Source organism: Euleptes europaea, chromosome 8 (genome assembly GCF_029931775.1).
Source record: "Euleptes europaea isolate rEulEur1 chromosome 8, rEulEur1.hap1, whole genome shotgun sequence".
Lineage (NCBI taxonomy): Eukaryota > Metazoa > Chordata > Lepidosauria > Squamata > Sphaerodactylidae > Euleptes > Euleptes europaea.
In genome coordinates this window covers 19,608,781-19,752,959 of record NC_079319.1, presented here as the reverse complement: position 1 = coordinate 19,752,959, position 144,179 = coordinate 19,608,781, and positions in this window count along the sequence as shown.

The following is a 144,179-nucleotide window of genomic DNA, read 5'->3' as shown; positions in this document are numbered from 1 at the left end:
TCTCCAGTTCCCTTGAGTAACAGGGGAAGAGTCCCTCCGCCCTAGAGACCTTGAATTTCCCTTCTAGGATGGCAGAAGGTAAGGCTGCGCATCTAGCCAGTGTATAAGCCCTCCTATGAGTATTCAGTTCCAGGGAGTACAAGTAGGCATCTGGTGTAAAAATATACCTGGAATAATAGGGAGCTATAAATGTAGGGTAACTTGCCAGGTCTGTTGGGCGCTCAACATCTTTCACCCTTTGGCTTAAAATTAATCTAGCTTAGGCAAGCTTCCAAAGTTTAATGTACTTTTTTTTTTTACATAAGAACATAAGAAAGGCCCTGCTGGATCAGACCAAGGCCCATCAAGTCCAGCAGTCTGTTCACACAGTGGCCAACCAGGTGCCTCTAGGAAGCCCACAAACAAGACGACTGCAGCAGCACCATCCTGCCTGTGTTCCACCGCACCCAAAATAATAGGCATGCTCCTCTGATACTAGAGAGAATAGGTATGCAGCATGACTAGTATCCGTTCCAACTAATAGCCATGAATACCCCTCTCCTCCATGAACATGTCCACTCCCCTCTTAAAGCCCTCCAAGCTGGCAGCCATCACCCATCCTGGGGCAGGGAGTTCCACAATTTAACTATGCGTTGTGTGAAAACATACTTCCTTTTATCTGTTTTGAATCTCTCACCCTCCAGCTTTAGCAGATGACCCTGTGTATAGGAGAGGGAGAAAAACATTTATACACATGTTCCATCGAGTGTTGCCCAACTGTCCTTTAACGTGCAGCTGCAGTTCCACATGTTCATCTTCCCAGCAGTGTTCTACATGTCTGTGCTGTCCACTTGATTGCCTGAACATCTGACAACATGTCAACGTGTTCCGCTGGTTTACAATTGCACATTTGTTTGAGTTTGTTTCTTCAACCCCTTGATGGTGCGATTGCAAAACCCATGGCCAGAGAACATGAGAACATGCAACTGCAGTAGGGAGTGCACAGCAGAAGGGGTAAGAAACACGTAGAATCCCAAGCACTTTAATAAACTTGCATTCAGTGTCACTTACAGTTTGGCTCCTATTTTTGTTTTCGAGAATCTGTATGCTATCTCTCCAGGCGTGCTCAGGGGGGCTCACAACTGAAACAATACAAGAAAACAAATGAAACCATTTAAATAATAATAAGACCAAATCACAGCAATAGGAATAAATCGATAAAACAAACCCAGCCAATAAAATAAATAAAAAGTGCCAATAAAAAAGTAGAGTCAATAAAGTTCCTTTTGTCAATATTTCTCTTTTCTTCATGGTTTTCTTATCCATCCTGTTTCCCATAACTTAATTCAGTTTAGCCCATTTTGGACATCTATACATCTAATCCCCACCTGTGCCCCCTGCCTGCAGATAGGGGGCAAACTTCAATCTGCAGATAGGGGGCAAAATCACCCCAAACAGATGTTTCTTTACACTTGGGGTACTCCCTAAATTTGCAGAAAAAATTGAGTGGCAGACTCTAATCTGGTAAACTGGGTTTGATTCCCCACTCCTACACATGAAGCCAGCTGGGTGACCTTGAGCTAGTCACAATTCTCTTCGAACTCTCTCAGCCTCACCTACCCCACAAGGTTTCTGTTGTGGGGAGAGCAAGGGAAGGAGATTGTAAGCCAGTTTGATTGTCCTTAAAACGTAGAGAAAACTGGCATATAAAAAACCAACTCTTCTTCTTAGTAAGGGAGTATTCTCCAGTTTCAATTTCTGCGTTGAAAATAGCGAAAGCAGCTCATGAAAATATTTTCTTTGAAACTCTTCATGCAGTTGCTTTTCAATCCTGTTTGGTGCATCTCAAACCCCTTCTGCTCTTTTTTATTAAAAAAAATACATTATCACTACTTCCATCTCCTTCCTGGATGAATCAAATGAATGACCCTAGCAACACAGTGATTATATAGTCATGATGATTCAGCGAGGGTAAGTGAGGTCAGCTGAGAGTGAGGACAAGAGATAACAAAGTACATGAAGAGTTGATCAAATAATCCCAAATGCAAGTAAGTTTTATATTGCTGAAAATATACACAAAATGTACACAAAATGTATGCTATTTAAACAAAAAGTTAATGTGTCTGACCAACCCAGTGACTCAGACTCAGTCTACAGGGGAAGAACTCAAGGAGCTGAGGCTGGCGGCCAAGGAGGACCAGCGGAACCAGGAAGGGCCCAGAATTGAAGAGGCCCCTAGTGGAAATGTTCTAGAGACCACCTTGTCAGAGCCTGTGAAGGCCACTGGCCAAGGGTTGCCAGCCTCCAGGTACTAGCTGGAAATCTCCTGCTATTACAACTTATCTCCAGTCAACAAAGATCAGTTCACCTGAAGAAAATGGCCACTTTGGCAATTGGATTCTATGGAATTGAAGTCCCTCCCCTCCCCAAACCCCACCCTACTCAGGCTCTGCCCCAAAAACCTTCTGCCGGTGGCAATGGACTGATAGTAATACTTCCTCACAGGATCCTGGCCAGAGCACAGCCTGGGGTAGGGTTGCCAGGTTCCTCGTCACCACTGGCAGGAGGTTTTTGTGGTGGAGTCTGAGGAGGGCAGGGTTTGGGGAGGGGAGGGACTTCAATGCCATAGAGTCCAGTTGCCAAAGCGGCCATTTTTTCCCGGTGAACTGATCTCTGGAGATCAGTTGTAATAGCAGGAGATCTCCAGCTATTACCTGGAGGTTGACATCCCTAGCCTTGGGGGCTGCCAGCAAAGCAGCTGGGCCAAATTACTTCCCAACCTACTTATGTTGAGGCCTAAGAGGATTGCCTTGCTGGATCAACTGGTCCACTAGGCACAAGCCTTGTGCCCCAGCTCTAGCTCTCTAATCCTGGCCAGCCCCAGGGCTAAGGGTCTAGGATGACTTCAGGAAACTTTACTGCAGAGTACAGTACATACTGTTGGTTCAGTTCTATGCAGCAAATCACACACATGGTTTGGGACCAATATACCTAATCCCTTATGAACCCACCTGACCATTACAGTAATCTTTGGAGGCCCAGCTTTGGGTGCCCCTGCCTTCTGAGATCAGGTGGGTGGCAACCCAGGAGAAGGCCTTCTCAGTAGGATTGCCAACCTTCAGGTACTAGCTGGAGATCTCCTGCTATTACAACTGATCTCCAGCCAATTGAGATCAGTTCACTTGGAGAAAATGGCCGCTTTGGCAATTGGACTCTATGGCATTGAAGTTAGGGTTGCCAGGTCCCTCTTTGCAACCGGCGGGAGATTTCAGGGGCGGAGCCTGAAGAGGGCAGGGCTTGGGGAGGGGAAGGACTTCAATGCCATAGAGTTCAATTGCCAAAGCGGCCATTTTTCTCCAGGTGATCTGATCACTATCAGCTGGAGATCCGTTGAATTAGCAGGAGATCTCCTGCTACTACCTGGCAGTTGGCAACCCTAATTGAAGTCCCTTCCCTCCCCAAACCCTGCCCTCCCCAGGCTGAACCCCAAAAACCTCTCGCCAGTGGTGAAGAGGGACCTGGCAACCCTACTTTCTCAGTCATGGCACCAAAGTTGTGGAACTCTCTCCCCAAGGAGATTCAAATGTCCCCTTCTGTTTTCTTCTGCCCGTGGGTGAAGGCTTTTGTTTGTTTTGTTTTGTTTGGCATTCCCTCGATGATCCCTCCTTCCTAACCAATATTTATATATATATATATTTTGTGCTGATTTTAACTGTTTTTTTAACTCTTTTAAAATTGTTTTAATGACGTATGGTTGGGAGGAGTGTTAAATTTAATGGTTTTATAATGTAAAGTTTTCTTGTATGTTTTAAATAGTTAGCTGCCTTGGTGGTCCTTGTAAGGACAGAAAGGCAGGACATAAATTTTGTAAATAAATATAAACAACTAAAAATATTATCTGAGAATATTCCTTAGCTCAGGGTTTCCCTATGTGGCTCCCAAAGATACTTCCCCAGGAATCTGCCATGTACTTCAGGAAAGTAGGCGGGACCATTGGTTCTCTCTCTCTCTCTCTCTCTCTCTCTCTCTCTCTCTCTCTCTCTCTCTCTCTGTGTGTGTGTGTGTGTGTGTGTATTATTCCCCATTGGTCAATGTTTTCCCTCTCTGTTTTATCTCTCCTTGGTTTTTCTATATGTCTCTGTACGTGTTCCATCCCACTTTCTCTTGGGTGTGTATGTGTGCTTGGCTCTGCCTCCTGTGGCAGATGTTTTGTGCTTAGCTCCAACTCTTGTGGCATCCATTTTGTAATGGCACCCAGCACCCGGCCTCAACTTTCCAAAAGTACTTGCTGGCTCAAAAAGGTTGGGGACCCCTTGAAGAACAATATTTTTAAGTTATGTTTTTATTAGGATAGGATGAGAAATAAGCCCATTACAGATGTTACGGCCTCATGTTCCAAGAGGCCAGCAACCGCAGGTATTGGGAGCATGCTGATCCCCTATAGGCGTTGGGCCATGCTGTTTCAACAGGGGCACCACTCATATTTTACATGCATGTACAGCTTTAGTACATGCAAACCAGAATCTTTGGAAAGCTGGTGGGCAGTTTGTGTGTACCGAAGTTGTGTGTGCGTAAAAATGCACGTGGTGCCCCTGTTCAGATAACATTGCTACTACACATATTGGGAGCAGAATGTTCCTGACAGCCACAGTTGCCAGCCTCTTGGTACGTATGAATAATTAAAAAAGGGGGGGCTATAGTGACTGTCCTAAGGTGACATAGTAGGGATACCAGCTTCCAGGTGAGATTTGGGCATCCCCTGGAATTACAGCTTGTCTCCAAACTACAGGGACCAGTCCCTCTAGAGATAATGGATACTTTGGAAAGTGGACTGTATGACACTGTACCCCACTGAGATCCTTGTTCTCCCCAAGGTCCATCCCCAAATCTCCAAGAGTTTCTCAACCTGGATCTGGAAACCCTACACTCTCCCACCCCCTTGCCTGTAGCCAGGGGGGACCTGGCAACCCTATGACGTAGTCATCACTGACAGTAGCTTTGAGCTAGGGACTTCTTGATTCATAGCAGTCACTGTGACCATTATCCTATACCTATTCTAATTCAGCTGATGAACACTGGCTGGAGGGTGAGGACTTTGATGGTTTTACCATCCCAAACCATCTCCGGGCAAAAACACATGGTCGCTTTAGCCTCCTTTATTCGCTGTTTCAGCCAGGATTCAGCCAGGATTGAACACATGCGTTTTGCCTAACGTGCATTCGATCCTGGCTGAATCCTCTCTGAAATAAGGAATAAAGGAGGCTAAAGCGACCGTGAGTTTTCACCCTTCCTGCACCTCTGGCTCTTTTCTCAAGCTCCAATTTTGAGTCTTTTGTCCCCTGGCTATTTTTTTCCCCTCTAGTACCTACCGAAAATCTCACACAACGACGGTAATTGTTTTATCCTTGAAAACTGACATGGAGCTTAATCTGGTTGCTCAGCCCTGTTGATAGCCTTGGGTTCATACCCAGCTGGGTTACAGGCTGCAGCATATTCCGCTGACAGCTTTCCTTAATGGATCTCAATAAAATCAGCGCAACTGCGCAAGAAATAACTCTGATTGGAATAAAGCCTTACGGTTGCCTTTTCCCCGAACTCGCCTCTTTCTGATTGTTTTTTAAAAGTTATCCCAGCTCCTGTAGTTTTTGTGTGTGGATGCATCTGTCTTCCTTTGCTCTTCTTTAGTGCCTTTTATAGACCCACGCTGCATTCCTGCAATATTAAGTGGGAATGATTTATGAGGACACTGCTAATGGATATTCTTAACCCTACTTGAAACCAAATATAGATTCAGGTTGGAAGGTGGGAGCGGGACCCAGCTGGCATACTTATCATGCTGCAGCGAGCATCACAATATCAAGCGGCTTCTTCCTGCGCATAATGCGAAACAGCAATTTCCAGATGCCCGTGTTTGAGGAATAATTACAGCCGTCGCTATAAAATATACCCAGACAAGGTCAGCTCCTACAATTGTATAGTCAAATTTGGTTCAGGTTTTTCAATTTTGTCAAGAGGTCAACATGCGGAGAGGTTTATATATCCTTTGTGCTGTCCTTCAGTATTAGCACGAAAGAGGAGCTGTTTCCTATTTACTGGAGGGGGGGAAACAATGGAAAGATGTGTATCTTGACTTGGAGTCTGCAAGGTGAGGATCCATCTGACTTTTTATGCAAAAGAAAATATTAATGCATTCCATGTGTAAACTACATTGCTTTATCTGCAATATTAAATGAATAAATATAATTATCATTACTGCTACTACTGCTTTTACTACAGAGCCCCGTGGCGCAGAATGGTAAGCTGCAGTACTGCAGTCAAAAGCTCTGCTCACGACCTGAGTTCGATCCTGACAGAGATTGGTTTCAGGTACCTGGCTCAAGGTTGACTCAGCCTTCCAGCCTTCCGAGGTCAGTAAAATGATTACCCAGCTGTCTGGGGGTAAAGTATAGATGACTGGGGAAGACAATGGAAACCACCCCGTAAACATAGTCTGCCTAGGAAACATCGGGATGAGACGTCACCCCATGGGTCAGTAATGACCCAGTGCTTGCACAAGGGACTACCCTTGTGGTTAAGAGCAGTGGGTTTGGAGCAGTGGACTCTGATCTGAAGAACCGGGTTTGACTCCCCACTCCTCCACATGAGTGACGGATGCTAATCTGGTGACCTGGGTTGGTTTTCCCACTCGTACACATGAAGCCAGCTGGGTGACCTTTGGCTAGTCACACTCTCTCAGCCCCACCTACCTCACAGGGTGTTTGTTGTGGGGAGGGGAAGGTAAGGTGATTGTAAGCCGGTTTGATTCTTCTTGATTCTTCCTTGTGTAACTTCAGTATTGAAGTTTTTGATTCTTCCTTGTGTAACTTCTGTATTGATAGATTTCATACTGCTAGATTCAAATCTTCCACAGCAACAATCACACTCGCAAAGAGGAGATCAAGCCTCCCCCTACCAGGGCAGTTCACCCCCCCTTTGGCTTAAGGATTCTTCCTTAAGTGGTAGAGAAAGTTGGCATATAAAAATCAACTCTTCTTCTTCTACTACTACTACCATTACTGCTTCTGCTTATGATACTACTGTTACTACTGGGCAGTATACTAGCTTAGGCTTTTTCTTGCATGCACAGCTTACCACAGATTTTCCCAGTGGTCAAATCATGTGGCTTGGAAATACTTTCTGGGAAATCATTCCCCATCACCACCACCACAAAGAAATATGTTCAAAAGGTAGAAAAATATTGCAGATCAACAACATTTACAATTTTAAATGTTGTTATTAATGCAATTATTTTCCGCCTCGTGTAAATATGAATTCAGGCTCTGGGTATTTGGGTGCTATAAAACACATTGACCTCTGCCACCATTAGGGTTGCCAACCTCCAGGTGGTGGCTGGAGATCCCCTTCTATTACAACTCATCTCCAGCTGATAGAAATATTTGGACTCTATGGCATTGAAGTCCTGCCCAAAACCCGCCCTCCTCAGGCTCCACCACAAAAACTTCCTGCTGGTAGGGAAGAGTCACCTGGCCACCCTAGCCACTATAAACATTTTTTTAATCATACATGTTACTGCCCCAAAATGAGTTAACATTTGCTTTGGGAGAGAAATACACAAGTTATTTTAAAATGATGCCAAAGTGCTACAAGTGTTCAAAGTACATAAATTCAGTAATCCTGCCAACAACGTAAGGCTAATTATTCCATTCTCTTAATGGTTATTCTTAAATTCAGGCCTAGCTAGGAGAATTTCTGAAATTAATTCTCGGTTTAGAACATGGGAAGTTTCCCTCAGTTTCCCAGACTTTCAGATTCTTTTCACCTATGATGGCATAAAGAAGTTTTTCTATGCCATTTTAGCAGATTCCTTCCTTCCTGAAAAGCCCCATAAAACAAGAATCTTAACACAATTCTACATACAAACATTTCAAGCTTTTTTTCCTACAATGCATTAGCTATGTGGACACTCACATCAGTCATGTAAAGGACAGGAGAAACATAAAGATATGAACTGGTGGAGCTGAACAATGCAATCCTATGCAGAAGGGCCATGGCTCAGTAGCAGAGCTTCTATTTTGAATGCAGAAGGTCATAGGTTCAATCTTCGGACTCTCCAGTTGAAGGATCTTGTATTAGGTGATAGGAAAGACCTTTTCCTGAGACCCTAGAGAGCTACTGCCAGTGAGTAGACAATGACTGTGCTGGATAAATGGTCTGATTTAGGGCAGCTTCATATCTTCATATTTCTCTCCCCCACCTTCTGTTTTGGATTACTGTTGTTGTGTGTAGGGCTGTTGGAAAAACATTCAGTAAAATTCGGATTTGGCAAAATTTGGCTCTTTTTTATTTGGGAAATGCCTGTCCAAACTCCCCCTATTCAGATTTGTGGAATTTGGCTTGAAATTCAGTGTTCCCAAATAAATTTGGCCGAATAAAGCCATTTAAAGCACATTCGCGGCTTTCTATGGCTCGGGGGGGGGGCATTTTTGGAGATAGAGGTCCCAAACTTTCAGTGTAGCTTGAGGGGACCTTCCTTGCAAGAACCCCCAAGTTTGGTGCAGATTGGGTCAGGGGGTCCCGAGTTATGGGGTCTGGAAGGGGTCCCCCCATCTGCCCATTGGAATGAAGAGAAGCCAGCAATCCTTAATGTACATCTAGAGAGTGGCCAATCCAAGGCAAAACCTTCCATTGTTTCTCATTGACTATTTATGAATGGGAGGTTTTGCCTTGGATTTGCCACTCTCTAGATGCACATTTCCCCCATCTGAATACTGAAAACTCTGCAGGGGGATTTATTGTTGAGATTTGGAAATTTGGATGGGGAAAATGTGCATCTAGAGAGCGGCAAATCCAAGGCAAAGCCTCCCACTGTTTCTGGGGCAGCCAGAGAGAGACTCATCGACCCACACTGACCTCCAGGCGAAGGTGGAAACCAGTGAAAACAGCAACAATCACACTCACAAAGAGGAGATCAAGCCCCCCCCCACCAGGACAGGTTACCTCCCATTTGGCTTCCCCACCCACCCATCCACCCACACACAGTAGAAGCCAGTCTGTGGTTTCTAAAAGCCAATGTAACTACCCCGAAAGTGCATCCAACAACGCTCAAGGCATAAGTAAACAGCGTAACTAGCATGGGTAACGTATCTTTTCATTTCAACACAGCCAAAGTGCATCTTATAAAGCTACTAACGTAAGTGCGACCTGCACAAATTGCGTAACTTCAGTATTGATAGATTTCATGCTGCTAGATTAAAATCTTCCACAGCAACAATCACACTTGCAAAGAGGAGATCAAGCCCCCCCACCAGGACAGGTCACCCCTCCTTTGGCTTCCCATCCACACACACACACACACACAGTAGAAGCCAGTTCGTGGCTTCTAAGAGCCGATGTAACCTGAAGACACACACCTGAAGCCCTCCCCTCAAACCAGGCAGAGAGAGACTCATGCACCTCTGCACTCAACTCCAGGCGAGGGTGGCAATGGGCAAAAAAAGGCAGAATGCACACTCCCACAGAGGCGAGCGGGGGCCCCTTGCAGGACAAGCAACCCCCCCTCAAATCAGTACGGCTTGGCTCAACCCCAAACAAACAAACCAGGGAGGAGGAGAGGGTGCCGAGCGGAGGGAGACTCACCTCCGCACTCAACTCCAGGCGAGGGTGGCAACGGGCAGAAAAAGCAGAATGCACACTTCCACAGAGGTAAGTGGGCACCCCCCCTGGCAGAACAGGCAACAGCCCTCCTTTGGCTTCCCCCACAACCACAGAATCTGCTCCCCCCCACACACACACACACAATTCAGCTGTTTTTCAGTTCGGATGGAACCGAATTGACAGCCCTAGTTGTGTGTGTGTGTGGGTGGGTGCTCCGGCTGAACACTGGCCTGTTGAGGCCCTATCCTTAGGATTGCCAACCTCCAAGTAACAGCTGGATAGGGCTGTTGATTCGGTTCGGCCCGAACTGAAAATCAGCCGAATTTCCCCTGATTCGGTGGTTTTTAGTTCGGGAGGAACCGAACTCAAAACTGGCGGGCAACCGGGGGGCCGAATTCAGCGAGTTCGGGAGTTCGTGAATAAATTCGGCAAATTCGGGGCCGTCAGTAAGCAGCATAACCGTCAGTAAGCAGCATTCTCCTCCCCCGGCCAATCGGTGGCCAAGCTGGGTCTTCTTCTGGCCAATCAGTCAGGATTGAGTACTGGAGGAATCAGCTGATGTGCGGCCCGACCAGGGAGAGAGAGAGAGAGAGCGAAATCCTCGTGTGTGTGTGGGGGGGTGCTTGTGCACATTCCCTCCTTTCTGTGGCTGCAGGGGGTGTATTTTTTGGGGTACAGACACAAAACTTTCACTGGAGCTTCAGATGAAGCTTCTTAAGATACCCCCCAAGTTTTGTAAACATTGGGTCAGGGGGTCCCGAGATATCGGCTCCCCCCCTTTTTCTTTCCATGGCTGCAGGGGGTGCATTTTTGGGGGTACAGACCCCAAACTTTGAGCGGAGTTTCAGACCAGTGTTCTTAAGATACCCCCCAAGTTTTGTAAACATTGGGTCAGGGGGTCTCGAGATATGGGCTCTCCCCCTTTTCCCTCCCCCCTTTTTCCATTTATGTGGCTGCAGGGGGCCCTTTTTTGGGGATATAGCCCCCAAACCTTTAGCATAGCTTCAGTCAATTATTCTTAAGATACTACCCAAGTTTTGTAAAGATGGGTTCAGTGGGGGCAGAAATATCGCCTCCCCCTTTTCTCTTTCCATGGCTGCAGGGGGCGCATTTTTGGGGGTGCAGATCCCAAACTTTGAGCGGAGTTTCAGACCAGTGTTCTTAAGATACCCCCCAGGTTTTGTGAACATTGGGTCAGGGGGTCCCGAGATATGGGCTTTCCCCTTTCCCCTTTCCCCTATTGGGATGGATGGATCAGCGAATCCTGTGCATCTCCAGAGCAAAACGTCCCGTGCCTAATTGGAATCATCTTGGATTACAAGTCCTCTTCAGCCCCTCTTGATGGAACAGAAGACAGCCACAGTAAGACCCCTTTGGGGGCTTTAATCTATAATTTTTCTCCTGTGTATGTGTGTGTGGGGGGGGGGGAAAGCAGAGTCTGTGTGTGTGTGGGGAGGGAGCAGTTTCTGTGGGTGGGGGGAAGCCAAAGGGGGCTTTCGTCAGTTCTGCCTGGGGTGTGTGTTCCCCCTCGAGTCTCTCACTCCCTGGTTTGAGGGGGGAGGTTTCAGTTGTGTGTTGCAAAGGTGTTGTTTAACAAGGTTGTGTTGTTTTGCAGTTGTTTTGCAGTTGCTTTCTCAGCTGTTGTCGGGGCTGGGAGCTTTGTGCGTGGGCGGCAAGTTCTGCTGAGAGATGCACATTAAGGGTGGGGGGACCCCTTTCAGGGCCCATATCTCAGCCCCCCCTGACCCAATCTTTACAAAACTTGGGGAGTCTTTCAATAAACGTCCTTTGAAGCTCTGCCGAAAGTTTGGGACCTCTAACCCCAAAAATGCCCCCCCAAAGCCGCGGAAAGGCGCGATTGTGTTTTTAATGGCTTTATTCGGCCGAATTTTTCCCCGAACTTTGAATTCCCGCCGAATTGAACGGATCCGAAGTGGGGGAGTTCGGACTTCGGCATATACCGAATCTAAACGGGCTGCATTTGGCCGAATCTGAACTATACCGAATTTTTTTTAATTCAACAGCCCTACAGCTGGAGATCTCTTGATATTTCAACTGATCTCCAGTCGATAGAGATCAGTTCAGCTGGAGAAAATGGACAGGAAGCCAAGCCTCCTGAAAACCTCCAGACTAACAAAGACTACAGTCAACAATAGCCATGCAGATTAGCTTTGGATTTCACACATTAACAGATCACTTCAGGATACAATGGTTCCATATTAACATACCACACCCTCATTAGCACATTATCTTGATACTTTCAGGACAATGTTTAGCACATTATCTTTGATACTTTTTGCAGGACAATGATTCAGCTCAACCCAACCCCTTTCTGACTATATATTACTCTTCCTACACACTTGACACTGAGAGACACTGTCCTTCAGTGTTACTCCTCTGAAGATGCCGGCCACAGCTGCTGGCGAAACGTCAGGAAAGAAAATACCAAGACCATGGTTACACAGCTCGGATAACCTACAAGAATCCTTAATAAAAGTCAGCTGAGCAGACCCATTACACAGTAGTTTTGCTTCCTCTACTAATAGGGGCAAGAACTGCCTTGAGCAGGATTCTGGAGGGGCAGAGTAAACAATTCCTAAATATATAAATAAACTACTACACACCCTAATTCAGCCAGCAGAGAGCATAAATAGAAAAAACGGAGATGAGGAAGCTGTGGAGCTTTTGCTACTTGAAGATGGGTTCAACCAAAACATTTGGAGTACTAAGATGTCTTTGCCTTGTCCACAGGGAACTGGTGACTCTTTCAGATCAGACTGATCCAGTTATGTTAAAGGAAGATGGAGCAACATCAATTGCAGCTTTGTTGCAGGCTCAGGAAACAAAGATAGCGAAAAGATGAAGAAGGGTGAGGCTTTCTTCTCTCGCTCTTTGCATGCTTTTGAATCTAAATCCTACAAAACGTCGAACATCTTCACTTTCCCCGGTGCAAAGCTTAACCGGCTCTCATCCTAGATCATGTTATTTAACCCTCAGATAATTTCTCAGTGGATTTCCCTTATTAGCATTTTTAAAAGATTTTGATTAGGGCATGATGACTTCATTAACATTGTAGTCATTTCTCCTGCTCCGAGGAATTGACCATTCAGGAAGCATATATGACAATGTAATGATTGTACAATACTCTAATGGATTCTGACTGTTCTGTTATATTTCAATAATTGATTGGGATATTGCTAAGAAAGCTGAGCTTTAAATTTTATTCCCAATGTAACTTCAAGTTACAATGTACACATTACAGAAAATTTGAGAATGCTGGGAGTTGCCATTAATATAAGAAGGCCAAAATCACTTTTATTAAAAAAAGATGAACTGAGATTTGTCTAGGGTTGTCAGGTTCCCCCTGGCCATTAGTGGGGGAGGGGGGAGGGGATCTCACCAAGCTTAAAATGAGGCCTAACCCTCAACATCTCCTGCTTGATGATAGCACTTCCAGAAGTGATATCATTACTCCAGTGACAATGAAGGAGATTCTCTGATATGTGGGCAAAAACTATATGGTAGAAGTGTTTTTATCACAGAGTTTTGCCCAAATACCAGAGTGTCTGCCTTGTCCTCACCTTTGTGATGACATCACTTTTGGAAGCTATGTCATTATGCAGGTGACATAGGGTTGCCAGGTCCCTCTTTGCCACCAGCAGGAACTTTTTGGGGCAGAGCTTGCGGAGGGTGGGGTTTGGGGAGGGGAGGGACTTCAATGCCATAGAGTCCAATGGCCAAGGCAGCCATTTTCTCCAGGTGATCTGATCTCTATCAGCTAGAGATCAGTTGTAATAGCAGGAGATATCCAGCTAGTACCTGGAGTTTGGCAACCCTAAGGTGACCTCAAAACCTAGGCCTCATTTTAAGCCTGGTGAGACCTCTGCTGGTAGCTGGATGGCACCGGGGAAGGGATTCCCACTCCTGGTGGGGACCTGGCAACCCTACATCTATCTCTTTAAAACTAAGATTATTTCACAGTTTATTATTTGTTAAAAGCATTTCTACTCCTGCCTTTCCTTCTAAAAAGAGGGTACAAGATGACTCATAAAAGTATCGTAGAATAAAACTATCAGTACTAAATTGATTTGCAATTAAAAAGTCCTCTAAAGTGGAATTCACCATCATATAGAATGTCATATATACAAACGAAAAACTGCCATCCATTAACCAAAGGCACTCTTAAGTATAATATTCACCTTTCCAAGGGCTGGCATGGGAGATAAGTTCCTAATTTCCGATGAGAGTCTGTTATATAAGATTGGGTCTATTAGCAAAAAGGCTCACAAGCCCATAGTGGGCAAATAAAGGAAAAAGAGAAATGGCCAGAAAATGCACTCCATGTGGACTCTCTAAGAATTTCTCAATGTCTCTATGGTCCTAGGGGAATTCCCAGAGCCTCACCCAGAAGTGACATCACATCCTTCCAAATTCCACCCTTCCCAGGCACCACCTGGAGGTTGGCAACCTTATATGTCAAGATGATAGGTCTTGTTATAAATATCCACATAAGAACTTTTGAAGATGTTGTGTTCCTACAATAAAATAGTTATACAAGGAAGGGCCTTCAAAGATTGTCCTGAAATTGTAACTGATGGAGTATCAAGGACAACACATTTTAAACATTTATTCCTGAAAACTCCAACAGATAGGTAACTTGTTGTTCTTAAGTAACATGGCTCTCTTTGACCATTGTTCCTATGAATATTTTCCAGATTTGAGTTTGAACTATGTGGCACATTGTGAGTTTTCATGTTTTCATACTTCTTCAAAATAAAGTATGAACAGATGGATAATCCAAGACCCTTAAAGTAGTGATGAGAGCTACACAGTATAGGCGATGATGAAGGTATAGATATAGGGGGAGAGTTCATCTTTATATTTTTTATCCCTTGTAGATCACAACAAAGCTTCAGAGATTTGAAAGTGTTGCTGTAGAACATTTTCATTCATACTGGATATGCTTTCGGACATACATACCTTGGTTCAGCTAGCTTGTAATAATGTTAAAGCTTCCGTCTTAAAAAAAAAATTAAAACCTGTTTTACAGTGAATATAAACCAAAATTTGATGTTAGCAAACAGTAACCAACAGGCCTGGAGAAAAATGCCTTATCCCTTTAATTGAAGGACATTGTTTACTGCGAGCATGAAGGTAGGGTTGCCCACTGCCAGGGGGTGGTTGGAGATCTGCAAACCTGAAAAATTGCTTCCTTAAAACAATAACAGACAACATGCTAATCACTAACTAAAAAAAAATAATCAGCACAATAACTGTAGAAATGGCAATGACAGAAGCCAAAGGCTTGAGGATCACCCATGTCAAATTACAGCCATCAGAGGAAGAGGACAAACTACTCTCCCACCTTGCCTGGGCTGTACCATTTCAGAGCTGTCCAGCTAGAGATTAAATGTTTGAATGCTCCCTCCACAGTGAAAATATTTCCTACACAGAGAAAGCAAGCAGGTCAGACTCAGAACAACCCTGAACAGTGTTACGCTAATCTGAGCCCTGGCAAATGGCTAGCCTGGAACCTTCACGCTGACATATTTGTAATGTACATTTTATGCGAGCCATATTAAACATTAGATTGCCCCCAACTGCAGTATCAGAACGAGACAGCGTATCAACAGATACATCAAAAGAGATTTTTTCTTGTCTATTCCTGCTCTTGGTCCTTTCCTCATCGTCCTCCGCCCTCCCCCCAAATCATTTGCTTACGCGCAGCTGATGGTTAAGTGCAAAGGAGTTGATAAATCAAAGCTCTGAACTTCATTCAGAAATAATTGGAAAGGTAGGGCAAGTTTTATAAGCACAGTTGTGTCAGGCTCCCTGGAAGCAATAATATTAAATTAACTATCTGCCACATTGCGCTTGCACTGATTATATTGAGAATGCAATACGAACATGACAAAAGAGAGGAACAAATGTGACGAGGGCACGGCTGGAGAGGGAAAGTTGCCGCTTCCTTTGCCAAGGGAAGATGGAAACAAATGGTCTCCGCTCATACAGCTCCCGGAGACCCTAGAAGGAGCCAAGAGTTTTCTTGTTGTTAATCTAATTGCAATAGGCGGCGGGGAAGGGGGGGGAGCAAGCAAGATCTGCGAGTTATTAAACGGCTATACTTTATGATCTTTCAAGTCAAGGTACTGATTAATTCACTGGCACACACAGCATCTGTGTCGGCTAACCGTGCAATCCTAAAGAGAGTTACTCCATTCATTTCAATGGGTTTAGACTGGAGTAATTTTCCTTAGGATTGCACTGCAAGTCATTCTTCAGGCTTGGAGTAGCAGCCATGCAGTGAACAGAAATCCAGAACAGAAGCTATCCACTTTGGTGGAATTCGAAAGAGACAGGTCTGGGCCGTGCATACAAAATAATAGTCCTTTTCAAACATTAGAGCGAGCGTGGTGTAGTGGTTAAGAGCAGTGGTATGGAGCGATGGTATGGAGCAAAGAGGATGGAACGAATAGGAAAACGTGGAGAGGAAATTCCAGGAAGGGAAGCAGAACATCATCATCATCATCATCGGTCTGCTTGTCTTCACAAGGAAGATCTAATGATTTTCACTATCCAGTGATTTCAGCAATGCAAGATGACTTGGGAGCAAAATCAGCTGCTAGATGGAGGGGGATCCATCGGTTTCAACAGTGGAAGAAGCCTTGGGAGTAGAAATAAGAATAAAAAAGGAGGGCTTGACACGCTGTTCTTATGAACTTGGGTTAACCTGGGTGCCAATAGGGGAAACACTGCTATTGGCTGGAATTTGGTGCAGAACTTTAGGTCAAAAGTGCAGGATCGTGCTGCCTATTTGTGAAATTTGGGTTACACTGGCGCAACTTTAGGATCTGAGATACCATTGGTGCAAGGGTCTGCATCTGAGCTGCCATAGGACAGTTAAAACGTCCTGTTGTCAAGAGGTACCAGAGAACAGTACCTAGGTGATGTAATGGAAACTGGGAGATCTGTCCAATTGCTGATGATGAGTCAAAAGGGTGCGAAGTGTAACCCAGATTTGCTGACAGTGGTCCAGGGTTCTGTTAATGGTTCTTCCTGGATTCTTGATTAGGTGTCCAGAGAAGTCTACATTGTGAGGGAGATTTGTGAGAGGTGCAGTTATATACAGATTTACTTTAAAATAAACCCTGTTGAAATCAATAAGTGTAAGCTAATATAGCATAGATGTTAGGGAGCATGTTTGAGAGTCACAAGTTCAAATCCTGCTGTGAGGCTCATTGGACCAGTCATTCAATCTTTCCTCAAAAGGTTGTTACGAGGAATAATGTGGAAGGGAGAACAGAGTTCTCCCAAAATTACTACTCATCTTCAGACTACAAAAATCAAAAAAAATTGAGAAAATGGCAGCTTCAAAGGGTAGATTGCACAGCAGGAGAGAAATTCGTCACGGAGCACTAATTTTACCTAGCACCTATATACTAAACCAAATGACAATAGTATTTTTCTTTTCCAATCTCTTCACGGAGCACTAGGAGATGTTTCGCGGAGCACCAAGTGCTCCGTGGAGCACAGTTTGGGAACCGCTGCTCTACAGCATCACTTCCCTGCTGAGTTCCCTCCCCTCTCCACCCTCTGCCTTCCCCAGGCTCCATTCACACATCTACAAGAATTTCCCAACCCAGAGCTGGCAACGACCATATACTTTGTCCTGAATGCTTACAGGAAAGGAAGAGGAAAATGCAGCAGAAAGATAGATAATAAATCTGGCTAAAGTTTTGCTTGAATAACTCCTAAACCCTCTTACCAACTCCCTGTCAAATAAGACCTTGCAAAGAGGTCCTGTTTTGTGTACTCTCACATTTGGATTTGAGGTCGTGGTTACTATGAAAGGCCTTTCCAGTGGCACCTTGACTCTGAAACTCCCTTCCCACAGTAGTTCACCTGGAACCTAACATTTAGTTTTATCTGAAGAAGTGAGCTGTGGCTCACGAAAGCTCATACCCTACCAGAAAATATTTTTGTTAGTCTTTAAGGTGCTACTGGACTCTTGCCCTTTTTGACTACCACAAACAGACTAACATGGCTACCCACTGTGATTTAGTTTTATGTGACTGTCTCGTGAAACCTTTCTGCTTACTGAAGCCTTCAGTTGTTTTTCGGAGTAGACATATGATGTTTTGAGAAGCACATGAGATTCTTGCATTATAGTCCTTTGGTTAATTCTATATTGCTTGTTTTAATCTGGGTATTGGCTCATATGGGCTATTATATTGATTGCTCTCACTGGCAGCTGTGGAAGCATTGATTATTTTACTGACTTTAAAATGATGACTATTGGCTAGGGAGCATTAGACAGAAGATGAAGAATTGTATTAAAAGTAATGTAGGCACAGCCCAATAATGGATGAAATGCTTTACCTATTATATTCAGGAAGTACATGTAAAAAATACACTTTTGTGTCATGCCAAATTTCAGCCACATATCTTCCTTCATAGTCTTTATATGAGTAAAACAAATTTTAAAGAAAAAATAATAACAACTGATAAAATAAGAACATGATTACAAAAGCAAAGAAGAAGAGTTGGTTTTTATATGCCGATTTTCTCTACTTTTTAAGGGAAATCAACCAGCTTACAATCTCCTTCCCTTCCTCTCCCCACAGCAGACACCTTGTGAGGTAGGTGAGGCTGAGAGAGTTCGAAGAGAACTGTGACTAGTCCAAGGTCACCCAGCAGGCTTCATGTGGATGAGTAGGGAAACCAACCCAGTTTACCAGATTAGAATCTGCCGCTCTTAACCACAACATTATGCTGGCTAGCAATTTATAAGACCCCAAAGTAAAATAAAATTGATTCGTTAAAAGTAGATGTTCTAACATTTCATCATTCAAATGATAAAATAGAAAATAGAAAATCTAAAGTTTTCCCCCTCCCCCACTACTTTATTTTAAAACACAAATGTCCTACTCTTGTGGAGAATATTTGACATGCACAAACAGAATTTGTGTGTGGATCACTACCCTGATATACTCAAAAAATCTGTTAATGGGATACACAACAATCTGCTAACTTGATAATAAATGGGTCATTATCACCCAAAATTGAAATTCAAAGGGGAACGAGACAGGGATGTCCTCTTTCCCCTTTATTGTTTATTTTAGTATTAGAATTATTATTGCATAATTTTAGAAATAGTGATGTAGTTGGTGTACGAATAGGTAGAAATCATTATAAGTTTAAAGCATATGCGGACGATGTAGTATGTTTTTTGACTGATCCGATTGAACAAATTGACAGATGGAATAAAATTTTGGAGGTTTATGGAAAGCTTTCAGGGTTTAAAGTTAATAAAACTAAAACTAAGATTTTAACTAAGAATATGACTCTCTCACAACAACAAATATTAATAAAAAAGACGGGGTTTAATATTGAAAATAAAGTTAAATATTTAGGTATATGGTTATCAAATAATAATCTTAACTTATTTCAAGATAATTATGTGAACCAATGGCAACAGATAAAAAAGGATCTGATAAGTTGGGGAAAATTGCCATTATCGCTATGGGGAAGAATTTCAGTAGTTAAAATGATGTTATTACCTAAAATGCTTTTCCTGTTTCAAAATCTCCCAATAGTTAAGGGTGTACAGATATTTGATGTTTGGAAAAAAGATATTATGAGATTTCTCTGGGGTAAAGAAAGACACAGGATTGCATATAATAATTTAATTGAGCAAAAAGATACGGGAGGATTTGGATTACCAGATTTGAAAATGTATTATCAAGCAGCATGCTTCACCTGGATTAAAAATTGGATTCTCTTAGAGAATCCGAAACTATTAGAATTAGAAGGTTTTAAATTGAGATTCGGGTGGCATGCTTACTTGTGGTATGATAAAGTGAAAGTAAATAAAGAATTTAATTCTCATATTATCAGGAAAATTTTATTGCAAATTTGGAATAAATATAAAGAAGTTTTTGAAAGTAAAACACCCGGTTGGATTAACCCTATAGAAGCATTTATGAGAAGAGGTGTACATTTAAATTTGGATTGTGATAACTACAGAGAAATAACAGAATATAAAGATGGTATATGGGTACTGAAATCAAGAGAAGAAATTCTGATTAAAGATTGGTTTATGTATTATAAACTAAGAGATGTTTTTAACAAAGATAATAAGTTGGGTTTTAATCAAACCAAATCAAAATTTGAGATTATACTATCTAAGGGAAATAAGGGATTGATAGGTAGGGTTTATAAATTACTTATAGAAATAAATTTAGAACAAGAAAGGATTAAGTTAGTGATGTTGAAATGGATGAGAGACTTAGGTTATAATATAGATTTGGAAATTTGGGAAAAGTTATAGAAAAAAGAATTTAAGTTTACAATTTCAAATGAAATAAGAGAGAATTTGTATAAAATGTTTTATAGATGGCATATAACCCCACTATTATTAAGTAAAATGAAGAAAGATGAGGAAGCTATATGTTGGAAATGCTGTACAGAAATAGGCACATTTATGCATGTTTGGTGGTTTTGCAAAAAAATAAGGAGGTTTTGGAGATTAGTTTTGAATGAAACTAATGATTTGATTAAATCAAAAATTAAGAAAGACCCCGCCTTTTGTTTATTGGGTATACCAAAAAAAGATCTGGATAAAGGTGATAGAGTCATATGCCAATGTAGTTTTGCTGCAGCAAGAATTATAATTGCTAAAAAATGGAAGCAAACAAATAAACCTTCAATCAAAGAGTGGCGAGAAAAATTATGGATGTATATGCGGATGGCCAAAATTACAGCATTTTTACATGATAAAGATATGGAGGAATTTAAATGTACGTGGGTAAAGGCCACCGCATATTGGGATAAAGTGGCAAAAACGGATTTTAAAAGTATAGTTAACGAATTATAGTATAATATGATTTTTAATATGATATAATAATAGATTTTTTTTCCTGATATGTCATAACACTCCATTGGAAGTCCAATGGTGGAGGGCACTGGTGGGGGGATGGGTTCTGGATTCAGGGCACATGGCTTAAAGAGTGATTTGAATATTGTATTAGCGGATAAATAGTGTCCTGAACATGTAATTTCTGTTTTTCTTTTTATGTATATGTACTTTTTATTTTCTTTTTTTCTTTTTTTCTTTTTTGTGTGTGTTTATTATGAAAATAAAAAAAATTATTTAAAAAAAATCTGTTAGTGGGAAGGGGGTACAAACGCTACTTCATCTCACGGTTGTCCACAAGAATCCCCAGTGCAGGTCTAAGTGAATAAAAGACTGAGTGAAGAATTCAAAAAATAATTGAAATTGTATTATTCATATGTGTCATAAAATATGTAAAAATAGAATTGAAAATGGTTAGATATAAATTTATACTGGAAAAGTAAATAAGAGAAATAACAATTACAAATAAGTTAGCATTAATGTGAAAATTAGATGAGAAGTTAGTAAGGCGAGTTTGACTATGTAAGCGCAAAGTATTAACATTATGAGAATGAATGACAAACAAAAGGTAACATATTTAATGTCAAAAAGCTAGAATAACACAATTTAGGGAAGATATTAAAATGAAAACTCTATACGCTCACCCAGAAATTGCTTGTCTTTTGTATTTTAGATTCTGTTTGTATTGTCATGTGTTTGTATTGTCATTCTGTTTGTTTGTATTTTTATGAATATTTTTTTTAAAATTAAATAGAGAAAGAATCCCCAGTGCAAGGACTGATGTAATACAGCCACAAAGCTGAATTCATGGAGAGACCTGCTCTCCCTCTGGGGAGGCATCTCCAAGGACCTTCATTCTTTCTTCTGTTTAATCTTGTTCAGTGGGGAGAAGGCAGGAATTGAGCACAGCGTACCGGCAGGTCTATGGATTGAGGCAACCCTAAACCCTATGCTTATCTCAAGGAATTCATTGACTCTGGCAACATAGAAGCCTATATTTGCCTTCCACTACTTAACTTATTGACACTAAATCTTCGTGTCTTATTTGGGGAAATGAGCCCCTGCAAGGTGCCAGATGGCTAGACTGAACACAGAAACCCCTAGCCATATGTGAAAAGGTAAAGGATGGAAACTAATAATTAACATGCAGTAAATCAGCAGCTGCTACATTTAACAGTGTCAAGATCTACCTTTCACAAGGGGGGATTGGCCCTGATTCTGCTATCAGACTATATCAGTGTATAAAAGGAGGCTGCCAGTTAAAATTATTAGCGGTTTCACCTGTGGTAAAATAATACGAGTGAGAATGAAAGTTGCCCATTAGTATGGATTTGTGGCATGAGCTAGATATCCAAAGGTCAATTCCAGGAGAAAAGGTTGAGTGATCAGCAATGAGGCTCATCCTGTATTACTGGGGAAAGTGGCAGCCGTGGAATCCAGATCGTGAGTGACTGGAAAATGTAATATGAGAAAGAAGTGATCCCCATATAAAGAATGTTATTAATTAGGGAGTTTTAAACCGTAAAGGAACTCCTGTCACTGCTTGCAAGCAACCTCCATTTCAATTGCATCAAGCCCCAAAATCTTTTGGCCTCTCAGCCTCTGCCAGTTCAGACCCCACCTGTACACATTTAAAATTAGTCTTTGTTGTTCCAGGGTGCATCTTCTTACACTTACCTACACAACTTCGTATCTCATGATGTTGCCTACTCACCCAGGTCTGGAGCTTATTGTAATCCATTTTGGTTTTTACCATCCTGAATAATTTTGTCTCATCTGCAAGCCTGGGAATTAGACTGCTTATGTCCAATTTCAGATCATTTATGAACAAATTAAATAGCACTAGTCCCAATTCCTATCCTACTTTTTCCCCTGTGTGGTGTAGTGGTTAAGAGTGGTGGACTCTAATCTGGAGAACCGGGTTTGATCCCCCACTCCTCCATATGTGCAGTGGACTTTAATCTGGAGAACCAGTTTGTTCCCACTCTTCCACATGAAGCCTGCTGGGTGACCTTGGGCTAGTCACAGTTCTCTCAGAACTCTCTAAGCCTCACCTACCTCACTGCTTAAAGGTAGAGAAAATCCAACTCTTCTTCTTCTTCTCCTCCTCCTTCTCCTCCTTCTCTTCGCTAACCATTTTGCTTCTTGTTCTTTAACCAATTTTAGCTCAAAAGAGGATCCATCCTCCTATGTCATGAGTTTACATTGAGGGTGTTCTGTTGGGGAAAGTCTCCTTTGACTAAAAGAATGTTTCAAACTTTGCAGTGCAGAATGGTAGGAGGATACAAGCAACCTTTTTGTTCACCTTCATAATTGTGTTAATCCCCTTTCTGCTATTTCTTTCTTTTGAAAGTGCCTTTAAACCTTCCAGACTTGTAGTAATGCTTCATAACCCAGTCAAGGTTCATTATATTATTGCTGGCAGGTGGGTCATTGCTATAAATGGGTGTTTAAGGTTATTGAGTCCCCTGGACATTTCACTTTAACCAGTGCTAAAATCTATGCCTGCACCTCTAAGAGTAAGAAGCTGTTTTTCCATACTGAGTTTCTGAGCCCAACTGTGGAAGTGTGGGTTTTGTTTGAGGAGTGAAATCAGGGTTGGTACTGTAATGGGATATTCCTGTCAAAAAATCAGGTACTCCAAACCTTTCCTGGCCCACAAACTGATTGTGTGTGTGTGTGTGTTAAGTGCCGTCAAGTCACTTCCGACTCATGGCGACCCTATGAATGAAAGTCCTCCAAAATGTCCTATCTTTGACAGCCTTGCTCAGATCTTGCAAATTGAAGGCTGTGGCTTCCTTTATTGAGTCAATCCATCTCTTGTTGGGTCTTCCTCTTCTCCTGCTGCCTTCAACTTTTCCTAGCATGACTGTCTTTTCCAGTGACTCTTGTTGTCCCATGATGTGACCAAAATACGATAGCCTCAGTTTAGTCATTTTAGCTTCTAGGGTCAGTTCAGGTTTGGTTTGATCTATAACCCACTGATTTGTTTTTTTGGCAGTCCACAGAATCCGTAACACTCTCCTCCAACACCACATTTCAAAGGAATCTATTTTCTTCCTATCAGCTTTCTTCACTGTCCAGCTTTCACACTCATACATAGTAATAGGGAATACGATGGCATGAATTAATCTAGTCTTGGTGGCCAGTGACACATCCTTACACTTCAAAATATTTTCTAGCTCCTTCATGGCTGCCCTTCCCAATCTCAATCTCCTTCTGATTTCTTGGCTGCACTCTCCCTTTTGGTTGATGGTGGAGCCAAGGAGCCAAACTGATTACCTATTATAATTAAGGTTTCCAGGTCTCCCTTGTCAACGAGCGAGGGGCAGGGGGCTTACCAACAGTGGAAAAGGTGCATACTGGAAGTGACATCAGCTCACCACAGGCACCGCCAAGGATGCTCTGGTGTTTGGGCAAAATCCTATGGTATACTCCTTTTGCCCAAATACCAGAGCTTCCCTGGCAGTGTTGATGACATTCTGACATCACTTCCAGTGCACATCCCTGTTTTTCCACCGATTTGTCCCCCACACACACTATGGTCAGCTGATTGGTGGCAGGGGGTAGCCGCTGGGTATAGGGGATCCCCTACCCCCAGCGAGGAGCTAGCAGCCCTAATTGCAGCTACTCCGAAATTTAAGTTTGGACTGTTAAAAGTAATGATGTCAGAAGTGCTTTTCCGCAGATTTCATCCCAACACAAAATGCCCTTCATGGCTACTCTCTTATTTAAATAAAACTATGCACCCTTTAAGAAATTCAATTCAACTACAGCCCTAAACAGAGGGAATAAGTTCCACTTGGCCCAGCGGGACTTCCTTTTGTGTAGAGATATACAGAACTGCATTGAAAAGCAGATTGATCCTGCAATATTTGAAGAATGTCATGTAAAATAAAAAAATATAAACCCAATGGAGGGAGTCAGAAATGAAATAAGCAAACTAAGGAACATTCCGATCAGAATGCTGAGGGAGACAAACAGGACGTTGAGATGACGAGCATGTTGCCTTTTCAAATCAACACAACTTATGAAAATGTGTTGTCCCTAGTGCCCTGCAATTCTACTTTGCGACGACTATTTTTCATGATGCTGACGATTTTTGCTTGAATTCATCAATATGATAGAAACACGCATCTATGTTTCCATATTAATGGTGAAATTTATCAGATTAAGTGTGTCCCTTTGGGGGGGATGATGGGTAATGAAGATCAGTGACATTATGTCTTCAGTAATGATTTTCTCTAATTAATTTTCTCGGCATAACTCTGGCTGATATCAAAGCGCCTAGCAACAGTGTGTCTATGTCAATGGACTGATACCAGTGTGCATCCCCGAGGGTTTGCTTTGCGCTACTTTGACGCAGCGCCTTCCTCTTTGTTTTGGATATCTGCTTCTGGCAGTAGTTTTCCACTTTCTTTAGCTGGTAAAATAAATTGATTAGGGCAAAGATTTACTCACAGTTGTCCAAAAAAAGGTGAGTTTCCTGATGTTATTAATACGTGTTAGTCAATTTGTAATTACTTTCATTTTTCAATGTACTGTGTACTCATCTAATTATACACCAGACAGACTCGTGTGTGTGCGTTAAGTGCCGTCAAGTCGTTTCTGACTCATGGCGACCCTATTAATAAATGACCTCCAAAATATCCTATCGTTAACAGCCTTGCTCAGGTCATGCAAACTGGAGGTTGTGGCTTCCCTTATTGGGTCAATCCATATTGGGTCTTCCTCTTTTCCTGCTTTTTCAACTTTCCCTGGCATTATTGTATTTTCCGTTGACTCTTGTCTTCTCATAAAGTGACCAAATGACAGCCTCAGGTCAGTCATTTTAGCTTCTAGGAGAGTTCAGACAGACTTATTGAAATTAAATGTAAGCTATATAAGGTGAGTTCTTGCCACTATCTTTGACAGCATTTGGAAAAGCTCACACTGAAGTCCAGTGTTGACATTTTGATAAAAACACAGAAGCCACCAAAACCACCGTTACAATTTCCCCTTCCACCCCATAATTTGTAGTATAGTTATGGGAAGATACATCTAGCTGAAAAGGAAACTATTTCTACTGGGATTTGTTTGATTTGCTGATTGACTGTTTATTCCCCAAATGTTTTGTGATTAAGGATTTATGCAGTCAACTTCATGTCTGAAAAAGACTAGTGCACTGTGTGGTAGGATTTCGGTGTGGGTAAGATCCTGTTGTCACTGGGTGTGTATGATACTCTCTTCAGTGTTTATTTCCTTCTACTTTCTCCCTGCTGCCATTGCCCAGGCTTAAGATTAGCCTCCAGTCACAATTGTTGCTTCAGCTGTCTGACATTTCTGCCTCCTGCCCACCTCCACTAGAAGGTCTCGCTCCACACAGTAAATTTCCTCTAAAAGGCATGTGTTGTTTCCCTCCTGCTGCTCACTTGGCATGTCATGGGTTGCCAATCAGTCGATTTTCTTCGCCCAGTTATCAGATTGTGTCTCTACGGTGCTGAAATGATATGACCTATTTTAGGAAATCAGGCATCGCTAGTGACTTGCTGGTTTGTATACTAAACAAGAGGCAGCATGACTGGTGCAGCATTGTCTCTTGCATACAAGATTCCCTAAGCTAAAACAAGGAGCAGGAACCCACAATAGCAGGAGAAGAAAGTGTAGCATGAGTTAGGAATCTGGTGCAGTCCCTGGCAACTTATACTGCCTATGGAAAAATGCCTTTTTACTTTGGGGAGTGGACTTCACAAAATCCCCAAGAGTTTAGCTTTAGAAGTGTTTCTGTCTCCTTGCAGATGGCAGGCAGGAAGAAGGACCTCAGTTGTTCCTGAGCATCCCTTGAGTACCAACCATCAAAGCTTTGGAAATGCTAATGTCCATCCTGGCCATAGACAAAGAAATGGCCAGCTCACAACTTAGGTAGAAACTGACACCTAGGAGTTGACACAGACACTTGAGGATATAGAAAGCTAAATTCAATCTTCCTAGACATTTCAAGGCCCTGACCTGGATAGCCGATGGCAAAGAGGACCTGGGAACCCTAGCTGCCACCATTTTAAATCCTAAAGTGGGTGATCTAAAAATTCTTCAAGGGCCCGCAGTGCAGCAGGACTAGATGCTCTCATTTTCTCCCCCTCATGCCTTTTCAAGTGCCAAGCCCCCCCCCCCATGGCTGTCTGACCACTAGAAAAGTCATTGAGGGAGGGGCAACAGCGCCTGCTTCTGCCATGCTGAAGGCATGATTGGACCCTCGTGGTCTTTTAAATTTACCCACATGCGGCTTTAAAATGGTGGCAGCATACCCAGATCAGAACCAGAGATGCTGCCACATCTAGTTCAGCCCTCAGAGTGAAATCCTAGGAGCATTTTCTTGGGAGTAAGCCCTGTTGAATACACCTGAGTAGGATTCTCACTAGACTCGCTTAGTTTTCCAGAGTTGGACTTGCATGTTTCGTTGGAGACCTCACATGTAGTCGCTAGAGTTAACATGTCTCAATAGAATCACTTGCCCAATGTGTATTCTACTCTTACTTATCTACTCTCAATCCTCATGCAGACAAGGACAAATGCACATTGGACCAGTCTTGACTACACTGTCTCTACATAATTCACAGATGACAAGATATTACATTGTTATTGTGCTGTCATAATCATTCACTTGTTTATCTTGTCCATGCCAGAAAATCCAAGAGGTGAATAATTATGATAACATCAACATCAAACAATGTATGGATCCTGCTCAAGATGTCCTGTCAGGATGGATACATCTTGTTCCACACTACGTTTTGTTTAAGAGAGTTCTAAACTTCTGATTTGGCACTAAAATATCAAACAAAAGGAGTGGCAGCAGATCAAGTCCTCCATAAGAAAAAGAGATAGTAAATGGAACAAACAGAAGATATATCTAGATTTGAAAATGGCATACCCACAAATCTGTGTAAATAATGAATTGTAATAAAAACACAATCTTCCCCTAGTTCCTATAAAGCTTAAAAACAATCCTCCTATGACATTTCATTTTATATTTCAACAACACTTCTGGGGGGGGACCCTTAGTCTTATCACAGCTCTAGTAAAGTTTCAAACAATTCTTCTACTTTAATTCATTTGAATTCCACTATAACCGCTCCATTGTTCATAGAAAATCATTCAAGGGCATCCTTGAAAATTTTCTCGTCTCGGCTGACTTTTCTCTGTGCTTTTCTGTTAAAAGGGGGAAAGTGTGTTCTTATTTGTCTCATCGAAGAGCTTTCCAGCCCAACCCATCCAGGCACAGAGAAAGCAGGTGATAACATCTGTGGGCCCAGTATGAAATCTGATACTACCCCACCACAAGGATGCTGAACTTCAATGCGTTTGGAAAGCTGGGTTTGATAAAAGGGGGAGAGTTCAAGTTTGCTATCAAGGAAAGGCACGGGGAAAGGACAGCATTTGATAAGCTTCACTTGTTAGCCTTGGTCTGTGCGAGCCGAGACTGTGTCAGAGTTGCTAGCATGGTTAAGCCAGATGAAAGGATGACTGACGCACACACAGAAAAACAAGAGTTGTACTGGGGGAGGAGGAGGAGGAGAAATGCATGAATGCTTGTCAAAAGGGGAAGAGATAGGATCTTGCACTGAAAAGGCTTGACGTGCCCAGCTAATACTCACTAGAAATCTGCTGTAGGGGCACAGCCTGAACAAATCCATTTTTGGGCAAGTGATGCTTCCCATTATTTCTAATAGGCAGGAAGCTTGTTACCGTGTCAAAGATGGATATTGATAGAAGGTATCTTCCCAAAAGGGTGTGGGCATGCCAAACTCATATTTGGGGTCTCTTGACAGATATCTTACTAGCTCAGGACCAGAGTAGAGGAAAATATGTCTCTGGATTAAGGTTGCCAGGTCCCTCTTCACCACCTGTGGGGGATTTTGGGGGCAAAGCCTGAGGGGGGCGGGGTTTGGGGAGGGGAGGGACTTCAGTGCCATAGAGTCCAGTTGCCAAGGTGGCCATTTTCTCCAGTGGACTGATCTCTATCAGCTGGAGATCAGTTTTAATAGCAGGAGATCTCATGAACACATGAAGCTGCCTTCAACAGAATCAGACCCTTGGTCCATCAAAGTCATTATTGTCTGCTCAGACTGTTAGCGGCTCTCCAGGATCTCAAGGTGAGGTCTTTCACATCACCTACTAGCCTAGTCCCTTTAACTGGAGATGCCGGAGATTGAACCTGGGACCTTCTGCATGCCAAGCAGATGCTGTACCACTGTACCACAGCCCTTCCCCTCTCCCGCTAATGCCTGGAGGTTGGCAACCCTAATCTAGATTCTGCTGGATAATCACACTACCACAGTGGGTAAAGAGTCTCTGGGGCTCCCAAGGAAACTTTCCTGAGACACGAGGAAATCCTACAAGAAACAGCATAATCTATTGATGTTACTCTTTCGCAATCATGAATACACCTGCCATACTAGGGTGATTCAAGAGCTGTAAAATGGTAGGTGCTCCTTTGCTGGTGGTTTGAATGAGCCTTATGCTTCTCATTCATAATTGTGCTTACAGAAGCAAGAACTAGCAGTTACTGTGGATTAATTAGCCCCGAGTGCATACTAATTGTGACATTTTATATGCAGGAGGGGTATAGGCATGCTTACAAAGTTGTCCCCATCCCAATTTCTTCCTAGATTTTGGGATTCTGGATTACGTTATATTGTTCACATGGCAACATCAAGGAGCATGCAATCTGCAATTCTTCTTTCCTCTCCCCTTCCCTCCCCTCCCTTCTTGATTTGTGCCTCCCCCAGTTACTAATGTGCTTGAGTACACAGATTAAATCCTAGCACAAAGAGGAATGTTATGTGATGGTGCCATGGTATCCAATTGCCTTTTGTGTGTGCAGAGTTTTAATCAATACCTATATACCCTTGTTCACATCAGTAACGTGTAAGGGGGGAAGATGCACACCGGGACAAACTTTACAACCTTAACTCTGCAAATACCTTTAGAAAACGTGTAATTGAAACTGAAAGGCACAAAGAACACAGGGCAGAGGAGGAGGAGGAGGAGGAGGAGGAGGAGGAGGAGAAGAAGAAGAAGAAGAGTTGGTTTTTACTTGCCGACTTTCTCTACCACTTAAGGGAGACTCAAACCGGCTTACAATCACCTTCCCTTCCCCTCCCCACAACAGACACCCTGTGAGGTGGGTGGGGCTGAGAGAGTGTGACTTGCCCAAAGTCACCCAGCTGGATTCGTGTGTAGGAGTGGGGAAACCAACCGGGTTCTCCAGATCAGACTCCACCACTCCAAACCACTGCTCTTAACCACTACACCACTACACCAGAGCCAACCCATATAACAATAACAACACAGCATGAGGGAAGTTGATATAAGCAAAACCAATTCGATAATTTACAGTGCAATCCTGAACTGAGAACACCTTTGACTTCAATGAACTTAGAAGGTGGAACTCTGAATAGGATTGCACAGTTGGTGATGACGGGTGCCATGGACTTTGCCGCAAACACATTTGACAGTCAAATTGACCTTGTTCAGTGGAAGCAAGCAAGGTGTGCGGATGCCCCGCTTTATTTTGCTCAGCAGCAGATGACTCCAGCAACATGAAAACGACTTTGCGGTTGCACAATAGTGATGCTCACTAGCTTTTTGTTGCTTGAGCGTGTGAATGCAGACCCTGGCAACAGTCAGGAGAATTTCAACAAAAGTATTAGGAAAGAAGAGGAAAAAGACCACATATTGACAGTTAACATGCTGTACTGACCAGAAGCTTATTCAAGTCATTGTGGCCACAGAACATGGTGTGTCTTAAGTGCACCATTGCTAAGTGCACCTTTGCATTGCACCCGCCACAACTTGGGGAAAAATTCTGACTTTGAACAGCCCACTCCTATGTTAATGACAGTGGGAGATTACTTCAGTATCCTTGGCAAATAGCTTTTTTCATTCTCTAATGAAGTATAATTATTTAGCTAATTGCTGACTGGAGCTCACTGTCTCTTACGTGTAATGTGTTCCCTGGGTTTACTTAATGAAGACACAAGACCACCTCGGACTTTATAAAATCTAGATGTGTTAATTATTGCAAAAAGTCAGCCTTTATGCTGTCTGGCTTGGTGGATATCTGTAACCACGCACCATTCCTTAATTATCTTCAGCCTCCGTTTCATTCCCTCATCTTGGAGACATTGTTACAGATTGATTGATGATGGGAAGAGACAAATGAACATGATCACAAACAATAAAACCCCTTGATCAGAATTCTGATTAAAATTGGTGTTTTGAGACACATTTGTGATGTGAATCCAATAACAAAAATGCCAGAGATGTGAGGGGGGGAAATGAGTCTATTAAACATGTTCAGATGCCATTTTTTCTCTTTAAATAAGAGTTGATTACTGTCTCTGTAAACATTCACTCATAACTGTGCCAAATATTTCAATTCACAAATAAAATGTAATCTAGACAGAGTATGGTGAGATTGCACTTGTAAGTTTTATTTGTCCTGGTCTGCAGAAATCTCCCCCAAAATGTAAATGATATCTGAATGACTTGTGGTGGTCTTTTATATTTTGAGCAATTTTTAAAGTGATATCGCCTTTACCTCATCTTGTCTTCTGATACGATTTTATTAAATTTATTAAATTAAACATTTCCCTTGTAGAAACATCTAATTGTAGTTTCAGTGTAAGCAGAGACAAGTAGGAAGGCCTCAGAAATGTTACAAATTCAACGACAAAAGAGAGTAAGAGTGATTACAGAATATTCAAAGTGGCATTGTCTTTGTGATAGCTTTCCATACTCTCAGCTTTTAATACACAGTCAGTATAGGGTTGCCAGCTCTGGGTTGGAAAATATCTAGAGATTTTTGGGGTGGAGCCTGAGGAGGGGGAGGTTTGGGGAGGGTATAATGCCATAGAGTCCACCTTCCAAAGTGGCCATTTTCTCTAGGTGAACTGATCTCTGTCGCCTGGAAATCAGTTGTAACTGTGAGAGATCTCCAGCCACCACCTGGAGGTTGGAACCTAAGTCAGCACCATCTTACACCGCCCTGAGTCCGGCTTCAGCCAGGGATAGAGGGTGGGATAGAAATCAATCAATCAACATAAATGAATAAGCAGAGTTACACCCATCTAAACCCAATGACTTTAGTGAATGTAGACACTGGGCTGGTGATATCATGGCATGTTAGTGGACACTCATGTCTTCCATTTGAAAAACATACATGGAATAATGCATTTGGTGGGTGGGTGCTCATCTAGGCAGCCTGTAACCACAGGATGATATTCTTGCTCACTTTCTTGGGGAAGACAAGTATGTTTTGGAAGGCAGAGGCCAAACTTCATTTCCCCACCATTTGAAAAACATGGCTGGCTGATTGGAGGCAGCTAACAGTAATATTTTAAAGTATATCTCACTTTTTTCCATCTTTAGTAATATCCCAACTTTCTTGCATCTGGGAACCAAGGGTGACATTTATAAGGTTCCCAAGATGTCCCCATACTGGCCTTGACTAGGCCCAGACCTAGGCCCAGTTTCATCATACACCTTTCATTTACCTGCCCAGAGTAGGGAATTACCAGTTCCCATTTCCTGCTCCCAAAAATTTGAGGAGTGGGAGATAAATTGAATCCATATAGTGACATTCTAGAAATTTCCCCCTGTCTCTATGGTAAAGACAGGAAGTTATATCACATTGTCCCAAACTCCACCAACCATAGGCACCACCACAAAGTCTCCCAGCATTTTCCAAGGTAAGCTTGCCAGGTCCCTCTTCGGAACTGGCGGGACAGTTTGGGGGCAGAGCCTAAAGAGGGCGGGGTTTGGGGAGGGGAGGGACTTAATGACATAGAGTTCAATTGCCAAAGCGGCCATTTTCCTCCAGCTGATCTGATCTCTATCGGCTGGAGATCAGTTGAATTAGCAGGAGATCTCCTGCTACTACCTGGCAGTTGGCAACCCTATTCCAAGGCTATGTTGGGAACCCTGTTTCATCATATACCTCCCTCACCGAAAATTCGCAAACATTACTTCTCCAAGGCTTCATCTGGACGATATAGCCATCACAGGCACATTTCTGTTTTCACATGACATATTCTTATATCTAGAAAGGTTAGCATGTGTATTCAGACTAATGAGCTGTTAGCTTGCTTTCTCCTCAGATCCATGAATCTGTAGCCACTCTAGGACTGCCATGTCTTCTACACTCCATGTTTCCTCCAAGCAACTTATCTTTGCACTCTGGAGATGAGTTATAATTCTGGGAGAACTCCAGGCCCCATTTGGAGGCTGGCAATACTATATCTAGGAATGTACAAAACACTCCCTGAAAAATATTGCTAGCTGCTTGGCGTCCGGTGACATTCTTTGATGTTTGACCTGAAGTAAAATTTCCAAATGTGTTTCAAATTTCAGTGTAGGTGAAACACTGTGACAAATGGCTGTACACCCCCCCCACACACACACACACACAAATATTGTTTACTAGTCTTACTGGAAATCTTGTATCTTCCCTGCAAGTTTTTTGGGTGTTCCTCCTGAGCAAGATCCTTAAATTGGCTTCTGTTTTCAATACAGGCTACATTTCAGTAGTACCGCCATTATTCTCCCCCTTCCCCCACCCCCAAAAAAGAAAAAAAAAACATTTCCAAAGGCAGGCATTGGCTGGCCTCTTGAGGGATGGAGTTCCATAAAACAAGGACCATAATGGAGTAGGCACTGCTTCATCTTCTGGTTGATTTAACATGACAAAAAAGGGAGAGCTTGAAATAATTCCTCTCTGAGGTGTACCTGAGGAAAACCTAGGCACCCAGATCTCAGAGCACTGCCGTATAGTTCCTAGAAGCCTATTAATTTCAGCGGCGATGAATAGGTGTTTCCCTCTCAAAACGCTCCCTGAACATTATCTCGGTGTTATTTAAAACAAATCTGTAAACTAGGTCACTGTTATTACCATCTCCATTTTACAAATGGAGAAAGTTTGTGGCTGAGGGGAGATGTCATGCCAGCTGCAAGCTCATTCCCTTAATTACCAGTTTTCACTTTTTGTGACAGGAAAAAAAAAGCCTTGGATTCAGGAATGTGATCTTTCCACCCAAGGAGATATTGAATAAAGTATGTTAAGGCTATGCATGAACATGCTTACATTTCTGCTGCCTTAAAATAACATGTTCACTCTCAAGCTGTATGGACTGCCTGTTCTCCAGATTGGGCAGAAAAGCAGCTGCCAAAAAAAAATGAGTAGCAAGTACATCAAGCCCTTTTACTCTTAACACAGGCTCCTGGCATTATGGCCCCTCACACACAAGGGGGATTGGTGCATGGGGAGTTGGGCTGCCAACCTCCAGGTAGTGGAAGAAAAAAAGGCACCACTGTACTAATATCATGGAGATTTCATTTCTTACCCCTAGTGGGAAGCTGCGTATTTGTCTACCCTACGTGGGAGATTTAATGTATCCGACATTTTGAATTTTACCCTATATGGGAATATTTAAACATGACAAGGTAGAAGAGGTCTTTGAAGGACTGAGGAAGAGTCTCCTTTGGAGCTCGAAACGATCGTCTCCTCGTTGCCAACTCTTCTTCACCTGTTGTATTCATCGTAACTGGAGACTTCCTGCAATACACTTATATGGGACTTAATCGATTTTTTGCTAATTTTGTAAACAACATCCTCTTTGTGTAGTCACTTTGTATGTATATTGTTATATCATCTTTAATATATAAATATTGTTTTCACTTTTGCATGCATTGAACCTCCAGGTAGTAGCTGGAGATCTTCTGCTATTACAATTGATCACCCGATAAGAGATCAGTTCACCTGGAGAAAATGGCCGCTTTGGCAATTGGACTCTATGGCATTGAAGTCCCTCCCCTCCCCAAACCAAGCTTTCATCAGGCTCTGCCCCAAAAACGTCCCACCGGTGGTGAAGAGGTACCTGGCAACTCTCTATGGACTCTTTTTCCTGCTGACCACTGCCTAACCAAACCCTTTCAGTAGAGAACTAGTGGCACCACAGTAAGACTGGTGGCTGGCTGGCACATTACAGCCAGCCCTCGGGATTGCTCCATATATACTCGAGGCATTCCCTCTTGTCTTTCAGAAAGTGCTTCCTGTCCTAGTAGGGTTGCCAACCTCCAGGTAATAGCAGAAGATCTCCTGCTATTACAGCTGATCTCCAGCCGTTAAAGAGCAGTTCCCCTGGAGAAAATGGCCACTTTGGCAATTGAACTCTATGGCATTTAAGTCCCTCCCCTCCCAAACCCTGCCCTCCTCAGGCTCCGCCCCAAAAATCTCCCGCCGATAGCGAAGAGGGACCTGGGAACCCTATGTCCTAGCTTCTCTTTGACCCCTGAACCAGGCACTATTTTCACACCAGTCACTCTTGAGCCTTCTTCCCAGCCACAGCTTTTAACAGCAGTCAAAGAGTTCCAGAACAGCTGCAGTTGCTAACGGGTTGGGGAAGTCACTCATTCAAGTCTCTCCTGAGTTACAAATTCACTAGCTAGCCATTTGCAAGCCATGATCTATCATCCTTAGTCCCTGTTTCTTAAATTTTAGGTTAATAACAATGGTCTTCCTTGAAGAGATGCTCTTTGGATAACCGGTATCATGTGAGTGAGATACCTTGAACATTTGAATAATATTATTATACACAGAAAGTGTAAAGTTAAGCATCATTCGTGAAAATGATTTGCTTTTATTGAAGTGATTTGTGATGTATGCCAATAATTAAAAGGTGTTGAACAAAGAATATAAATGGAACAGCCAGGGAAGATCAGTAAAGTATAGTCACACTGGTATATGTCCTTTTTTTTGGTCTTTCTTTTTTGGTCTTTCTGGTCTTAATTTAAAAGAGCTTGAATAAAGCTCTCATATAGTATGGGACAAAGGCAGAATGTTAAACAGTAGCATCCTGTTCCCTAACTTTCATGCAATTCCATTTTCTATTTCATTAACTTCAGGCTTTACATTTTGGTTCACAGGTAGATTTCAAGCTAACTGATATTCACGCCATTACATTGGAGAGTGGAATTTGAATTTGCATAAAAATACTTAGTGTGGAATATCAACAGCTTTACCTCCTCCTAGAAATGTCCTCCTGCCAAGAATGAAGGGAATACGCTGCTGAAGAAGTGACCGTAGTCACGGATGACCGTTCAGAGTTCTTTTACAACTGCCATTTTAGACTGAATGTCCTCCATTAAGGTTCTCCAATTAAGGTTCTTCCAGAGGGAAATCAGAAAGGAGAGTAGTTGAGATATAGGTTATTCAGCTAGATATAGGTTATTCAGCTCCTTTCTTTCTTTCATCCACTCTTTTCTTCCTTCTCTATATTATCTATCTTTGTCTATTCAAATTATTTATATGTCACCTTTTTACATGACAACATGGCCTCGCAGTGGTTCACAATGAGAGAACGTTAAGGTCAAACAAATGTGCCTGACCCCTGACAGTGCCGCAGGCTACTTGAAAAGGGGAAAAGAGGTCAGTGTAAAACTGACCTCTGCACAGATTCCAGAAAGCATCTGCCACACTATTTTAGTAATATATGCACACTATATTCTGTAGCACAAGAAAGGGAGAGATGGGACCAAACCAAACAAGACACAAGAGAGCCCTGATGATGATGTAAGATATCGTTAAATTGTTAATATTTTGTTAAAAGCAGCTGCAGGATGACCAAAATTTGGATTAGGATTAGAGTGCTGGGGCATGTGAATTAAGACATTTCCTTGATCCTTGGAGAAAAAGTGGCCCACTGGTTGCTGTTAGCCTCAGTAGTGGGGGGGCAAGGTATTTCCACCCATATATTTTTGTCCAGGAGTTCATTTGCCTTATGTTTTCAAACTTATTTGATTATGTGCCTTCTTTGATAAACAATGCAACACCTCCTACAACATATCTCTCCCTGTCCTGCCTGTATATACCTTTGGATGACCCTATCCCATTGATTTTCCCCATTGCACCATGTTTCTGAAACTCCCAGTATATCTGAATTGTCATTGAGCACCAGCTCCCCATCTTGACTTGGAGGCTTCTAACATTGGCATGGAGACGCCTATAGCATGTTTCCCTCTCCAACAACCCTCACCTTCCTGGGCCATTTGTCATCCTGTTCTCACTCCTCAGTTCTCTTGTGCTCAGGCCAATGTTACCCTGTGTTTACACTATTGTTCCTTTGTATTGAGTTGTCCCAAACCGAGGCTCCCCAGCTGCTGTCGGCTTTCCTGCTTGTACATCTGTTTAGAAGAAAGAGCCAATGCACATTTCTTTATGTTACCAATTAAACTGGAGACCAGTACCTGGATAAATGTACAGTTTCAGTCACATGTTCAGTTGTATGTGTGTTGAATGGAACATGAGAATTTCTCAATGCATGAATAAGGAAATATCAAGTGTGTACTGTACATTGATTGTACGAGTGTTTACTGTAACTTGTGAAAAGGCTTCTGAGTGGGCAAGGTTGTTAGGTAGCACCTGTATGCACTGCAGCTTGCCTTCATCCAATACCTGAATGTCCACTGTGAAGATGTTTCTGCTCAGTATGGTGCCCACCTGAAGACATTGTGTGTGTGTGTTTGTGTGTTTGTGTGTGTGTGTGTGTGTAGCCATGCTACCTGCTTTCTTGGAATTCTAAACATCTCTCTGTTAACACTTTGCAAAAGAGAGTGCCTATAAAAAAGGATGCTTTTTCGCACCTGCTTGAAATTTGGCAGACAACATCCCATGGGTCAAATCTTGGAGCATTTGATGATGAGGATGATCAGGGGCCTGGAGACCAAGCCGTATGAGGAAAGGCTAAGGGAGTTGGGAATGTTCAGTCTGGAGAATAGGAAGTTGAGGAAGGACATGACTGCTCTCTAAGTATTTGAAGGGCTGTCACTTAGAAGAGGGAGCTGTTCCTGTTGGCAGCAGAGGATAGGATTCGCAATAAGGGGTTTAAATTGTGGGCAGAAAGGTACCGGCTGGACATTAGGAATTTTATTTTTTTACAATAAGAGTTGTACAACAGTGAAATCAGCTACCTAGGGAGGTGGTGAGCTCTTCCTCACTGGCAGTCTTTAAGGAAAGGCTGGACAAGCACTTGTCAGGGATGCTCTAGGCTGATTCTGCATTAAGCAGGGGGTTGGACGAGATGGCCTGTATGGCCCCTTCCAGCTCTATGATTCTAAGATTCTATTATTCTATCCTAAAATGGGGATAGGACTGACATCCAGTGATGTATTTCCTATTTAGAACCAGTAGAATGAATATCAGATTGGCCAACTAGATGTTACATTTTACACAATTTGCCATGCAACTCTATTAAAAATATGGCAGGGACCCAATTCAGACTGACACCATGGCATGGGGAGGAGGCGATCCTGTCTCCTACCCATGCTGTTTTCCTGACCTGGAATGTAGCCAGGAGCTGTCTTTTTCCCCTTTGGGGGGCAGTTCAGTACACTGAATTAATCCTAATTGAGCTCCAATAGTGCATTCAGATGAGGTTGCCATTGGGAAGTAGCAGCTGAAGTGTGGTGCTCCCCTGTTTGGCCCTAAAACAAATGGCTTTAATATTGCACATAATGAAATAGAGTCAATTTTTTAATTTACAAAATGAACATAAATTAGCAAATTAAAAATCGCATACATCTCTTATGTTCCCTTCCATTGGGACTGAGAAACCAGATTTCTCCTAAAGTAAAATATGATGCAAATTTGGAAGTGCCTCTTCAAAGGCAAAAGGCTCAAGAATTTCAGGAGAACCCCAAAACAATTCACTGGTGTTATTGCAGCACATATATTATTGGGGGGGATAATGTGTATCCTAAAACTTGCAAGTGTCAAACTCAACAGTTTTCTGAGCATATGCAATTCTATGCAGTAAAGAAGATGAAATGGAGTTTGCTATGGAATGGAAGCTGTTTTTTCCACTGATGATTTTCTGAGGAAGAGTATTCTTGTCTTCATCTCTTAGTTCTCTCATAAATTGTCATATAGGGAAAAAAATAAAAACATAAATATCTGAAGCAGTAGCAGAGAGCTCTTCAGCAAGGTATTTCTGATTGCTGGTTTCCACTTTAGAATAATTGGATTTCAACTGAAGATGTTGAAGTTCAGCCCTATGCAAAAAAAGAAAAGAAACATTTTCTTCATTGTGAAAGAGCAAATCTTATGTCTGAAGCAATATATAAGCTTCTGTGTGCAGATTTTTCCAAATGACTACTCTATTAAGAGCCAAAACTGGAACTCTCATTAACTTCAAGCGTACATAATAGAAAGGAGCACAGTAAGTCATGGCTCATCTCAAAAATGCCACTCATTTCAGCTCCAAAATTAACTCTACATTCATTTCTCAAGAGAAGATGCTTAAGCTCCCTTTTCAAACATGACTGAAGCGGCATAAACCCAGGAAGCATAAACTGCACTTAGAACAAAAGATGGTTGTTGTAATGGGTTTGTTGTTATGGGATCTGTGGTTTGTTGCCATATTTGTTGCAAATAAAGGTAGGTATTAAAATTTTCCATAGGCATCAGGTCACCAAGGAAAACTTCTACAGAAAAGAAAGTCCTCCAAGTTTACTTGAGATGAAATTGTGAGCAATTTTGCTGAGCCATCCTGAGCAAGGATATTCAGCTAATTAAGACCGGGACACGTAGCTCTATGGAAAGGGGCGGAGGACACCCCCAGAAGGGTAGAAGCCATTTTGCTCTTTTGCAAGAGCTATCTGGCACTCCTAAGAGAGTACCCTTATAGGTCAATATGGTTGAAGACAGTCTTTGAGAAACTCCTGGCTGTCGGTTAGGGCTGTCAAAAAAAAAAATTCGGTACAGTTCGGATTCGGCCGAATTTGACCCTTGTGGGTTCGGTACGTGCCGAAGTCCGAACTCCCCCGCTTCGGATCCCCGGTAATTCGGGGGGATCCGGAGTTCGGGGGAAAATTTGGCCCCCCTTGCGCCTTCAGAGGGATTCCCTGAAGGCGCGCGGGGGCCCTTTAAGGGGGGCGGGCTCCGCTGAAGGGGGGCGGGCTGCCCTTTAAACTCATCTGTGCCTCCCGGCCGGGAGGCGCAGATGAGTTTAAAGGACAGCCCGCCCCCCTTCAGCGGGCTCCGCTGGAGAGGCTCGGGCTGCCCTTTAAACTGATCTGAGCCTCCCAGCTGGGAGGCTCAGATCAGTTTAAAGGGCAGCCCGCCCCCCTTCAGCGGGCTCTGCTGAAGGGGGGCCGAATTGGCCGAATTTATTCGCGAACTCCCGAACTCGCTGAATTCGGCCCCCCCGGTTGCCCGCCAGGTTTGAGTTCGGATCCGTCCGAACAGAAAATCACTGAATCAGGGGAAATTCGGTTGATTTTCAGTTCGGACTGAACCGAATTGACAGCCCTACTGTCGGTGATAACCTGGATATCTGGGCTGCATCAATAGGAGTATTGTGTCTAGATCAAGGGAAGTAATACTACCACTGTATTCTGCATTGGTCAGACCTCACTAAGAATACTGTGTCCAGTTTTGGGCTCCACAATTTAAGAAGGATGTTGACAGGTTGGAGCGTGTCCAGAGGAGAGCGACCAGAATGATCAAAAGTCTGGAATCTATGCCCTATGAGGAGAGACTTAAGGAGCTGGGTTTGTTTAGTCTGGAGAAGAGAAGGTTAAGGGGTGACATGATAGCCATGTTTAAATATTTGAAGGGATGCCATGTTAATGAGGGAACTAGCTTGTTCTCAGCTGCTTCAGAGACTAGGACACAGAGTAATGGATTTAAACGAAGAGAAAAGCGATTCCACCTAAACATTAGGAAGAACTTTCTGACGGTGAGGGTAGTTCGACGGTGGAATGTGCTGCCTCAGAGTGTGGTGGAGGTCTTCAAGCAGAGGCTAGATGGCCATCTGTCTGGAACACTTTGATTGTGGGATCCTGCATGGCAGGAGGTTGGACTGGATGGCCCTTGTGGTCTCTTCCAACCTTGGGGGATTTTGTGATATATTCTTATGACCTAGTCACATATCTACTCACAACAAGGATCCAAAAAGAACTCTAGCAGTTGGGTGGGGGAAGTGGCATGGAAGCCGGCACAGGGAGACTTATGCTGGCACCGGGGAGCAACACAGCAAAGTGGGACTCAGTCGCCAGCGCTACCATGTCAGAAGTGAAACCCCACAAGTGGGTGCCCATGCTGGTGTGCAGGGGCATTCCTGGGGAATTCCTGGGGGCAGAGCTGCCTTTAAACGTTGATTTTTTTGGCTGGGAAGCCTCTGTGGAGGGGTGTAGCTGCACCACTCCCAATAGTCACCTATCTACCCCTCATTCAAGAATGGGCTGCCCGCTGGTGTGGAGCTGGCCAAACAAGATAAGGAGCTGGGCATGTTCCAGGTTCTTTCCTTGGTAGAAAGAACACCACATTAAGATAGGAGAAATGTGTTTAAATTTGCTAAGTGTTCTGCAGATCAGACACACAAACAGTTGTGTTTCTAGGAGCTTGGGGGCAACTACACTGATTCTGAGAAGACTATAATCTGCAGGGGATCTTTACAAACCTTCTTCCCTTGCTGGGTTTCTTCCAAGGAACTGTTTGGGATACAAAATGTAATCAGTCATTGCATTATGCAATAGATTTAGAAACAAATCAATAAAAATTATCTAAAATATGTAAAACAAATATATGCATAACTTTATCAGGAAAATCAGCTAGGAAACCCATCTGATAATGGTCATCTTGTGAGGAATGAGGGATCACTGGTCATGAAGACAATGTTGTTCTTGATGGAGATTTTATAGCACACTTAGTTTTAGAAAGAATAGAATGGAAATACATAGCTTTGGTGGCACTGGCACTGTAGAACTCCATCGGCTGAAAACTACAGTCTAGCTGATAGGGAAATAGTCAACACTTCAAACATAAACCTTCCAAAATGTAATTTACAGGATAATTAACCAGTAAATATTTTCTGCATTCACAGAAGCATCCGAATCTTTGCTGTACAGGTGTGATGAGCAGTTAAATGGTATGCCACTGTCTAGTTACGACATTTTTTTTCAAGAGCCCACTGATGATCTTAAATCTTCATCCCTTTTTCTGGACCACTAGGGATAAAAAAATTTTCTGAGATTATTTCAGTGAACTGGATTTATGCACAAAGAATTCAAACCACAGTTTGGTGAGGGGATCTGTAAGTTGTTCGCTCTGCTAGATCCCAAACTACTCTCATCATACCAAAATTTCTGGACAGAGGGGGTGACTATTGAACTTTTCATCCAAAAGGGCTGAGGTCTGACCTCCAAATATCTAGAAAGGAATTCAGGTCAGAAGAATTTCATATGTGTTCCTGCCAGAAGCTAAGCCTTCCAGAGCCATCGTTTCACCACAATTTAATAAGTCCATCAAAACAGAATGAGTGCACAAGATGCATTTCATCATCAGAGTTAAGCAAGTCTTACCTTCATCTGTGTTGGTTTGGATGATTCCCTTGGGAACCTACTGTAAGTCACTTTCTAAAGGAAGGGGATGATATGAATAATAATTTATAAACATAAAGCTTATTTGCTGGGGCAGTCAAATAAGGCAACCCTAAAAAAAGTACTGTATTACTTAGCATCAAAGTTAATAAAGAAAATTAAAAAAAATAAGAAACTCACAGCGCATTCCTGACTTCTGAGGTTGAAGGTCCTCAGGAGGGCAGGAAGGGGCTGCGCTGGCGTTGGGGCCCTCCACGCTGGCATCCGGGCTACTTGCGCCACCATAAGTGACCCCAATGCCGACAGGGAGGTCCGGACGCCAGTTTCCCAGCACTCCTATGGCAGCGCCACCCTGGGAAACCGATGTGGCTTTCCACCGGCATCCCATCGGTGTAAAGTCCCACACTGGTGTTCTGGGAGGCATTCTGGCATCCCCAAGGGTGTTCTCGGGGTGTGCTGGGGGAGGAGCTGCTTTAGGCAGCTCCCTGTCCCATTTCAGCCCAGCACGTTGGTGATGAGAACGGCAGTGCTGCTGTTCTCTATGGGGCAAAAAGCCCTATTTAAAATGTAAAAGCCTTTAAAAGGCTTTTTCGAGTTTTTGGCGCTGGGGAAACAGGTTAAGAGGCGCTGTAGTGGCACCTCTTCCCCACAGTCCCCGCATGCCAAAAGCTCAGGAATGAACTGTTAGGCAAGAAAGTTCATTAGCAGCACATTCCACACCATAACCACAATGAAAATCATAAACTGGAGACATCAATGAACATACAGTTGGCAAGGAATTAGAAATAGGTAGTGCGTAAAACAATTTGTAGACCCAAGAAACAGAACTAATGTGAGCGTATAATGCTGCATGCTGAATAAGTCTTTGTATGTTACCAAACAGTTCCCAAGAGATGTGGAGAAAATTAATTCCCTCATTAGTAACACAGGAAAAATCACTAATGGCTCTGTTTATATCAAAGGAATTATACTTTTGCAAAACTAATTTTAATAAGAACTCAGATGCTTATTGCTGAGAGTCTTTACTACCAATTGGAAATACAAACGGGTATCAGTCACAGAGCAAGGTCCATTGAATAGCCATGCTCAGTTTTGGTTTTGATTTATTCTGAATCCATACAATTACAATTATCAGGGAAGTAGGGTAAATATCTGGGCACTCACTCCATAACATGAAGCAGAACCATAGATAAGGGTAAATATGGTGTAGTGGTGTAGTGGTTAGGAGCGGTGGTTTGGAGTTGTGGGCTCTGATCTGGAGAACCGGGTTTGATTCCCCACTCCTCCATGTGAGCGGCGGAGGTTAATCTGGTGAACCAGGTTGGTTTCCCCACTCCTCTACAAGAAGTTAGCTGGGTGACCTTGGGCTAGTCACAGCTCTCTCGTCCGCAACTATCTCACAGGGTGTCTGTTGTGGGGAGGAGAAGGGAAGGCGTTGGTAAGCCGGTTTGATTCTTCCTTAAGTGGTAGAGAAAGTCAGCATATAAAACCTACTCTTCTTCTTAGTGGTGCCTGTGCATAGCAGATAGCTGGTCAGTGGCTCCCTTTCAGGCCAGTTTTCTTGATGACATACAATAGGAAATGCTCTAGTCTGGATAGCAAAGTTGGTTGTCTATGATACCTAGTGCCATATGTATCATGGGGGAGGGGTTTTTTTTGCACTTCTCAAATGAGTTTATAAAATCCTTTTGTTTTTATGGTTTTTTTGAACCATCTGGCTGTTTGCAAAATGTGCCTGTAAGCATGTTTCAGGTCACTGAGAGATCCATCAGTGCAATCCTAAATAAACATACACTCATCTAAATGCACTGGAGTCAGCACTGGATTTGGAAGGGTGTAACTCTGCATAGGGCTACACTGCTTAGGTTCTAACATCCAAAAACATGCTACCAAAGAGCCAAGAGCCTCTGTTCATTACATCTGCTAGCTTCATTTTAAGTACAGGTACTTAAATCTCCACCTGGGAGAGGGAGGAGATGAATTAGATTTTTTGTTCTTTAATACATAGTGCAGCCCTTTTTTGGGGGGATGCTTATCTGAGCATTTTTACTTCTTTTCCATCCACCAGGAGGGGAAAAAAAACCCTGTCCTTTCATAAATTTGCCATTTGCAGTTTATACAGCTATTTGGTAACAACTCATTACCTCAGATAACAGCATAGAAGATGGCCATGCCCACTGGTTCAGAAGCAAAGTAAAACAAGAGAGCCGCATCTAACTGGATTAAATCAGTGTTCCATTGAAAGGAATGTGCCAGCTGGGGAGGATCTGGCACAGAGTTTCACATGGACGCACCTAAGCATTCGTGCAAATTAAACGCTTCAGGCCAAACCTCTCTAGTGTGCCCCATTAAATCCTTGTATCATGCATAAAAGTAATATTTCTGAAAAGAGGTTATAATGGAGAAGGTATGTGATACGGCAGGAGATTTTTACAGTTTTATCATTTTTTTTGTTTCCCCTTTGCATCTGCATTCTATTTACATTTTGTACAAGACTTTGTGGCGCTCTAAATGTCATGCTTTGATCTGAATTAATTTAACATGTTCGAGGTATGTCAAGAGTTATGTAGCCCCATCGGCATGCACATTTGAGGCACATTAGTGATGCTGAAATTGATCTCCTTTACCAGCTTTTGTTCAGGCTCAGCTAGAAAGTTCTTATCAAAACCTCATTTAGGCCGTTCAAAATGCAAGGATTATTGAACGCTTGGGGAAGATCAATGGGATATGGGCACCCTGGCCCTTCAAATCAGGCCTGCACATCTTGCGACTCACCAAATGGAATGATGATCTTTGAAGTGCTTGACAGCCCCACAGTTTCTGCATTTCCTGAGCAGCAAGGGGAAAAAATAAGACATTTCTTAAGTGCTATTGCATGATCAATGGGCTGTACTTGGCTCGATGGCTTACAACATGTGCTGGCCTGTTCTAGATTCTCATCACTGCAATGTCTTAGGTCAATACTTCATGGAGTACCAGACTGTCTGAAGTAAGTAGGAAGTATTGGCCTTTAATGTTACAATTTGCAACCCAGTTTTCAGTATGCTTTGTTGTGCATACTTGTTTATCTAAGGCTTTTGGAAGAACTGCCGAAACAGGCCCTATTGGTTCAGCCTAAAGATGCTGCTGATTTTATGACTCAAAATTCCCAATTTCAGGTTCATTTTTCCCCTTTTTTATGCTTATATTTTTTATTTTAATACATAATGATAGCTACAAAAATATAAAGATGATGTAAGATAAAGAATATACAGAAAATACAGAAAAACACAATTGACTACTCATTCTTTTTTTTTCTTGTAGCCATGAAAAATGGTTAAAACAAAAGGCTCACAATGACAATATATTAGAACTAAAATACATTCACATACTTCCCTAATTCTGATGTTCCATCCCAGTGATACTATATAGTAAGAGTCAGTTTAAATGAGAAACTGGGTCCACAGAAAAATAGGCATGTAAAGATTTTGAGGGGAAGCTGGAACATATTACAACTAATATATTTGTGAGGGCAGAAACACAGAACACACATGTATGAACATGAACACATTTGGTCTCCTATGTGTTCGGATCACCTTTCAGAAGGAACATCGTGGCACTCCAATAGGCTGGGGAAAAACACATTATCTTGAAAAATGTGGCCTCTTCCACAAGTTTTCTGAGCTGTTCTTCTAATAATCCTATGAAGAGTTACACCCTTCTAAGTCCATTGAAATCTGTGGATTTAGAATGATGCACTGAAAATGGCCTGACTCAAGAGTAATCTTAAGCAGGTCTATTGAGAACCCTACTGAGATCTATTCAATGGGGCTTACTCACAGGAAAGAGTTCTTAGGATTTCCCTGTACATGTGTTAGGAATCCTCATCATTACCAATCCACTATGCAAGGAGATCGAGAAAGCAGATGGAACTCAACATGGTTTTCATTGTGTTCAGTGATGTGCAACTAGGGTTGCCAGGTACCTTTCCTCCTCCGGTGGACGACTCTTCTTGTTAAGTGCGATGCTCGCACGTCACTTCTGGTTTAGAACCAGAAGTGCCGCATCACAAAGGGCCTTTACCTCTTAGTTTGAGTGGTAAAGCGGCCCTTTACCACTCAAACTAAGTTCCGCGAGGCGGAACATCCGGTTCTAAACCGGAAGTGACGAGCGCGGTATGCACACACACGTGACAACCTGAGAGTCAGCAGGCAGAGGGGGAAATTGCCAGGGGTTTGCCCGCCACCAGCAGGCACCTGGCAACCCTATGTGCAACCCCCCATACTTAAATAGCAATTTGATCATGAAGTGTGAACACCCTCAACCCCCTCCCCCATTGCTTGCTTTTTATCATGCATTGAACATTCCAAATTGCATTGCAAATGCTTTGTGCAAATGAGTTCTTGCACTCTGTCTTGTCCCTCTGAGCCACCTAACAAAGCAACTTAATTTATGAAAGAGGTGCTTTCATTTGTTGAGTACATTAGTCACGGGGGGAACTGCATGGCTTGATTTTTTTTTAGTATTCCAGCCTTGCCTGTTTTGCCTGCCTGATTCCCACTGTATTCACCCACCCACAGCTAAGTCTATTCATGTGTATCAACAGTTCTAAATTGATTTGCAAATAGTTTATGTATTCTCTCATTGCTGTCTCAGAAAGGCAGTTCGATCCAGGACATTCAGAGCACATATCCACATAATAAATGCTGTCAGCTGCACAGGAGCAAAAGCAACACATGCCAGTAAAATTACTGCAGATTTTAAGTGATGATTCTGGGGCAAATATAATCCCAGCAGGCTGTGTTCTAGTAGTAGCTACCTATCCAGGTGTCACACAATGTATTTACTTGTTTGAAATATTTATATGCCCACCTTTCTCTTGAGCACTTCAGGATCCAAGGCAGGTCCTATGTTTGCCCTCTCACTTCCCCCAAAGGACTGAGTCCAGCACACCACATGGCTCTTTTGTAATGAGACAGCAGGGAAAAGGTCTGATTTCGTATAAGACAGCTTCATGTGTTGAGACAGTAGGGGAAAAGTAATGGTGAATGATAAGGGAATCAGGTGAAGCCTGTGCTCCCGACTCTATGAAACTACCAGATAAGCTATGCAGGCACCGAATGTTGAAGTGCCACATCTTAACATGGAACTAGGATAAAAGTTGTTGCCCCAGTACAATCGGGGCTCAGTCTTTGTTCTTGTTAATGCAGGCTGAGCCGCAGCTGCAATAACACTGTTTTCTCGACTAACCGTCTCGGGTCTCTCTCCTCCTCAAACCCCCGTTTTTCCCGCAACAGTAAGATAAAGGAGAGAATGAAACACAAGACAGTACACGTGTAAAGCATTTTCAATGTAATCCAGAATCTTTGTGACCACTCCATAAAGAAAATACTTGGAGTGTTCAAGTGTGCTGCTCATAATTGGTGATCAGCTTGCACATCACTTTTCAAGACTGCCTTTTTGAGATCCTCCTGTCATACACATCATACTACAACCCCAGCAAAGTCTCCCTGAATCTAGTTTCATGGGCTTGGACTAACCAAAGTGACAGTATCCGGTAAAATTCCACAGAGGCACACTACTTTCTGCATCTTAGATAGTGGGGATTTACGTTATCTCTAAGTAGTGGTGTAGTACTTCACTCAACAAAATATCTTTATTATGATGGTAATCTCGAATGACAGATACAAGGCCCCTGCCAGACTGAACATATCTTTCCTTGAACAACTCATTACATAACACCTTGGTGTGCAGGCTTTGCTGTTTTGTATGAAGAATATAGATTGTAGGGTAGCACCAATCCTAGCCGTAAATCCTTAAAACATAGAATAATTTTAAAAAACCACCACTACAGAGGGTCAGAGATGACTGAAATAAGCTATTGTTTCCATTCAGAAATTTTCCATCATCCTGTTCCATTGCTACCTGACTGAAAATCAGTGGTAGAGTTCAGATAAGCTTGAAATGCTGGGGAAATTTATCACAAAAGGGAGGCTACTGATACTTGATTTCCCTGCCCATTTGGGGGGCTACTAATACCACCAGGGGAATGAAGGTGCCATGGTAGAGTCCAATCTCATCAGACCGTGGAAGCTAAACAGGGTCAGTACTTGGATGGGAGACAAACAAGGAAAACCATGCAAAGGGAGGCAATGACAAACCACCTCTGCTTTTCACTTGCCTTGAAAGCCCCTTGCTGTGATTGCCATAAGTCAGTTGTGACTTGATGACTCATATATACTTATTGAGAGCCAGTGTAGTGATTAAGAATGGCAGACTGTAATCTGGGGAACTGGGTTTGATTCCCCACTCCACCCCATGAAGGCTGCTGGGTGACCTTGGGCCAGTCACAGTTCTCTCAGAACTCTCTCAGCCTACACTGATTGATATTGTCACTTTGGTGATACTGTCACTTTGGTTACTGCCGCTTTAGTTAGGCAGGCAATGGCAAACCACCTCTGAACATCTCTTGCCTTGAAAGCCCTACAGGGTCACCATAAGTCTGCTCTGACTTGATGGGACAAACAGAGAGACATACTTATTACCATCAGAAAGTGATATTTAACCCTTCATTCTTTGCATGACGAGGAACTCTTCAGAATGTGCCCCCCACATGGTAAAATCTGAACATATATACTACCGGTACTATTCTAATCTTTATGTGTGAAGCAAGAGAAGACTAAAGGACACAGCAAAGAATCATACATGGAACTATTCAACTCCTACAATTAGAATCCCAAAATGGTGGCTGCTGTATTCCTTAGTTTGTATTCCCTAGAACTGCGTCCCTGTAGAATTACTCATGGAACATTTTGCTCCTAGTATCAGTCACCATTATTAAAAAGGAATGCCACAGTTGCCTTATTGCTTCTTTTAACAGTACAGTCCGATGTGGTAGATCCAGTCTAAGTCTATTGAGATAGTAGATTTAAACGGCTTGATTTGTTTGTTAACTCAAAATAAGCCAAATGTCCATACTAGTAAATGGGTATTCCAGCTTTATTTCTGGGTCATCCCCCACTCACAAAATCCGGTCCATTATAGTCTATGGGGATTTTTTTCAAAGCTCCAGTGGGGTCACTTTTGGAGGTATAGTCCTGAAATTTGCAACGTAGCTGCAAGGGACTCTCCTTGGTTGGACAACAAAAATGGGTGAAGGTTGGGACAGGGGGTCCAATTTTATGGGCCCACAAAGGGGTCAACCCCATCCTCCAGGCATTGCCAAAGACTGGCAGAAAGAGCCGATTGGTAGGCTGGCACCTAAGAATCTGGGGGCTATCAATATGCACAGCCCTAATTCTAACCCTGGGAATGCCATACAGCCGCATACACAACAACAATGTGGAAATGCTGGTTCAGAGAGACAGGGTCCCCATGCAAGCACGGCCTGTTGCAAGGCCACAGATATCTCTGCACACTCCATTATGATTGTGTACAAGCCAACAAACATGGATGTTCTGCTACTGAAGGGATTGCATTAATGTCCCTAGACATGAGTTTCAGTACTACAAGACTAGATCTTCAGACCTTTCTTTTCCTTTTGTGAAAAATTTAGGTTGCATTTTTAAGTCCAAAGAAAATTCTTTTTGGTGGACTTTTGCGAGAACAGGTCAGTGTAATGTCATCCAACAAGTGAAAGTTTTTTTTTAAAGGGATGACAATAGCTACACTGGTGGCTCTACATACAGCAACTCGTTTGGGAATGCTTAATTAAATCATAATTACAAAAAATATCCTTGTCAGACTCTACAGGACTATAGGGAAAGCAAAAGACATGTAGAGGAGAATCTCATTATCAGAGATCTGTTCTCTGCAAATTAAAATTGACTTCTTCCAAATAGACTAGATGAATAGGAAAGCTGGTGTCTGTGAATTTACAAAGTAGTTCAAACATACCAAGTGTGTGTGAGAGAGGAATATTTTAATTAAAATACAAAAACAGGTGCTTGATTAGGAGATAAAACCACTAGGCTGAGAGGTGACCCTACAATGATTTCTAAAAACAGAGAAACAATGTATTTCCCCATCTCATCCTCCCCCTCCTTACGCTTGCCAAAGGAGAATGTTCTCCTGCTCCCTAAGTAGAGTACACTTAAATTGCATTAATGCTTTGACCTTATTTAATGACAACTCAGACGAAAACAGTGTGACTAGCATAATGCCATGAACATCACTCATTGTAGACAAACATTTAATCGTGCTGGAGACTAGTCCTGAGCACACGGTCAAAAGTACTGAATAACATGTGTGTTGGGCAGAACAGTATCACGTTTGTTTATTTACTGGAGCTTTTTAAGGCTGCCTTTCTCCCTAAAAGGACCCAAAATAGCTTGCAAAAAGGAGAGGGGCTTCAAACTTCCAAAACCAAATAGAGAAAACAAGCAAATCAGGGCTGGGCGAGGTCCCTTGTAGGGATTCCAGACTCCAGGTGGGACCTGGGGATCCTCTGGAATTACAGCTTCTCTCCAAACTACAGAGATAATTTCCCTTTGAGAAAATGGATGCTTTGGACAGTGGACTCTATGGCATTGTGCCCTGCTGAGGTTCCTGTTTTCCCTGTAGGCTCAATCCCCAACTCTCCAGGAGTTTATCAATGTGGAGCTGGCAACCCTGGTCTCTTTACCTGACTATTGTACAGCTCACAACAAATCCAGTTCACCAGATTAGCCTCCACCGCTCATGTGGAGGAGTGGGGAATCAAACCCGATTTTCCAGATCAGAGTCCACCGCTCCAAACCACCACTCTTAACCACTACACCGTGCTGGTGTAGAAGACCCTACATATAAGCCCAGTGTATGCATCTCAACACACAATGGTTTCATTGCCAGTAGATGGGGGGATAGCAGTACTTACCATGGGGGGGGGGAAGCAATTGTCATCACTGTGCAGTGACATCACATTCGGCATAACCTGGAGCATGATGCTGGGGCAAAGCTCTAGCACTAACCCCCAAAACAATGGGGCCCTGACACTATGCCAGCACTTCCAGGTCATGCCAGAAGTGATGTCATTGCACAGCAATGATAATCACTGCTCTGTTTGGCCAGCCTGCTTCCATCGACTGACCAGCTGAGTGTCAGTGGGCAGCGGCCATAATTGCCATGCGTTTGCCTCCTATTAGTGGTCACCTGGTGAGCCTATGCAGACCACCAATCTCCACAACACAGTGCTCCTGGTGGATAGGGGACAGTGAGGTCAACTAGAGTATCATGTTCTTTTGGGCATCCCAATTTAAGAAAGATGCAGACAAGCTGGAACGTGTCCAGAGGAGGGCAGCAAAGATGGTAAGGGGTCTGGAGACAAAGTCCTATGAGTAAAGGATGAAGGAGCAGGGTATGTTTAGCCTGAAGAGGATAAGACTGAGAGGTGATATTATAGTCATCTTCAATTATTTGAAGGGCTGTCATATAGAGGATGGTGCTGAGTTATTTTCTGTTGCCCAGAAGGTCAGACCAGAACCAACGGGTTGAAATTAAATCAAAAGAGTTTCCGTCTAGACATTAGGAAGATTTTTCTAACAATTAAGAGCGGTTCCTCAGCAGAACAGGCTTCCTTGGGAGCTGGTGGGCTATTCTTCCCTGGAGGTTTTTAAGCAGAGGCTAGGTGGCCATCTGTCAGCAATGCTGATTCTATGAACTTGGGCAGATAATGAGGGGGAGGGCATCTTGGCCATGGAGTAGGGGTCACTGGGGGTGTGGGGGGGAGGTGGTTGTGATTTCCTGCATTGTACAGGGGGTTGGACTAGATGACTCTGGTAGTACCTTCCAACTCTATGATTTTATGAGTCTGGGTGTGACATGGGGGGGGGGGGGAGTTGGAGCCAGAAGGTGAAATCACTGGAAATTGGTAACTTGGTTTGTATCTAATCCAATGTTTTCCCCTCCAATCTTAATTAATAACCCTTTGAACTGTAAATGGAGAACAGTTTAAATAACCCACTTAAAAATCTAAACGTTCAAAAGCATTATAAAAGGGTTTCTTTTTCATGAGCAATTAAAACATGCTTTTAAATATTGCATAGAGAGGCAGCCTTCACATTGAGAAGAATGAACAATGTCAGCTGGTGTGCTGCAGGTTACAAATGATGCTTCTTGCTGAATTCAGTAATCTGTGTTTATGCTGTTTTGTTCTGAAGAGGAGGGAGCCCAACCCCTGCCTCTCTAGCAAGAGACAGATAAAGGTGTTTTAAAATTGGCTAATTATTTAAGCTAATCGTTTATTAGCAAAAATAACCCCAGGCACAGCAATTCAGAACTCTTGACTGAGGTTCATGAAGTCAGAATAACTAACACATACAAAAATGGAATGTCATTCTCAGCTTCAAATGGACTATGAAGGGCATACTTTCACAGGATGTTCCAACCAGAGAAGAAGGAGGAGGAGGAGGAGGAGGAGGACTTGGTTTTTATATGCCGACTTTCTCTACCACTTAAGGAAGAATCAAACCGGTTTACAATCACATTCCCTTCCCCTCCCCACAATAGACACCCTGTGAGGTAGGTGGGGCTGAGAGAGCTCTAACAGAGCTGTGTCTATCCCAAGGTCATCCAGCTGGCTTCATGTGTAGGAGTGGGGAAACCAACCAAGTTCACCAGATTAGAGTCCACTGCTCACGTGGAAGAGTGGGGAATCAAATTTGGTTCTCCAGATAAGAGTCCACTGCTCCAAACCACCACTCTTAACAAACTATACCACACTGGCTCAATAATAAACATTACTGACAAACATCAAATATGCATGCCAGTTTCCAGGTCATCTGGTGGGCCACTGTGTGAAAGAGGATGCTGGACTAAATGAACCACAATTCTGATCCTGTAGTTTCTTCTCATGTGTATGGATGTGTTTACTTTTTGAAGGTGGAGGGATCAGCTCTGCAACTCTGCATACAGTAAGGTGTGAAAGAATGAAGCTCAAGGAGGCCACCTTCTGGCTTTTTGCTGCCTCCCAGGAGGTATGGCAGAGTGGCAGAGCGAATTAAAGACTTTGCCACTGTGAAAAGGTGCCAGACTTGGGAAGAAGCTCTTTCGCCATTCCTTCTACCTGCCTTCTCCAAGAGTGTACCTTTGCCTACTCTTCAATGGGGTACCACGAAATCATTGAAGTGGCTCCAGTTAAAAACAACCCTTTGCATATAGAGTGAGAACTTTCTTCTAGCCAATGAGCCAGCAGTGTGATTGGACAGAATCAGAGACAACATTTTATGGCCCACACATGGGCTGAGTGTTCTGGCTGGACTGCGTGCCTATCAGACATATAGCTATTGAATATCCTCACTATTGAATATGCCTGTCAGACCAGAAGCAGTGTATCTTTGACTACCAGTTGCAAGGGATAAACAACTGTTTTAATTCCTTGTGTGACTTTTTAAAGACATCTAGCTGACCCCTGTTAGAAACTGGCGGCTCAGTAATGGTTAGGGTTGCCAGGTCCCTCTTCACCATCGGTGGGAGGTATTTTGGGCTGAGCCTGAGGAGGGCGGGGTTTGGGGAAGGGAGGGACTTAAATGCCATAGAGTCCAATTGCCAAAGCGGCCCTTTTCTCCAGGTGAACTGATCACTGTTGGCTGGAGATCAGTTGTAATAGCAGGAGATCTCCAGCTACAACCTGAAGGTTAGCAGCACTAGTAAAGGGCAATGGGCCCTTGTTCTGATTGAGCAGGATTCTTCTCAACTTCACTTTGCAGACCAGTAAAGATAAACTTGTTTTCTTATTCCAATTGCTGACTCCTGTTGTGTTTTCTCATTTTGTGGCTGGAAGAATAACAACAGTTTGGGCACTCGGACACTAGAGAACAGATTTTCAGCAAATTATGAAGAGTGACTCATCTCTCTTGCAGGGAAGTTACTCCATTTACCCCTGAAAATTTTGGAAGGATGAATAGGCAATTTGGCGACTTGTTTCCTTGTATCCTTTATACCTGAACAGCCTTGCGCAATGTATAATATTGCAAATCAGTGATTTCCCCCCCTCCTAATGCTTTGGCATAATAACAGCTTTCGGAAGTTGTGTTCTCTAACATAAAATTAAAGCTAACAAAAGCTCAATAACACGATGATAATGCCACTTCTTGTCTCAGGTGTAACCACACCATATTAAAAAAGAGAAGGGAATGATCCAGGACCATTTCAGTGAATATACTCTAGAAAAAAATGTGGTTGGCCCAGAGTCACTGCCACTCAGTATAACAATAAAGTGCAGAATGCAGCACTTAAAAATGGTACAAATTGTATTAGCACAGAGAGGGCATTATAAACATAACAAGTCTCCTTCATCCCACCCACCCCAAAAGCTCGATCTAATCCAGCTTAATTTTTTTCAGCTACATGCCTCTGGAAAATGTACTAAAAAGGTAAAGGTCCCCTGTGCAAGCACCGGGTCATTCCTGACCCATGGGGTGACATCACATCCTAACATTTACTAGGCAGACTATCAGGGGAATATCAGTAACTGAGAATGCTGCAAGACTCATCTCTGACTTCTGGGCTTCTTGCCCAAACAACACAGTTGCCATTTTAGGGTTTCCAACCTCCAGGTTCTAACTGGAGATCTCCTGCTATTACAAGTGACCTCCAGCCAATAGAAATCAGTTCATCTGTAGAAAATGGCCGCTTTGGCAATTGGACTCTATGACATTGAAGTCCCTCCCCTCCCCAAACCTTGCCCTCCTCAGGCTCCACCTCCCAAAACCTCCCACTGGTGGCGAAGAGGGACCTGGCAACCCTACGCCATTTCCACCTTAAAGAGGGTATAACCGAAGCTTTTGCTTTTGTCATTGAATATGCCGAACATGGGGTACCAATGGATCTCTAGTGGGAGAGAGAGGATTAGGTTTATACCTATATACCTCAGCCTACCGTATGCTGCCATAACTGCACAAAAAGCATTTGCTTGCTTCTCCCATTATGCCCTAAATGGCTAAGGGTTAAGCTAAGGGTTGCCAACCTCCAGGTGGGACCTGGAGACCTCCTGGAATTACAAGTGATCTCCAGACTACAGAGACCATTTCCCTTGGAGACAAAGGCAGCTATGGAGGCTGGAGTTGTATGGCACTATTCCCTGCTGAACTCCCTCTCCTCCCCAAATCTCATCCTCCACAGGTTCCAACGCCAAAATCTCCAGGAATTTCCTAACCCAGAGCTGGCAATCTGAGGGATACCTGAAAACTGACTCCTCCCATACTGTCCAGCCCACCAGACAATATCTGTCTCTCAAGCCATAATATCTGTGTCCTCCCCAGGTGATGTGGATAGCGACTTGAGATAGGATTTTTTTTGGTGGTGGCACTTTAGTGGTGGTGATGTGGATGGCGACTAGAGATAGGACTTTTTTAGTGGTGGCAGCTCAGTTTTGGAATGCCTTCCATCTTGATGCTCACCTGATGTCTACCATACTTCTTTTACATGCCAAGGGTGTGTGTTTTTTTAACCCTTTTAACTTATTTTCTTTATTGTTTATTTTATTTATTTGGAACTTTTTATGACAGCTCTCCAGGAGCCTGCGTAAGGAGGGTTACAAAATAAAAATATATTTTTAAAAAAATAAAAGATTTTAATGCAAATCCATTGTTAGACAAGCAGCAGCCTAGCATAAAAACATATGGCAGCCATTTGGTGGTGGTGCACATTTCCCATTCTCAAAATTCTAAAAGTCCACAGAGTATTGACAACATTGGGAACCCCTGATCTATGGGATCTAACCCAAGGTATTTTGGAAGACTTTCATTCATAGGGTCGCCATGAGTCGGAAGCGACTTGACGACACTTAACACACACACACACACATTTAAAATGAAAAATGAACCACAATTGAGGGGGAAAGATGAGCACCTCACTATTTTCTCTATTATTATAAATGCACAGTAAACTCCAGAAGGGCTATTGTGCAGCCATAATAGTCTCTACCTGATGTGGTAGATACAGTACTTCCCCATGATAAGTGGGAGTAAAAAGAAGGAAGGTTTACATAATTATCCCACTGTACATATAGTTTATCCCATAAATGTGCAACCTTTAGATTTGATCCAACCCATTGCCTCCTATTTTTCTTTGGGGGGCAGTCAGGAAAATAGTTTCGAAGGTAAAGCAAGAAAAGCTGTTTACATTTGATCAAATGTTTCTAATGTCATAAACACAGGAGAGCAACAGCTACAGAAAATAAGAGCTGAGCTAATATGTGTCACGTTCTCCTGCCTCCAACTCCATACAACTGATTTTTCAAGGTAGCTGAGAGGTCAGAGGACACCGGAGATGGAGGGTGAAATGAGAAAGTCCAATCCTGTCAGTTTAACAGTCTGTTATTCTTAAATATGAAAATGACTAGGGATGGTTGTTTTTGGCTGAACTGTCAAAATGCCCATTGCAAATTTACACCTCCTGTTTAGAGGAATTATCTTAATTCCTTTCTGTCTAATTTCTCACTGAAATACAACAATCTGGTCGTCGTCCCCACTTTGTAGGAGTTTGGAGTCCAGTTCAAATCAATTCAATTCTGCAGATGCTTAGAGGAGGACAGTGTCTTCCCAAACCAGCTAGAGTAACCTGTGGTGTATAGCTTGAAAAACAAAAACCCTGAAAGGGCTGAAGATACAAAGGGGTGTGTAGAGGTGTAATAGAAAACTACAAAGAGAAATTAAAAAGAAATCCTTCTTTTCAAACAGAAAAAGAGAATAAGAGGAAATGATGTCTATATCTAAAAAAAGAGAGAGAAGAAATTCCACTCCCCGTAACAATGCTAAGGAGTCTTAGAAGTTTTTAGTGGGAAATAGAATACGCCAAACTGACCATGAGTATCATCAGCCTATCACCCTCTCTCCAGTCATGTAGGGTTGTGATCAACTATGTTGATCAGGGTAAAGAACCACAGATTCAAGATTCAAGACCAGGTCTAGAAACACAGAAACAAAGAGCTGTAAGGAACTTCAAGGGTCATCTGGTCCAACCGTCTGCACAACACAGGAAATTCACAACTACATCCCCCCCAGCCCCCAATGACCCCCTGCTCTATGCCTGGAGGAAGGCAAAACAACCTCCAGGATCCCTGGTTCATCTGGCCTGGAGGAAAATCCCTTCCTGACCCCAAATTGCTGATCAACATTACCCTGGGCATGTAAGAAAGGGCCACAAGAGCCAAGCACTTACGCAACCCTTTCTGCCCTCCATCTCAATATCTGTCTATGTTCACAGAATCAGCATTGCCGTCAGATGGCCAACTAGCCTCTGCTTAAATACTTCCAAAGAAGGAGAGCCCACCACCTCCTGGGGAAACCTGTTCCACTGAGGAACTTCTTTAACTATGAGGAAGTTCTTCCTAATGTTTGGCCAACTACTCTTTTGATTTAATTTCAACACGTTCATTCTGGCCAAACCTTCTGGGGCAACAGAAAACAACTCTGCAGCAACCTCTATATGACAGCCCTTCAAATAATTGACGATGACTATCATATCGCCTCTCAGTCGTCTCCTTTCCAAGCTAAGCAAACCCAGTTCCTTCAACCTTTCCTCATATGACTTGGTCTCCAGACCCCTCACCATCATCATTGCCCTCCTCTGGACATGTTCCAGTTTGTCAACATCCTTCTTAAACTGTGGTGCCCAAAAATGAACACAATACTCCAAATGAGGTCTAACCAAAGCAGAATAAAGCAATACCATCACATGATATGGACACTATGCCACTACACCTGAACCCAAAATTTACCGATTTTTTTGTTTTTGTTTTGCACAATCCTATCAGGGACCATTAGTATCACACTGGCAACATTGCCTTATGTGTTAAAGAAGAAGAGTTGGATTTTATATGCCGTTTTTCTCTACCATTTAAAGAGAATCAAACTGGCATACAATCTCCTTCCCTTCCTCTCCCCACAACAGACACCTTGTGAGGTAGGTGGGGCTGAGAGAGTTCGGTGAGAACTGTGACTAGCCCAAGGTCACCCAGCTGGCTTCATGTGTAGAAGGGGGGAAACCAAACCACTTATGTGGAGGAGTGGGGAATCAAACCCAGTTCTCCAGATTAGAGTCCACCGTTCTTAACCCAAACACCACACATAGTGTTTTACTATGATCTATATTTGTGAAGTTTCCAGTCATAACAAACAAGTGGGAGGGAAAAAAAATCAAAATCTGAGCATTCAAATGAAAACAAAATTAAGTTAGGCAAATATTTATTGTCTAATAAAGAACCTGCACCAATTGCACTGGTAACAATGCTCATTTCTTGCCTTCATCTATTACAATTGAAACCTCTCTTTCTGAGAATATGTTTCAGGAAGTGTTGTGAAAGATTATTTTTATTAGGCTCCACAGTTTCAGCCATGTTTTACTGATTCCCCCCCCCCCCCATTTGATGGTAATGGTGTGATTTGAGCATTCAGTTCATGAGGATCATAATAATGCTCAGGCACTAAGCAATGCATGCTAATGAAATTAATCAGCACATAACGTTTGTGCTTTCTGGTAAAAAAGAAAGAATTCCTATTGCTGGCAATTTACAATATTACACTGCCTCACTGCTTTTCTCATCTGAAAATAACAGAAATAGGTTTTTAGTTAACATTATCTTCAGACTTGATTCTATAAAGTAAGGAAAGGTTTGGATTCTTTCCCTCTGATTTACCTGATTTACGCCAACACACGGCGACTGGGGAGGGGGGTAGTTTTATGCAATAGTTCATTCACATTCCCTACTTCCTTGGGAGCAGGATGTTGCAGGGAAATCTATGAGAGACTTGGTTATTTGGATTGCCAATCTCCAGGTGGTGATTAGAGATCTCCCGCTATTACAACTGATCTCCCGGTGACAGAGATCAGTTCCCCTGGCAAAAATAGCCCCTTTGGCAATTGGACTCTATGGCATTGAAGTCCCTCCTGCCCTCCTAAGGCTCCACCCCCAAAATCTCTAGGTATTTCCAAACCTGGAGCTAGCAACCCTATTGATTATCCCTAGGGTTGCCAAGTCCAAGCTGGGAAATTCCTAGAGATTTAGGGGTGGAGCCTGGGAAAGGTGGGAGTTTGAAGAGGGGAGGTGCCTGAGTGGGGCATAATGCAATACAGTCCATCCTCCAAAGCAGCCATATTGAACATGACATATTAAGTGGTACAGAAATTACAAAACAGAATCCTACTTACAATACACTATATACAGCAGTATAGACCACAAGTCCCAATAATTTATCCAAGTAAGTTTATGAACCATTTTGTCCTGTGCAGAAAAGCCCTTTTGAATAGTTCAGTTTTGGATAGTCTGCAGAAGGCCAAGAGAGTTGGGAGCATTCCTGTCCTCCTTGGGCAGGCCATTCCACAAGGTGGGAAGCCACAACGGAGAAAGTATATGTATGGGCAATTGTTGATTTTGCCCATTTGCAGGTTGGCACCAGCAGAAGCCCTTGCTGACATGGGCAGAGTTGCTGTGGCAGAGCATAGGAAGAGAGGTGGTCCTGTTAATAAGAGGGGCCAAGACCATGAAGGACTTTGTATGTGATAGTCAGTACCTTAAACCAAGCTCGGTAACAAATGGGCAGCCTTTGGAGTATCTGCAGATAGGGAGTAATACAGTTGCTCCATCTAGCTTGTGCTAATATTCGAGCAATGGCATTCTAAACCAGTTGGAGATACTGAGTTGATTTTGAGGGGGAGACCAATGTATAGTACAGTATAGTAGTCTAGTCTCTATGTTACTGTGCATGGATCCAGGTGGCCAGGTCAGGTGTATCATGGTAGAGGGCCATCTTATGGACTAGGCTGAGCTGGAAGAAAGCTTTTTCTTTCTTTTTTTCCAGCTGCATTAACTTGCTTCTCCAGTAATAAAGTTGGAACCTGTGTGTCTCCATGGCTTTTAACGGAGTCAGCAAGGGTCAGTTGAACTCCATCAAAAGTGGGAAAAACAATGTCCTTCAAGGCTTCCACCTTCCCAACCAGGATTAACTCGGTCTTTTCAGGGTTTCGGTTCAATTTGTTCCCTTTTAGCCAGTTAATCACCATGGCCAGGAAGCAATTCAGGACCTCTACTACCTCACCAGGGGATTTGAATAAGGATATATAGAGCTGAATATTGTCATCATATTGATGACAACCAATCCCAAAACTATGAATGATTTATCCTAAGGACTTTACATGGAGATTTAAAAGCATGGGGAATTGTGCCCTGTGGAACCTTACAAGATAGGTCCCACACCAATACAACTGGATTCCAAAAGCAACCATTTGGGTCTGATCCATGAGGAATGATTTGAACCAGTTCAATTTTAACTAACAAACAGAACTAATGGAGCAGGGACTCCCTCTTTTGAGACTAAACCAACACCCACATATATCACAGGGGAGAAGCAGACAGATAGATTGTAATGCATACAATAAATACACCACATTCCCAACATGTCTGTCTTTCTGGAGAGCACACATAAGAACACACACATTAGACTGGTGAATCACCCTGAGGCTCCATCTACTCCTAAATTCTATCTCTAACAGTGGCCATCCCAATGCCATGGAAAGCTGACAAAGAAGATATAGTAAGACTAAGAGTCACCTTCATTGGATACAGTCAATGTAGTTAAGTTCATGATAAATGAGGTTGCTGCTTTCATCCCACATGAAGATGGAAAGGATACATAAAATCATACTAATCATATTGGTTTTTGAGCCGGTTGTGTTTTTCAGGAAAGGTTGAGTATCATGGACTGAAGTCTTTCCCCCACCCCAATTCTCTTCTATTCCTACCTTAAAAAGCATTCTGTTCTAGCTGAAAACCTGCAGCACTAACCCAACAATTAAATGGAACCCAGAAAAGTTAGAGTTGAAACCATTTTCACAGCTTTACAAACATTAAATGGTTTCTTGTGGATGAGCTATTCCCAACAATTCTATTCTACCATCTTTTGCATAAGGATTGAACGCTTACATTTTTGGATAGTGATCATTTTTGTACACAGCACAGAAATAGCTTGACATGTGGGTTTTTAGTTGTACTTCTGCTATTAAACATTAATGGAGAAATTACAGGAGGGAAAAAAATGTCAAAGAAATTGACTAATGAAGAGATTATTTCTGCTTGTCAAAATATTTTGTCCTAAACCTAATTGGTGATATTTGAAACTATGTGCACTGTAAACATTTCACAAGTGGCCCTTAATGATTTGGATTCAAAGATGTGAATTTCCACACACAGTAGTTTAAATGCTTAGCTTAATGGGTGTCTTTGGTTGTTTCTGTTCTGTTCACCTTTTTCCCCCACCTGATTAGGCATACGGCACCTATTAAGCATTTCCTGCTATGCTAAATGGAACTATTATGGAGCAACAGCAGTTTGAACACAAAACATGAGCTCTTTTAAAAGCTGATACACGCATTATCTCTATCTAAGCCGTCTGTCAGCAGATTTAAAGGCCGCCACAAGGGATGGGTTCAACTGGAGACCATTTTGAGGGAATTGTCTTCAGCCACACCCCACTGAAAGATAAATGAGCCTCTAGCGCTTCAGAGAGCCCCAAACTTCCTTCAAGAAAAGAATTATCGTTCTTTTTAAAAAAGTTCTAAGGAACATATGACACACAACAAGAGCTTGGAATTTCTGCTTCTAATTTTAAATTAAAATGATATGTAATTATGACCAATAAATCCCATCCCTGTGAATGTAATCAGAGTCACCCCTGGTGTTCCCAGTAGTTGCTGAACAGGTAATTATTATAATGTTTTCTGCGAGGAGGACAGGCTGAGAAGATAAAGTTAATTGTCCCAACTGCCATCATCTGCTCCTGCTGTCCTTCCCAGCTGTGCTTGGTTCTCTCTGTTGCATATGAGTATGAGGAAGTTCCGATCTCTGAGGCTCAGTCTACCCATGCAGCAAAAATACTTCTGAGGGACTAGAGAATTGGCTATACCTGAACACAATGTGCAGCCACCTTGTACTGAGTCAGATCGTTGGCCTATCTAGGTCAGTATTGTCTACTCTGGCTGGCAGTGGCTGATCCGAGTCTCCAGGGGACTGGACATATGATCTTCTGCAAGCAGAGCAGATGCTGGACTACTGAGCTACGGCCCCTCTCCAGATTGTAAATGAGAGGATCGTAAAAACTCTCTGCAAATAAATAACACATCAGGCAGAGAGGTGCTAGCTAACTCTCTCACATGCTTTATTTCTTTTCCACTGACAGGAAATTGGTAATGTAGGAGAACTTTTAAAAATATAATCCTCCACCTGCATTCTGAAGGGGAACAGTCTATCGTATCACTTCAGCATTCTGACACTTGCTTAGCACCGTGTTTTGCTGTATGCATATACCAGGCCTCTGAGACGCATGTTGGCATGCTTATTATTTTTCCTTTTGACTCACTTCATTCTATTTGTGTGTGTGTCTGAGTAAGGGAGAGAGAGAGGTGGAAAAAACTTTATATGGAGATAGAAATTATATGAGATATAATTTATATGGAGATGGAATAATACTCTGCTTCCCCCTATACTCCTGAAAAACCACTGCTGAAGGTTGAGAGACCATTCTGAATGATATGCCACATGGTATGCAGAACTGTAACAAGGAACTGGTCTCCTCTGAATGACTGCTGTTGTTTGATAATTACTGTGAACCTGTGGTGTTCGGACCACCAGCTTTCTATGGAAAGCAATGCTTCCTTTTAGTTCCATTGCTTACTTTGTTGAATGTTTGTATTTCATTCAATTAAAAATGTGTATCAAACCCTTTTGAGCAGATAGATTTCCTACACAAGTTTGCCAATCTCAAAATGGGGACTAGAGTTCTTCTAGAATTGTAACTGATCTTTAGACTACAGGGACCAGTTTCCCTGAAGGAAATGGCAACTTCCAAAGATGGACTATGTGGTATGCTACAGAGTCAATAAGAAATGGAGGTCTTAGAGAGGTCCTAGAGTGATATCACATCTCCACTGAGCTCCCTCCCCAATCTCCTTCCCAAATAGGGTTGCCAACCTTCAAGTGGTGGCTGGAGATCTCCCGCTGTTACAACTGATCTCCAGGTGATACACGTCAGTTCCCCTGGAGTAAATGGCCACTTTGGCAATTGGACTCTATGGCATTGAAGTCCCTCTTCTCTCCAATCCCCACCCCCTCAGATTCCAGCCCAAAAATATCCAGGTATTTTCCATCCCGGTGCTGGCAACCCTACTCCCAAAGTACTGCCACCAGATCTCCAAGTATTTCCCAAGCTGCAGTTGGCATTCCTATCCTAAGAGTCCCTCTTAAGTTACTTATGCAGAAAAATCCTAATATCTGCTCTTATTCGCATCAGTTTTTTTTTCTTCCTAGTATTACAACTGAGCTTTTTTTCCAGCTTCACCCTTACCTTTTGATGACCCATCAAACTGTTTCTTGTAAGGTCTTGACACAGATGCCTCACTTTTTAATGGGAGGGGGGACCCAGAAATGAGTGATCTTTTTATGATTGATTTATAGCATTGACATTTAGCATCAATCTCTGCGGACAGTGGTCACTCATAGAAAAATTGACGACCTCAAACTTAGCTACAAAATTAATTAAGGTAGCAATGTCATCTATTGCGCTAGCCCTGCAAGTCGACAAATAAGTGAAAGTTCCATTGGATGAATCAAACTTGGTACCATGTAAATCATATACATTATTCAGCTTCAGTCACCTTTAATGGCATGATAATAAAAATAGTAGTAACAAAAACACATAAATCTCCATGTTCCATATTACAATTCAACAGTATAACTAAAACTTAACCATCAATTTAGAACTCGTCGGCATTAGATACTGTAATAATACGTTCTCCCAAGCGAAAAAACAAGACTTAATGTCCAGCACAGCTGTCACCAGCACCCATTTATGTATTCTTTCCCAGAATCTATAGATTGCCTCTTTTGATTTTATTATTTATTTGATTATTTACTCTTTATTTTGTTTTTGATAACAATCTCCAGGAATTCGGCCACATGTTTGGAAACAGAAGGTATCCTATCCATTAGTAAAAATTTGATGCCATCACAGGATGAGTCTTTTAAAGACATAAGGTGAGGGTTAATTAGTTCTAATCATTGTTTATGATACAAGGGACAGTATAAGAGAATATATTCTACTGATTCTGGTTCTTTCAAACCACAGCTGCATAGTCTTTTATTCCGGGGAATACCTCTATATCTACCAGAAACCATTGCTGATGGGAATGTATTTAGTCTTGCCAGCATAAAGGCTCTGCACTGGGAGGGATGGACTAAATTGGAAAAAAATACCGTATTTGGCCATTGTTCTTTTTGGAAAGGAAAGGCCAAAAAAAGTAGGTGAACAGATCCTATTCACTCCGGCAATTATTCCCTGCAATTCCAAGTCCCAGATTTTCCCTGTAATTGTCCAAAGAATATAGGCTTCCCCAGAAGATAGCAACGTCCCTATATCAATACCAAACAAGCTGATTTCCCTTTCTATGAATTGGGACCATTTGGATACATAAGGGTCAGAAACTAGACTGGCTATAAGGCTGTTTGGAGGAGCACAAAAGTGTAGGCACAACCAGAACTTAATGGTGGCAATCCAGGCTCTGAATTCAATGAGATGAAGGCCCAACTCTGCGAATAGTGTAAGGTATCCAACTGAGTTGGGAATACCAAGTATGCGTCACAAAAAAAGTCAAGTTTATCTGTTCCATGTCATTGTTGAAAGCTTGGATCCACACAGGGATACCATACAGTAAGTGTGGGATTATTATGGCCTGAAATATTTTTATAGCCGCTGGTACAAAATGGTTTCCCTTTTGATAGAAGAACCGGGTAATAGCTGACATCTTGCTCTTGGATGATATAAGAGAGCGTTCCCTGTGAATAGCATATACATTATTCAAAGAAAGCAAATCCAAGAATTTTAAACCAAACTTGTTTACCACCACATCCTTCACAGAGCGGTCTAAAAGATGCGTGTTCAAACCAGCTGTGTCAACTATTACACCTGAACCTATTCTTGCATTAAAATCTCCACATAGTATAATGTGAAGATTTTCTTAGTGTGACATTGTTCAGGGCCAAATTGGCCACATGAACAGTATCATTAAAGTAAACTAAATGTGAAAATTTAGGACTGATTTATATGAATTCTTGACATTTTGTATCTAATCTATTTCAATCATTTTTGGCTCGGCAGAGTATACTGGATTCAGATCCCTTAATGACCAGCTCTTTTTCTGAATAACAGCAAAGATGAGCTATTGGTAACTAAATATTCTCTCTCTTCTCTTATTCTCCTGGTCTCTGTTTCCCTTTTCTGCATTTGATTTTCTGTATTTCTAATGTATCCTATCCTCCCCCGCCGCCTCTGAAATTATGTTTTAAGAAAAGCACAATTTACTTTATTATGATGACTAGTTATGTACTAATCTTAACAACATTGAAATTATAGGAAATTTTCATGATAAAGCACTTTCAAGAATCTGTTTTTAACTCTGCCTTGAAATTTGGGCTCACTTGAATATTGATAGATTTATTCTCAAAGCATGGAGAGGGAGAATATTTCTGCAAAGCCTGAAGGAAATAGCGGAGGGAAATGAGCACTAGATCTTAAAAGGGCCAGAGAGATGTCATCTCTGAAGTGATGCCTATTGTGCTGTGGGGGTAAAGGGCACTTCTGTGGTTAGCTTTCTGGAAGATCTCAGGAACAATACAGATTGGGCAAAAACTCTATGACAAAACACAGGAAGCAGTGGGTTGGATCTAGCCAGTGTGTTGGGCGCTCATAAAGGGATGAGGGGTCCTCTTCAGCCACCAAGTTGCAGATCCATAACGGGTAAGCTTGGATGATTTTGTTATGTTTTTTGATAATACTGCATGTGACTAGGTATATTCTGAACCCTGTAAATGTTTATATTCATTTTTTCAGAGGTCTTTGTATCCATGTTATATGCTAATTTGCAATATACGCAATGAAATATTAGATGGAAATCAACTGAAGAAGCAACTTTATTTGCGAAACGTACACGAATCCGGAAGTGTTTTGGATTTGGACTTTGATTATTTGGATTGTTTTGGACAGTGAGTGCTCAACCTACGGGTGCAGTAACCCGGCTGTTTGTTTTGGATTTGGGACTGTGGATCTGCAACTTGCCGTGTGAAGAGTTTGTTGGCTATTACTCCTGATAAACAAAGGATTAACAAGGACAGTAATACATTACTTTACTTACCTTGGTTGTCTTGTATATTTTGAAATACTTTAGTTATTCATATTAGAGGTTGCACTCTGTATAGTAAAATTGTTTAATTTGAGCCCTGGTGCTGTTGTTATCTTTAACTAGTGTTTGTTCAGCACACGTATCAATCACTTAGGATTTAACTATACTATGGCACATAAATTGAGTACCTGTAGGTTGGCAACCCTAGCAGGAAGTCAGATCCTGACCCTAGCTGGGGTGGAGCCTGAGGAGGGTGGAGTTTAGGGAGGGGAGAGACTTCAATGCCATAGAGTCCAATTGCCAAAGTGGCCATTTTCTCCAGGGGAACTGATCTCTATCGGCTGGAGATCGATGGTAATAGCAGGAGATCTCCAGCTAGTACCTGGAGGTTGGCAACCCTAGTAATGATAACAGTTGTGATTTTTTTTAATACACCATGGAATGAATTGCATTTAGGGTTGCCAACCATCAGGTAGTAGCTGGAGATCTCCCGCTATTACAACCGATCTCCAGCCGATAGAGATCAATTTACCTGGAGAAAATGGCCACTTTGGCAATTGGACTCTATGGCATTGAAGTCCCTCCCCTCTCCAAACCCCGCCCTCATCAGGCTCCGCCCCCAAAATATCCCGCCGGTGGTGAAGAGGGACCTGGCATCCCTAATTGTATTTCTAGTATGGTGCTTTCCCCCAAAAGAGGGACCCAAGTTTATTCACTGATTAAAGGCAAGAAGAAACATGATAAATTGTTACCGACTGCCACGCATCTGATCGCATGCTTACGGAGTGATTTATGTCGAAAGGAATGACCTTTGTCATATTAAAAAAAAAGATGGATTAATTTAGCAGCCGAAATGGATCTATTCGAAAATCAAGATATGTTCCCTTCCTACAGGGATCATATATTCTGTCAGACCCAAGCATGGAGTTAATCAGTAGCAGCGAAGGCCATTCTTTGCATTGATAAAATGTGCCCTGCAAATAAGGAACCAGCGTCGTCTTTAAAGGGTGCGGAAATAAAACAACCCAAGCATGAAAACATAAAATATAATCACAATTATTAGTACACTATAGTAGGGGGACATTTTGACTGATGAAAGCCATTTCCTGTTCTAACATGAAATACGATACCTGGGAATCAATTGTTTTACATCTACAATCAAAGGTTATGGTCTGGGTGAGCTAATTTTCACATGAAAAGGCTATTAGCAAAACCTTGTTGAGCCTTCAAAAAATGTTTGACTTGAAATAAATTCCCAAAACTCCTTATTCCATAAAATAATATTGCCGATGAAGGGGGAAAGGCCCTAAACATTTTCTTTCAACTGTGTTTAATTGTAATATGTCAGGGCCAGATGTTCATTGAACCATTGAGGTATTAAACTATTAAGATGATTAGAATCTTCGTAGTAGCAATTTGTGCCTCAGAGTTGTCTTTTGGTAGGTGAATAGATTTTATATCACATGTACACATTGTCTAGTAATGAGTGAAAGCTCCCATGCTTCACGTGAAGCCATTCATATTTTTCGGAGGCACCCTGTAAAACCCTGGAAAATGCTTAATCAAAATGTGCACATATTTACACATATATACACACACACCCATTCCCCAAGTCAAAAATCTGAGCTGACTTAAGAGGGAGGAGTAACCTGAAAGATGGTTTTTTTTAAACGGAAGAAGGCCTATCATTTGTGTGAAGTATATTTGCGTATGACATCCTGCTGGGGCTGATGGGAACTGCACTTTTCATGGCCTGGGAAACTGATCAGGAGGTCAAGAAACCTACAGGTTCATCAACTCAAGTAATCCAGTAAGTTCTAGTTATGCAGCAAGAGGGGTTACCAACCAGTTGCCTAGATAAATACCATCAACTGCACAGATCAGCTGCATTTCAAATACATTTTTCCCCAATTGCAAATCAGTTACCATTGAAGAATGTGGAACATTTTAATTTGAGAGAATGTGGGCATTATGAATATAGTAAGCTTGAATTCTGAGCATATTGTTTGCAGAGATCACACAATTTCTGATCTTGCCCTTTATCTTATGAACTTAAGAACTCAAGTTGATTTACCGGAGTTACCTGACTTATCCCATTCTAACTTCACAACCATTTTGTGAGCTGAATTGTATAGGGCCTGAGAGCCTCTAAGTGAGCATTAGGACTGACAGGATTTCAGTGCCATCATGGTCCAACATTTTGTGTTACTCCACTGTAAGTAGGGTTGCCAACATCCAGGTGGTGGCTGGAGATCTCCCGGTATTACAGCTGATCTCCATGCAACAGAGATCAGTCCGCCTGGAGAAAATGGCCATTTTGGAAGGGGAATGCTGTGCATTATACCCCGTTGAAGTCCCTCCCCCCTCCAAACTCCACCCTCTTCAGGCTCCCTCCCCAAAATCTCCAGGTATTTCTCAACCTGATCTGGCAACCCTTGCTGTAAGTAGGAAAAGGCTGCCCCTCTAGTCTTGGGAGAGGCTGTACAGTAAGCAATTTTATCTCACAATATCGCTTGCATCTGAACTCATTATCACAAGCTATACTTTGCTATTGTCACATACAGTTGAGTAACTGGCTGTCTTGTACTGCCGGATAAAGTGCATTCTTTGATACTGCAACTGAGTTCTTGCTTTTTGGGGGGATAATTGGAGCTAACAGTTGGTAACCTGAATGTATGAAACTGCTATGGTAGATAAGCTGTCATTCTGTTATTAACCCAGGATTGCCAACAAGCCTGGAGAAGCATGCCCCATCTTTTTAGTAGAGGTTTAGAGTGTGGAGATGGGCAACTGAAACTTTTCATGTTATGAAGGTAAATAATATCCCATGAGTAGGGTTGCCAACCACCAGCTACTAGCTATTACAACTGATTTCCAGCCGATAGAGATCAGTTCACCGGGAGAAAATGGCTGCTTTGGCAATTGGACTCTAAGGCATTGAAGTCCCTTCCCTCCCCAAACCCCACCCTCCTCAGACCCTGACCCAAAAACCTCCCGCTGGTGGCAAAGAGGGACCTGGCAACCCTACCCATGAGGCCTCTATTAAAGGGGCAGGCTATATTTTCTCCAGAAAGATGGTAACCCTATTTCAAATGGAGGCAATAAGCCCATCTAGGGTTACCATACCAAGCCTGAAAACCAGCGGGGGGGGGACATGGAAGTAGAGTGGGTGGTGCTGTGGTAAGTGTGATGGTATCACTTCCAGGTACAAACCAGAAGTGACAATGGGTTTTACCACAGAGTTCCAGTGATTCTTAGAGATACTTCTATGACTTTGGGGTTGTATCCAGAGGTGACATCTTTAAGCTCAAGAGGTTTTTTCCCCCTTTAATTTTAATTTATTTTTTAAATTTATCCCCAGCTACCTTTTTAAGAGGTGGTAGGCGGTGGGTACTTGGGAAGGGAGATACCTCACCATGACTCTGGGATTGGCAACCCTGAACCCATCATCTGTTGAAGTTCACTCCTTCTAGGCAGTGCACTACAGAACAATTGGAGGTTTCTACATACAAAGGGGACCACCACTCCCAGTGGAAACAAACATTTTGTAACTTTGCTTATTTACTTACTTCCTCCGTAGCCCACCTTTATTTATTTATTTTATTTATTAATTTGATTTATAACAACATTAAAATTAACATAAGTCACAGTATCTAAAATTCTTTAAAACTGTACAAATTTGAACGGTCTAAAACATAATCTGAAACATTAGTTGGTGCTAAGCCCAGCACTTGCCAAGAAAGCAATCAGCAGGCCACCCCCTCTAGCTTATGATAAACAGGGAGGCCAACACTGATGACATCCACTGAGACCCAAGGGGGTTATGGAAAACAAATCAATCAGACAGCATAAGATATCCAATAAATAATACAATAGTAATGGATTACATAGTTAGGAAACATTGCAAAAAAAAAAAAACTGTCTAAGGCATGACATACCATAATGATGAAAATGGATTACAAAGGAAGGTGAGAGTGCAGTAAAATCAATATGATACATTGTGAACATTTTTTGTTCTGCACCTTCTGCAAAACGTTCTCAGAGTGAGGGCCTTCATGATCTCCTCAGGCAGGCTGTTCTGCCATGTGGGAGCCACAACACACAATGCACATATATGGGCTTTGCTGATCTTATCCATTTGCAAGGTGACAACCTCAGGATTCCCTTTCAACTTGTTTACCCTTAGGCATTTAACCACAGCAGTCAGGCACGGGCTCCAGACTAGGGTTGACAACCTCCAGGTATTAGCTGGAGAGCCCTTGCTATTACAACTGATCTACCGCTCATAAAGATCAGTCCGCCTGGAGAAAATGACTGCTTTGGCAATTGGACTCTATGACATTAAAGTCTCCTCCCCAAACTTTGCCCTCCTCAGGCTCCACCCCAAGAACCTCATGCCAGTTGCAAAGAGGGACCTGGCAACCCTACCCCACACCTCTATAGCATCACTGGGGGATTCAGATAAGGACACAGGTGTCATCAGGATATTGATGACAATCGACTCCCAAAATGTGAATGATTTTCCCCAAGAGCTTAACACAGAGATTAAATAGCTTGGGGGAGAAGACTGCTCCCTGTGGAACCCCATAGGACAAGTCCCACACTGATGGCAACTGGTCTCCAATAGCAACCGTAATGAATGATTTAAGCCAATAAAAAGGAAATGGTAAAAATTGACCCCCTTCCAAATTGCCCAGCAAGAGTGAGTGTTCTTATTGGCCTCTAGGAGAGGCTCTGTGTGGGTTGGATCCAGTGATCCACACTCTCAAGGTTTGTGGCTCTTTCGCAAGCTCTCCTCCCCAAAGCAGCCCTTCCCAATTGTGCATGACAATTTCCTTTTCAAAAATTACCAATGAGTTTGGTGGACTCTAGGTCTCACCCTTGGAAAGTCAATGATACCTGTAACCAATATTAAAATCTAGAATAGGCAATGCTTTAGATGAGTGTTGATTTGAATCCTGTTAGAAAGGCTTCTATGGGGGAATAGGGTTGCCAGGTCCCTCTTCGCCACTGGCGGGAGGTTTTTGGGGCAGAGCCTGAGGAGGGTGGGGTTTGGGGAGGGGAGGGACTTCAGTGTCATAGAGCCGAATTGCCAAAGTGGCCATTTTCTCCAAGTGAACTGATCTCTATCAGCTGGAGATCAGTTGTAATAGCAAGAGATCTCCAGCCAGTACCTGGAGGTTGGCAACCCTAAGGGGGAAAGAAACTAGATTGCTAGAATTCTCATTATTTCCTTTCCCTGGTCAAATGTTTCTCCTCTACCTGCTCATTATCAGATCATATGTATTCTCCCCTTTTGCTCTAGATTCTTTCCCCCAGATGTTTAATACCTGTAGGGAATGGCTGGCATCTGCCTTTCCTTTTAAGTAAACAGATTTTTGTATGTCAGGCCTCGTATCCACGTTTCCATATAAATTAGAATGTTTAGCAAAGCATAGCCTTCTGATGTTTTTCAGTATTACCCTTTTCATCTTTCTTAGTGAACAAAATACACACACAGAGACAAGCAATTCAGTCAGGGATTGCATCCCCCCCCCACGTGCTTAGAGAGTTTCACATTCCATAACAAGCAATGGGAGCCCCTTTCATTTGTGTGTGTGTGGGAGGGGGGGTTCTGAATCATGCCTGAAGAGATGTTGTAAATATATGACAACCAGATAACAGAATTCCTAATACACAACCAATCGGTTGCATTTTAATATCTTTAGGAAACAGTGGGGGTTAGGAAAAAGCTTAGAAAAATTATATCGAGAACACTACTATAAAGAATAGTTGGGACTGAAAAGTTCTAAAATCCAAAGTGCAAATAGAGAGCTTTAAAAGGCAATATCTTCTTAGAAATGGTGTGGTGCTGCAGTTCAAGCCTTCCCCTTGTCCCTGAAATTTGGACTCCATATCATAATTTGGCAGATCAATTGTTGAACATGTGCCTTTGTATACATATATATTATGAACATCACAGTCATAAGGCTGCATAAGATGTAATAGTTAAAAATGCAGAAATGTTGGATTGGTAGGGACATAATTATTTAATTAGGAAGAATTTTCTAACAGTTAGAGCGGTTCCTCAGTGGAACAGGCTTCCTTGGGAGGTGGTAAGCGCTCCTTCCCTGGAGGTTTTTAAGCAGAGGCTACATGGCCATCTGTCAGCAATGCTGATTCCATGAACTTAGGCAGTTCATGAGAGGGAGGGCATCTTGGCCATCTTCTGGGCACTGGGGGTGCATTGGGGAGGTAGTTGTGAATTTCCTGCATTGTGCAGGGGGTTGGACTAGATGACCCTGGTGGTCCCTTCCAACTCTATGATTATATAATCACATGTATACTCATCATGGGATTTTGGCATGTATAGTAGGGTACTATAGCCCTGTTCAGACATTCCAAACTGCATTTAAGGTAGAGAAGAGTGGGACTAATTGCCCTGCCCCAGATATACTGTGAGTACACCCAAATATCTGCAAACAACCCCTATGCATATACACCGAATGCATTTTGCAGCATTCCTGCAGCATCGTGAAGCACATGGCAATTCATTATACCAAGTCTATCAAGGTCAGCACCCTGACCTTTCTGGCCCAGGATAGCCTGATCTTCTCAGATCTCAGAAGCTAAGCAGGGTCAGCCCTGGTTAGTATTTGAATGGAAGACCACCAGGGAAGTCTAGGGCTGCTATACAGAGACAGGCAATGCAAATCACCTCTGAATGTCTCTTGCCTTGAAAACTGTACAGCACGGGTGTCACCTTCTGCAACAATGGGAGGTTTTGCCTTGGATTTGCCACTCTCTAGATGCACATTTTCCCCATCCAAATTCTCAAATCTCAATAATAAGCCCCCCTGCAGAGTTTTGAGAATTTTTCTGGGGGAAATGTGCATCTAGAAAGCGGAAAATCCAAAGCAAAACCTCCCATGCATTAATAGCCAATGAGAAACAATGGGAGGTTTTGCCTTGGATTTGCTGCTCTCTAGATGCACATTAAGGATTGCCTGCTCCCATTCATTCCAATGGGTGGATGGGGGGACCCCTTCCAGACCCCATAATTTGGGGCCCCCTGACCCAATCTTCACCAAACTTGGGGGTTCTTGCAAGTAGGGTCCTTCCAAGTTAACCTGAAAGTTTGGGACCTCTACCTCCAAAAATGCCCCCCCCCAGAGCCGCAGAAAGCCGCGAATGTGCTTTAAATGGCTTTATTCGACCGAATATGTTCGGGAATGCCGAATTTCATGCCGAATTTCACGGATCCGAATAGGGGGAGTTCGGACTTCGGCATTTCCTGAATAAAAACAGGCCAAATTTTGCCTAATCTGAATTTTACCCAAAATATTTTCCCAACAGCCCTACTCTTGGATCTTAGAAAAGGTATCTCACATCTGGTACTTCCTGGTCTTTTTAGCTAGAGATGCCATGGATTTAACCTGGGATCATCTACATGCAAAGCAGATGCTCTACTGTTGAATCACAGCAACTATATATGTATGTATGTATGTATATGTGTGTGTGTGTGTGTGTGTGTTTACACACATACACTCACTCATATTCTGGTTTTTCCATTCTATGGACACATAACATGTGTGATTTTGAAGACCTGAATGGCCTTGTTTTAAAGAAGGTAGTTGGCAAACAGTGTTTCCAACAGCGTGGTGTAGTGGTTAAGAGCGGTGGAGTCTGATCTGGAGAACCGGGTTTGATTCCCCACTCCTCCACATGAGTGGCAGAGGCTAATCTGGTGAACTGGATTTGTTTCTCCACTCCTACACATGAAGCCAGCTGAGTGACCTTGGCCGAGTCACACTCTCTCAGCCTCACCAATCTCACAGGGTGTCTGTTGGGAGGAGGGGAAGGGAAGGTGATTGTAAGCCGGTTTGATTCTCCATTAAGTGGCAGAGAAAGTTGGCATATAAAAACCAACTCTTCTTCTTCTTCCTCCGAACTGAGAACACAATGTTGATCGATGTACTCATGAACAGACTAGTAATGTCCCTTTTTAATGGATAAATGTGCTCCTGGGCTGCATGAACACAAATTCCTTAATCCCCCCACCTACTTTTTTTCATAGATTTCCCATGTTGTTATGAAATGTGTCAGATTTAGTAAAACTTCCAAAACCCTTTTTTTTTTTTTTTTTTTGCTTGAGGCTTGACTAGGCAGCCCTGGAATGGAGATCCAATACAACTGCGCAGACCCTCGTAGCTGGGTCATCTGCATGAGCCCACGGCCTCCTCCAGAAAGGAAACACAGCCTACAAATCTTCAGGGACTGTGAAAAAGAATACGTTTTTACCAAGTGAAACACCTCAATGGCGTTTCTTTAAGACAGCCCTTTGACGATGAAATTACAACCCAAAGCAAATGAAAGAACATTGTATTCAGCATATTTTTCACCAGAAGCAAACCATCCAGATATATGAGCTCATGAAGGGTTTGCTTCACTTTTTTTTTCTTTCTTTCTTCTACCCAATGTGTCACTGGTCCTCGTTTCATAAGTACAATCTGTTTCTTTCTCTCTCTCTCTCTCTGTCAAAAAGACCCTGTGCAGCAGTTACTTTGGTGGGCAGTTCATTATTTCTGACAGGTTAGTCAGCCTGCTGGAACTGGTACATTCTCAAACCCTCCACAGGAGCCCGTTGAATATATATATATATATATTTTAAAAATGGTTCAAATCCTTTTGTTGTGGGTCCCTCTTGCCTGTTGCGCTCTCCTTCTTTCATTTATCCTCCACCAGAGTCAATGGGATCGGAAGAAGTAGATGGCGAGTCCGGCTCCTCAGCAGGTGAGAGACACCTTGCCATGCCTTGGTGGACTGAGGAGCAATCAAAGCGGTGGTGGAAAAGAACAGTGGCCCTTTCATTGTCCCACCGGTTTGAGTGCATTATTGATGGATGACTCCAGTCCAGAATCTCTCTGCCTCTCTACTGTCTTCCTCTTAATGCACGGCGATTGATTTCCTTTGTGTGTTAAGACAATATAATTATTTGGGTTTTTTCCGTACATTTACCAGTGGAAAGGTGATGCCTGCCTACCTGTCTGCCTGCCACAACTGGGACATAAATTACCATACAATCGTCAACAGCATCATTAATCCTTCCCTCCCTTTGCTAACTCATTTGTCTCAACTAAACCAAGTGCATGGAGGAAAACCCAGCATTTGATGTAATGGCTAATAATTGCTCATTCTCACTCCATAGCACTGTTTCCCCCTACACAGAAAGAAAGCATTTCCACCAGGTTGGACGTGTTAAGAGAAATGGGCTGTCCGAGGAGGACCCAGCAAAGTTGGGGCCCAGGAGCCCTGAGTGGGCTTAACTGCTTTGCGGATTCCTTGTCTATGACATGTCAATTGCTTCAGCATTATAAGCAGGTATGAACATAAGAAGAGCCGTGCTGGATGAGACCAAGTGTTGTATGGAGAAATAATTCCTTTTATCTGTTTTAAATCTTCACCCTCCAGCTTCAGCAGATGACCCCGCGTTCTAGTATTATGAGAGAGGGAGAAAAGCTTCTCCCTGTCCACTCTCTCCATACCATGCATAATTTTATAGACCTCTATCTTGTCTCCCCTTAACAGCCTTCTTTCCAAGCTAAACAGTCCTAAGCGTTTTAACTGTTCCTCATAGGGCAGTTGATCTAGCCCCCTAATCATTTTGATTGCTCTTTTCTTCATTGCTTGTAGTCTGAAACATTTAGTTGATTTGGACTCTGTCCCTGGCTCACTTACAAGCCACTGTTGCAGATTTCTTCCCCTGGCAAACTTCTCAATTGCTGTATGACTCAGTCCCCCAGTAGTAAAATTGGGGTGATGGGTGATGAGACTAGCCAAAGATGCAGGATCAGTTCATTCATATAGATGAGTGGAAGATAAGTCAAGGAAATTGGTTTGCACAGAAAGTACCCGTGAGGCTTTTTTTTCCACCCACACATTTTGGTTCAACACAAAGTCAGCTGTGCAAAGGAGTTTACAGCTTGCTCAACTTCAGCAATAATCGTTTGATCTGGATACGGAAGCAACATGTATGGCCTGAAAATCCAAGAGAGGTAAAGAAAGTCTGATATCTTCTTTTTGGGGATTGTCACAAATTGGCAACTTGTTAAGGTCAGTTCAGTTTGTCTAGTGCAATAGGGAGAAGCAACATTGGTAATCTCAGGAGCTGGTATAGCCTCGTTAAATTGGTAGAACTACTGAGACTGATCAGCTTTATAATAAAATTAGCATCATCTAGGGGAAAAGACTTGCAGAAGAGGAGGAGGAGATTTTATACCATGATTTTCTCTACCTTTAAGGAGTCTCAAACCGGCTTACAATCTCCTCCCCTTCATCTCCCCACAACAGACTCTGTGTGAAGGTAGGTGGGGCTGAGAGAGTTCTGAGAGAACTGTAACTAGCCCAAGGTCACCCAGCAGGCATCATATGGAGGAACAAACCCCACCAGATTAGAGTCTGCCGATACACTGGTTTCTCTTCAGATCGTATACATCTTTTGCCTTTTACCAGATTAGTGTCTGCTGCTCATGTGCAGGAGAAGGAGAAGAGTTCTTTTTTATATGCTGACTTTTTCTACCACCTAAGGAAGAATCAAACTGGCTTTCAATCACCTTTCCCTTCCCCTCCCCACAACAGAAACTCTGTGAGTTAAGTGAGGCTGAGAGAGTGTGACTAGCTCAAGGTCCCCCAGCTGGCTTCATGTGGAGGAGTGGGGAATCAAGCCCAGTTCTCCAGAGTCCACTGTTCCAAACCACTCTGCTCTTAACCACTATACCACACTGGCTAAAGGGAAAGGGGGAAATGAAATGACCTCTGCAAGCCCTTGTGGCCTCCTAGAAAGTCCCAGGTAGGGCTGTCAAAAAAAAAAAAATCGGTACAGTTCGGATTCGGCCGAATTTGACCCTTGTGGGTTCGGTACGTGCCGAAGTCCGAACTCCCCCGTTTGGATCCCCGGTAATTCGGGGGGATCCGGAGTTCGGGGGGAAATTCGGCCCCAGCGCGCCTTCAGAGGGATTCCCTGAAGGCGCGCGGGGGCCCTTTAAACTGATCTGAGCCTCCCAGCTGGGAGGCGCAGATCAGTTTAAAGGGCAGCCCGCCCCCCTTCAGAGGGCTCCGCTGGAGAGGCTCGGGCTGTCCTTTAAACTGATCTGCGCCGGAGGCGCAGATCAGTTTAAAGGGCAGCCCGCACCTTTCAGCGGGCTCCGCTGGAGAGGCTCGGGCTGCCCTTTAAACTGATCTGAACCTCCTAGCTGGGAGGCGCAGGTCAGTTTAAAGGGCAGCCCGCACCTTTCAGCGGGCTCCGCTGGAGAGGCGCAGGCTGCCCTTTAAACTGACTTGCACCTCCCGGCCGGGAGGCACAGATCAGTTTAAAGGGCAGCCCGCCCCCCTTCAGCGGGCTCCGCTGGAGAGGCTCGGGCTGCCCTTTAAACTGATCTGAGCCTCCCAGCTGGGAGGCGCAGGTCAGTTTAAAGGGCAGCCCGCACCTTTCAGCGGGCTCCGCTGGAGAGGCGCGGGCTGCCCTTTAAACTGACATGTGCCTCCCGGCCGGGAGGCGCAGATCAGTTTAAAGGGCAGCCCGAGCCTCTCCAGCGGAGCCCGCTGAAGGGGGGCGGGCTGCCCTTTAAACTGATCTGTGCCTCCCGGCCGGGAGGCGCAAGTCAGTTTAAAGGGCAGCCTGCGCCTCCCCAGCGGAGCCCGCTGAAAGGTCCGGGCTGCCCTTTAAACTGACCTGCGCCTCCCAGCTGGGAGGCTCAGATCAGTTTAAAGGGCAGCCCGCGCGTTTCAGCGGGCTCCCCTGAAGGGGGGCCGAATTTGCCGAATTTATTCGCGAACTCCCGAACTCGTTGAATTCGGGGGCCCCGGTTGCCCGCCAGTTTTGAGTTCGGATCCGTCCGAACAGAAAATCACCGAATCAGGGGAAATTCGGTTGATTTTCAGTTCGGACCGAACCGAATTGACAGCCCTAGTCCCATGTTCAATCCCCACATCTCCAACTAAAAGGACCAAGCAGCAAGTGATGCAAAAGACCTCAGCTTGAGACCCTGGAATGCCGCTGCTGGTCTGAGTGGACAATGCTGACTTTGATGCACTAATGGTCTGGTTCAGTCTAAGGCATTTGGGGAGAGACCATGGCTCAGTGGCAGAGCACTTGCTTGGCATGCAGAAGGTCCCAGGTTCAATCCCCGGCATCTCCAGTTAAAGGGACTAGGCAAGTAGGTGATGCAAAAGACCCCTGCTTGAGACTCTGGAGAACCGCTGCCGATCTGAGTAGACAATACTGACTTCGATGGACCAGGGGTGTGATTCAGTAGAAGGCAGTGTCATCATGTGTTCGTGTGCACTTGTTTATCTATAATAATAAAAGGATGCATCTGTCTCTCCATCCGTCTCTATGGGGCAGGTGTAACTCATCAGAAATTTATTTTAAGGTGCAATAAAATCACCCACCACATTCAGGATGACTGTGAGTGTCAAAAAAAAAAAATCCTGATCCGGTTATTATATTTATTAAATTTTAAATGTTATATTGTCTCTGTTATATTTAAAATATTATATGGATTACTTTCTAGTTCTTTGGAATGAGGGCTGATTTTAATGACTGTACGCTTATTTAAGGCCAGACATTTTCTGTACTAGTGACAAATTTGTAATTTTTTTTTACATAGCCTTAATTATTCTTTTGTCATCTCCACTTCCTGAGATCTCCTCCCCGAATACAGAGGTTCCAGTGAGGTCTCTCTCCAACATTTTCCACAGTTAAGGCCAATGCTAAGGATTCCTTTAGCCTCTCTACAGTCAATATTACTTCCATAACTTCGCTGTCTAAAAGTCCACCCACCTCCTCAGCTGTTTTCCTGCTCTTGAAACATTTGTTTGAAATTCCTGCGTTGATTTCATCTGAGTTGGTGCTTTTTAAAATATTCCTCGTTTTGGCCAGATTTCCACTTCTTAAAGAAAGCCTTCTTGCATTTTATGGCTTCCTTGGCAGACCTATTTAACCACATGGCAATCCTCTTGGGCTTTGTTCATGCCTTAGTTGATTTGATGTTCACAAAACAGGTGTTCAAAAATCAGACTTACAACAGGGAAATGCTCATTCGTTTCTGAGTTGAGCACCTCATTTGATTGCCTCGATGATTTGCTTGCAATTCAAAATAAGGAGCATTTCAAGTAGTGTGGAGTCTGCACTTTTGGTGGTATTCAGCATGGCAGCTGGCTGAAAAAACTGCTGTTGCCACATGATCAGAATTTACTTATTTGCTCAGATGATGCACGGTCTAGGGTCATCACTGAATAAATGGCAATCTAAACAGAAGGGGTGACTGAGTATCCCTAGATTATATCCCACTATTCTCTGGTCTGCATTTTATTGGACTATCTATTTTAGTGGCTTTATATAACCTTTTGGCTTGCTATAAGTATTCGATTCCTCCTGACTCTCCTGTCCTTTTAACTACTCCACTTATTTTTGAGAAAATTCACTATCTGAAATAAAATGTGACTATGGTTTATTTTCAGGGCATCTTTCACACACATATATGTTCTGGTCTCTGTTCATCGCCCTACCTCAGTATCATTTCTGTGAATTACAATTTTAGTTTAACTCATGTTTGAGCACATTTTTGAAAATATTATGTGTGCATATTTAAGTACAGCTATGAAAGGGACCTGGAAGAACCACACAGACATGTGGAGGAACAGGGAATATGAATTAGGGCAGATCTAACTGGTGGAGCTGCTGCCCGTCATCAGATTTAGATGCACCATCCATCATTATAATCCAGCCGCCCCATCCCAAGAAAGCTATTCATGTTTCTGTCCCATCAAAATCAATGGACTTCTGGTTGGTTGTGGCTAACTTGTACCACTGAGTCTAGGGGATGTGCATTCAAGTATAAGTGGCAACCGATGTATGGCAGCCCCATAGAGTTTTTTTTAGGGCAAGAGACTAATTTTTTCCTTTTATTTCAGGTTCATCTGACCAAAGGTCTTGAGCACAACATGCATAGGATAAAATAATTTTAACATTATAAACTATTAAAATATACAACACAAGTGACCTTAAATTCTTAAAATACTTGAAACACTTCAAAATTAAAATCACAATAACCAAAAATTGACTTACTTTACAAACGTAACAGTAATTCCAATAATAATAATATCACTAGTTAACAATAGTTTAACCTTGTCGTGCTTTTAAGGAACCTATTATTAGCAGATATTTTGCAACACATTTGGTTATTTCTGGGTCAGCATCACTCAACAGAAATGGGACCACCCAAGAGTCAACAGGAAGATGATATCTTGATAAAATGGGTGGGGCAAGAGACTAACAGAGGAGGTTTGCCATTGCCTTCCTTTGCATAGCGACCCTGGACTTTCTTAGTGGTCTCCCATCCGAGTACTAACCAGGACTGACCTGCTTAGCTTCTGAGATCTGACAAGATCAAGCTAGCCTGGGTCATCCAGGTCAGGGCTTTTAAAATTAACCCCTAAATTAGCGGTTTTCAGTTAGTTCAAGGATACCCAAAATGACCCCCAAACACTCTCAACATTCTGGGAGTAATTTTGATAAGGCTTCAGGTTTCAGGAGGTACAGGAGTGGGGAGGGGGAGACAGGAAGCACCCTAGCAAGCAGATGTCTGGTACACCAGCCCTTTAAATGTTAAAAGACAATTATTTTATATGAGAAGACTTGCCCTCTGAACCCTTCCCTATTCTCGCTGCCTGGGGGCAATGGGACCAATTTTTTTCCGTTTTTTTTAAAGGACATTTTTTAAAGGACTTGATTTTCAGCTGCCAAGATGACTGAATTGAAAACTGTCCCCCCATTTCCAAAATGGCACCAAACCTCTTGAAATTTCTGTATAGTGAAAACCATGCCCTTAAAAAAAACTTGACTTGAAATTAAAATGAAGTGTTTTTTTTTTAAGTGCACTCAGTTAGGGAACTGAGTACAAAGGAACAAACCCCATTATGATTACCTCTCTTTGGACTGGTGGAGCCGTTCTAGTTATCAACTGAACTGCAAGGCAGGAAAATATAGACATAAGAATTGGGATAGGCAAGCTCAACCTTGTCAGTGTTTCATTTCATTGTTGCTTCCAGCATTTAATTTGTTTTATGGCTTAGAAACTGCCTTCACCCATGCAATGTAAAGTTACACAAGGTGGGATCCAAAAATGGTTTCTCACTGGTGTAAAGTGGTGGAACAGGGGATGGGGGTTGCCCATTTCCTCTCCCACTGCAGACACCACTTTGCCATCCCTACATCCTGTTCCTGAAGATCCCATGTCCCCCAAGAGTAGCATTTTGTAGGCTGCTATTATTTTTGTGTCATCAAGTCACAACTGACTTATGGTGCCCCACACTATAAGAGCAAATGCGTACAAAACATTTGTCATTGTATCCAAACACTTCCATGAGTCATCATGCTCCATTCCACCAGGCAAAAATAGAATGAAAAGACCAAGACACACAGCTTGCCTTCTCCCCATCCCAGGAGATTTATTATTTATTTATTTTTGCCATCAAGTCACATCTGACTTATTGCAACCCCTGGTGGGGTTTTCAAGGCAAAAGACAGTCAGAGGTGGTTTGCCATTGCCTGCCTCTGTGTCACAACCCTGGTATTCTTTGGAGGAATCACATCCAAATACTAACCAGGGCCGACTCTGCTTAGCATCTGAGATCTGATGAGATCAGGCTAGTTGGATGCCTTGGGAGGGGGAAATACAGGCAAGTTTGATTTCATTAGAAGAGGTTTACTCTGAATCACCCCGATTACCTCGGGAAGGCATTGCAAATAGGATGGAAATGAAAACAATGTAATTCATATTCTTAAATTATTGAGATCTCAATAATTTCCCCCCTTGTTCTGCATTATAAATCTCAATTAGTTAATTCCTGGTGGTATTTCTCCGTTCTTGCCAACCTCTGTGGTATTCACAGCACCTTCTGATTTAGCATAATCTGTTAATTAAATTAATTAATGTTCTGTTTACCTCCTTCCTCAAGATCATTAATGAAGATATTAAATAAGACTAAAGCTAACACCTGTCCTTATTATACCCCCAAGGACACTGCTCTCACGCCAGACATTCCCATTTATCATTAGGAGAGCTATATGTCCCTTCAGCCAATTTATGTGCAACTTAAATGGGAAATTCATGAAGGTGGATGGAGCTTTACCAAAGCTCATTCAGCCTGACATTCCATTTGTTTCTTACCATAGAAATTCTGAAACCACATGGTTCCTCAGTCCGTCCCCTCCCTCAGTTTGTACCACTGATGCCAGCAATGGCTTCAGAGCTAGGTTGGCAGACTAAATTATCATAATTATTTAATATTTAATCCACCAGATAACAGAAAGGTCAGCCTTTTTGTGGCAAGTCACCGATGCCTTTAAAAGCGGAGGGAAAATACTGAGAAATGTAACTGCTGCTGCTGCTGCTGCTTTCCCCATCTCCTCATCTTTCTTCTGTCAAAATCTCCAGCAGTTACATGGGCAAGTACAAAGGGAGAAGGCTGATTGGTGTTTCCCTCATTGATATCACAATGGCCCTTAACTCTGCACCGAGAGCGCCTTTTTCTTATTGATTTCTCTAAGCCAACAGAGACATTTTGAGGGCTCTTTTCTAGGGGGAAGGCTAGAGGATCACCAGCCAGTCTATTACCTTTCCCTCCTTTCTATAGGGCTCCTCATGCCCACCTGTTCATGTACTTCAACCTTCCTCCAGCTTAGGGTAAGGGTTGCCAGGTCCCTCTTTGCCACCCGTGGGAGGTTTTTGGGGTGGAGCCTGAGGGTGGGGTTTGGGGAGGCAAGGGACTTCAATGCCATAGAGTCCAATTGCCAAAGTGGCCATTTTCTCCAGGTGAACTGATCTCTATCGGCTGGAGATCAGTTGTAATAGTGGGAGATCTCCATCTAGTACCTGGAGGTTGGCAACCCTACTTAGGATATTGTACATAGTTTTCTCCTCCAATCTTTTTTTTTCACCCTCATTACATGCCTGAAGGATATATGTGAAGTTGAGAGACGGGGTTGGATCCAGACAGCTTTTTCACTCAGTCTTGCCTAATTCCCTTCCTTACAGCAGTTTCATCCCACGTGGCTTTTGCCCAAGCAAGTCCCAAGATCCTCAGCAGAACTTTTCTATTGGTCAGTGGGGGCCGTTTCAGTCCTTACTCACCAGTGGAACAGCTGATAACCCAGTGAGCTTTCTGGCTAAGCCAATCCTGAAGCAGCTGTGGAAGAGAAGTTGATAACCACACTTACAAGCAGTTGGACTGTTGTTATATAAGATATTTAAGGGTCAAACTGCCCTGAACTGGATGGCCCAGGCTAGCTCCATCTCATCAGATTTCAGAAACAAAGCAAGATAGGCCCTGGTTACTTGGATGGGAGATAATTAGGGTGGCCAGGTCCCTCTTTGCCACCAGCTGGAGGTTTTGGGGTTGAGCCTGAGAAGGGAGGGGTTTGGGGAGGGGAAGGACTTCAATGCCAGGTGAACTGATCTCTATCAGCTGGAGATCAGTTGTAATAGCAGGAGCTCTCCAGCTATTATCTGGAGGTTGGCAACCCTAGAAATAATTCCAAGGAAATCTGGGGCCTCTATATAGAGGCAGACAATGGCAAACCATCTCCGTCTCTTGCCATGAAAACCTATAGCGTAAGTAGGTAGTGACTTCTTGGCACTTTCCATCACGACGGATCAAACTGACAAGATGAACATCCCACTTTTTGGTCCATCCCGTAAATTCAAATTGCAGCCTCATCCAGTTTCTCTCAGACACATGCAGGAAAAGGAAAGAGGTTTTGACTCATCAACCTCCTCTTCGTTTTAGCCTCTCCTCTCTACTATTAGTGTTTTAAAGCAGGAAAGATTTCAGAATCCTTTTCATTATTATTTTTTGTGGGGGCTGATTTTGGGATACTTTGCAAAGGCATTCAAAGACCCAACAGGCCATTGCTCATGCAAAGAGCCATGATCCATAGCAGACCATCCTGTTTGTAACTGCTTTAATTCTGCTGTATGGTACCACATATGGTACCAACCTCCAGGTGGTGGCTGGAGATCTCCCGCTAATACAACTGATCTCCAGCCGATAGAGATCAGCTCACCTGGAGAAAATGGCCCCTTTGGCAATTGGAATCTATGGCATTGAAGTCCCTCCCCTCCCCAAACCCCGCCCTCCTCAGGCTCCACTCCAAAAACCTCCCACCGGTAGTGAAGAGGGACCTGCAACCCTAGTACCACGTCTAACAGCATGCAGATTTTGAAGGGATGCCACTTCTTTTCTGTGACTGACATTCAAGATCATCCTGGAATCCACTTGGCAGCACATCAAGGACAGAAAAGGTAGGTAACTGAGAGAGCAGATATTTCAATCAAGTTCAGGCTGTAGCTGTTGAACTGAAAGGCTGTGCAGTGTCTTCAGAGTATGGCTTTTTGCCTTATGTAAAAAGGTTAGTGGTGTGATAAGTCTGAAAGAGTGTGAGCACGTATTGGCCTACCATATATAATTTATTGTGCCGTGAGTTTTGCAATAAATAATGCAGTCATAGCTATATTTCAGTCTTCTGAATTCCTTGTACAATGTGTCAAGCTCTTTCTATAGCAGGGAAGAAGGCCCAGGTCGTTCAACAATCACATCCCATTATCGAGATATAATTGTACCCTCTTCTTTTCCAACAAATTTATCAGCTCTACTAGACACCAATGTCAGTTAGTGTTAACAATCTGGAAGCCATGTTTTCCCCATAGTACGCTGACTTCTTTAACAGGATTCCATAACACCTATCAGCTCGGAGTGAGTTATCCTGCCGATCAATACTCTGTTGAGATGTGAGTGTCTCAGAAGCATTCAGGCAGCTATAGCTGAATGTTCTGCTTTAGCAGGGAAGTCAAGAACCTGATTGTTCCTGTTCTCACTTGGCCCCCTTGGGGGATGGACTGCTCTCTCAACATGTGTACAAATTCACAGCATGCATTTCAATATTTTTGGATCTTTTACCTGCTGGATCTTTAGGTTCTCTCTCCCTCTCTCTCCATTATTGCCTTAAGTTTTTCGATAGGCGTGTGTCTATTGGCCTCTGTGATGTGAGTATAATAACCTTGAAAAGAGCAGAATACCTCAAAATTACTTCTTATCCTTGAAGCATAACCTTTCCCAATGTAGAACCAATGCATGTCTCAGACTGTGAGCCAGCATGTGAGTTCACCAGTGCTTGTTGATTGTTGCTGCATGGTTTTTATCCACGTTTTAGGAATATGTCAGATTTTACCTTCCATATGACAGCTGAAGTCAACCCATAGGAATGTGAAAGAGTAAGACATCTTCTCAAAGGTTTTAGAGTTACAGCAGGGGGAAAAGTCCTTAGGGGAAAAGTCCTACTGAGTTAAACTGAATTTAGGCAACAAGACTGTTCCTTGGGCAGGAATATGTTCTGGGGAAGAACGGGATTGGTTATGTTACTTTACAGGCTTACTGGCTTGGAGAATTTACATCAATGGGCAGGCAGACAATTTTTGCCAATTGTTGCCTCAGCTGTGGACATCTGGCTCTCCCTTCATGCTATTCCTGGGGATCTCCTCCCCTCCAGAAGCAGCACTTGGGGCTATAGCTGGGGAAGAGTCCCCTGCCACTGTTGGAAATCTCTTTGATCAGTGGAAATTGCCAGTGGATTCAAGCAGCTATGTATATTGTTACTCAATATGTTGATGATACCCAACTATTTCTCTTTTTCAGATGAGTCAATGAATGTTCTGAATTGGTATCTGGAGCTAGTAATGGGTGGGATAAATTCTAATAAATGGAAACTGAGGAACCACTGGCTCATTCTGGACAGTACTGCACACTCCATGAAGGAGCAAATTTTTAACTTACAGGTATTATTAGATCCTTGCATACAGATGGAGCAGCAGGTGTCTTTACTTGCATGTAATGGCTTTGCCTGCCTTTGGCTGGTGTATCAGTTCCTTGATAATGATGACCTTGCCACAGTTCTATCCTGTCCAAACTACACAAATGCAATGCATGCCATATCAGGTTGCCCTTGAAGACTTGGGAAGACTTCTCAAGACTTGCCCTTGGGAAGTTTCAAGCACTACTGCAAAATGTGGCACCAAGACTGCTGATTTGTGCAAGCTATTAAGAATATTGTTGGCTGGGATTGAAAGATCTTCATTAGCTTCCACTGTGCTTCCAAGCGCCATCCAAAGTACTAATGATAACATATGAAGCGCTAAATAGTTTGATGCTACTTGTTTGCCCTCTTCTGTATGCCCCCTCTCTTCAAAGTGTAGTGGGGTGTTTGTCTGAGAACTCATGAAGCTATCTTACACTGAATCAGACCATCAGTCCATCAAGGTCAGTACTGCCTACTCAGACTGCCAGCAACTCTCCAGGGTCTTTGGTCTTTTACATCCCCTTCTAACTGGTCCTGTTAACTGGAGATGCTGGAAATTGAACCTGGGATAGACTTGTGCAAAATAATAATAATAATAATAATAATAATAATAATAATAATCTGTAAATTTTGGGTTCAGGTTTATTGGGCCTGATTTTTTTCAGGAAACCCAAAATAAGCCAAATACTCATACTGGTAAATATAGGTATTTGTTTTATTTTCGGGTTTCCCGAAAAAAAACTGCCATTAAAGTATACAGGGAATTATTTCCAAAGCTCCTGTGGGGGTGTTTTTGGAGGTGGACCCCCCAAATTTGCAGTGTGGCTGCAAGTGACTCTCCTTGAATGAACCCCAAAGTTTGGTTACGATTGGGTCAGGGGGTCCGGTTTTATGGGGCCTGAAAGGGGTCACCCACATTCTCCTCTATAGAGAAACAGTGAAGTGGCCGGTCAGATACCCTATTACAAACTTCACTATGTTTCTCTATGGAGGAGCCCAGCCAACTTTCTCACCATTGAAAGCAATGGGCCCCAAAATCAGGTTGTAATCCAAACAAAGCAGGTTGTAATCCAGCAGGTTAGGCACCAGGACTCAGGAACGCAGAGGGAGAATCAGGCAGCAGGAGCTAAAGGCAAGCTATGCCACCAAAAACCTCTGAGGAATGGACAGGTCTGGAAACAGACCTGCACCTTTTCCAATCTTTGGTCAAGCACAGAAAAGTTTGAAAAAATTCCAGCTTCTGTGATTGGCCAAAGAGCACTGTTCTTCCTGACCTGGGTTCCTCCCGGCCAATGAGAATTCAAGGCCCTCCTCCCTCCTCCTCTTTAGGTTGCCCTCCATTGCAAAAATCAAGGTAGGCTGCTTTGAAGGAAGGAGATAGCTCTCCTCGTTGCCAATTGGAAAAGCCAAACCTGATAAGCCGAATATATATTCAACTTATTAGAGAATCGCCATTTCGGCTCAGCTTTTCCTGTGGTTTTTTTCTTCCCAGTTAACCCGAAGCCGAAATAGGCTGAAATGGTGATTCTCGGCTTTATTTTCAGCTCGGGTTTACCGGTATGCACAAGCCTAACCTGGGACCTCCTGATTGCCCAGCAGATGCTCTAGCACTGAACCATGGCCCCTCCCCAATTGGGGCTCCTCACTTGTGCAACTCTCTCTCCACAACTCCCCCCCCCCTTTAGTTTTAGGCACCAGGTGAAAACTTTTTGCTTGTTTATCTCCTGGTCTGTTGAGTTCCTGATTTGCAGAGTTATTCTCTCCATAGTTATTCCAGTCTTAAACCCGCAATGGGTTTAGCCTGGAGTTATTCTGCAGAGGGTTGCACTGTTGTTAACTTATTGATTGTGCTGTTCAAGAAACTGCTAGCCACTGCAATTGATTGTAAATCATTACTTAAGTGATTTTAATCTGTGTTAATTCTTAATTGTTTTTCATTGTGACTTGAATTGTGTATTTGTTTTGAAAGCCACCTCGGAAATCATGGGCTAAGAGCTTTTGTGGAGTTCACATTTTCCTAATAAATGAATCGCTCCATATTGATTGATGACATACCAGGAACAATTTTATATATCCTTTCAGCTACATAATATAATCAATGAATATTCAGTAACAAATTGCCTGTTCTCTCCTCTTCCACTGCCACAAACACAATCATCACTCCCCACTTAGTCCTGCAGATCTATAGGAGGATTGCAGTGAGTTTTAAGAAATAAATACTGTTGCTCCTGGCATATGGTTCCTAGCAGGCCTTGACAATTCCCCTATTTACCAAAGGGAAAAGCAAAATACCCAATTTCATGAGTCATAGAATTATACAATCATAGAGTTGGAAGGGACCACTAGGGTCATCTAGTCCAACCCCCTGCACAATGCAGGAAATTCAAAACTACCTCCCCCACACACACATCCAGTGACCCCTACTTCATGCCCAGAAGATGGCCAAGATGCCCTCCCTCTCATGAACTGCCCAAGGTCATAGAATCAGCATTGCTGACAGATGGCCATCTAGCCCCTGCTTAAAAACCTCCAGGGAAGGAGCACTTACCACCTCCCAAGGAAGCCTGTTCCACTGAGGAACCGCTCTGTTAGAAAACCCTTCCTAATGTCTAGACAGAAACTCTTTTGATTTAATTTCAACCTGTTCGCTCTGGTCCGACCTTCTGGGGCAGCAGAAAACAACTCAGCACCATCCTCTATATGACAGCCCTTCAAGTACTTGAAGATGGTTATCATATCACCTCTCAATCTTCTTCAGGCTAAACATACCCAGCTCCTTCAACCTTTCCTCATAGGACTTCATCTCAAGACCCCTCTTTTGAAACATCTTTGTTTAAAGAACAGGGGATAAGAAAAATCAAAGGACCCTATTGACAAATGGAACTTTTATATGTAGGAGCATAGAGAAAATACATGTTATTGATTTTCTAAAGCAAATAGTAAATAGATGTGCATTAACACAGAAACTAATAGGTTTCTGTGAATACCTATAACAGAAACTTGGATTATATTAAAGAGGACAATAAAATCTGCCTCCCTTGGGATAAATGAAGAATAATTGTTCAGCCACACTAAATTTGCTAATACTGACCGAAAGGTTGAAGAAGGATGTCAGGTGTCATCTAAATGGGAGTGAAGCCAATAAGTCTTCAGTTTCCTTTAAGAATCTTTATTTTACATTATGGATCTTAATAGTGGCCCCTTGCTTCATTGACTATTTTATTACATAATTGGTAATTATTTCAATGAAATTGTAACATAATCTCAATATAAACCATGACTAAGGAAACAGAAAGGCCAAAATTCACAGATAACAGTCTTAAGCATGCTCACTGAGATCAATGTTTGATGTACCAATCACAGGAGATAGGATTGCCGTGTCTGGGTTGGGAAATTCCTGAAGATTTGGCTGTTGAGCCTGGGGGGGAAGGCAGAGTTTGGGGAGGGGAGGGACCTCAGTGGAGAATAATTTCACCCTCTGAAGCAGCTATTTTCTCCAGTGGATACTGTTCTCTGTAGTCTGAAGATCAGTTATAATACTCTGATCTCCAGTGAAAAAATAACTGAAAGCATATGTTGGAGTGCATGTGGGGAAGCAGAAGAGGTAAAGATAAAGTTGACCTCTTTTCAGTCTGCTCATCCAGGGCACTGCTACCGCATAAGCCTCATTCACATCAGTAAGTCTCGTGTAGAATTGCTCTCATAACACAAACAAGTGTATTTATGCTTGGGACAGAAACATTAAGCATAAGGAAATCCATATTAAGAACTAATAATGATGCTGTTGGAAAGATTGTGTTCTCAATTATTTTTCTCTTTTTGTTTCACTGTGCTATCACACTTCAAGTGCTATCCAATTTGGTAAGTATATCGTAATTTCAAAGACACTAATTGCAACTTAATACGTAATTAATTGACAGTTCATTAAGCTGACATACTTACCACCCATACAGGTTAGTGAAAACCTAATCTTAACTGTTTCCATTTGATACATGGTTATAATGATGATTCATGTGGCTGAAAAGTACTCTCTGCATACTACGGTGCATGCCATTTATGTATATGTGTACTATCAGGGCATTTTAAAAGTAAATTATAGTTAATATTGTTTCAAGGGTTGAATTAAAGACCAGAAACAAGCAATCCAAAATACAAAAATACTAGTTTGGCCAGGATTTGGCCAAAGCTCCAAAATCAAGTTTTCGTAATGGCTCACTATAAAAACAGTGCATTGCTTAGCAACAATACAAGCTTGTGCCTAGAACTTCTCTGATCTGTATTCCTGGAGTAGTCTTGTCCTTGACCCAAGACTGGCTCAGGCCTTAAGATGGCACATCCAGTCACTACTAAAGGCCCAGTTCTCACAGCTATTGGGAGAAGTAGCCCTGACCTGGATTGACCCAAGCTAGCTCTATCTAGTCAGATCATGGAAGCTAAGTAGGACCAGCCCTGGTTGGTACTTGGATGGAAGACTACTAAGGAAGTCCAGCATCACTACACAGAGGCAGGCAATGGCAACCTCCTCAGTTCATCCCTTGCCTTGAAAACCCTCTGGGCTTGCCATAAAATTGCTGTTACTTGATGGCACTTTAAACCACCATTGGAAGAAGATGAGGGAGTGTTTTCCAGGCTGGACCGCTGCTTGGTCGAGTCTCCAATGGACCTTTTCTGGGCCTAGAGTTCCCCTGGATTCACTGAGGCTCTTACGGGCTTGGACAGGAAAAGCACTTATCAATCACATCTGCATTTTGTTGGATCAAGGGGTTTTCATTTGTCCAAAGACTTTTTGATCTCCTCTTCCTGATTCAGGCTCTTGAGCTTTTTCAAGTTAATCAGCATTCAAGAAACTTGCTTTTGCCCTTACGGTAATGCGAATTATACAACAAGCTATATGATAATAATGAAGATGTACAAATGACACAGAACTGAGAATTATTTAGGAATTTCAACAAATTGTTAGTTCTCAGTACTGTGTTTCATTCTCTTAGTTATAAGTTTAAATGGCTATAAATCAGTTTGGATTATCTGAGAATAGACTGTACAGGTTTTTGAGATTATCATGGTTCAAATATGATAGCATTACATCCATTAGGGAATTTAAGAACAGCTCTGAACCCTTTATTGAACAATTTTGTTTTTGTATCCTTTAATATTCTTGAGAAATCCATGCCATTTGAAATTCTTTAGCTTGGAAACTGGCTACTGCATTTAAACTATAATTTGCCATGGGAGATTTCTCAGGTTAAATTATTTCTATAAAATGTGGAACTATGTCCTTTAAATCCAACTAAATTAGATTTTAGCCTGCCTGAAATAATCTCCCAATAAAGATATCAAAAGTTTCATTTCTGATCTTGGGTGAAAAGAATGAATGAGATTTTTGGGGGTGGGGGGTGGGGAGGCTTCACTGCCTATCTTGTTCATTTCCTCTGTCTTTTTCTTTTCCCTCCCAGAAATCAGAAAACCTTTTCTCCTAATCACAGAACGGCAAGGCTTGACTGCAGATTGGCTGAACATAAGAATGGTCGGTTGAATTACCATCAAATCATACCAAGGCTACTACACCAGCTCTTTTTCCCCCTTTTTTTCCTTTTTTTGAAGTAATTGATTTTCCATTTGGGCAGATGAATGAACAGAAGGTTTGATTAAACATCCAGTAGGTGGCAGCATTTTACAGTGATTGGTAGGAGACCAAGTGTGCGAAGGAATACCACTGTCATTAAAGGGTTTATTTATATGTCTCCCTCATCGCTAATCTAGTTCAGTATTTTTCTTTTCAATGACTTTGCTGTCTCAGATGAGGGATCGCCCGAAAGCGGACCTGCATAGCTGCAATATTGCTCTCCTGTGCATTCACACCAAGAGTGCAAAATGCAGTTAGGAATCAGTGAAACTATAAAGGCCGAACACAGGCGATGATTCCAGTAGCAATTTTAATACTCAAGATGCTGGCTGAGGACAGCATCTGTTAGTTACAAGTCAAAAAAATGTTAACTGCAGTGGATTTAATCTTGATGTTTTACACAGATGATGTGGAGATTCTCCAGCAAACTCTAAACACAAACCTCCATTTCATATGACTGCTACGATCCTTCTTTGAATAAATAACCCATGGCCATCTCAAACAATGGTTTCCCCCTCTATGCTGATGGCTGTGTTAGATGGCTGCATGTAATTTGAATTCAGCTTAATTGTTTTGGCTCAAGATCATCAGTTGTTGGAACAACTGGAGCAGATGTTCCCTCTACACCCACCTTGCTCAGTCCTGTGGATATAGGACAAGATACCATCTTTTCAGGCTGATCAATGAGCACTTTACCCAGAAACTGCCATCCCTGATCAAAAATGCATTTCTCGATTTGTAGGTAATTGTTTTTCCTTTGCCTGCTGAGATATTAGAGAATGACCCTGTGCTTTTATACCTGCACTCAACTGTCTTGTCTCTAGGCAGCCTTTCTTTATAGGGTCAAACAATGCCTAGGTTCATCCTAGCTAACCCTCTCATATCTGTGCCTCACTTATGAGCTTCCCTGTGATTGGCGAGCTCCAAATGCCGACTGCGACCTTCTCACAAGTACTTTGTGCATAACTCTGAGCACAGAGGATTTACTTGTGTACTCCCACCAAACATGGAATCCCTTCCTTGGCCATTTTTTTGTACGTAGCCTCATTTCTATCACTGGGAGCCAGCAGGGTGTAGCGGTTAAGGGCAGCAGGCTCTAAACTGGAGAACCGGGTTCGATTCCCCACTCCTCCACATGAAGCCTGCTGGGTCACCTTGGGCCAGTCACAGTTCTCTCAGAACTCTCTCAGGCCCACCTACCTTACAAGGTGTTAGTTGTGAGTAGAGGATGTGGATGCAATTGTAAGCGAGGAGAAAAGCAAGGTATAAACACCTACTGTTCTTCTCACTGTAGAAGAGGCCTTGTGTTTGAAACGAGGCTGGGAGATCATAACTGGTGTAAATGGATGTGACGTCTGTCCCCAACGCACTGGCCACAAATAATCTAAGAAAGCATGAGACACTAAAAGACAAAGGATGCACATTAACAGATCTGTGGACACTAACCCTTGTGCCTTTGGAGCATGATTTTCCTGCCTCCCCATTCTCAAAAAAGTATGATAGACTCCCCAAATCCTGTTTGTATGGGGGGAGCCCCTAGGGATAGGATTTTAAACTTTATATTGGGCTGCTGTGAGAAAATTGGACTACATGTGAAAATCATGTTTCGTGGGTGCAAGGGCCTTTGTCCACAGAAATGCCTGTATAGATCCCATCCAATATCATAAATTCACATGTACCTAGAGTCACGTTCAGGAAACCACAGTCTCAATTCAGTTTAAAGATTCTATCTAAGACAATCTTGTTTTTCTTTCTGGTACGATTTCATGATGATATTTCATCCCAGTTTATTCTTGTATTACTGTTCTCACCACAGTTTGTTGCTGTCTATAGTCTTTTATGCATGGCTGTTTCACTCACCGTCACCCCTCTGATATCTTTGGGTCTTTGTCTTGATTATGCATGCTGTTTCCAACCGTCAGAGGTTGCCTCGTTCTCCCCCTGTGTTTCCCCGCATTTTGCCCATGTTTTCAGAGACCTGTTTTATCTCGAATTTGAAAATGCGGGCAAAATGCGGGGAAAGGCAGGGGGAGAGCGAGGCAACCTCTGACATTCAGAAATAGCATGCATAATCAACATAAAGACCTGAAGCTGTCAGAGGGGTGATGGTGAGTGAAACAGCCATGCCTAAAAGACCTATGAAAGGTGCCCAGTTGTTATTCTTGCATTGTGAAAACAGCACAAATAACAGACACTTCTGGGCTTAATCAGGAACTATCTGGAAGATGCAGGCATTTCTTTCCAGTTTTGTCTTTGGGCCTACTTCATTCCTGAGTCCATGAGATGAAAACAGCAACTGGATGAAAAGCAGGGGATCTGTCGATGAATCACAACGCTGCAATTTGCAGTAAAACTTCAGAAGTGCAGACCACCCAAAACTGATGTAAGTAAAAATGCTGGTCGTAATATTGCTGAGCCACAACCACTTCTACAAGGTGAACATCATGTCTATCCTTGGTAAATCAAATGTTACTTCTTATCGAGAGACATTGAACATATGGAAGTCCATGTATATGAGTTGCAGGATGCTGATTCTGCTTAGATACTCTCTGACTGTTTATACCTCTTTGATGTAAGACCTTTAAAAATAGCCATTTAATACCAAGGGCAGGCTGCTGTCTCTCATAAAACAATATATTCTTAGTAGAATCCATAGATTGTGTTCTCAAAGATTAACGGTGCCTGTTAATCCTGTTTGACTTGGCAGGTCCTGAGGATCATCGATGGAACCATATCTGAGACAATTAACAGATTATGAAACATGATATGGTTTTAGGATAACAAGCTGCCTACAAATAAAAGAAATGCTCATTTGTTCAAAAAGGAGGGGAAGAGACTTTTAGCATTATTTCCTGGGGGGGGGGGAGGGAAATAGAGCAATGACTGCCAGTTTTCATTAATTTGTAATGTTTGAATTTCAAAGGGAGTAAGGATTAAAAAATTACTTCGACTGATCTAACATAGCGCTTTAAATTCAAATACCACACATTCACCCTAGGGGGCTAGAGAACCACCTAATGCTTAATTACACTAGATATGGAAGTGACAGAGGCTTCCAAGGTGATAAAGACCATCCATTATGATTTATATTATTTGTGCTGCAATGGCTTGGGAAATTCCCAGTTTTAGCTCAAGTCCCCACTGTGCTAAGCAATCTACAAATTGGAACAGCAGTGGTCCCCCAACTTTCTACGATGCCATTGCTCATCAGACACTGCTTCCGGTTCTCCTTACTTCTTTTGTGAAAGCCTCCTTCTCTTAAAACAATAGGCATGCTTCATAGTATATTAAGGTGAGACAAACAGAGGTGGTTTGCCATTGCCTGCCTCCGTGCAGCAACCTTAGACTTCCTTGGTGGTCTCCCATCCAAGTACTAACCAGGGCCAACTCTGATTAGCTTCCAATGTTTGACAAAATCAAGTTAGCCCGGGCCACCAAGGTCAGAGGCTTTTAATACCTTACCCATTTCTAAAGGTTCTGAACTTGAATACTCTCTGCTCATTTACTCTGTGAGATCCTTTATCCTCAATGGGGGGGGGGGGGAAATCCACTGGGAGATATTTGTTAACAAAATATAATTATCTTCCATATATATCCATACTATTCATGCTCTGCAAAGTGTGAAATGACAGGTGCTATCATTCTAGGCACAAGGAGGAGTAACAAAGACAAGGGGCTGGATCTGGCCAACTTTTTTATTCCTTCTCACCCAGTTTCCCCACATGGATTTAATAAGGGCATGTTCCAGGATCCCAGCACAACTATTTTCCATTGTCAAAGTCCAGTAGCACCTTAAAGACTAACAAAAATATTATCTGGCAGGGTATGAGCTTTCGTGGGCCACAGCTTCACTTCTGAAGAAGTGAGCTGTGGCTCACGAAAGCTCATACCCTGCCAGAAAATATTTTTGTTAGTCTTTGAGGTGCTACTGGACTCTTGCTGTTTTCTACTACTGCAGACAGACTAACACGGCTATCCACTGTGAATTATCTCCATTGTCAAAGGGAACCCTCCTTTCTTTTTCTGTAGAAAAAAAGTTGGTTGGGTCCTACCCAAGATATGCCCCTTAACTTCAATGGATTTAGAAGGGTGTAAGTCTGTTTAGGATTGCTTTGTTAATAACTGATATCGTGGATCTTGAAGAATTGCAAGCATTGCTAGCAAATCACATTAATAAGAACAAAAACACTTCTGTAGCACTCCGATGAAGTAAGGGCTTATCTAAAAGATATGACATTAGTTATATTGGAGGTCCCCCAACAAAACTCACAACCACACATGGATAGGGAGTTCACCTTTGCAACAGAGAAGTTTGAAGGGAATATTACAATGTGAGATTGCTGATGGATCCCCAGAGTTGAATAGGGATTCAGGGTTCTTATCTCACTACGCATGCTAATTTTCTTCCCCTAAACATTTCTCCCGTGCTCTAATCAAGCTGATTACATTTTGCATTGTACCTTTTCATCCTGGCTCATTTCTTTGCAATAGCCCTGCCACCTTCTGAGTGGGATATAAGGACTCAAGGATCTCAATTTTTTACTTCTATCTGATGAAGGGACTCTCTAAAGCTTATACCCAGAATATGTTGTTGGTATCTATGGTGCTACTGGACTTGAATCTCGCTCACTTTTTCAAAGTGCTCCACCACCAAGTGTGACTTTGAGCACTGCTAGTGTGCAGGAAAGGCTTCTGGCTTCCTGCCCCCAGCACCATTTTCACCAGTGGAAACAGCCAAGGGGGACCAGTTTGCCCTGTCCTCAGGCTCCATGTGTCCTTGATCAAGCAGGATCTCTCCTTTGCAGCTATTTCCACTGGCAAAAATGGCATGGGAGGGAAGCCTCAGACCCCTCCTTCCCACTTGCAGGAAGCAGTGGGACTCTTTGAAAAGGTCAATCTCCCTATGCAAATGTGGCTGTAAATCATGTTAGGGGGACTTGTGTCAGTTGTGTCATTTAGGTTAGCTTCAGTGATCCACCAAAAACAGAACCTAGAAAATGGTCATCGAATTCTAAGCATCAGTCTACAGTGGCTACTACTAGGGTTGCCAACCTTCAGGTCAATCTCCCTATGCAAATGTGGCTGTAAATCATGTTAGGGGGACTTGTGTCAGTTGTGTCATTTAGGTAAGCTTCAGTGATCCACCAAAAACAGAACCTAGAAAATGGTCATCGAATTCTAAGCATCAGTCTACGTGGCTACTACTAGGGTTGCCAACCTTCAGGTACTAGCTGGAGATCTCCTACTATTGCAGCTGATCTCCAGCCAATACAGATCAGTTCACCTGGAGAAAATGGCTGCTTTGGCAATTGGACTCTATGGCATTGAAGTCCCATCCCTCCCCAAACCCTGCCCTCCTCAGGCTCTGCCCCAACAACCTCCCACCAGTGGCGAAGAGAGACCTGGCAACCCTAGCTACTACTGTCCTTTTCTGTGAATGCCATCTTGATATTTTATAGTTATTTATGATGTTTTTAAGCTGGGGTTTTATGTTTTAGTGTTGTTACCCACACTGAGCCCGGCCGGGAACGAGGGCATTCTATAAATTTAACAAATAAATAAATCAGAAGGGTGCCATCTGTTTAACGCAGGAAATCCAAAGCTGGTCCATTCCTAACAGATGGTTGTCCAGCCTATACTTCAAAGAAGAGTCCTTCTTCTAGGTAATTTGTTCAATGGTTCAGCTCTTCTTCCTGTTTGGAGTTTTGCCCTTAAACAACACCTTGCTGTCTCTCTGTAATATGGGAAAACTAATCTGGGATAATAATCCTGGTGAATCTTTTTTGAAGTGTTCTGCAGATGGCTGAGTGGAACTCTTTGTTCATTTTTAGAGGGGTGGAAAAAGCACTAAATAAATTATCCTAGATTAGTACTGCTATTGTCGTTTTACAAAGCGTATTTAATCATGAACATATTCCCTGTCTCTTAATGAGATTTTCTCATAAGTAAGCAAGCTTTGGATATAAGCCAGGTGTCTATGAGGCAGAAAGGGTGTCGGTAAGCTTTATGAAACAGTTTCTTTACACCACTATTAATGTCCCATGGGAATCAAAATTGGATCACCGAAACTCTCGAGAATACCATCATTTACACTAATTCATTCTGATTTTTTTGATTTCATATTAAAATTCAGAGTCATGAAGAACAAATTTGTTATGAGTGGGGAGAACCCCTGTTAGAAACAGGGATTTTCAAATCAAAACATCCCAAATTCCAGAGCCTATGAGCGTCTCTCACGGTACTCCCTAGGCTGTGGACAGTGGCAGATCTACATTTTTAGGGCCCTGAAGCTTGAACTGTTATGGGGGCCCCTTCGCAACCAGCAACAATAGGGCAACATCCAACAAGGCCCTGGCCCCAGCCTGCTGGAATTATCTTCCAAGTAACATCAGGGCCCTATGGGACCTTCAGAAGTTCTGCAGGGCCTGTAAAACAGAGCTGTTCCACCAGGCCTACAATTGAGGGCAACCACAGGTTGTCATCATTACTGGCCTCCCTCTCCTCTCCCTTGGGGCTTCTGATATGAGGATTTGGCTGCTTGGCTGGACCTCCAATGGCCCTGTAATTATATGAGTACCATGGTGTTAACTGTATTGAATGGTTTTATGAATTTTATTGATTACTTATGAATTTTAGATATATATGATTTTATTGTGATTGTTGTTACCTGCTGTCAGGTAAGAAAGAGGAATGGGGATCTTCAGTAGCTGCCACCACTCTAGTGTGAGCCTAACTCAAGAAGGCCCAGAGCACTCTGCCTGCCCCTGGCTGCTTCTTCTCCCAACAGGATATACTTTTTAGGTGACCAAATGAGGTGTGAGGACCCAGGGCAGAGTAACAGTTTATTAAAAAGGTCTAATAATAATGATAACTCAAGCCACAATAGGACGACAAAACCAGTAAAGGCAGGCAATCACAAATAAAAACCCTAACACATCTATCTTTACTGTCCCTAGCCCTCTCCTGGCACTAGACCTCAGGCTAACTCACCCCTTCCTGGAGGAGGGATTCCTCCATCTGCAGCAGCTCCTCCCCAGCCCTACTCCCTAGGAGTGAACCCCCTCCCTTTTCAGGCAAGGCATTTTATTCCTTCTCCCCAGGCACCTCTCCCTTACCCCTGATTGGCCCTAGCCTTCCCTCCAAATCCTCTTCCACCAATCACAAGGCCCAGAGGGTACCTGGGAGATGTAGGCCTGGTAACTACTTTAATATAGCCCCCCCCCCCCCCCCGGGCCTGTAGGCTGCACTTGAGGCCTAGGATCATGACACCCACCCTCGGCCCAGCTTTGACCAGGAATGAGGGTGGGCTAAAAATTTAACTAATAAATAATAATAATAGGGAGGGGGTCATCAGAGGAATAAAGAGGTGAAAATCTGATCTTTTGGTGTTAAAATGCACAAGCGAGACAAATGCAGCCTGAATTGAGAATTCAGGTGTCTTTTTATGGTTCTGATTGGCTCTAGCCTAAGGGCTGGTCTATAGAACTATTAACCAACAAAGGATTTGAGGATCCAGCTGCTAAAATGTAGGCTATGAATAGATGGTGAGCTCAGTGAGCCCTTACAGCTGGGGGTTTGAGCACTGCAAGCCCCCAAGAAAATTTTGAAATTTGACCAATTACAGGGACATTTTGAGGGCATGTGGAATGGGTATTATTAGAGCATATTCTAAAGTCAATATTAAGTACTTCAACCCATTGGCTTATGATTCTATCACTAAAAAACTCCATTGATTTTTTAGAGAAACTCACTAATTAAAAAAAAGTTGCTTCGGGGCCCCCTCCAGGATTGGGGCCCCTGAAGCTTAAGCTTCATTAGTTTCACAGTAGATCCGCCTCTGGCTGTGGAATTTGGGAGAATCCCCAGTTTGGCAAACTCAGTGGTTTGATTCGAAAATTCCCATTTCTAACAGGGGTTCTTCCCACTCAGGATTTAGCTGTTCATCTTTTGCCTGACAGTGATAACTGAAATTGGCAAAGAATGTTACCTTTAAAATATACGATTGATCTTTTCCAGCATCTTTATCCAGCATAAATAGCATAAAAATGGTGTAAAGGAAACAATTGACTCAGCAAGAGTAGCAGCAAAAATGAAAAGTCGCACAGCGTTGACATGCAGAAACAAAAAACAGAAATTAAAAAGGAACTGTTTGTCTCTGTCTGGAATACTGGTCCTACTGATGTGAAATGGTGCTTCTTTTATCCATTTTTCTAAGGACCATACATTTTTATTTGCTCCAGTTTGTACTGGCTGATTGGGTTTGGTTCTCCTCAGTTTATTACGTGTTTTTGTTTTGTTTAGAAGAGGATCTGAGTGGTTTTTTTTAAAGGTTACTATTATTTTTAATTAAACCAAGAGAAACGATAAACTCGATTGCATGTAGACAGACGTAATCGCTCACTATATCTCTGGAAATAACATGTTAGGGTTTGCTTCTTCTGATTTCCTTTGAGGGCCTTCCTGAAGCTGTCCTTTGGGTATTTGAAGAATAAGCATTTTAGCTTCTTGGAAAGCTATGTGTTCCAAGCGACTTATTTTCTCACCATACCTCTTCTGCAGCATAAGGTAATAAGGCAAGCCCGAGGAGGCTGGCTTTGACAACCAGGCAGTCAAACAGATTGCTGAGCATCTGGGTGTGGGAAGCTGTCCAGTGTTTAGTTTTTAAAGGGGGGGCTTAAGCCTTCTTGAAAAGTCAAGCCTCAGATCTGAATGGTGTTTCTTCCCTTTTCAGGTATGAGTATTTGGGTGGGACTTATTCAGTGGAAAGGGGGGGAAATCCTTCCCCACATGTTCAAAAACCCCTCTTACCATTTCAGATGTTCTGCAACTGAAAATGTTGCTCCCACTCACAAAGTAGAAAAATTCTATTGTGTCAATGTGTGTTATGTGCCGTCATGTCGTTTCTGGCTTATGGTGACCCTTTGAATTAATGACCTCCCCAAAAAATCCTATAATTAACAGCCTTGCTCTGGTCTTGCAAACAGAAGGCCATGGCTTCCTCCAGTGAGTCAATCTATTTCATGTTGGGTCTTCCTCTTGTCCTACTGCTATTGGGCCCACCCTTCTTGAATGGAACACGAAGAGTGTGTGTTCATTTTCTTCTCATACAGCCCAGCTAGCCAGAGGGAAATTCGAAGTGGCTACTCAAACCAACTCTGCCCCACCACAGTAGGGATTTGCCACAAGCTGCCTCATTGACCCAGCCAGCATGGTGTAGTGGTTAAGAGTGGTGGACTCTAATCTGGAGGACCTGGTTTGTTTCCCACTCCTCCACATGAAGCCAGCTGGGTGATCTTGGGCTTGTTAGAGCTCTCTGGGAGTTCTCTCAGCCCTAACTATCTCACAGGGTGTCTGTTGTGGGGGAGAGGAAGGGAAGGTGATTGTAAGCCAGTTTGATTCTTCGTTAAGTGGTAGAGGAAGTTGGCATGTAAAAACCAAATCCTCCTCCTCCTCCTCTTCTTGTAAGGCAGCTCACTACTACCACATTATTCAAGAAGAAGAAGAGTTGGGTTTTGTATGCTGATTTTCTCTACCTTTTTAAGGAGAATCAAACCAACTTACAACCTCCTTCACTTCCTCTTCCCACAACAGACATCTTGTGAGGTAGGTGAGGCTGAGAGAGCTCTAAGAGAACTGTGACTAGCCCAAGGTCACCCAGCTGCCTTCATGTGTAGGAGTGAGGAAACCCACCCGGTTCACCAGGTTAGAGTCCGCCACTCATGTGGAAGAGTGGGGAATCAAACATGGTTCTCCAGATTAGAGTCCACCACTCTCAACCACTATTCCATGCTGCCTGTCTTACAAGGCCAAGTAGGAATTTTGTGGTTGCCTTCAAATAGGTATATAAAAAGACATGTCTTGGATTTTAATCAAGTATTAATTAGGCCTTTCTGAGGGACCAGTTAGGCTATAATTAGGCACAGCAAGAGCAGTGTAGTTTCTAGAGCATAGTTAGGGTTATTTGGTGAGCATCTTGAGGCATCAAGGGCCAACCCCAATCCTATCATTGTCTTGTTCTGGTGGAAAGGGTCTGCCTTGGCACTGATGAGCATGGTGTAGTGGTTAAGAGGGTCACACTAGAATCTGGGAGAGGCAGGTTTGAATCCCCACTCTAGGATGAGTCTGGACATTATGTTTAGACAGTGCTGGGAAGCAGTTTGTTGATTTTATTTTGTGGCGTTTTTTTCCTTTCCTTAAGAGAGGCTAGAACGGGATGGTAACAATATAGAAGTGTTGCTCTCTACCTTTTGCAAGCATCCCCCCCCCTTTTTTTGGGTCTTGCCTTGTGGCTGACTTATTTGATTTATTGTCTGCTGCTGTTCTCTTCCTCACTTGTGGATATTTGTGGATATTTCATTTAAACTTCGCAGGGAACCAGTCCCCTGATTTTATTTTGCAGCGTCACTTAAAGGGAACTGTGCTTGAGTTTTAAGAATCAGGCTGCAGTTTAAAGTGGAATGCTTGAGAGTTATCCAAGGCACAATAAGTCACCTGAAAGCAAACTAGAGACTTTTATAGTACTATAAAATCGTAAACCCAATAAATTCCTCACTTATCTTTGACCAACTGACTAATTAGTCTTATCTCTGGGACTCTGGAAATGGGGGCTGGTAAATGCCAGAGACAGCCAGGGGCCTTAACTGCACCTCTTGTTTGGAAAATAGGAAACTATTTTGCCACATATAATACTACAGTGGCTGCTATCCCAACCTCAAACCGTTTTACTCCTTTGGCAGACAAGTTTACTTCACATGAAGTAATTGAGGGGGATTCAGATAACACAGTGCAAGACGCTGAAGAAGAAGACAGAAATGTCCTGAGAAAGTTTTCTGAGCTGACAGCCCAAACAGTGGATTTAATTTTTGCCTCTTTGAATCAGATCAGTACTTAACTTGAACTACTCACCCAGACAGTATAAGGCTAGCTGGTATGGTGCAGCCCAAACCAACTCCAGGAGATTGATCACTCCAAACACAGCCCTCTTGTTTCTCTTCTATCCCTGCTCCAAGGAGAAAAGCGAACTCCAACAGGAAGCAGCCAGAGGATCAAGGGATAGTTTATAACTTGATTTTACAAGCACACAAAATCTGTTTGACAGCATGCCAGTATAAAAGGCTGGTTCCTCCTTGGAATTCCAGCTGTTTGGCCATCAACCCCCACTCTGCTATAGAAGTTTGGGCCAGTAACACACTCTCAGCCTAACCTACCTTACAGGGTTCTTCTGAGGATAAAATAGTTGAGAGGAGAATGATGGAAGCTGCTTTGGGTCCTTATTGAGGAGCAAGGCAGGGTTTACATGAAGTAAATAAATAATAATAATGAAATAATAAACCAAGCCTGTAGTTGCTTGAACTTTTTCTTACAGTTCTACATGCAGACTGTGATGAATGAAGCCCATGCAATACTGGACAAGTTTGGAGCAAGGATTGATTTGCCCCCAGGTCGCTGGCAAACGTTATGGGCTAGTTATTACCAGCAATCGCACTAAAATCAGGAGATGCTTATGTAACCCACAGGAATGATTTGGTTTGGCCTAGGAGGAGCGGAGTCAGTGATCAGAGGTTAGTAGCAAAGCAAGGCTGATTGCTGGAAGGCTGGGAAGGTTTTCCTGAGCTCTTATCACCGTGCATAAAGTAATTGATAATTATATACACAAGAAGTTAATTGATCAGGGGGGGCTACATTTAGTATGACTGGTATTGTTATGGGAATCAAATTGTGGAGCCTGAGGAGGGTGGAGTTTGGGGGGGGAGGGACTTCAATGCCATAGAGTCCAATGGACAAAACGGCCATTTTCTCCAGGGGAACTGATCTCTTTCACCTGGAGATCAGTTGTTATAGAGGGAGATCTCCAGCCACTCCCTGGAGGTTGGCAGCCCTACTGTAGAGATATATTTTTCAAGCTGAAGACTATATTGTCCAGTTAGTTCCCTTTTGCAAGAAGACTGCATGGGAAGAAACCCGCACTTTGGAGAAGTTGGTCATGGCCCACCACAAAGTTGTACAGAACAAGAGCCAATGGCTTGACTGACTTCAGTTTTAAATTTCGTGCTATTTTCTGTTTTTGTATTATATTTCCCCCACAAAAGGTGCAGTCTTGCAAGTTATTTGAGTATTGCTATGTCATTATATGCATATTATACATACATATTATGTACCATCTGTATATAGATACTATTTAAATTGTGTATGAAAAATGTGCACAAACTACAGAATCAAGCAGCGTTCCAAAACCAAAGACAAAAACATAAAAGAAACAAAGTATTCATCCCAAATATAGCTTTGCTTAGCAGTTGACCCAGCATTCTCACATTAGAGATCCCTCTCTCTGTCTCTCTGTCTCTCTGTCTCTGTGTCTCTGTGTCTCTGTGTCTCTCTGTCTGTCTGTCTGTCTGTCTGTCTCTCTCTCTCTCCATACAGGTCCATCATTGTAATGAAATGAAAAAGTATTTTGAAAAATTGCTGACCACATTACATGCTTGACATTTGGGATATTGGTTTGGGTCAGCAATATCTGACACCACAGCTGCCTTCCCAATATGCGTCCCAAAACCAACCCGACAACATTGGTTTTGAAAATCTTTTGGGGATAGTGGGAGAGGGGCCTTACAGCTGTTTGTTAACGCAAGGGTCCTTTTACATTTTAGAAAGCCATTATTTTCCATCAGAAGACCTGGCCTCTACAGTCAGGAGACCTGGTCTACTAGCCATAGAAAATAATGGCCAGTAGATCTGGTGTCCACATTCCAGGTCTGCTGGCCATTAGCAGTTTGTCAGCGCCTGGATCCTTTTGAATTTTAAAGGGACACTATTTTCTATAGAAGAAGGAGTAAGAGTTGGTTTTTATATGCCAACTTTCTCTACCACTTAAGGCAGAAACAAACCAGCTTACAGTCACCTTCCCTTCCCCTCCCCACAACAGACACCCTGTGAGGTAGGTGAGGCTGAGAGAGCGTGACTGGCCCAAGGTTACTCAGCTGGCTTCGTGTGTAGGAGTGGGGAAACAAATCCAGTTCGCGAGATTAGCCTCCACCGCTCATGTGGCAGAGTGGGAATCCCAGTTCTCTGGATCAGACTCCGCCGCTCCAAACCACCACTCTTAACCACTACACCACGCTGGTGGTAGACCTGGTCTGCTGACTTTGTAGGCCTGGACTTCCCATACAAAATCATGGATGTTTAAAATTTAAAGGGAGCCAGGTGCTAATAAACAACTGATAGATGCAAGGGCCCTTCCTTTCCCTCCCCTCTTTTAATTTTATATGGGGATGGGGAAGGACACGATTGTTGTTTTTTATTAAATATCTGGAGTATTGTTCCAATATTTCTGGAAGGACTTCGAGGAAGAGCAATGCTCCCTATATTTAATAATAATTAGTATTCCTTTCCCAATATGCTGAAATGGAATTAAAATGATAATTTCTTATGTACACCCCCCCACCCCCTTGCCAATCGGAATACCTCTCACCAATATTGACAAATGGTTTTGGAAGATACTGACATGCCCATATCATGCTGTAAAAAATACACTGGCACCACCATATCAAACACATGAACACATGAAGCTTCCTTATACTGAATCAGACCCAAGTCAGTATTGCCTACTCAGACCGGCAGCGGCTCTCCAGGGTCTCAGGCTGCCTAGTTCCTTTAACTGGAGATGCTAGAGATTGAACCTGGGACCTTCTGCATGCCAAGCAGATGCTCTACCACTGAGCCACTTCCCCTCTCCTTCGCATTACAAATTGCACACATTTTTACAACTGTGTAATCAATATGAAAGCCGGACAGTGAAGAAAGCTGATAGGAAGAAAATAGATTCCTTTGAAATGTGGTGTTGGAGAAGAGTGTTACGGATTCCATGGACTGCCAAAAAGGCAAATCAGTGGGTTATAGATCAAATCAAGCCTGAACTGACCCTAGAAGCTAAAATGACTAAACTGAGGCTATCGTATTTTGGTCACGTCATGAGACGACAAGAGTCACTGGAAAAGACAGTCATGCTAGGAAAAGATGAGGGCAGCAGGAAAAGAGGAAGACCCAACAAGAGATGGACTGACTCAATAAAGGAAGCCACCGCCCTCAGTTTGCAAGACCTGAGCAAGGCTGTCAAAGATAGGACATTCTGGAGGACTTTCATTCATAGGGTCGCCATGAGTCGGAAGCGACTTGACGCCACTTAACACACGCACAATCAATATGAACAAAAGTGTAACATAGTGAATTCCGCCTTTTGGATTTCCTTTAAGATATTTCCAACTGTGAAATTGATTACGGTTGTTTATATAGCAGTTCAGGAATGCAAAGATTCCTGCCGATTTTATCTTCCAGCATCTACTTTCCCAAGGAAAATTGCCTCACAGAGATAATGACTCACTGGGATAATGACTTTTGCCAAACTAATCCAATGAGTCCATTCTTAAGTGGCGTATGAATCTAGCCAAAACCCAGCACTGTTCACTGGCTCTTTTACTAGAGAAGAACAGGTACAAGTTTTCAGTACATGGTTAAGCTTCTGTTTAATGCTGCCAGCTCCCTTTCCCTGCTCTTTTCTTTGTTTAACTTCGTTGTAGTTTGCCATACAATAACAGGCTGTTCTTGTTCCATCAACCAAATCCACAGAGGACTCTGAAAGCAGCCCAGTTCGTAGGTCTCTGGGTTATTCAGGTGCACAGTGCCTGAAGCGTTCTGCCAACCCTTGGCTTGGAAGAAGTTGATTAACTTTCTGATGGTATAGTGCAACTGGAACAATAAAAGGACAGGGCCAGTCTGCTAATGGCCACAGTTCCTGCTACCCCATCTTTTCTGGATTTCTGCCACCCAAGACCATCCCTAACGTACAGATGCTGCCACCACAAAAGAGACAAGCAGATTTCATGCATAAAAAGGGATCAGTATACAGCATTGCCGTTTGTGCACTAGACAATCCGATAGTTGACGATTTCTGCTTCTTGCTCCATCAAAAAGGAACTGTCTGTAATACGCACTGGTAATATAATGCAACTTTTAGGTGCAATGCAGACAGAACAGAAGCAACAGGACTAGTTGGACCCTTGGTCTGGTCCTGCACCACTGCTGAGATTGACGTGGGATGTTCCTTACCACAGATTCTTGTCCCACTGATGAGTGAAGTCTCAGCATCCAGCTGGTGAATGGGAGCACCTGGGGACTCTGAAATCAGACCAGAGGTAATTTCCTTGGAGGCAATGAATCCCTTGAGTAGCAAAAGTGGTGCAGAATGAATAGTCAGTGTTTTTTGTCTGGCCTTTTGAGAAGATAGGAACTATTCCTGTTTCATAGTGGGAGAAAGGTTGTATATGAAGCAGCCATGCCTATGTCAGTGCATGTACATATTACATGACTTCATCTGCTCTTTTCACCACCGTATTGTGGTGGTGCGGAGTTTTCGTTTTGCAGGGACTTTACTAAAAATAATTGATTATTACTTTTTTTATCTGACAGATGTATTTAAAACAAAGGTGGAGCTGCAAAGGGAAAGAATCACTTTGCAATGGGAAGAAAGCATTCATGCAAGTCCATCAAGCATGCTTAGCCATTTTGTTAATATTGTTATGAGCACATTTGGTAAAATTTCCTTGCTTTCGAGTGCTTAACAATCCCAACCCTCATGCTGCATTTGAAATTTTTACCGTTACTCTCCTGAGCTGTAACCCAGGAGTTATTTAAAGTCAGGTCAGATTTTAGCTGAATTCCAAAATTAGACTTTGCCATGAATGTGTTCCTGTGCAAACGAGGGATTGTACTAGGACTACTTTCTCGCCTGGAGCACTGATAAGGTCTATGACTTCAGTGGGTTTCTTATGAACCAGATGTGTCCTGCCTTCTCTGTTTCCACTTCGCTACCCCTTTTGAAGAGGCAGCTTAGACAGGAGCAGCCAGAATGGACAGCAGGCGGCTTAAAAGGAGACTCAGCCAAGAGGACGGCAATCAGAACCCAAAGCAGGAGGTTTTGGAGAAATCACAGTTAAAGCATTCGTTGCAAGTATGCGGCGGTTACATTGATTGCTAGAATGGGGACAGAGGGGGAGAGACAACCGGGTGTACGAGGCTTTTTCTCCCCCAGCCACCGAGGATTACTTATGCTGTTTCAAAAAAAATAACAAGTTTGGCATTTGGTTTTTAAACTGGGAAGGATTAGCAGAAACAAAGCATTAAAAAAAAAGGTTCCATTTTCACGCCAGAAATGTTCGGATTGCAATGTAGGCACAAATGACAGTCAGCACTTCGAACACTCTAAAACACAGTCTCTTTAAAAAAAAAAAAAACAGTGGGAATGGGATCACAAACTCCTGACCAGAGAGGAGTGTATACTTGTGCCACATTTGTTTAATCTATTTTTGAATGATTTTGTTCCCTGTTTATGGATTTTCCCATTTATGTTCTGTGTCTGGAAGGTGTTTCAGTCCCTGCCTTATCACATGCAGATGTGTGCATGTGAATTCTCACTCTGCTTTCCCTACTTCATCCATCCTCTTTGTTGCATGTTAAAAACAATTGATAAAAAGAGGAGTTTGGTTTCTTGGGGGGGTGGGATTGTAGGAAGAAAGCTGCATGGCTTGTCTCTCTATTAGAGAGTTGCATGTCTTGCCTTGCTGACTCAGCATTCATTCATAGGGGTCGTTTCAGATCCAGATCCTAAATATGCTGCACATTTGCATTCATGGACAAATTTGCCATGGCTGTTCCATTCCCCTCTCTGCCCGATATAAATAAAAAATACTATACAAAATAGATACTTTCCTCGGTTGTTTTGATCCTGCTGGTGTGGGAAATAGAAGAAGCGGTGAGGTGTACCTCTCTTGCCCAGTTTATCTATCTGCTCCATTTCAAAAAGTGAGCATGTTACTTTGGATCACAGGTACTTTCTGTACTGCTGCCTGGGAGCTGTAGTTTAGTCCAGTAAGTTCTGTCCATGAAACATGAACCAACATTGTACATTCTACTGACTGATGAATGTCACCAGTGTTGCAGGCACAAAAGCTGTAGGTGAGTAGGATTGCCAGCATTGCCTCAGCAAATACTGGGAAATTTAGGGAGTGATGCCTGGGGAGGGTCTGGGGAAGATGTCACATCTGGGGAATACTCTAATCTCTATGGTAAAGACCATTGAGATATGGGTAGATTCCTAGACTGTGACTGTGGAGGTCATTTTCTGGTCATTTTTCTCTGGCTCCTCAATATCTTTGAGGGTGTGGATAGGGACTGGGGGTGGGCAAATGGCAAGCCTAGCTGTACATAAAGGTAAAGGTAAAGGTCCCCTGTGCAAGCACTGGGTCATTCCTGACCCATGGGGTGATGTCACATCCCGATGTTTACTAGGCAGACTTTGTTTTATGGGGTGGTTTGCCAGTGCCTTCCCCAGTCATCTTCCCTTTACCCCCAGCAAGCTGGGTCCTCATTTTACCAACCTCAGAAGGATGGAAGGCTGAGTCAACCTGATTTTAAATGATGGGCCTGCCTTTGTTCATATAAGAAATAGAAGCTGGGATATCTTGGGCACTGAGCCACTCCCCCACCAAATGTCTTACCTCCTTGCCATTAGTTGCTCCATCAACTTTCATTCCCTCATGCCTCTAATATCAAAAGAGCCTGAGGAAGGGGAAAGGATCTGGAGCAACTGAATATGGTGAATGGTTGCACAAGGACCAAGTGATTCAGTGCCTCTCTTGTGTATACCCCTTTTACTACTGAACACATGAACACACAGTATAAGGAAGCTGCCTTATATTGAATCAGACTCGTGGTCCATCCAAGACAGTATTGTCTACTCAGACCGGCAGCAGCTCTCCAGGGTCTCAGGCAGAGGTCTTTCATATCACCTACCTGCCTAGTTCCTTTAACTGGAGATGCTGGGGATTGAACCTGGGACCTTCTGCATGCCAAGCAGATGCTCTACCACTGAGCCACAGCCCTCCCCAATTAAACTAAGACATCAGCTTTATATGTGACCAGGGTCAGTACATGGAATGAAAAAACACCTCTGCCATTAATTGGTCTTACTGAATTCTTTTAAAACCCTACAAATGCTATTGAGATGATCTGTCTACCAATTATTTTGGTAGAATTTAGTAGAAGGTGCTGTAGAATCTTTTAATCTTAGGACATCTTCACCTAGACAGAGAGTAGTTAGCAATGTCCCTAGAGGAGGAGGGGGAGGAAGAGGAAGGAGGGAGGAGGAGGAGAAGAAGAAGAAGAAGAGGTTTTTATACCCCAATTTTCTCTACCTCTAAGGAGTCTCAAACCAGGTTACAATCACCTTCCCTTCTTCTCCCCACAACAGACACCTTGTGAGGTAGGTGAGGCTGAGAGAGTTCAAACAGAACTGTGACTAGGAGTGTGGAGGAGTGGGGAATCAAACCCAGTTCCCAAGATTAGAGTCCACCGCTCCTAACCACTACACCATGCTGGCTTTTACTTACCACAGTTTACTTTTTGTTAAAGAAACAAGTACCTGAGCAGAAAAGAAACCCTAGATAATTGACTTGTTTTTGCCACTGAGTTTTTCTTTTACCCCCATGGGGTACTAAAATAACCCATTGTGCTATTTTTTCTACCCCATAAGTTTATTAAGAAAACAATCTTCCAGGTAACCATTTTAAGTGCCCGTAAGTGAAAACTGAAGAGATACAGTTTTTCATGACAACCACACACACACAAAAGGTTGATACAGAATCACAGCACTGCTGCTTCCAGGTCTTATGGCTATCTGAACATGACTGTGTAGCACCAGTTTCTGCCAGTTAGGCAACATTAAGAGCTGAAAATCCAATGATGGTGTGGAAGGTCTTATTTTTTGTTTAGAAAATGGTCTGACATTTCAGGCTTTTCAACTGTTTTTCCAAGGTTGCTACACTACAAATATAAGTTACAATGCAGTCATTTTATACAATGCACTTAAACCTGTAGTATACACAATACAAAACCCTTATTTTTATTTCAAAGCCAACATGCTCACATTGCCTAATAATATCTGAAAAAAGCTATGTCTCCAAGACACATTACTTTTGAAATGAAGAACTATTGCTATTCTTCAAACCCTTGTTGCCATCTATTGTATAACAACAGATCTTGTCATAGAACCCACAGTATTTTTAAAATGTATATATCAAATCCTTTTCTTTAACAGAATACCTTCCTCATTCAAAACTGTCTCCAACTATTTTAATCTGAAATTTTAACCCTTACATTTCTCAACTACTCAACCTCAACACCAGTGGCTGTCAGTTAAGGGGTGATGAGAAACACCTTTGTCTGAGTAGATAGTACTAATCTTGATAGACCAAGGGTGAGAAGTAAATAAATAATAGAAGAAGAAGACAGAGGAGGAGAAGAGTTGGTTTTTATATGCCGACTTTCTCTGCCACTTAAGGGAGACTCAAACTGGCTCACAATCACCTTCCTTCCCCCTCCCCACAACAGACACCCTGTGAGGTAGGTGAGGGTGCGAGAACTCTAACAGAGCTGTAACTTGCCCAAGGTCACCCAGCTGGCTTCATGTGGAGTGGGGAAACAAATCCAGTTCATCAGATTAGCCCACCACTCATGTGGAGGAGAGGGGAATCAAACCTGGTTCTCCAGATCAGACTCCACACTCCAAACCACCGCTTTTTACCACTACACCACACTGAAAAAAATTCAAGCAAATCATGGTTCCTCTTAGTGAGTTCTAGCTCTCTTTCAAGTAGGTAGAACTTTCCAGAGTCTGGAATGCCCCAAGGTTTCTTTAACTTGTGAAAGACCAAGGTCCCGTTTACACAAGGAAGCTTCATATCAGCCAAAATTAGAAAGTGCATAATGCATTCTAAGCTTGAAATCATTTCACTGTTTCTCATTGGCCCTGGGTTCTGCTAAACTTTTGTGGTTTGACATTGATTATTTTGGGTTGGAAATGGTGTCCATCTCCTCACTCCAGTTTGGTTTGGTTTGGATTCTCTGATTTGATATTGGTTCTGTTGGGCTTGTTGGGCTCTGTTTGCAATGGAAAACTTTTCGACAGTGGTTGCTTGCTGTTATGTGTTTGGCCATTCTTTGCCCTGGAGAAAGCATGGAATTTTTTTCTCCATAGGAAACAATGGAGGATGTCTGGGGGAACCTTGTTTCGGGGTACATAGAGTTGGATCCCTTGGTCCAATTTGCTTGAAATCTGGGGATTCTTTAGTGGACAAGAAGAACCAGCTCTGCAGCAATTCTGGTGTCATTTGTTTGCTAAACAGCCACTCCAGCCCCCAAAATCTATTCATAAATTTTTACTTTGCCCTTGTGGGATCTCATATAGATATGGAAGACCATTGATTTCTCCAACAGAAGACCTCTGTTTCCTCCAAGCTATTCCTGGAGTCCTTCTTCCCACAGGTGCAGACTTTCAGGGACATTGCAGACCGCCACAAAAGGGAAGAATTCACAAATTTCCCCCTTGTATCCACAGTAATTCTAGGCAGGATCCAAGCCACGTGCATAAACATAGAAATAATTTTTACTTTGAAATGCTCAATGGTAAATAGACCATGGCATACCCAGTTTCCACAAGCTGAATCTATTGTTTATCAAAATACTACATTTGGAGTTAACAGTCTTTCCTTAGAACTGGATTGTGTCCAATGATATTAAACTCGTTGAATGATGTTTTCAGTCCCACTGCAGACAATTGGATTTAGTCTCCTATTTCCCATCTGTGTCTTTCTCTCCCCCCTTCCCCCCCTTCCCATCTTATTGCTATGAACAAGCAGGGCAAGAGAGGTATTGCTGCAGTCAAATGTGGTTTGGGTGGACATGTTCATCATTCTGACAGATTCTTTCCATTATTCATTTGACTTGTGTGTGCGTGTGCATGCATGTAAGGAAAAATAATGGACTGGTAGATTTGAATGTCTGGAAAGCTGTCAACTTTACTTTGAGTTGAAATGACTTGGTTAGCATTATGCAATGAGCAGACCGCAACACTTAGGGGTATTTTGCCATTGTTTTGTTCCAAGGATATGCAAAATCTGTACCTTTTAGGAATGAGTGAATGGTTCCTATTTCTTTTCATTTTATATTCATTTATGGCTTCAGTTCTCCTGTTGGTCTTGTAGATTCCTTTGTATTGCTAATGCATGTTGCATAGGATTTATCCTCAATTTGTTTGTATATTAATATCTATATGTTTGTTGCATAATGCTAATTTATTCATGCAGAAATAATTATTAACATTTACAGGAGTTTCATATGCACAATGGAGATGCAAAAGTGAAATAGGGATTTGTGGATTGAAAGACCAGGGGTGCAAAATTCAAAATCATTTCTAATCCCTTTATTTCCTTGAAGTTTCCCCCTTATCTTGAGAAAAGAAGAAGAGTTGGGTTTTATGTGCCGACTTTCTCTACCACTTAAGGAAGAATCAAACCGGCTTACAATCTCCTCCTTTCCCCTCCCCACAACAGACACCCAGTTAGATTGGAGACCTCCAAGGAATACTGTGGTTGTGACACAGGGGCAGGCAATGGCAAACCACCTCTGACTGTCTCTTGCCTTGAAAACCCCACCGGGGTCTCAATAAGTAATATGTGACTTGATGGCAAAAAAAAAAAAAAATATCCTGGGATGCGGAGGGGCAAGCTGTGTGTCTTGGTCTCTTTATCTTGCCTGGTGGAATGGAGCATGTAGAAGAAGAAGAATTGGTTTTTATATGCTGACTTTCTCTACCACTTAAGGGAGACTCAAACCAGCTTACAATCAGCTTCCCTTCCCTTCCCTACAACAGACACCCTGGGAGGTAGGTGGGGCTGAGAGAACTCATAACAGAACTGTGACTAGCCCAAGGTCACCCAGCTGGCTTCATGTGTAGGAGAGGGAAAACAAATCCAGTTCACCAGATTAGCCTCTGTCGCTCATGTGGAGGAGCGGGGAATTGAACTCGGTTCTCCAGATCAGACTCCACCACTAAGAAAGTTATTAGACTTTGCTCTCTGAGCAAATTCTGCACTTGCTGGGTATAACCAAGTGAAGGTGTCAAATTACTTCAGCTATACGTTTTCCCCAGATACGTTTCTTGGGTTGTGTCACAGATGTGTTCTGGTAATGTGATGCTTTCCTGGTGTGTAGAGGCTTGATTTAGATCAGGACTATAACATACAGTGAGGGCGAAAACGCATGGTCGCTTTAGCCTTTTTTATTCCATGTTTCAGCCAGGATTCAGCCAGGATCGAACACACGTTCGGCGAAACACATGTGTTCGATCCTGGCTGAATCTTGGCTGAAACAGAGAATAAAGGAGGCTAAAGCGACCATGCGTTTTCAACCTGAGAAGGGGCTTGGCTGGACCTTTTCCCTCCATGCTGTTTTCCTGACCTGACATGCCCTCTGGGAGCCACTATTTGCCCCAACAGAGGCTGCACATGTGCAGATAAGGCTACATGTCAGTTTTCCCAATGGAACAAATAACAGCTCAACGCTGCTAGATTTGAGTCCAGTAGCACCTTAGAGACCAACAAGAATTTCAGGGAGTCAAAGCTCCCTTCATCAGAGGTCTCGAATCTAGCTGTTCTACTCTAGACCAACATGGCTATCCTCTGAAGCTCCCCAGGGCTATTTCAGATTGTGATTGTCTAAGCCTGCATACCACAGTCAATCAAAAGGGCCTCTGTGCCTTTGACCTGACCTGGAGAGGAAACTGTCATGTATAATCAAGCCCTTATGTGGGAACTGTGTCCTCTGTAGGACTGGAGGTTTGCTTTGTAGGTTTAGATCGGTGGTCTGCAGCTTGTGGTTAAACAGCCACACGTTCCTCAGTATAGAACTCTTTGTATATGAAATCTTTAAGTTAAGAGGTAGGTGGGATGCTCGAATAACCAGTATGTGAAGGGAATGGCAGGCAAAGGTGGTATAGTGGTTAAGAGAGCAGTGTAGTGGTTAAGAGCGGTGGACTCTAATCCGGAGAACTGGATTTGATTCCCCATTCTTCTACATGAGCTGCGGACTCTAATCTGGTGAACAGGGTTGGTTTCCCCACTCAATTTTCAATACCTTGAAGCATACCATCAAGCAGTCTATAGGTTTCCCCACTCCTCCACATGAAGCCAGCTGGGCAACCTTGGGCCAGTCACAGTTTTCTCTGAACTTTCTCAGTCCCACCTACCTCACAAAAAGTCTGTTGTGGGGAGAGAAAGGGAAGGAGATTGTAAACTGGTTTGATTCTCCTTAAAAGGTAGAGAAAGTCAGCATATAAAAACCAGCTCCTCCTCCTCTTCTTTTTCTTCCTCTTCCTCTTCTTTTTTACGGGACTTAAGAGCTTCTTCCAGATGTGCATTCCAGATTGTGCATGGTACTCATGTGTATATTTATAACTCATTGTGATACCTCCTGTATGCCATTTGCTAATAACAGATTCTCATCTTCCAGTGTCTGGGTTGTAGAAACTTTGTCAAGTATCAATCAGGTTAAATTGTGCATTTTCAGTATGGATTTTCTCATATTGGCCCTTTGTTGATCTCTTGCTGTGAATTTTGACACAATTTGGCTCTTTAATTATACAAGGTTGCTGAACCATGGTTTAAATAATGTCCATAAACAAATGCCTATTAGGGATACGCACAGAACTTATATTGGGATTCACGATTCTTTGTTCGCTAATAATTTTATTCAGTTTCTTTAATATCACAATGGTGCGTGTCTGGATTAATCAATTCAATAGTCATTTCCATTGAAACCATTTCTCCACCATAATTTTTTGCCAATCAGTCAACTGGGGTGAAATCCCTTAGGACTGTACTGTTCACCCAATAGACCCTTCATCCCAAATCCCTTTCTGTTCTAGAGGCAATGAAAGATGCAACATTTCGGGTGCTATCCTTCCCCTTCCCCCCATGCATACACATACCCTCATGGGATCCTCTCTCCCAAATTGCAGATTGAGAGGAGAAGGTCTTTTTAAGAGACCTTTTAGAGAGGTGTAACGAGAGAGTATTTTTCTTCTGTTGCTGAAGTTTTGGTGTGACTGGGGGCCGGTGAGGGTTGTTTGTATGAAACAGGTGCAAAAACCTGCAAACACACATGAATCTTGCACTAGGTTCACGTACTTCGATGTTTTTTCTTCTTCTTCCAGCCAAGCCAAACGAAGCTTACTTCTCGTATTAACCTGTGCTTTGGGATCAGATGGTGTGGTATAGTCAAAATAAGCCTCATGAGCTATTGACAACAAATAACACTCAATTTGGTCACTGCCAGCACACAGACCCATCAAAAATGGCCACTTGGGACCGGTTGTAATGTTTATTCAGGCCCTCCCAAAGTGAAAAGTTCTGTTCAGTGGAACACTACTGCATCAGAAGTTTATATGCCGATTTCCCCTACCTTTTAAGGAGAATCAAACCAGTTTACAATAACCTTCCCTTCCCCTCCCCCACAACAGACACCCTGTGAGGTAGGTGGAGCTGAGAGAGCTGTGACTAGCCTAAGGTCACCTGGCTGGCTTCATGTGGAGGAGTGAGGAAACCAACCCGGTTCACTAGATTAGAGTCCAATGCTCATGTGTAGGAGGGGGGAATCAAACCTGGTTCTCTAGATTAGTGGCCGCTGCTCTTAACCATTACACCACACTATTCAAAGGACACTTTGAAAAGGAAAACGTGCAGAAGGGCCTCTGTGTTTTCATTCTAAAATATGCTTCTTCTTTTCTGTTGTCATAGGATAAAATACAAGTATAATTTTGTATGTATTTCCATGCTAGCGTTTTTGCTGTAGATAACAGCATGAGGCAGATTCATATGTTATTTTGGTCTGCCTTATGTTGTTCTCCCCAATTTCCAGCTACTTCAACAAGGAAAAAAAAAGAATTTAACATATGCAGGCGAGACTTATTGGTTTGCTGCCCAATGCAATGTGAAGGGAGATTCCTTTACTCTTCCCCCCCCCCCCTTGTTGGTAAAGTTAGAAGTAATAATTTTAAAGTCATTATCAGGATTTCTGTTGTTATTTTAGAAAAAAAGTTGAATGTATGGAGAATTAGTACCATTATTTTCACAATGGAGTAGTTTTGATTTATTTATCATTTAAAACATCTTCCCCATCCCATTTAGGGACCACAAGGTGGTGAACCATCGAAAACATTCAAACAGTTTGAATATATATAATTCAATATATTCAATATATACAAACAATTACAAAAGCACATAAACACATGGAGAGAAGGGTCAGTTGGGGTCAGTGGAGGAGTGCCCAACAAAAAAGAAAAGTCTTCTTCCACTGGTTGAAAACTGTGATAGAAGGAGATAATGGAATCTTCCTGGAGAAGTAATGACCAAACAGGTCCTTTCTCAGGATGCTACTTATATGGCTAAGGGAATAAGGGTTGAACTGTGTTCAGGTAGGCAAGAGGAATGTAAGCTGGCGGAAGAGAAACTTATACAGAAGATTGTCAATGAAGGGTTAAACAGGGATTACAGTTTCTTCTCACCCCGGCAGAGTGAAAAGCAATATTGTTTTGTATCCTTGTCTTCCCTATATATAAACCTTATTTGCAATTGTCTTTTTAAAGAATTCTATCAACTGATTTCCCAGCTTTCAGCTAACTGTTCCACCAGCATCTGATGAAGTAGGTTATGTACATACATACATACACAGAGAGAGAGTCACACAGACACTGTAGCCATTGCCTTTCCAAGAGACATCAGCTCCACACAGCAAAGCTTTTCATTGTTTTGGAACAAGACATTTAAAAGAGCCATAAACAAAGACTGTGAGCAATGGTTAGGATCCAAATATTTGTTTTGGCTTGCACAAAGGACTTACTGTTGCCCAAGTTTGGTTGTTGTTTTTAGTTCCCCCCCCCCCTACATTTTTCTGTGGATAGCTGAGCACAAACTCTTTTTGAAACCCCCCTTGTATTAAAATAAGTTGTTATTCAAAGGGGTCTAAAACCCCTTTGAGCTCCAGAAACCAGTGACCTGGTTCTTTGGATACTGGTCAACAGACTTTCCCTCACAGTCATATAAGACTAGCCTTTTCTTGAAGTACCACAACATTTAGAATGGGAAGAAATAAGTTGGGATGCATGCATGGTTTGCTTCCCAGCATCTGGAAATGAGTGAGAAAACAAAGTTGTCTCTTACGTTATTATCCATGACATTATTCAACAGAAAGTAATGATGATGAATTACAGTATTGCATTTGTTAAGGAGGCTGGGTGGGAGAAGAAACCAAGGGGCATGCAAAGACGCCTCTTCATTTCATGTGTATCTCAGAAGTAACCAATAAATATTTGATGTCACTTCCTTACCGAAAATACATTATATTGTCACTAGGGTTCATGAACACTCTGATTACTCAATTGAGCTGCTCATTGCAGTTAGAAAGGCTTTCTTTCAGTGCAGCAGATTCAGGAAATCCTCTCATGCTAAGGCTACCTGACCCCAGGCTACAGGTTGTTGATTCTGGAAATCAGAGGGCAGGGCCAGAGGATAATCCCGAGTGGAATAAAGCAGTTCCAAAGACATCACTAACAATGAAACTTTCAGTTAATTCCTCTGCTAATGGACTAGGGTTGTGCAAAAAAAAAAAAAAAAAAAAAGCAAAATTTTGGGTTCAGGTTTATTGGGCCTGATTTTTTTCCGTAAATGCAAAACAAGCCAAATACCCATACTGGTAAATATGGGTATTCAGTTTATTTCCAGGTTTCCCCCCCAAAATTGGGTCCATTATAGTCTATGGATTTTTTTGAAGCTCCTATGGGGGCATTTTTGGAATTAGAGTTCTCAAATTTTCAGGGTAGCTTCATGGGACTCTCCTTGCATGAACTGAAGGGGACCCCATACAATTGGACCCCCTGACCCAATCTTCACCAAACTTCAGGGTTCATGCAAGGAGAGTCCTGTGAAGCTACCCTGAAAATTTGGGAACTCTAACTCCAAAAATGTTTTCCCCAGAGCTCATTAAAAAAATCCCATAGAGAAAAGCCTGGGGAAAGCCAAAGCCGAAAAAAGCCAAATACCTATTTGGCTGATTCAGCGATCAGCTATCTGGCTTCGGCTTTATTCCCGGCTTTAATTAAATCTGAAAAAAGCTGAAAAGGCCTTTTTTGGGTTTATTTTCAGTTTAGGTTTAACGATATGCACAACCCTATAGCGGGCTGAGCCTCCAAATGTGTATTGCCACAAGAATCTTCAAAGGTGCCACAAGATTCTTATTTATTATTGCTCCAACAGCAATAATTCATTTGCATGTGAGAACTCAGAGTCAAGGCATCATCCTCCATTGATACCTCATTGCTGCTGGCTGTACCAAAAAACTAAAGGCTGATTTTGATTAGTGGTATTGAAGGGGAAAGCCTTATAAGGAAGGATGAATTGCATGTGTGTTCATCATAATTCTACTACTTTGTAGATGATGCAAAGATTTTTTTGGGATGGATTTTTCAATCAGCTTTTGATTGTTCCATATCAGACCACTCTTCAGATTGAAACTCTATCTATAGGAGATCCAATGAGTAATCTAAAAGGGCTTCAGATTTTGGGTTTAAAAATTTTTCCTCCAAATTTTTCTCTCTAATCTCTGCATGGACAGCAAGCACTTTGGATTTTTCCCTTTGGTCCCAAAATACAGTGGTCCCAGGAAAAGTATGCATGTGTGTGGCAAAATAGAAACAAAACAGATAATTAAAAGAAGAAGAATATGCTGTGAAGTTGTTATCCACCCTGAGCCCGGCCTGGCTGGGAATGAGGGCGAGCTATAAATATAATCAATCAATCAATCAATCAATTAATTACAGTAATAAGTTGCATCTGACTCATGGTGACCCAACCAAGGGGCATTCAGGCAGCATATGAGCAGAGTCAGTTTGCTATAGCCTTCTTCCACATAGCAATGCCAGTCTTCCTCCATGGTCTTCCATCCAAGGACTGACCAGGGCCAATCCTGCTTAATTCCCAAGCCCTAATGAGAGCTAGCCAAACTGAGCTAATAGAAAGAAACCCCTTCAAAACTACCCCTTAAAATTTATTTTTGCACAAATAGGGCTAGTTTCGAAGGGTTGCTCTATTTGTTTTAAATCTAGCAGAAGCTAGAAACTGTACCATTAGACAAACAAACAAATAAAACTTTTAGCCTTTGAGTCCCCAGAAGCGCATGTATAGTTTCAATATTTTCTAGCAAAGGGCTAGCTTTGAAGGGTCTTTATGTTTGCTTTTGTGTTACAACTTAACTGATGTAATTTTCAAGATCCCCAGTCTTGAGGATTTCAGAAGTGATCATCCATGGAGCTTCCCCCACCCCCTTTGTTACTGCTCTTGACAGACACCATGAGACACATTATCTCTTTATTCCTTGGATTTTGTTCCTTGAATTTCTGTTCAATTTAAAAGAAGATTATCATAGAGAAACCCTCAGATTAAAGGTGGAACAAATTCTAACCAGGACAAAGCTAAATGAAATAGTTCATCCCAAATTATAATATTTACCTCTCGTATTGCTTGTAAGCTTCTTCCGTTATGAATGGGGCACCTTACCAGCATTTGCAAATCTGCTTTTTGTCAATTTCCACCAGTTCTTATTAATTCAAAGCACATTCATTATGTGACAAAATTCTGATCTGAGCTTTGGGGAAGACGTTTATTTCAATATGCTGATGCCCAATACACTTTTGACCAGGAAGTAAATGAGACATGAGTTGGATAATATTTGACTGGAAATATAAAATGACAAGTGGGAACCCACAAGGACTTGTAAGAGGCAATTATTTTCTCCCCTCCCCCACTATTTCCTCTTTCCCTTTCATGAAAGCCCCCATAACCCTTTTCCTGCTGACTTCAGCCCTTTCCACCCAACAGCCAGCCTACATTTATCTGCCCCCCATCCTCAGCTTTTCTGCCCTCAAGCAGCCTCTTTGTGGGAAAACTATGGCTCAGTTGTGTGGCGCTGACCAGGCCCACTTGCGTGGTAGGGGATCCTGAAGGACTTGTGGCGGGAGGACCTCACTTTCCCCTGAACCCCTCTCCGCACACTATTTCTTCGTTCCCTCCTCTGAGTAAGTAAGTAAAGGTCCCCTGTGCAAGCACCGGGTCATTCCTGACCCATGGGGTGACGTCACATCCCAACGTTTACTAGGCAGACTTTGTTTACGGGGTGGTTTGCCAGTGCCTTCCCCAGTCATCTTCCCTTTACCCCCAGCAAGCTGGGTTTTCATTTTACCCACCTCGGAAGTATGGAAGGCTGAGTCGACCTTGAGCCGGCTACCTGAAACCAACTTCTGTTGGGATAGAACTCAGGTCGTGAGCAGAGCTTGGACTGCAGTACTGCAGCTTACCACTCTGTGCCACGGGGCTCCCTCCTCCTGCCAACCCCCATATCCTCTCTGTTTTCCCTGCCACATTCTCTCCTTCTCTGCCATTCACCAACCCACCTTTTATCTGCCTATCAGCAGCAGCAATATTTATTATTTATTTACTTCATTTATATCCCACCTTTCTCCACATTGGGGACCAAGGCAGCTTACATTAGTTTTCTCTCCTCCGCACAACAAAAGGATTAAGCTAAAAGGATGTGAGTGGTACAGAATTGCCAGTGAACCTCCACAGCAAGATGGGGATTTGAACCTGGGTCTCACAGACCCTACTCTGAAGCTCTAACTGCTACAACACATTGGCTTTCATAGGGTGGCTGCTTTTGAACAGTAGCAAGTAGCCAGGCTTAATTGAGTCATGCAAGTTAGGTAGTATCAAGCCACCCAGAAGTTGCTGGCAGGCCTAAGGTTGCCAACCTCCAGATGGAACACGGAGATCCCCTGGAATTACAACTGAACTCCAGACGACAGAGATCTCTCCCCATGGAGAAAATGGCTGCTTTGGAGGGTGTTCTTTGTGGCATTATACCTTGCTGAGGCTTCCCTCCCCAAACCCTGCCCTCCTCAGACTTCACCCCACCATCTCCAGGAATTTCCCAACCTGGAGCTGGCATTCATGGCATTAAAGCTGGGGATCTATGTGCCCCAGCCCCCTTTCAAATAAGGCATACGGCTCCAGTTGGATGGCTGAGCATGGGCTGTCCAATGGGAAAGAGAGGGGAAGGGGGTTTATATTTGAGCCTCGCCCCTTCCGAGCAGGCTGTTGCTGCCTGCTACTGATTCACCCTCCATCCCTAGAATATAATTGGATTCATTGGTCATTGTTCAGAATGATCAGTGAGCACCCTGAGCCATTGGGTCCTGATCAGACTGCCAATGGCTTTAAGATGGTGTCAGACAGCTGACCCAAGTTCTGCAACTGATCACCTTTAGGGTCACCACTAAGTACACTTTGACATTTGTGAGTGTCACTTATAGTCTGATACAGTTTTCCTGAGTGAACTCGCAATGTCAGCTGGCATTATAACCTGCTGCTTTCCAGTTCTAAATACATTCGCCAGAAAAATACTAAATACAAAAAAAAAAAAAAAAAACACGGACAAATTAAACCCTTTATTTTATTGCACGTGCAGATTACACAATTAAAAGTGTGATTGTCAAGAGAGGCAATTATTTTCTAATTGGTTATTCTGATGACAAATGTATCATTCTTGCTTAACAGTGAAGATCCTCAATAAACCACGTCAATAGACAATGTTATGCTTTTGTGAGCATATTCTGTTTCTGGGCAAGTTTGATGAGAACTTCTATTGCTAGTGTTGGTGGAGGATAAGTGGTATGGGTTAACTTTGGTCTTTTTTCTTCTCTACTCCCCCCCCCCCCCATCATCTGCCTTCTTTCTCCTGAACAGCATGAATCTACTTGTCACATTTACACTAAGGGTTTGATGACAGAATGGATTCTTGATCATTGACTGATCATAGTGACTTCAGAAACACTTCAGGCAAGATGAATATGGAGGTAAGAATAGACTTTCTGACATGAGACCTCAGACTTGATCACTTTTCAGTCCTGTACAGATAACAATCTAGGAAGAAAGAATGAATGATGATGGTAATTGGGTCACTGAGACTACCCAGGCTTCCAAACATTTTAAGGGAACTTGTATGTAAAGCCTATAAGTTAGCTCCAAACAATTTTTCAATCTGGTGGAAAGGGGAGGACTGTGCAAAAGGCTATATTTGAGATCATGGGATCAACATGGATGAAGCCATGTAGAATGGGAGCTGTAATGAGGGGAAATGGGAGAAATTGAACAAAAAAAATTGTTGGATCCAACCCGAGGTGCATACAGCTGGATTATCCATGTGCATGTGTGTGTGTGTTTGTGTGTGTAACAAAGTTAAAAATAGAACAATACAGAAAAATAAATAATACAGAAAAGTTCTGGGTGGAAATACACAATGTTGATAAAACTACCTCATACAAATTATCCTACTTAGAGAGTATATTATGTCATATCTCTACCCTCTTTATTTTCTACTTGCTAGCTTATTCTCTATATTGCTAACATTTTAACATTAACATTCACTTATTTTTAATTTAATATCTAATGCTTTCTTCCTTTAAATAAGCATGTATCTACCCAAACTCATTTTGGCTTATACAACATTCTTGAGAGAATACGCCTTCCTGAGAGAAGAATGTAAATACAGTATCTGATCTCGTCAGATCTCAGAAGCTAAGCAGGGTCAGCCCTGGTTAGTATTTGGATGGGAGAGCCCCAAGGAATACCAAGGTTGCTGTGCAGAGGAAGGCACTGGCAAACCACCTCTGTTAGTCTCTTGCCATGAAACCCCCCCCCAAAAGGGGTCGCCATAAGTCGGCTTTAACTTGAAGGCACTTTACACACACACACAAGATCAGATCCCCCACCCGCCCCCCGGTATACCATCAAAAACAGAGCATGTTCTTTGTTTATGTCATATGATAGTAATGTCCAGTAAAATAAAGAGCAAGGGTCCAGTAGCACCTTAAAGACTAACAAAATTTCTGACAGGGTAGGAGCTTTTGTGAGCTACAGTTCACTTTTTCCGATACCAGAATCTGAAGTATCTGAAGAAGTGAGCTGTGGCTCACGAAAGCTCCTACCCTGCCAGATATTTTTTTTAGTCTTTCAGGTTTTACTGGACTCTTGTTCTTTTCTACTACTGTGTGTGTGTAAAATGTCATCAAGTCGCAGCCGACTTATGGCAACCCCTTTTGGGGTTTTCATGGCAAGAGACTAACAGAGGTGGTTTGCCAGTGCCTTCCTCTGCACAGCAACCCTGGTATTCCTTGGTGATCTCCCATCCAAATACTAACCAGGGCCGACCCTGCTTAGCTTCTGAGATCTGACGAGATCAGGCTAGCCTGGGCCATCCAGGTCAGGGCTTTCTATTAGTAGTGACAGACTAACATGGCTACTCATTGTTTTTTAGGAGGAGTTGTCTTACATTCGAAATCACCTTCCTTTTTCAGTAAACACAGTACAACTGGCTAATCAGGCCTCTTCTCTAACTAAGGCAATGGTGATTTAGACTTACAAAAGGAATTCTGGCTCACTTCATTTATGGATTTATGGCCACAGATTTTCAGTGGTTTATTTTTTTAAAAAAATACCTGTGCTTGTAGTTTTGGTGGTGATTCATTTCCCATGTATTGTGTTATCTATCCCGATTCACTCAATCCTGTGCAAAGTTACTCTAGTCTGAACCTATTTATTTTCATAGGCTTAGGTTAGAATAACTCTGCATCGGATTGCATTTTAACTCCTGGGGTTGGAGCCAGACTATTTTTCCACTAATGGAAGGGGAGATGTAATTTCCACCAGTTCTCTCTTCCTGCTACAGACCCCCGATTCCCCCTGTGTGCCATTACTGAGGAATCCCTATCTTTAAGGGGTGTTTTGGGGTAGGGATGCCAGCCTCCAGGTTGACCCTGGGGATCCCTGGAATTTCAGCCATCTCCAGACTACAGAGATCATTTCCCTTGGAGAAAATGGATTCTCTGCAGGGTGGACTTTATGATGTTGTACCCCACTGAAATCCCTGCCCTCCCCAGGCTCCATCACCAGATCTCCAGAAGTTTCCCAACATGGATCTGGTAATGCCCTGGTGTTCAGGGGGGACCTGGCAACCCTATTTCATGGAGAGCAATGGGCTGCAGCGGGAGGGAGAGGCAGGAAAGTTCTGCTGTGCTGATGGAAGTACAGACAATTTACTGGATTCAACCCATGGTCAATATCTGATCTAAGGTACAGTGCATTCATCTCATCTTGGAAAGGCAAGTTGAATCTTTGAAAATAAAAAAGAAAAGGGGAAATGGCTGGTTTAATCATTTGAAGGATGTTCTCTGCTCATAATAATGGACAAAACTGGCCTTAAATATCTTTTGTGCATTACATCAAGTTGCTTGCAGCTTCGCAAACAGGAACATTTTAACTTTACTTTGGCTTTTACCTCCTGCAGTAAATTCTGATGAGGTACTTTACCGAGTAAAATGATGATAGATCCCTAGTCAAACATAAGTGGGTTTTTAGGGGTTTTTTTATGGCCTAGCGCTAGTGGCCTAGGTACATTATAGAATAATAGCCTCCAGAGTCCTGCTGGAAAACGAGGGGACACTGCCTAAGCTGATGTGACACCACACAGTGTTACGTGATCCATTTAGCGAAAGAGAGGAGAGTTTCCCTTTCTGGAGGCCTTCTTCTGTGTGTGGTAAGGAAGAATGAGAAACACATCTAATTCTTGTAGTAAATAAATGGCAGATGACGCAAACTGCCAGTTTCCTTTTCTTCCTTGAACAGTCTGTCGTAAAAGGCTTTATTTTCAGACATAAAAAATAATTTGATGCTGACATATCTGCAGTCAACCAGTCAGAGTACATTTGAAGGATTTATGATTGAAGGTCTGGCTTGCTGAATGATGTCAAGGGGCATCAAAAACTTAATGTATACGGACACAAATCAACTGTGCTCTGTATTTATTTGGATTTTTTTTTCAGTTTAAAAAATTGCTCCTAAAAACATAGGAAATTATTATTATTTTATGGGAAGTCATACCATGATTAAACACAGTATGTACATGGTGAGAAAAAAATATGGACAATGATTCTGTTCCCAGGAAGAAGAAGAAGGTTGGTTTTTATATGCCAACTTTCTCTACCACTTAAGGAAGAATCAAACCTGCTTACAATCACCTTCTCTTCCCCTCCCCACAACAGACACCCTGTGGGGTAGGTGGGGCTGAGAGAGCTCTAAGAGAACTGTGACGAGCCCAAGGTCACCCAGCCATTTTTATGTGTAGGAGTGGGGAAACCAACCCAGTTCACTAGATCAGCACCTGCCACTCATGTGTAGGAATGGGGAATCAAACCCGGTTCTCCCGATTAGAGTCCCCTGCTCCAAACCACCGCTCTTAACCACTACACCATGCTGGCTAAAGTAAATGACAGAGGTGTCAGTGCTTTACAGCATAACCATGCTCCAAGTATATATGATCATGGGTTCAATTCCAGGAATCCCAGTACAAAAAACTGACAACTATCGGCTTCCTTAAAATTCCATTGATGTCTTGCCTGAGGAGGTGCCTCAATTTGATTTATCAAAAATTATATTGTGGAATAAATCAGGTGATAAAATATGACCAAATCCTGATCATTTTGCCAAAGGAAATTTTTTTAGCAGTGACGTGGGGGAGGTGCCTGGAGAGGAGGCATAATTTCCACCCCACCCCCCTAAATAAATACATATTGTAGCTAGGACAGGCCTTTACCTAGGGCCCTGGAGATCTACTGCTTATTAGAGTAGGCAGTGCTAAACTAGACGGATCAATGGTTAGGCTCAGTACAAGACAGTTACCAGAATTCTCTACTGGATGAGAGACTTGTCTACCTAACTGTTCCCAACATGGTTTGCTTATGGATTCATATGAGATGTCCTAACTATATTTGCCCATGGTGGAATGGTGTCGTGAAGCTACCATCATGAATAAGCATGTTTCTAATAAATATCCCGAAGACTACATTTTCCAGTGTCTCTTGGGCATGCTATGGCATAGCTGTAAGAAGAGCGGCCTCGTAATGAAAAAGGACTCCAGAAGCACCTTGAAGATTAACAAAACATATACCAGCAGAAGCTTTTGTGACTCAAATCTCACTTCACCAGATACATAGAGTGTCCATCCAAAGCAGCAACATTTATATTTAGTGTTCAAGCAACTGAGAAGGTAGAGGGCATGAGAAGTTACAAGGAAAAGCTATGACAAAACAGAAAACACCCAGAGAGTAACCAGCTTTGGAATTATGAAAGAAGAAGAAGAGCTGGTTTTTATCTGCTGATTTTCTCTACATTTTAAGGAGAATCAAACTGGCTTACAACCTCCTTCCCTTCCTCTCCCGACAACAGACACCCTGTGAGATAGGTGGGGCTGAGAGAGCTCTTAGAGATCTGTGACTAGCTCAAGGTAACCCAACTGGGAACTGGCCTCATGTGTAGAATGGGTAAACCAACCAGGCTCACCAGATTAGAGTCTGCTGCTCAGGTGGATGAGTGGGGAATCAAACCCAGTTCTCCAGATGAGAGTCCACTGATTTTAACCACTACACCATGCTGGCTGTCAAGACCAAGGAATCAGGTGGAGTGCCACAATTTGTGCCTGAGTTTCTCTGCAGGCCTGAAGTCTTGCAGACCTAAACACTTTTCTCCACTTTGTGCATAGCTTTCCTTAATGGACTGGTCTAGAGAGTATGTTGCTGATATCTCTATGCATCTGGTACCTGGTAAGGGGGAAGCAGGAAGACAGCACAATTATCTATAATGGATGCCTGCCACATGCCACTGTGTGAGAGCCTGCATGTCTGTTCTCTGTCCATTGATCCCAGCCCTCCCCCTTCTCTCTGCTTTGAACTCGTAAAAGCAGTTCACACCTTTTGGCATTTCCTGGGTTCAGGCGCCATATCTGTTAGGCCCTGACATGAATGCATCCTCCCCTATGACAGCCTCCCTACTGCGCTTTGTATTCACTCCCTCTTGGCAGATTCGGCCTTGGGAGCTAGATAGCCCTAACAAGCCCTCTGGGGTCGATTGATGTCTATATTGTACCCATCTGTCTTGTAGCTTCCCATAACATAGGTGTGAACTTTGATGCCCTGTAGGAGATATAACTCTGTAGCCTTGGAGTCTTGCTCACTTGCAACTTTAACTCGTGTTTGCCTTGTACTGTCTGAAGCCTTCAATAAACTCCTTGTTTCTGCATCAACGTCTGAGCAAGTGATTTTAAGAAGTTTGCACAGTCTAGTTTGGGACTCTCACACACTGCGGATCAGTTGGGCTTGGGAGAGTCTGAGATGTATCGCTCCTGTCAAGGTCCGGAATTATTACAAGCACCAGTTAAATTAATGGCTCTTAAGATAGTAAATAAAGGGTCAGTAGTAGCTCTGAGATTGGAACCTCAACACGGACTGAATAGTCTGTAGTGGATGGCCAGTTCCAGGAGGTCCAAGAGGGTTCCTGACAGCTCAAGGGACATAAACATATTATTTTCTTGCTTTGATTCTTCTGGAGGTGCAATTTTCTTCTGTAGCTACTTAAACTACTTCACCATTTGTGTCTTCATTGCCTCTGGGTCCCTTAGAGGAAAAGAACCCTTGCTCCTTGGCAAGACATCGGTCCATTCAGAGATGTTGAGGCCTACATCCATCTCTCAATAGGCATGATAGGATTAACATAAAATCAAATCATTTGAAATACAATGTAAGATGCATTAAGCCAGTTCAGTAGGGCAGTGTAGATTCATATAATAGCATAGCTGAATTAATTCAATTAATTAATATGTAAAGGGTGGGTCATTTCTTATAATGACATACTCAAAATCCTCTGAACTTTGTGGTTGATGTGAATTAGAATCAATATATTTCATGCCTAATCCTAACAATTCTAGCATGCTAGTACTTTGTGTAATAAAAAAAAATAAATAGACAGTGATTAGCAATTAATAATTGTGTGGTGAATACTGATAATAATTAACTTCATTCTTTTCATTTAATGGTGCAAAGAATGAATTGAAGAAACCTTGCACAATTCTAATACTGAACCCATTGATCTCAGCACCACCTGGATAGCAAAACCCCTTGTATCTGCATGTATTTCCAAAGAATGACGAGGAGTATAACCATAACAAATTTGGGTGTGTTCAATAGAAACACAATTGATTGAATTTGCCACCTAATCCCATGCATATTTAATCTGAAATCCATCTCATTGTGTTTAATGGAGTATCATCCTAGGCAAATTGCGTAGGCTTGAAGAGTTAATGATTAATATTATTTCAAATAATTAATATTTCATTGTGAATGACATTCTTCAAAGCAGACAAAAGAAGGGAATGGGAGAGCCAGCTTGGTGTAGTGGTTAAGAGCGGTGGTCTCTAATCTGGAGAACTGGGTTTGATTCCCCACTCCTCCACATGAGCAGCTGAGGCTAATCTGGTGAACCAGTTTGGTGTCCCCACTCCTACACATGAAGCCTGTTGGGTGACCTTGGGCTAGTCATAGTTCTCTTAGAGCTCTCTCAGCCTCACCTACCTCACAAGGTGTCTGTTGTAGGGAGAGGAAGGAAAGGAGATTGTAAGCTGGTTTGATTCTCCTTAAAAGGCAGAGAAAATCAGCATATAAAAACCAACTCTTCTTCTTCTTCCTTTTATCCCCACTCCAATACCTAATAAACAATTATTTTTAAAATAAATAAAATTATCACGGCTCACATGGGCTTCACGCACGAACCTTCAGTGGCTTGGATCCAGAAATTGGCCACTCAAGATCTTGTGCAAGTGGAAGATCGTGTGATGATACAATAAGTTTAACTTAACACAAGTGGCTGCCACAGTTTTGCCCCTTGTATTTCTACTTGCACAACGCAAGCACAAATGGAATTTTTGCACTGGATCCAACCCATTGCTCTCTAGGAATCTTCATGCCTAGGCCATTGAAATCAATTGGAATTTCCACTTTGGATATGGCTTTAAACTGGTTTTGTATTGCTGAATGTCTGCAGTGAAAAGACCCACACCGCCATGCCCTGTAAATATGCCTTACCGTAACACCATTCAGGGTTTATCATCCAGAGAGTTATCAAAGCAATTCAGCCATGTCTGAACCGCAGCTAATGGTAGATAGGTTTGCACAGCATATAATTGAACTGTGAAATTCATTTCTTCAGAAGTGGTTGGATTAAAATAGCAGCTGGAATAATTTTGAAATGATAAGCGATAACATTTTTGATTTTACAGGCTCAAGCAGAGTCCTCAAGTTGTTATGATTCAAGGAACCAGCTTCTCACAACAGAGGATGGCAAGGTAAATTCCAAACTTACCTTCTCACTCCTGCCTTAGGCATTCCTGTCTGACTAGCAGAGAAGAAAAGGCCAGGGAGAGCTGGTCTAATGGTTTGCCCACTTTAATATTCTCTTGAGGAACACTTACAGTGAACAGATGTGGAGGGGGGAGGTTGTTTGGTGGTATTGTTGTCTATGTGCTGTTGCGACAGTGATATGTTTTCTTAGTTTAGGCACTACCAAAAAAACCAGGGAGAATAAGCCTACAACCTATAGTAAAGCACAAAAGGTTGAGTAACACCAAAAGTCTAGTTATAATCCAAAGAAAATTATTGTTCTTCAATAAACACACAGGTAAGCAGAGCAATTGCATGAAAAACATGGAATGGAATTCTTCTACTTCAGAAAGATTCATCAAGCTCAACTGTTTATGGAACAATTTTTAAAGTATTAATCCTGTGGATTTGTTTTAAATGGATATTGTGATTTGTCACCAGAACCAATAGGTATACACATCTTAAGGAGTCTGCAAATTTATTTTTCTCATTGATACTGTGAGGGCCTTTGTGTATGTGTCTCTGCTTCCCATCACCTGCTATCAGTGAACTCGTAAAAGCAGTTCACACCTTTTGGTCTCAGGCGCCAGGCCTGATCACCCCATGTATCTTCCCCCCCGCTGTTCTTCCTGTCAGTACTCCCTCAGGCCGATGCGGCCTTGGAAGTGTGATAGCTTCACCAGACTTCCTGGGACTCGTCTGATGTTTTGTATTATGCCAAGCTTGTAACTTCCCATAACAATAAGTGTGAACCCCAGTGCCCCAGTGCCCTGGAGTCAATATATTCTGTAAACCCGATTAGCCCCTCACTTGCAACTTGCTACCTGTGCCTGTCTCATCTCCTGATGTCTTCAATAAATCCTTTGTTTCTTTATCAACGTCTGAACATTTGATTTGGAGAAGTAAACTCAGAGAGAGGGGATCTCTCACATTAAGTTGCAAGTCTTTGCCTCTCGAACTGCTGCTGTACCTTTTGGGACAGAATGTCAGGCGATGAGGAAAACACCCCTACTACCCCTGATGCACCGGACGGACCGGTGGTACCGGAGAAACCGGATCCCAAGGAGGAGGGTGCCAAGCCAAAGAAGCCTAGGGGTCCCATCCCCGACCAAGGCCGAGGACTTTTTAACAATTGGCTGGACTCCCCCAAGGGTTGGTCTCTCTCCCGAACCGCGGCGAAGGATCGCCGTTTGGCCTTCCCCAGCACGGGACTTGAAGGGGACCTGGCGCGCAAGGAGGCCCTGATGGAAGAGGAACGCAGGCAGTGGCTGGAGGATCGCCAAGCCATGCAGGAACAGATGGAGTCCATGCGGCGGGTGATGGGTGAGATGGCTGCGGCCCTGGACGCGTTGAAAGTGCAACCGCCTGCCGGCAACCCCCCGGACGGAACACCGGCAGCCCCCCCCGCGCCTCCCAGCCTCCCGTCCCGTCGGGACCTGAAAGTCACCTATGACGGTTCGGGAGACCAGTTGACTTTTTTCATGGTCCAAGTGGACATTTTTATGCGAGAACAAGGCCGAACCTTCACTTCCGAGGAGTCCCGGGTGCAGTACGTGGCTTCCCTGCTGCAAGGGGAGGCGGCCGCCTGGATGGTGTTGCAGTATGAACTCCGCTCGCCGGTGCTACGAACCCTGGATGAGTTTATGGTAGCACTCCGAAACCGCTTCGAGGACCCGACTCTGGGTGAGCGGGCTAAAGCCTCCCTGATGCAACTGCGCCAAGGGACCAAGTCGGTGGCGCAGTATGCAAGTGAGTTCCAATCACTGGCCAGCCGAATCCTGGACTGGAGTGAGGCCACTTTGGTACAGTGTTTCAGGGAGGGCCTCAACCCGGACCTCCAGCATTGGGCTTTTATGCAAGGGAACCCCCCAGATGTGGAAGGTTGGGTTCGCCACGCTGCCGACATCGAGAATCGCAAACAACTCCTGACTTTGTCCAAACAACGCGTTGGACGAGACCCGAGACCCCGGAGTGACCGGGGCCGAGACTTCCGACCGGGAGGGAGCGGGGGTCCCTCGGCCGCTGAACGCCGTAAGCGTTTTGAGACCGGCGTCTGCCTGACCTGTGGAGGAAAGGGGCACTTTGCGTCGCAATGCCCCTCTCGTGCGGGTCGTCCAAACCCCCCTCGCCAAGCCCCGACCGAACCGCAGAAGGCGGCCGCTGAGGACCAGCCCCGCCGCAGGAGCGGGCCACCGGGCCGGCGTTCCGGCGCACCCTCCGCTCTCCATGCGCGCCCCCAGGATGTGATCTCCACCTCTACAGGCCCAACGGGGTCCCGGATTACAAATACTACTTTTGATTCGGACGGATCCCCGAATGCCACCACTCCATCCCCCTCTTCCAGCGAGGAGGAAGAGTGGGAACAGCCGGCAAAAAACGCCGTCGGTCTGCTGTAGAAGGGGCTCCGCAGCAGACCGCCCCTGTCGTTGTGCAAGGAGCTCCACCGATGGTAAGCGCCCAAGAGGACAATGTGTATGTACGTGTTCACCTGTCCCTACCCAAAGGGGGTCCCAGTTTAGAATTCCCCGCTTTGGTTGACTCGGGGTGTGCCCGCACTATGATTAGTGAGGAAGCGGCCAAGAAACTGGGAGTCCGGCGCAAGCGGCTTCCGGGACCCCTCCGCTTTTCCCAAATGGACGGGAGCGATTTTAAACGGGGCCCAGTGACCCACCGAACTGCAGCTGTGATTATGTCGGTGGGAGAACATTGGGAACGCTTGTATTTTACCATCGCCCCTATTGTAACCCCAGTGGTGTTAGGGATGAACTGGCTACGGGGACATAACCCCTCCATCGACTGGGTTAAACGGGTGCTCTCGTTTCCCGAAAGCCCCTGTGGGTTGCATGACAAGGAACGGGTACTCAGGACTCCGGCCGCCGCATTGGTAGGGTCCCCCAACCCGATCTCCATTCCCCCTCAACTTCCCACAGAATACTCGCAGTTTGCGGATGTCTTCGATGTTAAAGAATGTGACGAACTACCTCCCCACAGAGAGACGGACTGTGCCATTGAAATCGTGGGGGAAGGCAAACTGTCTAAAGGGAAGGTCTAGCCCATGAGCCCTAGTGAGAAGGCGGTGTTGCGGGACTATTTGGACGCCAACTTGGCGAGGGGTTTCATACGCCCTTCCAAAGCGCCTTATTCGGCCCCGGCCTTCTTTGTGAAGAAAAAGACGGGAGATCTAAGACTGTGTATTGACTTTCGTAGGCTAAACGCGGTCACCCAGTCTAACGCTTACCCTCTCCCTCTTATTCCCGACCTTTTAGCACAATTAAAGGAGGGCCGAATCTTCACCAAACTGGACTTAGTGGAAGCATACCACCGCATCCGCATTAAAGAAGGAGACGAACCCAAAACGGCCTTTTCCAGCTGTTTTGGAATGTTTGAATACCTAGTCATGCCGTTCGGACTTTCGGGGGCCCCCAGTGTGTTTATGCAATTGATTAATGAGGTTTTACATGATTTGCTGTTTCGGGGGGTGGTGGTATTTCTCGATGACATACTTATTTACTCTGAAGCCATGGAAGAACATGTGCGCCTTGTGCGAGAAGTGCTCCAGCGGCTGCGGGAGCACAAACTGTATGCTAAGGTATCCAAATGTGAGTTCCACCAACCTTCCATTACATTTCTTGGGTACGTGATTTCCCACCAAGGTTTAGAAATGGACCCCGCTAAGGTCCAGGCGGTGCGAGATTGGGAACCCCCCACTACCCGCCGCCAGCTTCAGCAATTTTTGGGATTCGCTAATTTTTACCGAAACTTCATTCCCAACTTTGCCCAAGTTGCGCTTCCTCTCACCAATCTGTTGCGTACCAAGGACAAGGGGGCTAGCGCCGCGCTTCCCTCAGCCCGTTTGCAATGGTCCCCCCAGTGCCAGCAGGCTTTTGAGTGTTTAAAACTGCTTTTTTCATCCGAGCCCGTTTTGGCTCACCCAGATTGCACCAAGCCTTTCGTGGTGCAGGTGGATGCCTCGGATGTGGCCATGGGTGGGGCCCTATTGCAGAGGGATGAAGGGGGGCGGTTGAGACCATGCGCCTACTTCTCCAAAAAGTTTTCCCAGTCCGAAATCAACTGGGCTATTTGGGAGAAGGTGGCGGCGGCGGTCAAACATGCCCTCACCATATGGAGGCACTTTTTAGAAGGTGCCGAACTGCCGTTTGAAGTGTGTACCGATCACAAGAATCTCGAGGCTCTCAAGGGAGCTAGAAAGCTCAACGCCAAACAAATTCGGTGGGCCCAATTCTTCGCCAAATTCCGGTTCACTCTCAAACATGTCCCGGGTAAAGACAATGCCCTAGCCGACGCTCTGTCTCGACTTCCCCAGTATCGCAACGATTTCGATCGCCCTGTCGACTCCCTGTTCACGCCCGAGCAGCGTGGGGAGGTCCCCGGCTTAGCCGTCACCACCCGCTCCCAAGCCCATCGACCAGAGACCCCCCCTACGCTCAAGGGTATCCCGGAAGCCTTCCAACAGCGGCTCCGGGACGCTTCCTTACAGGAGGAGGAGCACCATCTCCTCCCTACGGGCCTGGAACGAACCAACACTTGGTGGATGCAGGGGGGGAAACTGTATGTCCCATCCTCCCTTCGCAAGGAGGTATTGGGACTTGTACATGGTGCCAGGTTGGCGGGTCATTTTGGCTTCATTAAAACACTTCACCTGGTACGGAGGCAGTTCTGGTGGCCCGGTATGAGAGCCGATGTGGAGCTGTATGTGCGCAGCTGCCCCACTTGCGCCACAGCTAAGAAACGGATGGGAAAACCCCCCGGGCTTCTCAAACCGCTGGAGAACCCCTCCCGCCCCTGGGAGGTCATAGCCATGGATTTTATCACCGACCTACCTCCTAGTCGGGGAAAAACGGTTCTCTGGGTAATCACGGACCTTTTTTCCAAACAGGTCCATTTTGTTCCATGTGCAGGTCTTCCTTCAGCCCAGGGTTTGGCTAAACTATTTGTTACACATGTCCTCAGGCTACACTCGGTACCGAGGAAGGTCCTCTCCGACCGGGGGGTCCAGTTTGTTGCCAAATTCTGGCGAGCATTTCTAAAGCTCATGGGGGTGGAGGAACAGGGTTTGTCTTCCGCCTATCACCCCCAAACGGATGGTCAAACGGAACGAGTAAACGCGGTGGTAGAATGTTATTTGCGTTGCTATGTAAATTTCCACCAGGATGACTGGGTCGACCTGCTGCCATTCGCCGAATATGCGTACAACAATGCGCCTCATTCCTCTACCGGCTTTAGTCCCTTCCAAGTAATATACGGGACGGAATTCGGTCCTTTCGGTTCCGCTCCCGTCACGCCAGAGCTCCAATCCACCCCTGATCTTCAGGAGTGGATCCAGGCAGTTAAATCTACCTGGCCGTGGCTGCTCAAAAATCTTGAGAAGGCGAAAAGCAAGTACAAGGAACAAGCAGACAAACACCGGTCTCCGGGATGGGAGCTAAAGGTGGGGGAGCAAGTGTATCTGTCCACCAAAAACCTCCGCTCTCTTCGTCCCTGCAAAAAACTGAGCGACCGTTATGTGGGACCTTTCCCCATTACCAGAGTGATCAATGAGGTTACCGTGGAACTGAAGCTCCCAAAGACTCTCAAGGGAGTCCACCCTGTTTTTCATATCAGTCTCCTCAAACCGTATGTGGCAGCTCCCCAGTTCCACCCCCCTCCCGACCATGAGATTCCTACTGTGGTAGGAGGGGATACCCATCTGGAAATATCCAAGGTCTTAGATTCCAAATGGAAGAAGGGGAAATTGTTCTACTTTGTTCGTTGGAAAAACCTTGGGTCCGCTCACGACGAGTGGGTGGCCGCGCCCCACATGGCGGCCCCTCGCTTGGTCCGAGAATTCCACCTCGCTTATCCCGATAAGCCTCGCCCTCTCGAGGACCCCGGAGGGGGCCTTAAGGGGGGCAGAATGTGAGGGCCTTTGTGTATGTGTCTCTGCTTCCCATCACCTGCTATCAGTGAACTCGTAAAAGCAGTTCACACCTTTTGGTCTCAGGCGCCAGGCCTGATCACCCCATGTATCTTCCCCCCCGCTGTTCTTCCTGTCAGTACTCCCTCAGGCCGATGCGGCCTTGGAAGTGTGATAGCTTCACCAGACTTCCTGGGACTCGTCTGATGTTTTGTATTATGCCAAGCTTGTAACTTCCCATAACAATAAGTGTGAACCCCAGTGCCCCAGTGCCCTGGAGTCAATATATTCTGTAAACCCGATTAGCCCCTCACTTGCAACTTGCTACCTGTGCCTGTCTCATCTCCTGATGTCTTCAATAAATCCTTTGTTTCTTTATCAACGTCTGAACATTTGATTTGGAGAAGTAAACTCAGAGAGAGGGGATCTCTCACAGATACTCAGTGGATATACTAGGTCACCATTTCCAAAAAAAACTGTAAAGAATTCTTGAAAGGGTTAAATAGTTCAATGGAATATTATATTGTGCATATATTCTCAATATTTTTCGTTATATTAATTCTGTATGCATGTGTATGAAGGAATAGGGCATTTACTTGTTTATTTCACTTGATTTATAGTCTTTCTCACTAAGACTCAAGGAGCATTACAAAAACAATATATAAATCAATATATAAATCAATTCAGATAATCAGTAAATATAAAAATCAATTTTGAGAAACAGCAAAGACCTCTAAATAATGCAGTATGACTAGGATTACAGAACTGGAAAACAGTGCAAATAAAATATTGTCTGATGCAAAAAACAAACCAAAAAAAAAAAAAACACTATAGAATGTGGATGTCCAGACAAGCCATCTCCTCCAAGACTACTTGATGCTGTGAAGTCACCATCCTCATGAATATCTTGCCCAATAGTGGAATGTTGGCAAATTGGCAGTAGGTCCTTAGATAATTTATGCCCAGTTATGCTCGCTTCAGGAGCAGATTGAAAACTGCCTCCTTCAAAGCAGCCAAAACTAGGACTGTGCATATTGACAAACCCAAACCGAAAAGAAGCCATTTTGGTAAATTACGGATTCAGGTTTACTGAATGGCAAAGCCTGGGGAGAAAACAAAAGCCGAATTTAAAATCCCTGGAAAAACTGGGTAATTATTCGGCTTTTCCGGATTCGGCTTTCCCCAGGCTTTGCAAAGCTCCTGGGTGGGCTTTTTTGCAGGTAGAGCCCCCAAATTTGTAGCATAGCTACAATAGTGGGAAAGTTTGTTGGGTTCCTCCATAGAGATACATAGCGAAATTCACAACAGAGATTCTGACCATGCCACTTCACTATCTATTCTCTATGGAGGAGGATGGGGTGACCCTTTCCACACACCATAACTCTGGACCCCCAGACCTAATCTTCACAAAACTTGGGGGTTCAGGCAAGGAGAGTTTCTTGTAGCTACACTGCAAATTTGGGGGCTCTACCTGCAAAAATGCCCCCCTCGGAGCTGCAAAAAATCCCTATGGAATCTAATGGCCAACTTTTTTGGGGAAACCTGAAATCTATCGAATTTTTTTTTCATAACCCTAGCCAAAACTATACTTTCTGGAGAGAGAATATATCACCTCCTAGGTTCACTCAAGAAATTCAACCTGACTTGATACTCTTAGCCATGAAGAGCAAGAGTCAAGCCTAGATGTGGCATACACTTTCTAACCAGCTTGGCCACTTCATCAGGCTTCACTATCTGAAAGTCATCCTTACTGCTAGGACCACATTGCATTCCAATCATACCCCAAAACTGAACTGACTGTGGTTGTTTCATAGAATCATAGAGTTGGAAGGGACCACCAGGGTCATCTAGTTCAACCCCCTGCACGATGCAGGAAATTCACAACTACCTTCCCCCACACACACCCAGTGACCCCTACTCAATGCCCAGAAGTTCAGTCATGACAGATAGAGAAGTTGTACAGGCAGAAATTACTGTACTAAGTATTCTATCCAAATATCAAGATTTGACCTGAAGCAGGCTCATTCAACATTACAGAATATACACCGAGCTAAGGAGAATTGGTTCTTGTAGGTTATCCGGGCTGTGTAACCATGGTCTTGGAATTTTCTTTCCTGACGTTTCGCCAGCAACTGTGGCAGGCATCTTCAGAGTAGTAACACTGAAGGACAGTGTCTCTCAGTGTCAAGTGTGTAGGAAGATATAGTCAGAAAGGGGTTGGGTTTGAGCTGAGTCATAGTCCTGCAAAAGTAATGTGCTAGTCATTGTCCTGTAAGTATCAAGATAATGTGCTAATGACGGTGTGGTATGTTAATATGGAACCAATTGTATCCTGAAGTGATCTGTTAATGTGTAAAGTCCAAAGCTAATCTGCATGGCTATTGTTGACTAAAGACTTTGTTAGTCTGGAGGTTTTTTAGGACAGGAAGCCAAGCCTTATTCATTCTTAAACTCTCTTCTTTTCTGTTAAAGTTGTGCTGATGTTTATGAATTTCAATGGCTTCTCTGTGCAGTCTGACAAAATAGTTGGTAGAATTGTCCAGTCTTTCAGTGTCTTGGAATAAGACCCTGTGTCCTGTTTGTGTCAGTCCATGTTCAGCCACTGCTGATTTCTCAGGTTGGCCAAGTCTGCAGTATCTTTCATGTTCTTTTATCCTTGTTTGTATGCTGCGTTTTGTGGTCCCGATGTAAACTTGTCCACAGCTGCAAGGTATACGATATACTCCTGCAGAGGTGAGGGGGTCTCTTTTGTCTTTTGCTGATCGTAGCATTTGTTGTATTTTCTTGGTGGGTTTAAACACTATTTGTAGGTTATGTTTTTTCAAAAGTTTCTAAGGAGAATTATTTCTAACATTTGGGAGAAGTTGGAATTTGCAGTCAGTTCTTTGGGGATATTTGAAGGGAGGAGGAGGAGGAGGAGGAGGAGGAGAAGAAGAAGAAGAATTGGTTTTTTTATGGTGACTTTCTCTACCACTTAAGGCAGAATCAAACTGGCTTACAATCACCTTCCCTTTCTCTCCCCACAACAGACACCCTGTGAGGTGGGTGGGGCTGAGAGAGCTCTAAGAGAGCTGTGACTAGCCCAAGGTCACCCATGTGTAGGAGTGGAGAAACCAACCCAGTTCATCTGATTAGAATCCACAGCTCATTGTGGAGGATTGGGGAATCAAACCTGATTTTCCAGATTAGAGTGCACCACTCCTAACCACCGCTCTTAATCACTACACCACGCTGGCTCTCTTAGATAATACTGATAATACACTTAGATAATACTGATAAGATAGCAACTACCTCTCCTTTCATTGATAGCCATGTGGTGGTCATTAAAAAAAACCCAGCACTTTTATACTTGCATGTGAGGTCTATAAATAAATTGTAATTCAAGAAGAACTGTGAATGAGTTGGCTATCAATTCTAAGTATTAGAATTATGCTAAACTATGACAAATCAGGTAAAATTAGAGGGCAGGTCTGTTTGCAATAAGAGAGTTATCTCTAGATAACATGATTTATGATTCTTCACTGTGTAATCATGTGTATGTGTCATTCCCACACGGTTTCCATTGGCATTCCGTATTCATTCACAATGTCTGTAATCATCAGCTCTAAAGCAAGTGACTGTATAATGCATTAGGCATCCAGCGAGGGGCAAAACACGCTACTTTGCAGAAATAAGTAATGAAGAGATCTTCATTCATTACCTCTGAAAGAAGCAGTATGTTACCTAAGGTGAAGGTATCCTTTCTATCAGGAGATCAAAAAATCAGAAATGTATTGCAGCTTGTTAATCAGCACAGGCCAAGAGACGTTCCTTTTCCCTGCCTCATCCAGTGATATATTCTAGTGACTTTGCTTGATAAGGATCTATTAACAAAGACCTGATGTTGCTAGGAGCTGTGAATCAGTCTTGAATGCAAACAGAGAGCTCATTTGTAAAACCATTACCAGAGATGAATTCCTGATCTCAATTAACTACCAACTCCAGTCAGATCAAGCTAATATGATTCATTAGAACATAACAAGAGTAAATAGTTTTACCACCAGAACAAATTTATTTCAGATGCATTGTGAGCCTTACTTAAAATGTCAGATAGATTATAAATTCACGCTAAGTGAGTAATGAAAAGATTAATATCAGTGCCATCCATGTTTTCAGATATATGTCTTTATTATTTCCAGACAGAAAGACATCATATTTTCTTTTCTCTTTTTTACAGTGGAAGTTTCTCTTTGAAATATGTAACATTTTTTCTCCTATCAGAAATTAATTGATGGCTTGCCAGTTGTACTTTGCTTTTCCAAATTACAAAAACAGAATACCAATGTATGCACAAATTTGAGAGAAATGTTTTCTCTTTGATAGAAGACCTAGCTGTCCACTTACTGACAACAAAATGGCAGAGAATAGCCCTGCATACAGAATCAGTATACTATGGGTAGGTAAATAGGTAAAGGTGGCCCCCTGTACAAGTACCGGGTGATTACTGAACCACTGGGTGATATCACATCACAACTTTTATTAGGCAGACTGTGTTTACGGGGTGGTTTGCCATTGTCTTCCCCAGTCATCTGTACTTTACCCCCAGCAAGCTGGGTGCTCATTTTACTGACCTCAGAAGGATGGAAGGCTGAGTCAACCTTGAGCTGGCTACCTGAAACTGACTTCTGTGGGTGTCAAACTCAGGTCATGAGCAGAGCTTTGACTGCAGTACTGCAGCTTACCACTCTGTGCCACGGGGCTCATTAATATAGGTAGATAGGAAGGTAAAATTTATTGTGTGAGGCCAAAGGCCATAACAATATAACAAAAGTAACCGCACAACCAATAATGAATATAACAATAGAAGAAAACACAGCAAGGTTGAAAAAAGTTTTAAAACAGTTAAAAACAGAAATTTGGCAGCCTTCAGTCTTTGTAGGAATGGTACACTCCCTGAAAAGGTCATCCAATTTTATAGAAAACAAAGACATAGCTGGAAATGTGTTTTCCATTGAAACGATTTTTTTCTAAAATAGCAGGGATGCCCGAACACCTGCTAGTTTGCTTCATAACCTGCTTGCCAGTTGCAAACAAAGGACCAGTTTTTCAACGATCAATTTGACTGTTACAGGACCTGTTTGTGGCTCTTCTTCAGCAGGTTGCTTCGCATATGCTTTATGCACATTTGCATTCTCCTACCGTGAAATCAGTCCTAAATAAAATTCTGTGTTTTGATAAAATCCTACTTTTGGTGTTCCTCTAAGTCATCCCTAGCAATGGTTTGAATCAATAGCATTGTCCTACATGCGCAGTTCTTCAAAATGCAACCTATTTGGCAGGCTCCGTTGCTGTTTGGCATGAACCAAAAGACTGGGTGATAGGTTCAAGTCTGATCAACACCTTCTAAAAAACAGAGTAGAATCATAGAATCATAGAATCATAGAGTTGGAAGGGACCACCAGGGCCATCAAGTCCAACCCCCTGCACAATGCAGGAAATTCACAACTACCTCCCCCCCGACCCCTAGTGACCAGAAGATAGCCAAGATGCCCTCCCTCTCATCATCTGCCTAAGGTCACAGAATCAGCATTGCTGACAGATGGCCATCTAACCTCTTCTTAAAAACCTCCAGGGAAGGAGAGCTTACCACCTCCCGAGGAAGCCTGTACCACTGAGGAACCACTCTAAATGTTAGAAAATTCTTCCTAATGTCTAGACAGAAACTCTTTTGATTTAATTTCAAACCGTTGGTTCTGGTCCGACCTTCTTGAGCAACAGAAAACAGCTCGGCACCCTCCTCTATATGACAGCCCTTCAAGTACTTGAACATGGTTATCATATCCCCTCTCAGTCTTCTCCTCTTCAGGCTAAACATACCCAGATCCTTCAACCTTTCCTCATAGGACTTGGTCTCCAGACCCCTCACCATCTTTGTTGCCCTTCTCTGGACACATTCCAGCTTGTCTACATCTTTCTTAAATTGTGGTGCCCAAAACTGAACACAGTACTCTAGTTGAGGTCTAACCAGAGCAGAATAAAGCGATACCATCACTTCGCGTGATCTGGATACTATACTTCTGTTGATGCAGCCCAAGACTGCATTTGCCTTTTTAGTTACCCCATCACACTGCTGACTCATGTTCAGTGTTTGGTCTACTAAGACCCCAAGATCCTTTTCACATACACTACTGCTCAGACAAGTCTCCCCCATCCTATAATTATGCATTTGATTTTTCCTACCGAAATGCAGAACTTTACATTTGTCTTTGTTGAAGTGCATTTTATTAGTTCTTCTAGCCCATTTCTCCAGCCTGTCAAGATCATCCTGCATCTTGTCTCTGTCTTCTACCGTATTGGCTACCCCTCCCAATTTAGTATCATCTGCAAATTTAATAAGCATCCCCTCTAGTCCTTCATCCAAATCATTTATAAAGATGTTGAACAACACAGGGCCCATCACAGATCCCCGAGGAACTCCACTAGTCACTTCTCTCCAAGTGGATGAGGAACCATTAACTAGCACTCTTTGGGTATGATCTGTCAACCAGTTGCAAATCCATCTAACAATAATAGGATCTAACCCACATTTTCCCAATTTGTCAACTAGAATACTATGTGGAACCTTATCAAAAGCCTTACTGAAATCTAGATAAAATATGTCTACAGCATTCCCACTATGCTCATTCCCACATAAACTATGATCCAGCAAGGTAGTAACTTTCTCAAAAAAGGAGATAAGATTAGTCTGACATGACTTATTCTTGAGAAACCCATGCTGGCTCTTAGTGATCAGATCCATCCTTTCTAAATGCTCAAGGACGGACTGTTTGATGATTTGTTCGAACACTTTTCCTGGTAGTTCACAGCATTCCTACAAATGAGTAAAAAAATGAATGAAATGGTTGAATCTGTAATAAAATGAAAATGAAAATAACAACAAAATCCCATTCGTGCACCCCTATAAAAGAGTGATTTTGTCAAAATGAAGAAATTTCTGTAACCCAGCCTTAATGTCTTATACTGTCTATGAATTGTTGAAAAAGCCACCAGGAGTCAGTCACAGAGAACTTTGGGTAGGCAGAACTGGGTGGGCCATTCCTACTCCTGTCTCTCTGCCTGCATGTATAATTATCTGGTCCAAGAAGTATGAAGCAGCAGAGACATCAGCTGGGATGAACACGGAGGATTTCTCTGGGTGACTCTAGGGATGAGTGATGGTTCCTTATTTTGGTGGCAATCCTAAAAACAATTTCCCAGGAGTAAATCCCATTCAATATAATGGGCCTTATGCTCAAGCAGACCTGCTTTGCATTGCTTCCTTTTCTTTTCTTTTTCTTTTTTCTTTTTTTTGCAGATTCTGCTATGTATACAAGCTGTATGATTTCAATATACAATTTATATACTGTTTATGCATATCTTATCAATATGTGCATTAGTATAGTATATGGAAGGAAAACAGCATGGGATGGCCCAATCTCAGATCTTGGAAGCTAAGCAGGACCAGTAGTTGGAAGGGAGACCTCCAAGGAAGACTCTGCAGAGGAAGGCAATGGCAAACCACCTCTGCTTCTCACTTACATTGAAAGGCCTTTGTTGGGGTCACCATAAGTTGGCTGTGACTTGATGGTACTTTACAAACACACAAGTATAATATGTGATGCAGATCTAATAATGCACAAATCATGTTAAAACACATGTTTATTTTATGAGAAAAATTCAGTGGAAGGAAACAGAAAATAGTACAATTCATCCAAGGGAGAAGCAAACAAGTAAAATGGACGCTTGTTCTGTGTATCTATAGTGGTGATATAGTGGAATTACAAGTTAATGTTACACACCAAGGAAAGGATGAAGCATTCAGAATTGTCATCTGTTTTCAAAAAAGCAGTTCCCACAACTAGAAAGAGAAGTGAATTTTATTTAATAAGTTGCTTCTCTAAATAGCCATAGGAACTAGTTTAGGGTTTTGTTTTGTTTTTGCTGTCAAGTCACAACCGACTTATGGTGACCCCCATAGGGATTTCAAGGCAAGACATGTTCAGAGGTGGTTTGCCATTACTTTCCTCTGTGTCATGACCCTTGGTGGTCACCCATCCAAATACAAACCAGGGACAGCCCTGCTTAGCTTCTGAGATCAGGCTAGTCTGGGTTATCCAGCTCAGGGCAACCCATTTAGTAGCACACATAAATCAAAGTCCCTGCTATGTGTGTGCCATTCTTTCCCATGTGTTTGACTGTCCTTTATTCAGTCATTACTTTTCTTCATTTCATCTTTTATCATTAAACTCCAAATTCTGAGTAATCTGCAGGCGGAACACAGGTATGCATCTTATTCAGAGCACCGAATTGGGAGGTTGCGTTCCAGAAACTGGGGGAGCAGGTTGGAATTGAGAGCTAAACCCCCTCTCTTAAGCCTTGTTTCCTTGT